General features: G+C 31.1%; 6 protein-coding genes across 8 annotated transcripts in view; 3 read left to right on the top strand and 3 right to left on the bottom strand.

Moving 5' to 3' along the window:
- Window positions 1-4,173: 4,173 nt before the first annotated feature.
- Window positions 4,174-11,083, bottom strand: LOC107443997 (sulfotransferase 1B1). The gene is made up of 2 exons (XM_043043476.3): window positions 10,834-11,083; window positions 4,174-5,388 (listed from the first exon to the last, which is right to left on the bottom strand). The coding sequence occupies exon 2, from the start codon at window positions 5,365-5,367 to the stop codon at window positions 4,468-4,470; it is 900 nt and encodes a 299-aa protein (XP_042899410.2). The 5' UTR covers window positions 5,368-5,388; window positions 10,834-11,083; the 3' UTR covers window positions 4,174-4,467.
- Window positions 11,084-18,948: 7,865 nt separating this feature from the next.
- trsn (translin) lies at window positions 18,949-29,615 on the top strand. 3 transcript variants are annotated; one of them, XM_087157866.1, is made up of 8 exons: window positions 19,145-19,270; window positions 19,896-19,957; window positions 21,200-21,278; window positions 21,366-21,459; window positions 24,202-24,298; window positions 25,542-25,657; window positions 27,262-27,341; window positions 29,300-29,615. In XM_087157866.1, the coding sequence occupies exons 3-8, from the start codon at window positions 21,207-21,209 to the stop codon at window positions 29,531-29,533; spliced, it is 693 nt and encodes a 230-aa protein (XP_087013992.1). In that variant the 5' UTR covers window positions 19,145-19,270; window positions 19,896-19,957; window positions 21,200-21,206; the 3' UTR covers window positions 29,534-29,615. The 3 variants fall into 3 exon arrangements, with proteins under 3 accessions (XP_087013991.1, XP_087013992.1, XP_087013993.1); XM_087157865.1 differs by lacking the exon at window positions 19,896-19,957 and having other exon boundaries at window positions 18,949-19,270; XM_087157867.1 differs by lacking the exon at window positions 19,896-19,957 and having other exon boundaries at window positions 19,156-19,491.
- Window positions 29,616-35,812: 6,197 nt separating this feature from the next.
- On the bottom strand, window positions 35,813-58,924 carry LOC107443782 (potassium channel subfamily K member 6). The gene is made up of 5 exons (XM_043043480.3): window positions 58,095-58,924; window positions 46,477-46,608; window positions 42,184-42,395; window positions 38,460-38,637; window positions 35,813-37,241 (listed from the first exon to the last, which is right to left on the bottom strand). Exons 1-5 carry the CDS (start codon window positions 58,312-58,314, stop codon window positions 37,009-37,011), a joined length of 975 nt encoding a protein of 324 aa, XP_042899414.1. The 5' UTR covers window positions 58,315-58,924; the 3' UTR covers window positions 35,813-37,008.
- A 14,914-nt stretch (window positions 58,925-73,838) lies between these two features.
- On the top strand, window positions 73,839-84,874 carry LOC107443702 (leucine-rich repeat-containing protein 57). The gene is made up of 5 exons (XM_087157864.1): window positions 73,839-74,107; window positions 74,978-75,113; window positions 78,295-78,563; window positions 81,537-81,722; window positions 84,584-84,874. Exons 1-5 carry the CDS (start codon window positions 74,027-74,029, stop codon window positions 84,623-84,625), a joined length of 714 nt encoding a protein of 237 aa, XP_087013990.1. The 5' UTR covers window positions 73,839-74,026; the 3' UTR covers window positions 84,626-84,874.
- A 10,121-nt stretch (window positions 84,875-94,995) lies between these two features.
- LOC107443618 (cyclin-dependent kinase 2) lies at window positions 94,996-96,398 on the bottom strand. The gene has a single exon (XM_016057582.5). The coding sequence runs from the start codon at window positions 96,077-96,079 to the stop codon at window positions 95,189-95,191; it is 891 nt and encodes a 296-aa protein (XP_015913068.2). The 5' UTR covers window positions 96,080-96,398; the 3' UTR covers window positions 94,996-95,188.
- Window positions 96,399-99,576: 3,178 nt separating this feature from the next.
- LOC107443214 (kelch-like protein 10) overlaps window positions 99,577-110,743 on the top strand; it is a 23,625-nt gene continuing 12,458 nt past the window's right edge. Inside the window, exons 1-5 of the mRNA XM_087157863.1 lie at window positions 99,577-99,700; window positions 100,967-101,039; window positions 102,860-103,010; window positions 104,234-104,370; window positions 108,768-108,954. Of these exons, the coding sequence (XP_087013989.1) occupies window positions 100,997-101,039; window positions 102,860-103,010; window positions 104,234-104,370; window positions 108,768-108,954 (518 nt within the window). The 5' untranslated portion in view covers window positions 99,577-99,700; window positions 100,967-100,996. The remainder of the gene's footprint in view (window positions 99,701-100,966; window positions 101,040-102,859; window positions 103,011-104,233; window positions 104,371-108,767; window positions 108,955-110,743) is intronic.

Genomic DNA, 110,743 nt, shown 5'->3' with positions numbered 1-110,743 from the left:
TTTTAGTTATTTTTATTATTATTTTTCTTTCTTTTCCCCCTTTTTTCATTGTTCTGTAATTTTTCCCTTGTTTTCTTTACATTTTGAACTTTTTTTCTTCGGTTTCTTGTTATTTTTATTTTTATTATTGTTTTTCTTTTCCCCTCTTTTTTCATTGTTCTGCACATTTTTTCCATGTTTTCTTTACATTTTGAGCTTATTATATATATATATATATATATATATATATATATATATATATATATATATATATATATATATATATATATATATATATATGCATGTAACAGCGCCTTTAATAAAGCAAAAGTAACTACTATTATTTTTTGACTATTATAACAACATTATACTACCTTATACCATAATCTCTCCTAAATTCTTTAAAACACCCATTAAATTTCAATTTATCACTTTGTGACTCTAATACCTAACACTTAAACATGCTATTAAATTCTATATAAGCTTCTTACTTGGATTATTACAATTAATTATTAATTTACTTCGATTATTAAAAGTAATGTATCAGTTATCGACTTAATCAATAGAAATTCAATTACACATATTGAATGTTTTGATTTCAAGGGCCTTTTTATTAGTATTCCACTGGACAAACTTAAGGATGTTCTTTTTCTCACACTCTAATGACTTCAAAAAAATTCCTGATATCCTGATCTTTTATGAAAAAATGCTGCGATTTTCATTAGGTACGAAATCAGATCTATTTATGACTTTATTATATTTAATTACGGAAATTTTATTAGTATTGTTGTTGTAATTCATTAACGTCATACTAGAACTGCACAATGGCTATTGGCGACGGTTTAGGAACCGTCGCCAATGAGGATGGTCTGCAGACCTGCCGTCACAATTTTGATCCTCTGCAAAGAATGGCACCTCCTCTTCGGTTGCTTGACAACCAGCGCGTGAAGTCGAGCACTTGATGGTAGAACAGTTTAACGAGTAGCAATACCATACACCCTCGGACTCTTTTCAGACTGATCTAAGTTTTTACCCACCAGCACACAGACCGCAGCCAGTGATGCTTGACTTCGGTGATCTGGTGGGAACCGTGTCTCAACGATCAGTCCACTGCGGGACGGAAGTAGTTTGAAGTCACCACAATGATTTGAACCCCTGTTCGGTTCCGGTTGTCCCGCAGAGGACTGATTGTAAAGACACGGTTCTCAATAGAACGCCGAAGTCAAGCATCACTGGCTGTGGTCAGCAAGCGGGTGGGTGACCACTTTGATCAGTCTCCGTAGGGACCGAGGGTGCGCGTTATCGGTCCTCGTTAAAATGTTCTACCGTAAAGTGATTGACTTCGCACTCAGGTTGTCGGGCTACCAACTAAGGGGAACCATCCCCTCTGCAGAGGATCGAAATTGCGATGGCATGTCTTTGGATCATCCTCAGGGATTTTTTCCTGGACCGTCGGTAATAGCCCAATGTGCAGCTCTAGTACAACGCAAATAAAGTACCTACCTACCTCGGTTTCGGTCATGAGATTGACCTCTCGGTTAAAATATTTACACAGCTGCATGAAACTGTGTAGCTTAAGAAATGACTACATCACACACTTAGTAAGATTAAAATTTTTCTTCATTTATTATAAAGATCCATAATAGTCTACAGGAATATTAGAAATCTTCAGATAAAAAATCAAGAAAATGTATCCAAATTAAATTAAAATTTGCAAAATGATATTCCGAATTTTCTGCAAATTTCGGTTAAAGATTATATGCTATGCAGAAAATATTAAAAATTGGCTTTTAAAATTTTTTTTTGTCAAATATTGACTTTACCATCCAATTTTATTTTACCTTGAAGGCTTGAAAAATTAGTGCACATACAAATTTTTAGTAACTTTTCTCGATAAATTTGTGCATTTAAAGATCTATTACATTTTACATTGAAATATACTGTTTTTCGGCTTGTTAATTTTTATACTCTTTTTTATGTATTTGTTACGTTAAATGCCCCAAGAAATCTATGCATTGTTCAATTTCTCAGAAAATAATATAATTTTAATATCGGAAGTTTTATTATAAACTAATGTAGAAAATAAAATCTTTTCACTCACGTTAATTACATCTTTATTTTGTCCTGAGAAATCAAATAAGAGAAAATGAACATCTATATCAATAGAAAAAAAAAATTTTTTTTTTCATGTCCTGTTAAATATGAAGAATATTTGAAGACAAATTTAACTTTGTTTTTTCGATTCATAATGTTTTCAACAAGCCTGCAGATATTTCAAAAGAAAAAGTACTCCTTTGTTAAATAAAAGCTTTTAACTTGCTTATTTATTTATTTATTTATTTATTTATTTATTTATTTATTTATTTATTTATTTATTTATTTATTTATTTATTTATTTATTTTACAGATTCAAACAAAATTTTGTAAAACTTCTTCCTCATAAGATCACTCCTTTCCTTTCAGCAAAATATATACAAAGTGGAACAGACTGTTTTTATTTCAGATCGTAGCAACTTGTTTTAATTCGCTCTAATCATAACTATAAATGACCCAAATAAAGAAAAGAAAATAGTCGAGACGGAATTTGCGCGCCAGACTTATTCGAGGTTGATTTAAATCCCTTGTTTCGGACTTTTGACGGAAGGCGATGGTCACTATTAGATTTTACAGCAAATTCTTAGTAAAAGTCCGAAATGAAATCTACAATTATTTACTACTTAATAATTTTCGAAAAAAATTTAGGAGAATTATTTTGCAAAGAGAAAGTTAAATTTTAGGTTTGCGTCCTTTTTCATTTACATTTGCAAACTTCTCAGTAAAACAATTCATCTATCATATCCTAAGTCAAAATTCATGATGGTTCCATCAAAACATTTTGATGGTTGATTTCAGTGCGATTCATGATGGTCCAGCATCATTTGATGGTCACCATCATCCAACATTTTCCATTACGCGTTCATGATTTTTGATATGCCAGCAAAGTTCCATCCTTCCATGATGGAAAATGCTACTTTAATACTATGATGGTTAATCATCTAGAGAAGTTTCGACTCTCATGGACCAGCAATCCGTGATGGTCCATGATGATTCCAACTGCACATTTTCATGATGGTTTAATAGGAATTCATGTTGGTTATCAGTACCATCAAAACAATTTAGTTTTTTTTTATATTGGACCATCATAAATCAGACTGAATTTCTACATTGAGATGATGGTGGTTCATTTGATTTCTGAGATACTATGATAAAACACGAGATGGTTCAACTCGTACAAACCATCAAAACAAGTTGCGATTCTTATGTTGGACCATCATAAATCAGTCTGAATTCCTACATTAGAGTGATGGTTACCTATGTTGGTTACCATCAAAATATATAATGGTTCATGATGGGCCGGGATAGCCTGGTCGGTAGGGCGCTGGGCCCATATCCAAGAGGTCGTGGGTTCGATCCTCGCCGGCCGAAGACTCCCCGTGTAGTAAATGGTGACTGATGCACGTTAAATCTGTCGAGTCTCAAAGTCCTCCATGTTCCCACAACAAATCAATACCTCTGGGGGTACTGATCCAGGAGTTTCCTTGTCTTCTGGATTGGTTCAAAATTACAAGGCTACGGAGTTGAACATTAGTAGTCGTAAACCCATGAAATTGGGTCGGCTGTTCAACGACGGTTATAAAATAAAATAAAATGGTTCATGATGGAACTATTGATGGTTACCACCAAGATTATGTTGGTCCATCAATGGAAAACCGTCAAAAATTTTGACTTGGGATATTTCTTTTATTCAAGCAGCATGAGAAATCATGAATGTTTTTTTATCAACTATATATTGGTTTTGATAATTTCACAGTGTGCAATCCTAATGATCGAGCTTATTCTGGCGGAGGCTTAGTGAAATAACAATTGTGAACATTATCAAAAGACTAATTATTATTTTTTAAATATTTAATGAATGGAATTTTGTTAATTATTCAATAAATATTTAAATAAAGGATTTTTTTAATATTGTTTAATTAATATAAATTAAGGCCAGGCAGCTGAATTCACACGTCTGGAGGGACATCTATTCAAGTTCTGAAATTGATTATAAGTGTATGCATGAACAGAAAATGAACAAACTGAAGTAAGGTTTCCCTATGAATAAAAACGAAAGAGGTCGAAGCATTGAGAGTGTTTATGAATGAAAAAGACTTCTTGAATTTCGTTATTTTTATTCGACTCGAAATACTAATGTAATTTTTCGTAAATGCAGATCCCTTTCATTATGCATTTAATACATTGTTACTTGAAAGAACATTGTTTTTAATTTTGCTCTTCTTTTTCCACAATCATTCTAATTGAAAATGCAATAAAAATGGCTAAAATATTAAATAAATAATGGATAATTAATTATATATAAATTCACCTACAGTTTTTCGAAAATCATAACAAGAAAAAAAAAACTCTCAGAAATCCCTAAGATTCCGCAAATCGCTGGAAAAAAAGTGATCATTCCTCATTGCTGTACCATTCCTGAAGTATATCTGTTCCTTTCAAGGTCTCTGTAGCGAGAGTCTTTAGCCTCTTCAGCTGAGTTTCACTCAAGTGTCTTTTACCGTCTCCCACTTTTCCTTTCCTGAAGAAGTTTACCTGCTTCTGAGGGACATCTTTCGAATAGTTATCCCTCGCAGGATTCTCGGGGAAGACGAGTTTCAGGTTCTTCTGCATGTGACCGAAACTGGTATTCAGAAGAATTTTATCCATGATCGACTGATCGCTTGCAAGTCTTTCGTAGAACTCCTCGCCCATGAATTTGGCGACACCCAAAATTTCTTTCCTCGTGTCAGCCTGCAACTTCTCGTAGGACAACAGCAACATATTTCTGTCATTGCGGTGATTCCAATAAGAAAGGATATGTTCGAAATACGAGCCGTAAGAGACAAAACCACGCATGAAATCTTCGAAATATCGATCAAAGTTCAGATTCCCCATCATATTGTTCATGAAATGGTAAAAGGACACAAAGGTATCTTCAGGCTTTCTGTAGACGTAAATGACTTTGGATCCTGGGTCCGTTTTCATCATGTCGTAAGGCAAGTGGGTCTTGTATGCTCTGGGCCTCGTCTTCAAATCTTCGACCGCGGACACTCCCACCATATCGATGTATGGTACATGTTTCTCTAGTACGTCATTGAATGGCGGAAAATCCTCACCTCCAGTCAGTATCTGTAGGACGATGTACTGCATCCATGTAGTCCCTGTTTTCGGATAAGTGGCGATGATGACGTCACCCATTTGTGATTGGAAGTTTAAAGCCTCTTCTATTTTGTCTTTCCGAAACATCAAAGAAAATGGAAGACCGTTTATCATTTGAAGGTTGGATTCATGTGTTTCCTTCTCAGCATCCATCTTCTCCTACTTTGAACTTATCTGAAAGAACCCAATAAAAATAGAATTTTAATAAATTAAACATTCATATTTATGCATTAGGGGCAGTTCAAAAAGTACGTCCACAAAAATGGGGAAATTTTAACCCCCTCCGTACATTGCCGTACATAAGGTCTTACTCCCCCACCTCTTAGAGTACGTACATTTTATTAGTCTACCCCCCCCCCCATTTCATAAAAATTAAAATAATTATGTTTTAAATAAAATTAGGTATTTATTTACAATAATTTATTCATTTAAATTATTTAAACAATAACACCCAACTTCATCTTTGAATCAGTAAATAAAACAATCTTATCTGATCAACATCATAATTTCCTACAATCAATACAATTAATCCACAGTATTTTACCAAGGACATTCCAAATGCTTCTCGAGAGACACCATTTCAGCTTTACTCTTGTCTGAGACTGAAGAAAAATTTAGATTATGCTCATCAACGAGATCATCTTCGATCCATTCTGCATAATCTTCGTTTTCCTGGTTTCGGAGAATGACCAAAAGTTCCTTCTGTCGACGAGCTGCTACACGAACTGGTCTTACTTTGTTGATTTGCAAAGAAGATTTGCATATTTTCTTGTGATCTTTCAAATAAGTTAAAGATGCAAAATATGTACCACAAGTAGGACAAATTTTGCGTTTAATATCACCTTCTACCGATGGACATGCTGAATCGTATGGTATTTCTGTGATGGAGTTCAAACCTATTTTTTAATTAACAGCAGCTTTTACAATTGGCTCCAACGTTTGAGATAAAAATAATGATGGAAAAGTTCTTCGTGTTTGATTAATATCAAGTCCATTATGAGTTTGTGCTATGGGCACAGGCGCTGATAAAAATCTGTTAGGCACAAGCTTAAGAATTGAACTCCGAAATTTAGCACACCTGTATTCATCGTTACACTTAACGATTCGTAGTAGATATTGGCTGTTTCTCACGTGCTTAGCTTGCCAAGTCAGATCTTTTTCTCGAATTTGTGAAGAACACAGTTCTGAGTTTTCCAGGTGAATGTATTCACTCATAACTGGAAACTTGTCAATTTCTACATCGGACCATATTCATTCTCACAAGTGGTCACCGTGTGAAAAAAATACAAGAAGAAACATATGTATAATACATTTGTAGGGAAAAGTCAAATTTAAATTTGGTGTATGCTTATAATGTACGTACTTTGTATAATACCTCCCCCCTCCCCATCGTACAAAATAGCAAATCCTCCCCCCTTTCGGGATGTACGTACTTTTTGAACGGCTCCTTACTTTACATGGTTTCAACTTGATATCTTTTGTAAAACAATCTTAATGGAAGGGAATGCGTTTTCGACCATTACGTTAACTCCATGTAAACGATGCATTAGGTATTTAAAGGTAAATTCAATGTTTTCTTATCCGATTTCCTCAATACATGAGTCCCGCTGAGGGCTGATCGTAAAAACACGGTTCCCAGTTGAACACCGAAGTCAAGCATCACTGGCTGCTATCAGTAAGCGGGTAGGTGACTACTCTGATCTGCCTGCGTAGGGACCGAGGGTGTACGGTATTGGTGCTCGTTAAACTGTTCTACCGTAAAGTGCTCGACTTCGCGTGCAGGTCGTCGGGCTACCAAAAGCAGGGGAGCCATCCCCTCAGCAGAGGATCGAAATTGCGATGGTACGTCATCCTCGTGGATGTTTCCCAGACCGTCACCAATAACCCATTGTGCAGCTCTAGTGCGACGCAAATGAAGTACCCACTTACCTTAAAGTACAAACTTAAGTAATCGCTTAAACTGGGCGCAATCAGAAGGCTATCTTTCCCAAGTTAATTAATCATATCTGTTTATTAATTCTACTCTTAAATATTAATCATCAAATAAAATTGAAATTAATAAAATTAAGTAAATTGGAATTCTTTCTCTTTTGAATTACTCAACTTTTAAGTAAGGATCCTTCACATTGCATTCAATTGCCCTAGGCGCACGTACAAATGTTTAGAAACAATGCGTTAGACGAACTATACTTGTGCATGCGTGAATCGCATTTACGTTCGATCGCATTTGCGAATCACGTGCAGTGAAAATGCACCCGCATGAGAATTTAAATGCTCTTAAAAATGACAAGTTATGACGCACTTTGGATTATTAAGGTTAAATGCGTTGGGATCCACTGCGGTTTTGTATTTATTTATTTATTCATTTATTTATTATTATTTCTTTTTTTTTTAATATTTAGGCTTGCATCGGAATTTAATACGAGACGTCAATGATTGATAGGAGTTTCAATTTTCCAATGTATTGTTACTTTGCTTATTAATTCTGATAAGGATATAGTCCAGCTATGGACTGATAGTTAAGACACGGTTCCCAGCAGATCACCGATGTCAAGCATCACTGGCTACGATCAGTGTGCGAGTGGGAGAGTATTTGGATCAGTCTGCGTAGGGACCGAGGGTGTGCGGTATTGGTCCTCGTTAAACTGTTCTACCGTAAAGTGCTCGACTTCGCGTGCAGATCGTCAGGCTACCGAAGCGGAGGTGCCATCCCCTCTGCCGAGGATCAAAATTGTGATGGTATGCCTTTGGATCATCTTCAGGGATGTTTCCCAGACCGTCGCCAATAGCCCATTGTGCAGATCTAGTGTGACGTAATGAACTACAACAACATCTGATAAGGATAAATTTTTACATACCTACAACAATAAGGATACATTTTTGCAACAACAACGAACAACAATAGGCAACAATTTTCTATTAAACTATTTAAATTTATAGGACTCTCATTACTAACTACTTGCCAAATTGTTTTAACAGTTCAAAAAATTGATAAATAATAAAAATTATTTTCTTATGAAAAAAAATCTTATTAGTAACGGCGACTATCTACGCAAAAACCATATTTGAATTGCATTGTTTCATCATCTCATTAAAGACTCAGATAAACACAATCTAATCTTGCATTCATTTGCAAGCTTACTGAAAAAAAAATTATTACTTTTTTATAAATATTGAATATTTTAAGAGTGTTACTTAAAAATTACAGGTTTAGGTATCAAGATTTTAACTTTTTGTGGTGAATTGAATGAGATAAAACAGGAATCGATAAGATTACGAAAGGTTTTATGTACAGAAAGTACAAGTTTATATTCGCGTTTATATTGCTCTGCAGACAAGTGAGGTATTGTTTCCTATATATAGAAGAAGTCAAAACATCTTGAAAGTTGAAGTATTTTTGTATAAAATGTACTATTTTTGAACTGCACTTATTATGAAGATAGCTTCTAAATTATTTCTCCTGTTAACTTGAATTCAATGTAAAAATAATATTGCCAAATATAGTAGGGGAGAGTGGGGTCAATTGTAACATTTTTTACTTAACTATTTATAACTAACAAAAAATCCAATATATTATTAGTATTTATTGACAGACGAGTAAAGCAGACTAATATCCTCTATTAGAAAAAATAAATAAATACCTTATTTCAAATGTTATTATATTAGTTATAAACAATTTTTGACAGTCGTGCACTTGTTACAATTGTCCCCATTTACTGGATCAATTGTAACAGTTCATAAATTCAACTAAAACATAGTTAATTATACATATTATCATAGTTGTGATATATATTTTTTATTAATCAAAATAGTAGTGATATTTTAGGAGTAAAAATAATAATGAGCAGTGACCTAAAGGGTTAAACTTTTAACTTTAAGGGGTTAAAAATTTTAATTTATGCTGTGAAAGGTGACAAATAAAATAATGCACATGCAACATAATATAAATGATGTAGGAAACTATTGGTGGTTGTTAAAGAGTTAAGTAATGGTTTGTAAACATAAGATTATTTATTATCATCTGTGACAATCGTCCCTTTACTTATTGTTACAATCGTCCCCAAGACGCCATATCAGCTTCATTTGTTAAAAACAATGCTAGTTAATTAACAAAACTAATTTGTTTTTTATTGAAATGTTAATTAAGGTGTCCACTTATATATTCGGTTAATAATTTTTATTTGTTTGAACAAAATTACTTTGTTACAATATAATATTCTAATACCAAAAAAAAGTACTTACGTAGCGTGAAAATATCTTTTGTGATGTTACTCTTTCAAAAGTACATAAAAATGGTTGCCAGCAGGTGTGTACATGTAGATTTAATAAATACATCTTGTGCGCCACCTAGGAACCAAATCTAGAACCCGACACTCGAAATTTTTGCTCTGTTACAATCGTACCCTGTTACAATTGATCCCACTCTCCCCTACTTTTTCTATTTGCAACTTTTGTATAGTTTCATTTGATTCAGCGTCAAAAAATGCATAATGCTCGTTTAGATAACTATACTAATTGATAACTATACTAGTTTGAAGCACAAATTTCAACTATAGGAAATTTGTACTTGAAATTTGTCCATAATACTTTTCTAATCTGTTAGTCTGATCGATTCGAGAACGGTCTCGTTCAATTCAGTGAGAAAAATACATCCAAAACAATGCCTCACTAATTTGTCGAGAGAAAATTCAATTCTCAAAGAAGAAATTCAATTCAAAAGCTTACTGTGGAAAAAAAAATTTAGGCATCGATTTTTCCGAATAAGCCATGAAGTTTAAAGTTTGGAACCCTTAAAGTTTCACTTTGCGTATTTTGATATACCCTGAGAACTTCTTAAGTGAATCAATGTTTGCATAAAATTATAACAGCAATTTGAAAAATAGGATCCCTATAGATTAGTCAGGGGAGCAGTTGAAAGTTTGGATCCCTTAATGTTAATTTCACTTTGCTATATCCTGAGAACTTTTTAAGTGAATCAATGTTTGCACGCTATTATAAAATTGACTTATCCAAAAATAATTCCATATAAAAAATAGTTTTATTAATTATTTATAATTTTCAATTTTATATTTTTTGTATTCCAAAGAGTATTAAAAATACAGCATAAGTCCATTTGTACAAAGTAGTATATTTAAAATTTTATTTCTCAAAAACTATTCGAATTCGTACAAATCTTGTAGTTTGACATTTAAAATTACAATCTTTTCGTATGGAATTATCTTTGACCACAACTGTAAAATTTTATTATCCGAACTGTTTTTGATTCATTTAAAAAGTTTTGGAGATACGACAAATATACAAAAAGTAAAGCATTAAGAGGTCCAAAATTTCGACTGCTGTCCTACCTAGAGTATTGTGACGTTTTTTTTTTTTTCCGAATTGCAGCTGCCTCCCATATTTTAAAGATCAAAAATCTGAATTCAGCGAAAAAAGGAATGTTTGCTCTAAGAAAGTAGAATTTTAGAAAAAAAAGCAAATTAGGAAATTAGAGGAAATGATTCAAAATACGAAGAATTCTTTGTTCGAAAAATTTACAACATTCAAAATCATATTATTTTAATGGTACATTAAGAAAAACCATTTAATTCATAAATTTCAGGAAAATCAAATCATAATTACCTAAACTGATTTTATAAACCCACTGTTCCTTTATGTCGGAGATATAGCCTCTGTTACGGGTGGGGAGAACGTATATTGCGTTCTTCTTTCTTTTTTCGATCGGTATCAGATATATATATAAAGCCTAAACGAATGGATCCAAATGTTTTATTGGTGAAAAATAAATTGCGTAAATAGATTAAAATGTGTTATTATTTAAGATGGCTACCTTGAAAGCAATGAAGTATTTCTAGATAATTGTCGTTCAGACTGCGATAATTGATATCAAGAAAGTTAAATAATGTTATCTTTTTAAAGAATGTTATCTTTTTTAACGAAGAATAAGCACATAATTTTTAAGGAGGATTAAGTGACCCTTAAAACTATTAGAATTCATCAATTCATATTATAAACAAAAAGACATCCCAATATTTATATGAATATGATAATAATTATAAACTGAAATTATGAATGAAATAATAATTATGAGCTGAAGTTATGAATGAATTATGAACTTGAAATATTAATTATGAACTGAAATTATAAATGAATTATGAATTTGAAATAATAATTATGAGCTGAAATTATGAATGAATTATGAATTTAAAATAATAATTATGAACTGAAATTATGAATGAATTATGAATTTGAAATAATAATTATGAACTGAAATTATGAATGAATTATGAATTTGAAATAATAATTATGAACTGAAATTATGAATGAATTATGAATTTGAAATGATAATTACTAATTTGAGTTCGCGATTTTTTTTCTGCCCCTTAAAACAAGGAAAATTACTCAAAAGGGTTAAGAATTCCAGCAAAATCTTATTTTTCAGTAAATAGACAAAACAGTGATCTATATGAAATTCGAAAAAAAATCTGAATAATTTTCTATCTAATGATCAGATTTTTACAAACCAAGATGAATTTTACCTAAATTTCAATCGCAATAGTTTTAGGAGTATATAGTAAAATAAACTTTAAATAAGTAAAAAAAGCTGCCAACATTTAAGGAAAAAAAAATTAAAAAACTATCATGCCTTAAAGATGCACTGTGATTAAGAATCTTCTTCAGTAAGTTCCAGCCTTTGTGGTTGCTCCGCCTACATCTACTCCCCTCCCCCGTTTAAAGTAAATAATCTTAAAAAACGACGATCTTGTACACTGTTAAATATTTTGAGCAACGTTGCACCAAAAATTGGTATTTTTACTAGAACCAAATATCAGTAAAAGGTTGCACCGAAAATAGGTGTTTTGAAGAATATCAAAATATTCAGATACATAAAAATATCAAAATTTATAAATCATTCACTTTTGTTTTGATAAAAATCCGAAAGTTATTAATTAAATAATAATAATCTAACACAATTCTCCTCAGGAAATGCAGCAAATTTGTTCAATTTGTAATACAAATTAGAATTATGAATAGTTAAAATTGAGAAACAAAATCTAAATCTACAATTAGAATATCATTTCTATCAAAATCATCTTATTAAGCAGAAATAAATTATATCAAACCACAAAACAGAAATAAATTTTTCCGTAGAAACTTATTTATCACTTTTTCAAATTTTATTTAATTTATTTTAAAAAAATTTTTGTTGTCTTTTCTATTTTTTTTAAATATTACAAAACTGAGGATATTTCATTGACGGGGTTTCCCCTTTTTTTATAACACATGCATTGTTCAAACACACAAGTAAAAAAAATTTCTATGAATGCTTTTCTTATGAATTTCATCAATACGATATCAATTCACAAAAGTGTTATCATTAGAGCCCGGATTTTGATTACCTAAAAAATCTCAACAAATGCCCTTAGAAAATACAAAAAATGCCCTTAAAAAGTGTAAAAAATGCCCTTAAAAATGCGAAAATTGAGCTAAAAATGCCTTATGACATGACTTAAATATCGAGTAGAAATATCGAACTAAAACAATGTTTTACTCTATAAAATTATGAGTCATTTCAAAAACTATAAAGCAATGCAATACTTGTTCTACTTTAAATAAAGTTTGAAAAATATTTTATATCCTAAAATAACAACAAAAAAAAGGAAAATATATTGACATAAAAACATTTTAATTTTGTATAGAAACTTTAATGAATATAACAACTTACATCTAATAATATTACTAAATATCAGAATTACATTGGATTATTAAATGTTTTTTGATATTTTGAAATGTAAACGAGTGTCTCTTGTCCGAAAGTAAATTTTTATACCTGGAGAAGCTTCTTTCAACGTCCACTGATGTTATAGGAATGTACTTGAAAAAGACGGTCTCACTTACTGACAATTCTTCTTCAATTTGAAAAGTTGTTGCTTCACCTGTTAGTATCCTAGAGATTTTCTTCATTGTTTGGAAGCCAGTGTTCTTCTCCAAAACTTTGCTCAATTTAGCTGCTACACTTTGTCCTATTTTTCCCCTTGCTTTTTGCAACACTCGACTCACTACATCAATATAATTTATTGCATCTCAAAATTTCAATTCTTGTTTCTCCAAGCTTGTAATTGTCGAAGACACAATAGCAAAATTAGACTTGATAAATGCTAAGTTTCCTTTGATTTTATCAGAAGCGAACACGTTTAGCGCTATCTTAATTGATGCAGCATCTTCTGAATCAAAACTACTGACGATAGACTTCACTATCTTAAAATTTTCACTGTAGTATACACATGCATACAACCAGGTACCCCATCGTGTGATTACTGATTTAGGGGGCAAAGCTGATTAGGAGCAAATGTTTTGAAACATTCTAGAGCATAAATATATGCTCTAGCAAATGTTTTGAAACATTCTTTGAGAGTTACAATATGAAATGTAAAATTATAAGACAAATCTTGCATTTCATGTAGTAAAAATAACCCAAAAAATAATAAAAATTGGAAAAAATTAACAAAAGCCTTAAAAATGCTTTAAAATGCAAAATACGCCGCAAAATTTTAAAAAAATGCGCTATAAATCTAAAAAAATGCTCTAAAAGACAAAAAATGCAAAAAATGCAAATGTCATCAAAGTCCGGGCCTTAATTACCATTTTTAATTTCGTAAACAAATTCTTCAGAACACCAATATTAAAAGTGGAGGAATACACACTTCTTGACGCATATTAATTTTTCTTTGTCCGAAAAATCAAAACTCTCCCGTATAAAAATAAGGTAAAATCTGGCAAATAAATCCGGATGAACTCTGGAATCATATGCAAAAATGGAATAATTATTTTATTATTTCTAATAACTCGTTCAAAAAATACATCGAGGGATTTCACCGTTTCTCACGCTTGGATAAGGGAAAACCTAAAATGTTAATTCCAGCATACTTTAATCGAAATCTTTATCTTAATCTTACTTTAATCTATATGCATGTGCATTGCATATATGTTGATTGAGTACAGTTTCGAATGTTTAATGAATATTATCAAAAATTAACTTTTCTCACCATTGCTAAAAAAAAATTTTCGGGAAGAACATATAGCGAATTTTTATAGTAAGAACTAAAAAGAATTAGGAAAAAAATTTTGAAAACAACTTGTAGATAAAGTTGCAATAGTAAAATGATTAGGTTTAAGCTTTACTCCAAAATAATCAGGAGCAAAATTGCGTAACTACAATAAGAAATGTAGGACATTTTTGATTCAATAATGTTTAACTCAATAACTAAGAATCTGCTAATAGTAAAGAAACTAAAATGAACGTGCGTCCATCACTAGGGTTGGTGAGCGACGCATGTAGGGGAAGAGCTCATATTGCATAAATGAGAAAGGTATTGCTTGTGAATATATCTTGATTGTATCTAGATCATGATATTTGAAGAATATAAAAGGAGTAAAAATTTACCATTCTTTAACGTGATTAAAAATTGAATAGGTAAGGAACAATTGATTTCAGAAGTTAGAGCTATGTCTTTTTTATCGTTCCTGTCTATTTTGCACCATTGCATCATTATATTAGCACTTTATTTACAATAAATAAATATATTTAATTGGATTAAAAAGTAAATCAAATGTGTATTGGCGATCAAAATGGGCTGCAGGTGGCGTAGAGCAAAACTCTCTACCTATGGCAACACTTCACGTGCTTTCCCCATTAGCGTGTGGAGAGTCATAGAGGAAGGAAGTACGTTAGTTTCTCCCTTGATTTTCATATAGATTAAATCCTTTTAAGTTGGAACTAAATGGAACTGAAAACTACATTAAACACAGTTCTAAAGAAAAGTATCACGGAAATTTTAAAAAATATTTTTATTAAATAAAAGGGAAATTATCGCAGTGCATTCCTATAAAACTGAAAAGAGGAGGAGAGGGAAGGGAGCAGGGCTAAAGCCATGAAACCGGTCTTTCCCCAGATGGCGTATGCAAGTGTTGCGATCGCCAATATATATATATATATATATATATATATATATATATATATATATATATATATATATATATATATATATATATATATATATATATATATATATATATATATATATATATATAAGTTCAAAATGAAGAATAAAACAAAGAAAAATTATAGACATATGAAAAAAAGGGGGTGGGAAATAATAAGTAAAAAAAAAAAAAAAACAACAAACAATATTTTATTAAAAAAAAAAAAAGTGAATTGTTAATTAAAAAACCGGAAAAAAAGCCGGAAAAAAAAAGATATAATCTTTTCTTCAGCCCACACGATTATATCCGCAAAACAGAGTGCTTTCTGATATTGTATCAATAAAGCCAAAGCAAAATATATTAATACAATAGTGTGAGGAGCACTCAAAAAAAAATTTTTTTATAAAATAACTACATAAAAATAGATCATAAAAAGTAAATATAACATGTAAAAACAGATAATAAAATAAAATAAAAAGAAAAAATAAAATAAAAAGAAAAAACATTAAAAAGGGGGGACTATAAAGCGAGTAGCAAAATCATAACAACTTACATGGACAGTTATTTTTCAAGAATGATTTAAAAATGTTTTCGCAGAAAGATTGCCAGATTACAAAATATGAAAACAAAAGATGAAAACAAAAGCGCAAATTGAGTGTAACAAAAGGGTTCTAAAGTGTCGTTCTTACTGCACTGCTGAAGTGATTTGTTATTCTGAGTTTTGATTTGTTAGTTACCAAGGATGGGCCCGAAATGGATGTGCACAAGGTAATATTATACTGGATAATTTTAAAAATTGATCATAAATAGTTTTAGAAGATAGATGTTTATTTAAGAAAAAATATAAAAGAGAAAAGAGAAACATAAATTGCCTGCTTTGCAAATAATTTTAGCCGCGGATTTACACGATATGGATTAGTACATAGAAAAATTATTTAAATTATCAAAGAAAAAATTTTAATAGATAATTTTTAACACGGATTTGCCCGAAATGGATTTGCACATGGAATTGTATAAATTAATAAAGAAATTTTTAGCAAACAATTTATCCACGGATTTGCCCGAAATGGATTTGCACATGGAAAAACTGTATAGATTAACAAGGGAAATTATTTAGCAAAGGAATTTTTAGTAAATAATTCTAACCACGGATTTGCCCGAAATGGATTTGCACATGGAAAGATTAACAAAGAAAAAATTTTAGTACATAATTATAGCCACAGATTTGCCCGAAATGGATTTGCACATGGAAAAATTACATAAATTAACAAAGAAATTATTTAGTAAATAATTTTGGCAATGAATTTTGGTCTGAAATGGATTTGCACATGGGAGAATCATAAAAATTAACAAAAAAAAAATGTTTAGAAAATATATCCACCAAAATATACGATTAATTCAATGATTTTATATAAAATTTTATTACATTAGTTGGGTATCCATTGTTTTTTATCAGATTTTGAAAGAGTTTATCGATTTGTATTTTGGATAAATAAATATTACTACATATTCTTTTAATTCTGTTCATTTCATTAAAAGTGGTATTTAAATAGATGCTCCTAGAAACATTAGAATTCCAAGTAACTAGTTTATTAATATTAAAATTAAAATCATTTCTTTTATCGTATAAATCAACAAAGCAGATATTTTCAACTTTCATAATACCCAAATCCAAAAAATTGAAATTAATATTATCATCATGATTACGAAGTAAGATTAATTCCTCAGGGTATATATCACTCAATAAAACAGTAAAATCTTGGAAATTAAAGATAATTAAGTCATCAATATATCTAAAAACAAATTTAATACTCAGAGTAAAATTTTTTTCATAATAATGCAAAAATAAGTTAGCTAAGAGAGATGAATAATTAGATCCCTGTGGTATTCCATTAATTTGAAGAAAGATATCCCTTCCATTGTAAAGATAGTTACTAAAAAGACAAAAATTAATCAGAATTTCCCAATAATCAAAATCGCAACAAAGGATATTTTTAAAATCATGGTAATAATTCAAAAGGACATCTTTTAGTTTAGAAAGGGGAATGCTATTGAAAAGATCCTGGAAATCAAAAGTCGCAATAGAATTAATTTTATTATGTTTAATGAAATCTAAAATCGGTTGATTATTAGTGATTATCCAAGAGAAACCTTCTTTAGTAATATAGTTAATAATCTTATTTAAGTAGTTAGAGAAAATGGTGCCAGGTTTAGTTAAATAAGTATTAGACCCACATGTGATAGTTCTAAATTTTACTGGAATTTTATGAAATTTAGGACTGATAATTAAGTAAGGAAATTGTATATTGCTAATTTTAATTTTTAATCTCTTGTAAAAAGCTAAATTTTTTTTAATGGCAATATTATTATTGAAATTACTAAGTTCAAAATTTTTACTATTTTTTAATTCCGTATTTAAAAGTTCAGCATAGAATTTTTTACAGAATATAGCATAATTATTGTTAGCTTTGTCTATGGGAGTAATTACAAAATGTTTTTGAAGTTGCTTAATTGATTGAACAATATTAGAAAAATTTGTTGAATTGTTATTCTTATTTAAATTATCCTTATTATTGAAAATAAAGTTTTTAAAGTAATAATAAACTTCCCATTTCCATTCTGTTAGCATACCTAAAGGTAAAGAGAATCTATTTGATATCTTTAAACAAAAACTATTGAGATCATTAAGAAAGTATTTTAGAATCTTATTGATTGATATATGGTAAATGGGTCTAAATTTTGTGCCTTTTATCATTAAATTCCTAAGTTCCAAGTTTTCTATAATATTTAAATTACCAGTGATAATATGTTTATGATGTTTATCAACAAAATCAAAATATTTATCCTCCTCACAGTGACATTCATAATCGGATATATTAATACTCCCTAAATTTTTGCTTATATCATTATAGTTAAAAATGGTTCTACCAAGTGATTTGTTATATTTAAAACTTTTAATAATGTTAAAATCTTTTAATGGAAATAAAGCTTTAAAATTTTCAAAAATGTTGTGAAATTTGATCTTATCGAAAATAGGATTTTGAAAGTTAATAACGAAATATAAATTATCTAAACTTTTTGCTCATTTTGGCTTATATATATATATATATAATATATATATATATATATATATATATATATATATATATATATATATATATATATATATATATATATATATATATATATATATATATATATATATATATATATATATATATATATATATATATATAAGTTCATAACGAAGAATAAAACAAAGAAAAATAATAGACATATGAAAAAAGGGGGGGGAAATATTAAGTAAAAAATAACAAACAACAGTTTATTAAAAATAATAATAAATAAAAAAAATCAAAAAAAAAAAAAAAAAAGAAAAAAAAAATTTAAAAAAAAAAAAAAATCATGAAATGTTAATTAAAATACCGGAAAAAAAAGGATATAATCTTTTCTTCAGCCCACACGATTATATCCGCAAAACAGAGTGCTTTCTGATATTGTATCAATAAAGCCAAAGCTAAATAAATTAATACAATAGTGTGATATATATATATATATATATATATTTATATATATATATATATATATATATATTTGGAAACCTTTATTCATTGTAAACAAATTCATCTCCTTCGTAAAGTATCAATAGCTGAATAAAATTTGAAACCCCATGCCGCTAAAATGAAGAAAAAAATCGGTCTTTTCTGGACAATTTGCAAGCGTCGATTGAGACGAACTTTATAAACCTTAAATATTATTCAAATACGCCAAAAATGGATGAATATAGGTCTAGGTAGCTAAAAAAAAAAACTATGTAAACATGAACAACGATTAAGCTATAACGATACCAATGATGATGTAATCAGCCAATAAGATTTATATCTTTAATTACTAGGGCTGCTAAGCAGCTTCATCCGAGCGGGTGTCTTTTTAAGCAAAAATAGATAGTCTAAAACGTTTAGTAATAACCAAATAAGCAACAGCTTAACAAATGACAGAATTTGTTTACAGTTGATTAAAATTAAAATTGCTGCCTCTCAACTATTGAAACTTGCTGAAGAAGACTAATAAAAGCGTATTGTTTTATAATACTCGTTATTTTGTATTTTGATTCTATAAATAATGAATTTTAGAATATTAATTTTTTATTAGTTTCATTGTGTTTATGCGACCAATGTTTTCAAGTAGCATTATTTATTATGCGTTTTTGGGATATTTATTTATATCTGTTCACGATAACTACAATCGTTAAGGTGGCAAAAGGTTTCAGAGCTCGAAAAGATTATAAATTAAGAAGTAAATAAATTATGTTTTGGTTTTCCGAAGTGGCTACGAGTTATGCCCTTTAAGTTTGATCTTTCTCTTATTTTTTTCCTTAATTCCTTTCGTGTAACTGCCTGGAAGTCACCCAAAACTGGAAATTATTTTTACGAACATGCCGATACTGAACTCCTCCATGCATTTCAATTCAAACGTTAATAGCCGATTCTTTTAACTTTGCTTTTAATGAATGAAAAGTATTTAAAACATGCATGATAATATTCATTATTTATGACACATAAAATGATAGAATTACTGCATACACTAAATTCAATTTTCAGCACATGTGGCAGGTGATTAAATGCCAACTTTATTTGTAAGTGGTGTGGTAATTTTAAATTTTCTCTAAAGCAACCACTTTTTTTATTTTCTTCTTTCAGACACATTTTCAGTGAGATTGAAAATAAATTATAAGCAAATAAAAGAGCAAGATATTTGTTAAGTATGATGACATTTATTTATCTTGATTGTGTTTTTTTAAACATTGTTTCTTTATAATGAAAGTCAAAGACATTTTAAACTTATTTAATTAATTTTGAAAGGTTTACTAGAAAAATATTTCTAATTACTCTTGTTTAAATAATAAGCGTAAAACAAGCATAAGTTTTACTATTATTCAGAAAATAAATTCGCTACTAATCAGGGGTCTGTTTAGAGGAAATTTGGGTCCGTTAGCGGACCCTTCACAAAATATCTTTTCATCAAAACGGACCCTTCACAAAATATTTTAACTTAAAAACGGACCCTTCATAAAATGATTTTTCTTTTAATTGGACCCTTCACAAATTTGTTTATCTTCATTATTGTTTTGTTAATCGAATAAACCCTTCCCAGGACAGAAAACAAGAAAGATGGATGTAAACGAATTAAGTTTTGTCTTCGGCAGACGATTCTTCCATTATTCGCCCGAAATGAATATTCTCCGTTCAGCAGTATAGGCTAAATATCAAATGTTGCATCTCTTATTTAGAAGCAGCAATTGCTGTTTAGTTTTGAAAATTTAATTTTTTTATTATAATTTTACAGTGCCGAGCATAATCTTGTATCTATTTACAATTTAAAAAGTCCTTGAAAAAGTTTTTTGCAATAACCGGACCCTATTTGCACCAATTCATAAAAGCGGACCCTAGTTGAAAGAATGTGAGTAATTTTTTCACAATTTCACGAAAAACGGACCTTTCACAAAATGTCTGAACAGACCCCTGCTAATAGAATATTAGATAAATGTGATGGTTGTGATTCAAATTGGATAAAATCTAATACTCTTGAGGATTTTTATTAAGCTACTGTATTCATTTAGCACAGCTGAAAAAAATTTCTGTTACTTTATTGTTAATATTTAAGATCAATATGAAAAGGTTTTTGGCTCAAAGGTTGTAGGCTGGGCATCACTGCTCTATAAGCAGATTGAAAATCTTTAATTTTTTTTTCTTAGAAAAGTCAAAAAAATTTTTTAAATTGTTCATTGAAATTATGGTTTTCTGAAATATTTAATAATTATTCGGTTACTCTTTCTATTCTTTAAGTTTGATGCATAAGATATTAAATGTTTGTTTTTTTTAAAAAATGAAGCTCAAATATTTAAAAAAATCCTTATGAAATAATGTAATATCAATTTGACTTTTGAAGTTTCAGTAGAAAAATCTATTTGTTTAATCAGTAATGTTTTTTTTTTCGATTGTAGAAAAATAATGTCTGAGGATTACACAGAAGTATTTTCTGTTTATCAGAAACATATGGAGGAAGAAGAAAACCTGCGTGAGGTATGTCAAGCAAAGTTTAACTCAATACAGCTTTTTTTTTTTTTTTTTGCGTTCAATTCTAATACTTCTTTATTATTATTGTTTTAGACAATCCGAACTCAAGTGAAAGAGATGGAACAATTAAGCAGAGAAATTATAACTTTGTTGCAAGGAGTTCACAAACCTAAAGGCTTGTCCCAATGTAAGAAAAGATTCTATTTCTCTCTCTCTCTCTTTTTTTTATAACTAGCAATCAATAATTTAAGTATTTATTTGATTTTCAATCTCTGCTTTTATCCAATTTATTTATCCCCAATAACTGAATTTAATCAGTTCAATTATTTATTGCATTATTTAAATGTGCTGAACTGCTTTAAGTTAAAAAATGCATCTTAATTTTAGAAACATATGTTTAATGCTTTTTCATGTGGCAGCAAGGGATACTTTCCATTAATCCTAAAATTTAAATAAATCACATTTACATTTTAAAATTCCAACATTTCATTTTAAATTACATTTTAAAATTCAAACATTGTTAAAAATATAATTTTTTTAAAAAAAGAGTTGTTGCTTTAATAGCTTTAATTAGAATATTTAGTGAAAATTTCTGATCTTTACATTTTTCAGTTTCAAAAATGCCCTAAAGTAAGTAAAATATAATAATTTTTAAGTAATTTAATAAATATTTTTACTTCTTGCAATGTGTTGCATGAGATTGTAGCTAAAAGCAGAGTTCATTCTAGGCAAAAAAAAAAAAAGGGCAGGGTGCAAAAGTTTAAAAAAAGGGCATTATTATTCTAAAAAGGCAATAATTTCTTTCCATGGGCTTTACACGTTCTATTAAAAAACATTGTCAATTAGTAAAAGAATTTTTTTTTACTTTACTAAAAGTAGCAAAGCAATCATATTAATTACTAATTTTCATTAATAAATTAACATATGTATCAAATTAATGAGCTAATTAGCTTGGTAATTTATTTAAAATGCATGCATATATTAATAAAATAATAAATGCATGTTTTTAAGTGTCTGTAGTTATGAGTTAATAATTAAAATGATTAATAATAATTATGATTTAATGGTAGTGGAAGTAACTGCAAACTTTCAAAGACAAGTGCAACAAGGGGATGTTTTGGCTATTTTTCCTTTCTCATATAAATCTATGTATTGACAGCAGTGACAAACTAAATAAAAAGAGTTAAAAATAAAAGTTTGAGAAATCCACTGTAGAGTTTGGGGGGAAAATAAAGCATTGAGGAAAGAAAGGGCAAAAAGGGTATGGAGTCTTATTACATCAGGACACTAATTTACTTCAGGGGCAACAGGGTGGATTCTTTTGACTAAAAGGGCAGCAGGGTGCTGCGCCCTGTTTACCCTGCCTAGAATGAGCTCTGCTAAAAGTAAAAGGATTTCTATATAATCTGTCTTTGAGCCAAAAATTGTTTTAGATCTTATTCAATGCTTAATATGGAAACTAACACAAATGGAGAAACAACTTCTTGAATACATTATGCAATATTGCAATATTTTTGCTTTAAATTTTGAATTTACTTTCAAAAGCTTGACTACCTGGAACGTTCTTGAAACAATAATGGAACATCAATAGCAATGTTCTTTTTAATAAAAGGTTAATTGCTATCAATGTTTACAAAAAGTAATGATGATAAACGAGAAAAAAAATTAAAACTAAAAAGCTGTCTGTAATAAATTATTAAAATACATAAAAATAACCAAATAAAAGGAAGCTTATAATCCTTCTACGAAAGAATTGATGATTATATGATAATGAATTTCATTTAAAAAAACTTCAAGTTGGCGTAAATCAAAACAACATTTAACATGCTCCTAATAAATCATCCATTTTTGCTAATTATCTTATTTTACACTTGATCTTTAAAGTATCACTAACCTTGTTTTATCCCTATTTTTTTTTCTCATGAAATAAAGTTAACAGGTGACAAAAATTACTGAAAATTTTTTCACTTTAAATTTTACTCAAAAGTACTATTTTATTTTTTCAAAGCTATGATGTAAATAGAATATGAATGTTACCTAAGCAGTTATTACACTAATAAAAATTCATTATATTAACTCTGTTCAAATTTAATATTGTTTTAGAAATTAACACTTTTTTTTATCTAACCTGAGAAAAAGTTATAATTTAATAGATGCCCTATAATTTTTGATACGCTTTCATTTTAATGCTCTTGTGATTAAAATTGCTTTTTGAAAACCAATTTAAATTTAACTTTATTATAAATTAATGTTTATAGTGCATTAAAGCTATCGCTAATATTAATAAATATGGTTGCTTGTTATTAGTTTTATTAGATAATTTAATTCTGGCTCTATTAATCTATGATGAAATAGAAGTGAATTTTCTTTTTCATTAGTAACTTATAAAATTACCAAAATTAGCAAATTATTACTATTATTATTATTTTTTTTTACAGAAACTATTGTAAGCTCATTAACAGTCCAACTACCTTCATACAAATAATAATTTATCCATGTTCATTAGAGAAATATTGTTCCTAAGATAAAACTTTTGAATAAGCGCCAATCATTTTACATATTTGATGAAATTCTTGCGAGTCTGCATGGGTTCGGTAAGATTATTGCACTCTCATGTGCAACTCTGCTGCATTTTGCAAGATATTCTCAATTTTAGGCTTCATTTTCCACCCCCTCTGATATTGAACTGAAAAATCTCTCGATCTTTTTATGGTGGATAGTATAATAAAAAAAGGAGTTTTTTGTTAGAAACTAGTTATTTTATCATGATCATGTAAAAGTCTTAAAAAATTATTTTGCATTTTTTTAATGTATATGGTGCTTAAAATATTTTTGAGTGTTTAAAAAGTACTTAAAATGTGCTTATTTTCTGTTGAAAGATTTGGCTACTCACCCTGATTATGGAATTGAAGTACAAATTTTATTTTAGTATCCGAATTGTGCGATAAAGCTAGAAGATTGTTTGATACGGTACGGAGTCAATATGCTGGTTTACAGAAATTAATTCCTGTTGATGAGTTTTACAGGTTCGTAAACAATTATACAGTCTATATGTATATACAGTAAAAGTCTATTATGACAGTTAATTATAGCCCATAAAATTGTCGTTATAAGTAAATGCATGTATTTAATGTTAAAATACCAATAAAAATAGTAAAAAATGAAATAGACATATTAACCTTTTTTATTTTGCATTACTATTTTAAATTTGAAATATATATCTAGAGTAGGCAATTTTTGGCTGCAGAAAGTAGACTAAATTATTTTCTCTCTACTTTATAAAAGGCAAGAAAGACAGGAATGTTTGAGCAAGTTTATGAGTTGTTGAATAAAAAATGTGATGTCATTTCTGGAGATAAGAGAAAGGATTAATCAAAACCCTTCTGTCTTCACATTCTATATTTTATTTTATTTTATAACCGTCGTTAAACAGCTGATCCAATTTTTGGGTTTACGACTACTAATGTACAGCTCCCTAGATTTGTAATTTTGAACCCAATCCAGAAGACAAGGGTACTCCTTGATCAAGTATTGGAAGAAATTTGACTTTGTTTAGGACTTTTTTATGGAATTAACCTGCATTTGCGTTACATAGAGAGGAAGACCACAATTAGCTTGAGGGCAGGGAAACTCTAACCCATGATCCATCTACCACTGAGGATATTTCATTGGAGGGTACTCATTGGAAGACGAACACTCTATCCCCTGAGCCATCACGGCTCCTTCTTATTCTATGAACTATATTTTAAAAACAGTGGTAGAGCGCAATGAATTACAGACGCACCATCAGCTGGTTCATGATTTTTTCATCCTCTGAAATCAAACCGAAAAATATCTCGATCTTTTTATGGTGGCTAATACAATCAAGAAAAGGTCTTTCTCAGAAACTAGTTATTTTATCATGATCTTTGAAAATTATTTTGCATTTTGTTTTTGTATATAGTGCTTAAAAATATTTTTTGAGTGCTTAAAAAGTACTTAAAAGGTGCTTATTTTTTGTTGAGAGATTTGGCTACGCACCCTGTTTTCTGTATCCACAAAATTCTGCATGATTTTGTATGGATTGTTACATGACAAAGTTACATTCAATATAATCAATACATCATGTAGACTTATAAATTGCATAATTTTTTATCAGTTATTTAAGGGATATATGAATATCAACTAAAAGGAGTTTGATCCAATTATTTTCGATTATATGCTGTATGAAATGTATTTATATTAATGAAATCGGTATTTTTAGTTATAATTAAATTCTTATTCATTTAGATATCATGAACATTGGAGGTATGTGACTCAACGTTTAATATTTTCTGCAGCTTTCATTGTCTTCTTAGAATCAGGAAAACTTCTTACCAGAGAGGTAGCAGCAGAATATTTGGGAAGTTAGTGTCTTTTATTTACAAATCTTAGTAAGTAAATAAAAAAAAATGTGAAAATAAATTTAAATCTCAGTCTTCTTACTGAATCTCTATTAAGTTTTAGTTTTAGAAAATAGTTGCCAAACTTTTATGTTAAATTTTTTTTTTTTTTTTTGCTGTTGCTGTAGTCGCATGCAAAAATTTCAATTTAAATACAACGTTGACTTAAAAAATGAAGATTTAAAATTTGTCAGAAAAAAAACGCTTTTCATCAAAGATCTCTAGTATTGAATCTTCTTACATTATTCATTTTTATAATTCAGTATCACATTCCTTGTCTCGGGAATTGTTTACTAATTAAGTATTTTCAAGTAGGTCCAGAGCAGTAGAAAATCACATTGTGGGGAAAGAGATTTTTAACAACCTTCACCTGTCGTAAGGTATCCCTAGATTGAATCGAGTTAGCATAGTCTTATATACTAGTGAATTGATGTTTAATAATAGTAGTGGTAGTTACTCCACAACTTTAATGTTTTTACCTACCGTTTTATAAATTTAAGGAATTAATTACGATTTTATAATTGCAGGAGTTAGTACCTGATGAGCTGTCTTCTAATCATATGAAGTTCATTAGGCTTTTTAGTCTTACTTAACTGTATTTGTTATTGAAATTTTTAGTGCTCTTAAGTTATTTCATGGAATAAACCTCAATAATTTTTAAAAGAAAAATTTGAAGAAGTATTGATTGCGGGACTTTTAGTTTTTTTTTAAATACTTAGCAAGTGCAGTAGAATATAGTTTTATGTCATATTCGTTATTTCAAAAATTTAATTCATATGTTTATCATTTAATTTCAAAGCAATTAGAGACCATAGACTAATTTACTTCGGACAAAAATATTTAGCTTCGAAACTAACTGTATTTTCATTTCAAAATTATTAAAACTATTGCTTAATCATTTGATGGAAGAAATATTGAACCTAATTACAAATTCCATTCCAATTTATTCAAAGATTATTTATGGATGTATTTAGTTTTCCTGGTTTGCCAAGTTCTCTATTTATCTTTATCAATTCAGTGTGATAAATGATGTTAATCTTTTGAATGTGTTATCTGTATTTAGAGCTTTAAAAGGCATCAAATTACTTTTCTAATGTAAGTGTAACTGACTGTAATTTTAAATTAATTTTTTTTCTTCATGTAATTGAATAAATAATTATTAATTTAAATAGAGTGAGTAATTCTGTATTAAATATATCTATAATTATTCAAAAAATTCTGATATGGTGACTTAAAATATCAAGAATAGAGTTCTTTGCCAAAAACATGTTATTTTATCTTGATTAACTAAAGTCCAAAAATGTTTTTGCAGTTCGTTGATTTTATGTATATATAACTTTGTAACTTTGAACAAAAGGAAGAAAAAACTTTATTTTTGTGCATTATCTAAATTTGATTTTTTTTTAAAGTGTTTAAAAATATGCTTTGAATGCCTAAAAGTTTTTCATTTTTTTGTTGAAAAATCTGGCTACACACACTGGGTTAATACCCCAAGAACAATATTTTTTTTAAAATTTACTTTTTGTCAGAAATTTTTTTAATTAATTATTTTTCATTTGAATTTGTAGTAAGTTGTAATCCTGCTGATGGATTTCACATAGAACTTGATGATTTTCTTTTGGGTCTCTTGTTGTTAGCTGAAGAACTGGTAAGTTATTAGCTGAAGAATTAGTATTTTTGCAGTCTAAAACTGCTTTTGCACTTAAAAAAAGTAAAAAACTCAGTGGCGCAACAGCCCATAGAGGGCCAAGGCCTACTGTGCCCATTTTATTATTATTATTTTTTTACCTTGGGCTCTAGGATGCAGGAGCAGTTGTTGCGGTTGGATGGTCAACAGAACGCAGAACCGCCAGTGTTTAGTCCCCAAGCGTGCTTGGTACTCATTTTATTGACCCACTGAAGGGATAAAAGGTTGAGTCAACCTTGTCCAGCTTGGGGATTGTACCCTAAAAAATAATATAGTCAATAAAGAAAGGTTTTTTTTTTACTTTGTCGTGCATCCATTCATTAATTTTATCTTTTAAATTTTAATTAAACTGAAGATTAGTAAATGTTTTCATGAGTTGATGAATTCAGTCACATTGATGGCAGAAACCTCATCACTGACATCTTCATGGCCTTCTAAAAAATGCGAACAGCCATCACACTAAAGGCTGTCTTGAGAATAGTAAAATTTCAACTACAAACCTGATGGCAATGCATTTTGCACTACACATGGAAAAAAATGAGTTTCAAGAAAATGTTTGTCCATGTTCCCGAATTATTGTAGACAATGGGATATCTGGAAGTGATGTAGTGTGGGTATCTCAATCCTGATTAGTTGTTGAAACGTGGCATTTGTTTACGTTAGCAACTATTCTTTCCATTCTATTTCGAGTAAGCCTAGTCCGTCAAGTACCAATTCTCTTAAGTAACTAGCCTATATTCTTTTACACAAATTTCAATTCTTTCACTATATATTTACACAAAGACAGGCACAAAGCCATGTAGGGCATAAACAAAATTATTATCCATCGAAGTTGCCAGATACACAAAACAAAATTATATCACGGTTACAATAAAATACACAAGCAAATAATAAATCAAAGTTAAGTAAAAATAGTTGATGAGAAAGGATTATATGTCAACAAATTCGATGTGCGATAGGGTATTTAATGAACTTGACGTTAATTAACATTCTAAGTTATGCAGAGAAACTTAGCTCAACTTAAAGACGCCATTTTGCTGATAAAGATTCGCTGGCGCTGACGTCATAGGTCGCATGGCTGGGTATCGGTTGTCTTTTTCTTTTTAGAGTGCAAGTACCTAATTGAGTAATTTTCACATGGTTAAACTTACCATCCGCTTGACTGATCCCAACCAGTCTGCAGGGCTGGAAGGTGAATAATACTGTTTAAAAAAACATCCAACAACATCAAGATTTTAAAAAAAATCTTGCACTATTCATTTGAGAATTAAACTTGAGTACAACAATTGTCTGCTATATATAATAAAAATTTTAAGATTTAAAGTATTTCATTGAAATATTTTGTTTAAGGAATAAATATTTTGAGATGTGAAATTATATATATGTATTTAGATTTAAAAAAAATTTTAAAACAATTTAAAAAGATTTTTAAAAAATTTATCGCGCTATTCATTTGAGTATTAAACTTGAGTAGAACAATTTTCTGCTATGTATAATAAAGATTTTAAGATTTAAAATATTTCATTGAAATAATTTGTTTAAGGACTAAAGGTTTTGAGATGTGAAATTATATATATATATTTTTAGATTTAAAAAAAATTTAAAAAGATTTTTAAAAAATTTCTTCCACTATGAGTATGAAACTTGAGTACAAAAATTTTCTGCTATATATAATAAAGATTTTAAGATTTAAAATATTTTGTTTAAGGAATAAATATTTTGAGATGTGAAATTATAGATATATTTTTAGATTTTTAAAAAATTTCTCACACTATTCATTTGAGTATGAAATTTGAGTACAACAATTTTCTGCTATATATGATAAATATTTTTAAGCTTTAAAATATTTCATTGAAATATTTAGTTTAAGGAATAAATAGTTCGAGATGTGAAATTATATATATATATTTTATTCGTAGAGCCGTCTTTCTTTAAATTGTGCAACTCATGGAGATTACAAGAAGCCAGTGCAAATTGCTGAATTTGTCTCTGAAATGAATGTTGGATTCCGTCTATTGAATTTGAAAAATGACCTTCTGAGAAGAAAGTTTGATGGTCTTAAGTATTGTCTTAAAAAAGTTGAAGAAGTTGTGTATGACTTATCTATACGAGGTTTGAAATCAACTCAAGAAAGTGATTCAAAAACTGCATAATATTTTTAATATTGTAATCAGCATTTTTCTTTGATTTTATTTTTTTCATTTATAGAAAATAAACAATTTTTTTAATTGTTAATCATTATTTTGTAATTATTTGTTATCACAAGTTATTACCTGCCAAGTTTCCTTTTTTTTTTTAAATACAGATTCCCATATTTTGCAAATTTCTCTATCAAGACTATGAAGGGAAATTTGTATAAGTTAAAAATTAAATCTTGTTGGTTAAAGGAAGAAAGAAAAAAAAGTCTTTGATCTTATCAAACTTATTTAGAGGAATGTTTATAGTTATATGTAGATTATAAAATATTTATAATTACTAATTTGAATAATGAGAAATATCAAGGGAAAAAATGCTCTTCTCTGCAAAGAATTTAAAATTATAAATTTAGAGTTCATAATTGTCCTGATTTTCCTGATAGGAAATATCATGTGCCTATTTTTCCTTATTTTTACCTTTTTGTCCTGATGTAAGTGATTTTCATGTATAATTAGAATATCATAATTTCTATGAATATAAATTAAGATTTTAAGAATCTAAAGATTTTCAATAATTTTTATTTTAATTAATAATGCTTGTAGAAATATCAAAATTCAATTGTTCAGGTTTTTAACATTGTTTTAGGCTTCTGTAAAAAAAATTTCTTCCTTGCTGTTGAAATTTTTTCTCAGTAAGCCCGACTCCTAACTGCAAAGTAATGTTAAAGATAAACGTAACATTTTTAAATAGAAATTTTTTTCTTTCTCTTCTGTCCAATTACAGTGAAAAAATTGTTTTTAATTTCGTATACTTTTCATTTCCTTTACTGCAAAATTGAAAGTACTGGTCCATTTCCTTTAAAGTAATAGTTTTCTTCCTTAGTTTTTTATTTATTTATTTTGATATTTGTTTCCAGTTTATGATGTATTACATTTTCTTGTTTAATTTTAAATGCAGTTTATCTTTAGGATGCAGATTATCTACAATTAAGTTATGAATTATTTTATTGTTGTATAAAAATAACGACATCTATCAATTTTCTTATAAATTATTTTTTAGTGTTTCAATATTGAGAAATTCATTTCCCAATTCAAAATTCAGATTCCACGATTTCTCACTGTATGAACATATGGGCAAAATCGTATTGTTTTTTAAATTCACTTCTAATCAACTCTCTAAATTCTTATTTAAAAATTTTAAGCATCATCCATTTTATTTAAAAAAAAAATTTTTATTTATTTTTTTAAGTTTGAGGACAATTGAATATGTCACACAAAACAAAATTTTCAAAGTGATGGATACAATACTTTTTTAGCTGTTTGTTTCCCCTTCCTAAAAATAGTCTAAGGTGTATATTGTACCAAAAAATGTCCTGATTTTTATCTTGAACCACTACTAAACTAAACTAAACTCAGTGGCGCGACAGCCCATAGAGGGCCAAGGCCTACTGTGCTCTTCTCAGTTTTCTTGGACTCTGGGATGCAGGAGCAGATGTTCCGGTCATCCGAGCGTGGAACCCCCAGTATTTAGTTCCCAAGCATGCTTGGTACTCATTTATTGACCCACAGAAGGGATGAAAGGCTGAGTCAACCCTGCCCGTCCCGAGGATCGAACCTGGGACCTGTGGCATAGCAGTGCGAAGCGCTACTGCTCAGCCACCGGGCGTCATCTTGAACCACTACTAAGCCTGTAAATAATTAAGTTATATATTTTATTAAAAATAACTCTTTTATGCTCGCATTTCAAAACCAAATATCTTAACTAAATTATAATGTTAGTTAAAAAAGATTAGGCAAAGGAATTTAACTTAATATTTAGTTTCTTAGTTCACAAATAATCATTGAAGATTCTTGTGTATCGCATGGGTGTCACTATGAAAAAATTTTGAGACTGAACTTATTTTTTGACCAATTAACAGGATCTAGTAGCTCTATTTTTAAAAAAATTCAGAAATTTATAGGACACTTTCCATGAGAATAGTCCATATATTATGCAAATGTTTGATTATTTTTTCTGAAAACATATTTTTCTTTTTATTGTTTTATTTTTTACAGAAAAAAAAAACTAACCTTGTATATATTTTTTTTTTGTTGCATTACTTGCTGAATTACACCACTAATCTTTTCTTGGAGTTTTTCATATTGTCACATAAAAAAAATTAAATCAGTCCAGAAAGTTAGAAATTTATTAAGAACCTGCAAACATACTGGGAACAAGGTAACTGGCGTTTTGGCTTGAAACACCTGATCTTTTGTAGGACTAAATAACAGAACAGGAAATGGCAAATTAGAACATTCTAGAAGATACAGGAAAAATGAATAAAAACTTCAATTACATTTATAGATTTTTATATTATCTTCGAGCTCAGAGGATCAAAATCGTTATCTTTGTCTCTCCAGGGCAACGACTCTAACCTCAACAAATGCTGACACACGTCAATATTTCTACTTATTTTACACTTTACTATTAATATTTTGTCCAAAATCTACCAATTTAATATTTAGAAAAATATAATCTTAATTTAACTTTGCCCATTATCTTAAAATGTTTTAGAAAAAACACAAACTCGAGCGGATGTTGTAATTCAGTCAATCCCATTCTTTCATTTTAATGTGATATCATTGCATGATCATTTTGCGATAATTATAAAAAACCATGTTTTCATAATAATGTTTTCATGAAGTGATATTTTCATTTATTTTATCATAAAACAATCTTTATATATTTTTAAAGGAAAAGTTTATATGTAAATAATAACTTAATTTAGAAAACAAATCTAAAATAAATATTTATTGGTCAGAAAATCTGTGAACTGATTTTTGACGATTTCAGTCCTCAGGACTGAAGAGTGGCGCTCATAGATCATAGGATGTTCATCATATGCTCACAAGTGTGATAGATCTTGTTCTCTCCTTAAAATGATTTTGCACAGATTCAAATTTATTTGATAAAATTTATTTCCTAAACTGTTTTGTTATAATGTAGAACGTAATTTTAAATAAAATGCCTTTTGTCATAAGCGTACAAAAAAAAAGAGAAATATTGGAAATTAATATTTAATTCAGATTAATGTTTATGCTTTCAGGAAAAGTTTTGATAGTCTCAGATATTTCGACTATTGACTTCACAGCTCTGGTTCTTAGTTCGGAAAAAAATTTGGGTTTCACAGGCTTTTCTTCTTGCTAGTAGGAGACAAGTGAAACTCCAACCGGGACAACCTGGTTGGTAAGGCACTGGGCCCATGTTCAAGAGGTCGTGGGCTCGATCTCCGTCAGCCGAAGACTCCCCGTGTAGTAAATGGTGACTGATGCACGTTAAATCTGTCGAGTCTCAAAGTCCTCCATGTTCCTATAACAAATCATACCTCTGGGGATACTGATCCAGGAGTTTCCTTGTCTTCTGGATTGGTTAAAAATTACAGGGCTACGGAGATGAACATTAGTAGTCGTAAACCCAAAATTAGGTTGACTGTGTTCAACGACGGTTATTAAATAAAATAAAATCAATCTTTCAGAAATGACTAATTTCTCATCTTAGGAAGTTTACATGTATATATTTTGTTGTTTTATTTACAATATTTTTAAGGGAGCCGTGATGGCTCAGGGGATAGAACATTCGCCTTCCAATAAGGTGAACCGGGTTCGAATCCCAGCAATGGCTGGTTGATACGAATTCCGCATTTGGCTTGCACCTACCACAGTGCTGACGTAAAATATCCTCAGTAGTAGACAGATCTGACCGTCCCCTTGTCATCAGGCTAACCGTGGGAAATTTTCATGGTTTGTCATTTCAAAGGCGGGTTAGTACCATCAAAAAGTCCTCCACGTAGGCAAATTTCTCGCAATACCTGATCCAGGAGTTCCCTTGTCTTCTGGATTGGGTTCAAAATTATAATGCTACGGGGTTAAACATTAGTAGTCGTGAACCGAAACAATTGTGTCGGCTGTTCAACGTACAGTTATAAAATAAAATAAAATACTTTTAAGGAGAAAGGATTCAGAACACATTCAATGATTTTCTTCTGTACACTTCAATGTGTAAAATCGAGTTTTATATCTATTGATTAGTGCAGATTTTGTTGAATATTTTCAGCTGATTTCGACTTACATTGAACCGGATCATATGTGAATAAAATAGCTTTTGGTAATTTACGTTACATTTTCGTCAAAAAACATGTTTTTCATACTCGTCTCAATAACTTCAGTTTCCCGCTGGTCAGGGTAACCAGTAGAAGTTCTTGCAGTTTTCTTTACCATTTGATACATTTACAGGTAAGTTTTACTTTAAATTTTTTTTCTTCTCAAAGCAGAGTTAGTTTATTGTCAGAATTATTCTTAAAAAAAAGGATAGAGTTTAACGGCTAATACATCTATATGTGTGTTTTGTTCAATGCTTACTAATTCGTCATATAAGTTATGCATTTTCTAATAAAAATTTAAGAACTTGTTCTAATGTAGTAAAATTTGTTTATACTTGTAATGTAGTAATAAAAAAAATAAACTCTGGTATTTAAAACATTTATCATTCAATGTATAGTAATAATTAGTGCCCGGATTTTGATGACCTAAAAAATCTCAATTAATGCCCTTAAAAAGTGCGAAATATGCCCTTACAAACTGCAAAAAATGCCCTCAAAAGTGCAAAAAATGCCCTTAAAATGCGAAAATTGTGCTAAAGTGGCCTTATGATATGACTTAAATAGAAGTAAAAATATTGAACTAAAACAATGTTTTATTCTTTAAAATTATTATGAGTCGTTTCAAGAAATATAAAGCAATGCAATACTTGTTCTACGTTCATTAAAGTTTGAAAAATATGTTTTATATCCTAAAATAACAACAAAAAAAAAGGAAAATATATTGACTCCAAAGCATTTTCATTTTGTATAGAAACTTAAATGAATATAACAACTTCCATCTCATAATATTGCTAAATATCAGAATTACAGTGGATTATTAAATTTTTTTTTAATATTTTGAAATGTAAGCGAGCGTCTCTTGTCTGAAAGCAAATTTTTATACCAGGAGAAGCTTCTTTCAACGTCTACTGATGTTATTGGTGCGTACTTGAAAAGGACGGTCACACTTACTGACAATTCTTCTTCAATTTGAAAAGATGTTGCTTCACCTTTCAATATCCCAGAGATTTTCTTCATTGTTTGGAAGCCAGCGTAATAATAAAAAATTATAAAAAATAATAAAAATTAACAAAAAATTTAAAAAATGCTTTAAAATGCAAAATACGCCCCAAAATTTAAAGAAAATGCCCTATAAATCTCAAAAAATGCTCTAAGGAAAAAAAATGTCCAAAAATGCAAATGTCATCAAAATCCGGGCCATAGTAATAATACTAGACCCAGAAAACATGTAACCTTACGTCAACCTTGTGTCAGAATTTTCTCTTTATTGTCACGAAAAGGTTTACACTCAAAACCTTTTTTCAATGAAACAAAAATATTGCAGTTTTAAACCTTTCAACCTAAAATTGTTGAAAATTATATTTAAAGCTTTTTTTTTTTAAGTGTTGTCACTTGGGTCCATCATGACATTTTAGCTGACGTCACGTTAGCGATAGGATCAAATTGCATCGCCCATTAAAATTTCATGAGAAGGTTGATTTTAGGTGACCATACGAGACGTTGCGAAAAGAAACCTTATAATTACCTAGATTTAAGATTATTTTCACCTTGAGACTAACTTTATTCAAGGATTTTTTTCATGCTTGAAAACCCTAAGTCAACCTCGACTTAAGGTTTTCATATAGAAGGTTGTTTTCCAAGGTTATGGATGAGGGTTATGTGCGTAGAGTAGAGCAGATTGTTACAGATCTCGTTTTAAGGTTAGAAGGTTCGCACGTAAACCGCATAAAAAATCGTTTTAGGTTTACGTTAAAAGGTTTTTGCTGAGTGAAAATAAACCTTATTTTGCTACCTGGGAGAAAATCTTTAACAATAACTTCTGTTTAACCGATTCATGGTAACCAAGCCGCAGGCAAAACACAACTGTATTTAACTGTTCTAATTCTCCAATCCTGACACCTTAATTAGTAAAATAAGGGAGGATATATATATCCCATATAATAATTTGTTTTTACAAGATTCAGCTTTAAAGGTACGTACTTCTATGCAAAAAAAATAGTGCTTACTTTTGTTACAAAACCATGAGTTCAGATTTGTGCAACAGAAGGTATGATTAGTAAGGAGAATGACCAAAAATCTGTTAGTTTATTATGTTAGGAAAACTGTTTATGTGATGATCCAAAATATGAACGCATGACGTTCTCAATAAATAACACAATTTCAAGAGTATTTTTTTTATTTTACATAAGCCACATTTAATACAAATTATTAACGCACATCAATAAGGAATTTATTTTCAAATAAGCTTGAAATGATATTAAAAATAAAAATTTAGGTGTGCACTGATTTTATTGTGAAGCTTATGCACCTGCTAGCTTACTCCGACTGGTTGTAATTGGTAAAGGGACCTACTGGTGGCAATAGGCATTTTTTGCAAAGTCTTTCAATTCTCAAAGGCTGACTACGACCGACAAACTGAATTCTAGAACTCTTACCAACCATCGTTTAAGCGCTTGTTTAAAGGAACAGACAATAAGCATTCCAAAAAGTCTGAACCAGACCTCGCAGATTATTCAAAACATCACCATAACCGCAATCACAGGCATTTCCACTCTTTCCGTTTCGTGATCCACTTCCTGACTGATCCAAAGATGGTTTCCCAAACACTCAAAAGTTCTGATGTGCAGATCTCTCTTCTTGTCTCCGGCGCACTTGAATACTCCCATGAAAGGGTATCATTTCGGAACAATTGGCGAAGAGAGGCTTGCACCAAATCTTTAAATAACATTCTGAAAAAGGCTTACTAGAGTGCCTAAGTAAGCTTGCTAGAAATGATTTATGATGAATGAACCTATTAGATCAATACATATTTTTTTAATCAACTCTACGACATTAATTTTCGGGCAAACGATGTACAGTACGCAGAAAGAAAAAAAAAGGAATCACCTTGAATGACTTAATGATCATACGTTCTAAAACTCAATCTTCTATATGATCTCAAATATGCTAATTAATTTGTGCAGGTGATATTTTAAATTACTTAAATCAGACAACAACAAAAAAAAACTCTAGTTAACTTATCAAGACTTTTTTTTAATGGTTAAGGATTTCTAACCTTTAAATTTATAGGAGATTTCTTTGGATAAACGAATTTTATAACTTCGCTCAACAATTTTTTGATTCTCTGAAAAAATTTTCGAGATATGTCAAAGTTCTCCAAAAGTAAAAGTAACATTGAGGGGTCCAAACTTTAGACCACCCTCTTAATAAAACTATTGGTGTTCATGTTTCCTTGATTGTGGCTACAACACCTAATTAATTAGCATATTTGAGGTCACCTGCTTAAGCCTATAAGATTGAATCCTAGTACATGAAGATTCGAGTTATTCAACGTCAAAATCAATGGTGCGAGCATCATGGTTGTAGTAGTCTCTGCTGCTCTTCAGGTATTGCTCTCAGGTATTCTTCATTGACTGACTGTAGTAACCCTACTGCACCATAGGATGGAAGTTTTGATTTGTGGATAGAAACTTCTTCAGTATGATGTATGGTGACAGGTAAAGTTACCTCTTCGTAGCAATGTTTGTAGAAGTCGGATGATAAGGCCAACATGAACATCATCACAATGACTCCAAACAGAATGTATACTGCAAGAAACAAACCTTCAGAATAAATTTAAGGTCCTTATTCGTGACTTTTTCGAAAAAAATTTGTACAACAATTTTTAATTAAAAATATTTTTTTTATTTCAAAAGGAAAAAAAGAAAGAAACGTAGCAAAAACTTAGAAACAAGAAAATGATTTTGAAAATGCGTCATTTTTAAAAAAAAGTTGGTAAAAAAGCTGTATTATTTCTCTCACTTTGATGTGCAGTAGAACATTTAGCTTATAACGGGTGAAATGTTTTGTTTGGTACAATGATAGCTTTATTACGATCACTGATTATCCATTGGTCAAATGCTTTTTTTCTTTTTCGGATTGACTCCGATAAACGCCACAACATTTCAAATCATGGGCTGAAAAAACTGTTTCAATTGATATTTGTCCTCTTGTCTTCGGATTGGTTTTCAAATCCTGTCTATATATGTGTTTCAAGATGACACAAAGTACATTTCCTTCGTCAGTATTCATTATTACATTAAAATCGCAGTCAAAACAGTTATTATAAGTTAATAGTAAAAATAATATAAAAATATTTTAAATTATTATTATGTAAATACATTAAAAATGCCTGCTGGTGAAAAAAAAAATTTAAAAAAAAAAAAAAAAAGGATTCTAAAAAAATTTTCAAACATCAGCTGTCGTCATAGCAACCCATGCAATGACGACGCATGCGCACTGCTTACTGTTATCCTTGAACGCAGTTGAAAAGTGTGATGACGTCCAAATAAAGTGCGCACGCCATAAAACCCAAAACAAGACCCATTTTGCCAATGGGTAAAAAAAAACAAAAAACAGTTTAGTTTTTTTGCACTCAGTAAGTTTGCTCTGATGACTTCATCACCTGCACCCGCGAAATGGAGAAGTACTATTTAATGTACCGTTTTGCTCTAATGCTAGTACCGTTACACTGTTAGTACAGTTAGTACTGTTTTGCTCTAAAATATATGTAAGGAGAGAAATTTTACTTAGAAAGTAAATATATCTGAGATTAACATAAAACTCCACCTATAAACAATCTGGATTGAGTTAGTTTTCTATTAGGATACCAAGTAACTTTTAAAAAAAAGCCACTCAGGTTTTTTTCCGGGGTTACCAATCTTTGAGGTGGGTTAATTTGTTTATTTATTTTGAACATTCTGCCTTGAACATCAATTTATTTTTCTCTTTAAAAGGATGAAGAATTGGTTCACTTCTTTACTTACTTCCTGATCCAATTCTGTAGAGCTCACTTTGAGTGTCTTGTCCGGGTACATAGTCCCCTAAACCCACTGTTGTCAGGGAAATGAAGCAGTAATAGAGTGAATCCAAGAAGTTCCACGAATCCTCCAAAGCATCGAAGATGACGGCTGGGATCAAGAAGCATCCAAACAGTATTAAAGTCTGTGAAAAAAAGAAGCTTTTTTTTAATATAAAAACTGTCTTGATGCTGCAAACAATTCATTTTAGATTTGAATTTATGCAACATCCTAACTCCAATTTTGAAATTATTAACGTAGCCGTTCAATGAAAATTCTATTTATAAATAAGTATAACACTGCCTTCCGAAATTTCAGATGCTATCTGAATCTGTAATAAATGAGCATAGTAAGAAATTTGGATCAGATGCCGAAGCAATGAAATTTGGATCAGATGCCGTAGTAATGAAATTTGGATCAGATACCGTAGCAATGAAATTTGGATCAGATGCCGTAGTAATGAAACTGTTGCAAAAAAAGTTTGAAGACACAACAAAAATATTTCTCTTTCTGTACAAAAAAGTTATCGTCAAATATTTCTCTGAACTGCGTAATTAGGTTTAGCGAAAACAATTCGACGAAATTGAACTTATGGTCAAGATTCTAACAGTTTTCCAGCAATAGATGATTCATCGTATTCTTGATAGCGGACGTATCTATCGTGTTCCTTAAGTCTAAATTTTAAAACGCGTCTGGTTTGTCCGATGTAGCCAAGATCACATTAACAGGGAATGTGAGAAATATTCCGGTAATTATCAAAACTTGTAGGATTTTTTAGAGACTTAAATTTATTTTTGTTAACAGGTCTAAAGACAAAGGAGTTGCCACTCATAGAAAAATAGACGCGGAAATAGTTTCTTTATCATTAAAAGTACCGCTTTGAACAATCTAATCAAACTCTTCTAAGTCATGTTTTTCTTCTCGGCATAAAGGGAGGTGAGGATATGGTTTGTCTACTGTAAGAACTCCCTCCGCTACAAAGTCCGAGGCAGTCTGCTGCTATGGAAACAAGAATAGCGCATTTCATGGAGGATAGCTTCTTTTCCCTCTAGTGCTAACGCAATAGACCGAAGAAAACGATTTCCTTTTTACGCCGACCCCACACCCCTACTTCAAATATGCCTCGTACTCGTTTTCAGACGAATGACTAGGGGAGTTCTTTCTTTAGAGAAACTATAGTTAAATAGTTGCCATAAGAGAAAAAAAAGAGTCGTCAAAACATCAACGAAATAACCGTTATTCAAACAATTACGTTACTAAGATATTTTTTCTTCGTTTCAGCATTAATTTAGGCAAGAAATGAAATCTCATTCAAAAGTGAACAATTTAGGCCAACTTTCCTCTTAGGCCAAATAATCACATTTGAAACAAAATATATCATATCGGTACCCATTTGACATATTTGCAACTTTTACGCATTTTCAAAACAGAGCATTGTTTTTTTTTATTTTTTTAGGAAAAAACCGTGCAAAAACACCTTATTTCGGGGCACATTTTTAGACACTCTTTTCTCCAAAAGGAGAGAAACTTAACTAACTCATATTGAGACGTTATAAAAAAAGAAAACTTTGCCGTCAATGTTTTTCGAGTAGGCCTTGTTTTTGTTTCTTAAAGAAGACTCCATATCGGGGAAGAAAATTTCCGTCCCAAATTCTCTTTCATTAGTAATTTGAAATTTAAAGTGCAGAAAAAAGAGAGTTCAGACAAACCTAAAGTATCACGATGACTCAGGGGATAGAGCGTTCGCCTTCCAATGAGGCGAACCGGGTTCGAATCCCAGTCGATACGAATTCCGAATCCGGCTTGCATCGACCAGAGTGCTGACGAGAAATATCCTCAGTGGTAGACGGATCATGGGTTAGAATCCCCTTGCCGTCAGGTTAACCGTGGGAGGTTCTCGTGGTCTTCCTTTCCATGTAACGCAAATGCGGGTTAGCTCCATCAAAATTCCTCCACGAAGGCAAATTACTCCCAATACTCGATCCAGGAGTTCCCTTGTCTTCTGGATTGGGTTCAAAATGACAAGGCTACGGAGTTGAACATTAGTAGTCGTAAACCCATGAAATTGGGTCGGCTGTTCAACGACGGTTATAAAATAAAATAAAATTCTGAAGAGAAAATTTTAAAATTTACGAATTAAAATAAATTATGCCATGATAACTTAGGATTGCGCAACGGAGAAGTTCTCTTCTAATAATTTAATTTCATTTGTATATATTAAAAGATTTTTTTCAGTACAGTAGGGAACCGATTATCCGAAACGATCGGGACCATCGCTATTCCGGATAACTGATTTTTCCGGTTTTCTGAATCGCTACAAAATGCCGTTTTTTTTTAATGTTAAACCCAACTAAAAAAAAAATTTGGAAATAATCTTAAAAAGAAGAAAAAACGATAAAGTAATACACTAATGATTATTTCCAAAATGATGGTAAGGTAAACATCTTTCAAAGAAGAAAGAAAAATCCTAAAATCTTATGAGGAAAAAAAAAAATTTTTTTTTTTGAAAATGACGGAAAAATTTATCGAATTTCGTTCCGGTTTTTTGGTTTCCCGGTTTTCTGATTTCCGGATAACGGGTTCTGTACTGTATTTGAAACTTCATGAGGTCCTCTTGGTTTGTCTGAACATACTTTTTCTTCCTGTTAAATTTTAAATTAGTAGGGGAGAGTGGGGTCAATTGAAACATTTTTTACTTAACTATTTTTAACTAACAAAAAATCCTATATATTATTAGTATTAATTGACAGACGAGTAAAGTAGACTATCCTCTACTAGAAAAAAAAATAAATACCTTATTTTAAATGATATTATATTAGTTATTAACAATTTTTGACAGTCGTGCACTTGTTACAATTGTCCCCACTTACGGGGTTAATTGCAACAGTTCATAAATTCAACTAAAACATAGTTAATTATACATATTATCATAGTTGTGGTATATTCTTTTATTGATCAAAATAGTAGTGATATTTTAGGAGTAAAAATAATAACGAGTAGAGACCTAAAGGGTTAAACTTTTAACTTTAAGGGGTTAAAAATTTTAATTTATGCTGTGAAAGGTGACAAATAAAATAATGCACATCCAACATAATATAAATGAGTTAAGTAATGGTTTGTAAACATAAGAAATGGTACCTAAGGGGTTAAACAATTGCAATTGAAATTATGAATTTTATTTTCAACTGTTACAATCGTCCCTTTACTTATTGTTACAATCATCCCCAAGACGCCATTTCAGCTTCATTTGTTAAAAACAATGCTAGTTAATTAACAAAACTAATCTTTTTTTTTGAAATGTTAATTAAGGTGTCCACTTACATATTCAGTTAATAATTTTTATTTGTTTAAACAAAATTACTTTGTTAGAATATAATATTCTAATAAAAGTACTTATGTAGCGTGAAAATATCTTTCTTGATGTAACTCTTTCTAAAGTACAAAAAAATGGTTGCCAGCAGGGGTGTACATGTAGATTTATTAAATAAACCTTGTGCGCCACCTAGGAACCAAATCTAGAACCCAAAACTCGAAATTTTTGCTCTGTTACAATCGTACCCTGTTACAATTGACCCCACTCTCCCCTAATGAACGAGAAAAAGAATTTGTGACGAAAATTTTCTCCCTCGGTATGGCGTCCTCTGATCCCGGTTTTTTTCGTTCATAAAAAAGACTGTAATCAGTGTCTTACCATAATAGTACTGATGTGAATGAAATTGATCTGTACTGGAGTGAGAGGGCCTTTCAGCTTTCGAAACAGCGAGGCTTTGTAGGAGGCCGCGATAGACATGAGACGGCATACGTAGAGTGACATGACGCATAGCGTCACTGGTATACCAACTGCTGTGTACACCATTGTCACTATCTTTCCCACTGCTGTGAGGGGAGACAAATGACCGTAACCTGAAATCGTGAAACATATACATTAAAACATGTGGGATTTAAATATTCATTCTTCTGTAAAAATTTATTCTTTAAAAGACATTGTAAGTGAGTGTTGTTTTGTGCATTTCTTCTTCTCATAGTGAGGCTGCGTTTTGAAACAGCAATTTTATCATTATACTTAATTTATATGTTTAAGGCATTTCTTATAGAACATTAAAAGGTGGAAAAAGCCCTTTTCACCTGTTTGGAGGTACCGGATTACAGTATTTTAAAGGATTATCTCGAAACATTTGCAAATAAAACGCATGAGCAACACCTTATATATTTTTATTGTTAACTTATATAAAGAAAACACTCCAGTAAAAATTTCAACCCAGACCTTAATTCCGCTTAAGTAGCTGAATGGATACTTTTGTCTTTCTTTGCTATCATATGCATACCCTCCAACTGCTACGGAATTTCCGTAGTTTCAGAAATCTTCTTTTCAGACGGTAGCAAAATTAATGTCTTAATATTTAAAAAAATTAATTTTAGCGTAACTTGTCCACTATTACTCATAAAAGTGCAGGCCATATGGCTAGATTCTTAAGTTCTGATAAAAGTTTTATGAGAGATCCATTTGCTTTAAAAATTTCTACTTTGGTTCGCTACCACTAGAGAGAATTATTTTCAAAATCCTCATAAGTTGGAGGGTATGCATATGGATGGTTTTATTTAATATTTTATAATATAACCGTTGTTGAACAGCCGACCCAATTTTTGGTTTAATGACTACTAATATTAAACTCCGTAGCTATCGTAATTTTGAGCCTAATCCAGAAGACAAGGGAACTCTTGGATCAGTATCCCCAGAGGTATGATTTGATATGGGAACATGAAGGACTTTGTGACTCGGCAGATTTAACGTGCATCAGTCACCATTTACTACACGGGGAGTCTTCGGCCAGCGGGGATCGAACATACGATCTCTTAGACATGAGCCCAGTGCCTTACCAACCAGGCTATCTCGACCCTCTTATGGAGGGTTGACTGTGTAAAGCTGAGTGCAAATGGCGCTAGGGGTTAAAATTCGTCGTTACAACTTCCGATTGAATTTTGCGCATAAAATTGAAAAAGTGCGCCATCCAATATTACTATACTTGTAGTGTTTTCAATATAACACGTTCTTTCAGTCTAACTTTCAACGAAACAAACAGCAAATAAATTCGGTAAACTCCGCAAACTCTTTATGATGCTACACAAAGAATAACATACGGTGCTATTTTACACAAATATTGCCAAAAAGGGCATAACACTTAAAATATGTCTAACCTTACACTTTATTTATGCTGTGATATTAATTTTGATAAATTTATTTCAGGCCTACGACCTGTCAAAATTTATAAATTACAGAAAACTCTTATGAATGGTAAAATTAAACACGAATCACAATAAATAAAACTTCCTTGAGTATTAAGCCTGTTCACACTTCGCTTTTCAAGTATAACATACGAGGAAGGATACACCGGAAGTTTTCTAAATTTCTTCCGGTATTAAGAAGCTTGTTATTGTTTACAATTAGTTAATCATCCATTGTTTCTTATCTACTGAGAAAGTATTTTCAGCAGTTGATTTTGTTGTTATCTTCATAGCTTCAAAGTAGGAATGACCTCAAATGGGCAATTATTCATGAGATGTTTATTTGATTCTGAAAATTCTAATCCTGTATTATTGTTTTTTTAATTGATTAGAGAAAATATTGCTTTGCCCCATTTGGATAGAGGAAACTTTGATTTAGAGACATACTATGTAATAGAACTGATTATATCTCACGTTACCCACCTTACCTCAGAAGAAATGGACTCGACCCTTGTGATATGCGTTTAGATATCAATTCTTTCGACTTTGATTTTATTAGAATCAGCGTAAAAAAAACAAACCAACTTATCTCCTTTGTCTAAGGTAGAAGGACTCTCACCAGTTTGTTCAAGATAACGACTAAAGTTCCCATCGGGTGGGAGGGGGACGTCAGTAATTCATTTCCAACTTACCCCCTATAAAATCCGTATTCAACAACTCAGAAAAGGGTATCAAAGTTTAGATCATTTTTCCATAAAATAATTTTTTCAACTTACTCCCTTTAAAATCCGTATTCAACAACTCAGAAAAGGGTATCAAAGTTTAGATCATTTTTCCATAAAATAATTTTTTCAACTTACTCCCTTTAAAATCCGTATTCAACAACTCAGAAAAGGGTATCAAAGTTTAGATAATTTTACCATAAAATAATTTTTTCAACTTACAAAATCCGTATCCAACAACTCAGAAAACGGTATCAAAATTTAGATAAGTTTTCCATAAAAAGTATATGAGTTACCACACATCTGAGAGTTGATTTCATTTCCTCTATACTTAGAGTTTCTTTTCCGGGAAATTTGATATTTGTTCCTGTTTTGGCGAAGGTAGCTAATGAGTTTGAAGTGCATGTGCAATGTTTCCTAAGGCAGAGACCGGGGGGGGCCTTTAACCCCCTCACATTTTATATATGAAGGGGCAATGCAACTTCCAAGATTAAAATTTTTCAATCAATATTTGTGTGATTAAATTTACAATTTAAGAAATAGATCAATTTTATGTATCTGAACTCTCTGTATCTTATGTATCTGAATTTTCTCTATTTCATTAAAGATGAAATTCGCCTTTGTAGAGGACTTTTTGATGATACTAACCCACATTTGCATTGCATGTAGAGGAAAACCACGAAAATCACCCACGGTTTGCTCGATGGCAAGGGGATTCTAACCCATGATCCGACTACCATTGAGGATATTTTACGTCAGCATTGTGGTCGGTGTAAGCCAGGTGAGGAATTCAAATCTATAAGAGATTCAAACCCGGGTCAGCTCATTGGAAAGTGAGCGATCTATCCCCTGAGCCACCACAGCCCCCCCCCCCGAAGAATTTTAATCCGAGCCCACCTGAGTGCGAGATATTTAGGATTATTTAGAATTTTACAGTCAATTTTACAATTTTACAGAATTATTAGATGAAGGCCGAATTTTACAGTCCCGATACTCGGCCTTTGGTGTCTAAGCAAGGAAACTGGTCATCAAAACCTTTTACTATCCTGCAAAACAAAAAGTAAAGAGAACATCTTAACCGACGAATTTTAACTTCTGGCACCATCTGCGCTTAACTTTACATGGTCAACTATCTATAGGGCTGGGATAGCCTGGTTGGTAGGGCACTGGGACCATGCCCAGGACTTCCTGGGTTCGATCACCAACGGTCGAAGACTCCCCGTGTAGTAAATGGGGACTGATACGCGTTAAATCTGTAAAGTCACAAAGTCCTCCATGTTCCCATAACAAATCACACCACTGGGGGTATTGATCCATGAGTTTCCTTGTGTTCTGAATTGATTCAAAATGACAAGGCTGTGGAGTTGAACATTAGTAAACGTAAATCCAAGATTGGGTCGATTGTTGAACTGCGGTTATATAAAAAACTATCTATTGGGAGCCACGACGGCTCAGGGGATAGAAAGTTCGCCTTCCAATGAGGTGAACCGGGTTCGAATCCCGGCGATGACTGGTTGATACGAATCCGCATTCGGCTTGCACCGACCACAGTGCTGACGTGAAATATCCTCAGTGGTAGACGGATCTTGGGTTAGAGTCCCTTTGCCATCATGCTAACCGAGAAGGATCTAGTGGTCTTCCTCTCCATCTAACGCAAATGCGGGTTAGTTCCATTAAAAAGTCCTCCACGAAGGCAAATCTCTCCTAATACTTGATACAGGAGTTTCCTTGTCTTCTGAATGGGGTTTAAAATTAGTAGGTTACGGAGTTGAACATTAGAAGTCGTAAACCCAAATATTGCGTCGGCTGTTCAACGACGGTTATAAAAAAAAAGAAGAAGAAAGTGTCTATAGGGAAGATAGCTTGGCATTCAAAGGTGTGCGCTGCATGCTTTTTTTTTGTTGTAATCTTGCTGTTTGAGCCATTGTGACTAGATTACATGTATCAAGAGATGTCATTTGTTATAAAATATTGATCATTATTAAACTTCGCATTCACTATTTCATTAGGGAAAAAATAATTATTTTGAGAATACTCACCGATTGTTGTTAGGAGAGTAATACTATAAAGGAATGCATTTCCGAATGTCCACTTGGGCTTCTGATTACCGTCTGGAAGCCCTTTTATTCCAGTTGCCGACAACTGATGAAACAAATCATTTATGGCTTCATCTGCTCAACAAAAATTTAATGCTATTATCCTAAGTAAAAATATCAAAGCAAAAATATAGTTCGTTCACCAGGACCTGGCACTTAGCTCACGTGGTATCCGACGATACTATTTCGCTATTTTTGGGAGGATGTGATCAACCCTGAACAAGGTTGCTATTTGTCGATCGTATGAGAAAAATATTCATTTCGCAATCTTTATGTGCTTTTTTTTAACATTAAATATTTCATACATTTTGTGATATTTCTCTATTTTGGGTGAATAGTTTATCCTTCTTGAGACATTTTGCTGCAATATATTTAATTGGCTAGAGTAACGAAAGGTATAATAGCAGATGACGAAGTAAGTGACTGAAAAGCAATTCATTGTTTGCGTTTGGCTCTCATTAGGGGTTGTCTCAATTCCAAGCGCGGAGGCTTTTCGCCTCGTACTACAGCTCGGAAATGAACTCTTCGTCCGTCAGAGGAGGTGGAGTCAAGTGCCAACTACTGGTGAACGAACTATACTTAGCTTGTTATTACATGCATATTTATAAAACTAATTGTATGAAAAATATTGACCCCTCCATATCGTTGAAACAATTTACATAGTTAAAATATCTCGTTACGGGTCATGAATTAAGATTTAAGGAATAAAAAAAACGGTCACAAACTATCATCAAGTAATATTAAAACACCCCAAAACTGGCCTTAATGAAGATATAGTCGAAAATAAATCGTGTATTCGAAAGTTGTATTCGAGAATAAATCGTGCGTTGCAGCAATATTGTGACCGATAGGTAATGTTGGAGAGTTGCAAGCTACTTATTGACTGAAATAAACTTAGCAATACAGGTGGAGTTATGTTGTCAGAAAGTACTCAAGACTCACTTCAATGTTTCACAAATTTCCTAATTATGCCACCACGTTGATGATATCGAATATTGCAGGGATTTCGTGTATCCCTTTAGGAAGTAATCCATGACCCATCGATGAGGTCTCGGCACTCTGTCATAATGTACCCAGATAGCAAAAATAAGGTTTATTTTCACTCATCAAAAACCTTTTAATGCAAACCTAAAAAGGCTTTTTATGCGGTTTACGTGTAAACCTTCTAATCTTAAAACGAGATCTGTGATAATCTGCTCTATTCTACGCACCCCTAATCTTGGAAAACAACCTTCTACAGGGTGTCCCAGTTAAGCGTTTCAGAACTTCTAACAGGGATAGGGGGCATCCTGACAACTCGAAATCATATAGCAATGTGGGGTCGGAAATGCTTTCCTGAAGCGGTGACGTACACAGAAGCACCATAAAGAAAAGAGACCGTAAGTGAAAAATCGTTTTAATAATACATTGAAAAAATTATATGGCCTCCTCGGTCACCCGACCTATCATGTCTTGATTTTTGGGGTCATATGAAGACACTGGTTTATGACACCCCTGCTGACAATGCTGAGGAGCTGGTTGCAAGAATCGTAGTAGCTGCCGGAGAAATTCAAGATATGCCTGGAGTATTGCAGAATGTTCGGATGTCCATGCACCCGAGATGTGAGGTGTGCATTGTAGCCGGTGGCAGAAACTTCGAACACTTACTTTGACCCATGTGCCTTATGCTTTTTTTAATGTATTATTAGAACGATTTTTCACTTACGGTCTCTTTTCTTTATGATGCTTCTGTGTATACGTCACCGCTTCAGGAAAGCATTTCCGACCCCACATTGCTATATGATTTCGAGTCGTCAGGATGCACCCTACCCCTCTTAGAAGTTCTGAAACGCTTAGCTGAGACACCCTGTATATAAAAAGCTGAAAATCGAGGTTGTTTTAGGGTTTTCCAGCATGAAAAGGTCCTCATAATCTTAAACCTAGGTAATTATAAGGTTTCTTTTCGCAACGTCTTGCATGCTCAGCTTGTATACCTCATCAAGAAATTTTAATTGACAATGCAATTTGATCCTATCGTTCGCTTTAACGCCATTATGGACCTAAGTGGCCCTTTTATCTAAGTGACAGTACTTTTTAAAAAAGCTTTAAAACTAATTTTTAATCCTTTTAGGATGAAAGGTTTGAAACTGCAATATTATTGCTACATTGGAAAAAGGTTTTTAACACAACATTTTCGTAACAATTCCGAAACAAAGTTGCCTTTAAGGTTACATAACTTCTGGGTAAAGTAGAGAAGAATTTAGCCTTTTTCCTTTATGAATATTCTTTGGTCAGGCCACATTTTCAGGTCCCCTTTTTAAACTTGACCGACTAAAGACAACGCGTGGAAAGAAAGAAAATTCCATAGGGTCAATGATAAGCTGTGTCTCTGGCTATGTTGGATTATGATTTATTTTAAGACAAATACATTCATTTGTCAATATTGATAATTTAGTATTAATTTTTTTCAACCTTTTTTTTCTTCTTTCTATTTGTTCTTAGCTTATGCGCTGGTCAGAATGAGAACAAACTTTATACCATCGCTGGTACGATTGCCGAACTTTCTTTCGAATTTAGAAGTATTTCTCTACTTTAAAATATTTGGTCAGGTGAACAAGCAAATGAAGTTTATAAACGACCTTTCGAAATGTATGATAAAAATAACAGGTTGGTCTCATCTGTATAGTCGTATGTTCGAAATCGTCATAAGCAATGAAGTCTAAATAACGCATTAGGAGGGACAAATTTGTACTTAAGCTAGTAAAAATATTTTAATAAAATTATTATCAAGGTTCATGACAGAAAAAAAATTAAAATATCGAATTCAATTTGTCGCACAGAAGTCTTATCAAAAGTTACAAGTAATCTAAAAGTAATTACATGCTTTTATTTACTTATTACGTTATTATGATCTTTGTTACAACAGTAATTGAAAAATTGCTGAACCACATTCTCAGAATTATCGTGTCTAAGTAAACAATACCTTTCTCCGCCACCGGTTTGTGTCGGATGCTATCTCACTTTTTGTGCCACTTGAAGTGGATAACTTGCCGTCAACCACTTCAGAAGATTATGTCGCCTTCAGGGACTAATAATAGACTAATCTTCAGTCCCTGACCAAATTATTTCACGCACTGTAAGATTCTACGTAAAATCTTAATTATCAGTTGATACTATACAGCTTTATTGTTTTTACGATACTGTTTCCACTTGTTTACGTTAGTGTATCAATTGGTTAAATTAGACGATATATAATATAAATTTGACGACAGGAAAAATTAAACGATAGATTATATAATTGAATTTTGATGCAATGAATTATTTTTCTTTTATTAAATTTTTATCTGATTTGATTGCAAAATCAATATCAATTATCTGAGGAACATGTTAGCAACTACTAGTAGTTCCATAACGTGTGTTTTTTCTTTCCTTAAAGTTCAAAATTTTTTGTAAATTCGGTTTAAAAGTATGATCTTTATGCAACAATTAACCAGTGTGACAAGTTTTACAGTCAATTCGCTATAACTCGAATATTACTATAACTCGATTTTTTTTATGAGGTCCCGACCCTTTTATCTTCAATTTCATGTTAATTATCCTCGATTATTCGAAATTTACTCCCTTTAACTCGATTTTTTTTATTTGATCTTTTAAAGCAAGAAAAAAAACCTAAGAGCTGACATCTTGCCCCTTCCTTTGCAACACACGCACAATGTCTTTCGTACTCTTCATGGAGAAGCTAAAGCTGTCCCTCTTGAAGTATGTGAACAGTGGTTAAATGAAACGTTACCGAATTTACTTCAAGGATACAGTTAAAATGATGTTTTCAATATTGATGAAATGGGTTTATATTTTAAATGTTTTCCGAATAAGACTATGATGTTTAAGGATGAAAACTACTCAGGGGGTAAAATGAGCAAGGGACGTTTGACTGTCCTAGTTAGAAGAAATGCGTCTGGGACAGAGAAATTGCCCTTACTTCGGAAAAAACCGAAATCCCCGATGTTTCAAGAATGTAAAAACGTATCCTTTTTATTACAAGTCTAACAAAAAGTTTTGGATGACATCAGTTTTATTTGAAGACTATGTAAGAAAATTGGATCGAAAATTCTTCGCTAAAAAAAGAAAAGTGATACTCTTTATGTCTAAATGCATAGCACATAGAGATCTACCTAATTTGAAAGCAGTAAACTTGCAGTTTCTCCCGCCAAACACAACAGCAAAGTTGCAACCGATAGACCAGGGTATCATAAAGTGCTTCAAACAGTCTTATCGTAAATGGCTTGTCAGAAAAATGATCTTAAATATTGTAAGCAATTAGAAGATTTGTAATTAATAAGCATTAATTAAATAATCCGACAATATTTTGAAAGTCTAAAACCGAAACTAACGGCAAGTCGAACTTCCGATGTGTCGAAGTTTTTCGTCAGTCCTACCAGATTCGAGTTATCGCGTTAAATAAAATCCTGTGGGTGCTTTGCAGCTTACACAAACTTCAATTATCTGCTTCACGGGAAAATTTATTTTATTAACTATTTAAATTTTAAGTCAAAACACACACACACACATACAAAATGCAAAAATTCATATGTAACCTGGACATTGATGTCGAAAAATCTGACCGACTTCTTTTTTTCAGCTCATTGTAAAAAGACTTTTACTTTTTTACCTTTGTCAGGGCGTAGGCATGATCAGATTTATGATGTAATATGACATCGTTTTCTACTATTAATGATGGTTTGCAGTCATCTAAAACACACCTATGAATTTTTGTGTTGCGTTTCAATTTTATTAGAAACAAATACTCTTGAAATAAAATTAATTCACCATCTCGTATCTACTCTGTGTACAAAATTCCACATTTTTTTCTTTCTTTTTTTTTTGCGAGTACCATAAAACGCTACCTATCATCGAAAGTGATGAAGATTGGTGTTATCTCTCCCTCGCTCTCTCACACGGCAATACCAGAAATTCAACCCCTTATAAACCTGTACCTGATTAACAGGTACTCTACGTGTAAAAAAAATTTTTTTTTGGTTTCAATAATTTTTAATGTCTTTTATTCATGTCCTGATTCACTTACACTTTCTCACACTATATATATTTTAGATACCCTAAGACCCAGAATTTTTGTTAAAGATAATTTTTCACTGTTTTGTTAAATATAATCATTCCTTTCTCATTATTTCGTTATAATTTAGGTCAAAATAAGTGAAAAATATTACATTTCGAATTTTAATAATTCATGGTTATGAAAATCAACATGAAACACCTTTTTTCTGCGTCAAATGTAAAATTTTCCAAACACGGCTCACTTCAAGAAACAACTTTCAAATTTGCGGTTATTTAAAAATTAACTAAGAGAAACAATTATTCATCCTTGAAATTTCTTCAATTAATAAAATAAATTATTGATACATTTTTGTATAAGAGTAAAAAAAGAAATCTTTCAAATTATGTTTTTTGATTTTAAATTCTTGTCCAAATGAATTCCAGATAATCTTACGGATTTTTTTAGTAACTTTTGGATTGTTTTTTATCTTTAAAAAGCAACTAAATATATTTTTGCTTGTAATTAGGGCGTCAGATTAAAAAACATTTATGAAAGGAACAACAGTTTCCCATCAGCGTCAAAAGTCATTTTCGTAATATGTCATGTCATATGTGATTTTCGTGACTTTTTTCCCTTGCACTTTATTTTACGACGAACAAAGAGCAACGAAAATTTTCATTTATAAAAATTTAATAAATTGAGACTTGAGTGTTACGAATATCTTTTTCGAAAACTATTTCATTTTTAGTAATTTTTTTGTTGTTTATTATTTGGTATCAAAGAATTTTTTTTAAATTTTGTCTCTCAATGTTTATGTCTTTTTTAAACATTACATAGCTAAAAAAATTTTAACCTAAAGGACTGGAGGCATCTTTACTTTCTAATCTTTTAGCAGCTCTAAATTATGTAAAAAAAAAGAAAAAGTAGCAGCTCTAAATTATGCAGAAAAAAAAAAGAAAAAGCATTCGTATACATTTAATATTTGTCTTTTATTATGAAGTAGTCTTACAAATGAGTATTGAGTTAGATAATAGAATTTCGGAATTCTCCAATTTAAAAACTGATATAAAAATATTTTTTTAAAAAAACTCACACATAATCAATATTTTGAATTAAGATAAACTCTAAAAAGGAGTTAAAGCATTAGAGTTTGCTGAATTTGTAACTTTATTTGAAATATTTGAAATTAATAAACGCAATGCAGGAAAAGTTCTAATTAAATTAAATGTTTTATATAAATAATCCAATTTAGTAACTATAAATGCCTTAATAAGATATGTTTGTTCACTTTTTGTCACAGAAAGCTTAATTAGGGTGTTGTCTTAAAAAAATTCCAATATTGTAAGACAAGCCTCAATCACTTATGAACACCATCACTATGTATTAAGAAAATATATCTGCATGCGAGAGAAATTTGCCCTCTAAACGTTTACGCATTTTAAAAAGGAAATTTCTGTTTGAATTAATTTGAATTTACTGCCACTATTAAATTTTTCAAAGAATCCCAGTAATCTTGACATATGTCTTAACATCTTAACATCATAATAATCTTAACATAATAACTATAAGTACCTTAATAAGATATGTTTGTACATTTTTTGTCACAGATAGCTTAATCAGGGTGTTGTCTTAGAAAAATCCAATATTGTAAGATTCAATCATTTATAAACACCTTCACTATGTATTAAGAAAATATATCTGTATGCGTGAGAAATTTGCCCTCTAAACCAGTGGTTCCTGAACTTTTTTGTCTCGTAGACCCCATGCCATGTTTTTCGGTTTTGGGTAGACCCCCTGCTTATTGTTTGTCTACGATAGGTACTCTGTCCGCCATTCGTCTGGAGGAGTGGCGGTGACTATGGTAACGAGGTATGATTATTTCAAGAAGGGGTGCGGGGTCCCTCTTTAAGACTGGTTTCGGTGGGAGAAAAGGACACTTCTTTCTTCGATCTATTGTATTAGCCCTAGAGTTAAGAGAAATGAGCATTCGCGCCTGAAACATCGTTTAGAGCGTTTGATTCCTTTTTTTTTAAAATCTTTTCTCTTTTTCAAAAGCTTCTGTTTTAGAAAAAAAATTTAAAAAATTTATTTGTGTTGTAAATTTTTTATTTTATTTTTCCTCCTTTAACTTTTTTGAATTCATGTTCATAATAAAGAGTATCCTTCTTATTGTACTATTCATAAATGCCAAACTCCTGTTTGGAGAATGAATATTTATTTTTACACATTTTCAGACCTTTTGAAGAAAAACCCCTTTGATGTTTTCCCTGGCCTTCAAATGGTTTTAAAAGAGATACCGTGTTTTTACAAAAGAAGCATTAGTAACGAACATTTTCATAAATAGGATATACATGGAAATTGTATAAAATTGTTTAAAGCAGCTCAATGTTTTATTAATAAATAACTCATCTATAAATTTATCATACATAGTAAATTGGTTATTAAGAAAAAAATAAATTTGCTAATAAAAACTGTTTTTAATAAATAGTGAAAAAAAACTGTACAGGTTACAATAAAATATGAATAAGAAAACGTAATTTAAGCAAAAAAAACTTTGATGGGTGCTGATAAAAATCATCGTTGATAGTTTTAGATTTCATCCTAGTTGCGGTCACTTGCTTTCAGTTTAAAAAAAAAAATATAAATGAATAAAATATTTAAAAATTAATAATCAAAACAAAGATATTTAATATTTCTCCGGCACAGATAACGTGAACTATTTGCACTTTCAGCAAAAGTTTTATCTCCTTTTAAAATCAGAGTTATTAAGTTTAAGCTCTTCACTTTTTCCAGAAAATTCAAGTAATAAAAGAAATTAACTGCTTTAAAAAATGTGCAAGTTTAGAAATTAAACCATCTAACAATCAATGAACATTCATAATAAATATCGTAAAATTAAAAAGTAATATTAAAAAAACCTGTACTACCCTTAATGTCAGAATTTGTTCACTTTTTTTCCTTTGTATTTAAAAAATAACAACTGATTGAATCGAGAGAATTATTTTAAGGAAGAAAAAAATATTCATGCGAATCTTAAAAAAGTTCTTGAATCAGATTAAATAAGCCTCCTACTGGTGGCTGAGTCAGCCAATCTGGTATACTCCCCATACAAGCTATCATCGAAGGCGAAAGAAAAGGAGACCTCTTCATCGAAGCCACCCTCCCTAAAATGCTCTCTTCTTGTTTCCATAGCACCAGACTGCCGCAGACTTTGTGGCGGACAGAGTACCTATCGTAGATAAACAGTACCTGATATTGGTTTTTTGTAAATTTATCAATTTCAAATGTATTTTTGACAGCTGGTATAGTGCTACTCACTGTGAAGGATTTAAAATTGTAACTGTAGTAAAGTGTAGTGTGAAAAACTTAAGAAAAAAAACACATGTTAATTTTATACATTTGTTAATTAAGTTCAAACTAATTTAATTGCTAATTTAATTTAATTAATATGTAAATGAAACAAAAAAGTGCACTATAAAACCCGTACTCCGCTACTAATATTATAATTGCGGAGATAAGTTTGTATACAAAACTGTAATATTGTATTGTCGATCTGCTTATTGCGTTTTCACGCAAAAACAAATCTCAGTGATCTTGTACACAGATAAAATTGGAGGTCTAGCTAGCTAAAGAGTTGACACAGGCTAGGCTACAATTACCGTGGAAAAAGACTTTTTTGTAACAAAATAAAATCTTACACGCAGAGAAAATAAAAACGTACGCAGTCGGAGCTGCAGGCAATTGCTAGTTTATAATAATTTAGTTTCATATAAATGTTTCATGTATATTTAGTTTCATATCAAAATAATCCTAATAACTTAAATTTTAATAAAATGTTTACGTCATAGCTACTTTTATAAATTATGTAGAATGTAGATAGGTATATGTCTTTATATTATAAGGTAGTATAATATAAGTAATTAGGTACTATCAGTGTATGTTGATTATTCCATTAATGAAATGCCAAAATTAAAAGTCACGACCTGCTTATATGAGATCCACTATCGTTGACCCCCATTTTTATTTCATGGACCACCAATTTTTTTTAAAACTTGACATGGACCCCTTTCAGGTTGTTGTCGACCCTGGGGGTCGATGTAGACCTCTTTGGGAATCACTGCTCTAAACGCTTACGTATTTTAAAAAGGAAATTTCTGCTTGAATTAACTTGAATTTACTGTCACTATTGAATTTTAATGCAACCCAGAAATTTTAGCATATCTCTACTGTTCTCCTCTGTCCCCACAGTGTGGTCATTTGTATTTGTAAAATCGTTTTTTTTATTTAAAAAAAAAGGCAAGTGACTATTAAAATATGTAATAAGCATATTCATCCATTACATAACATATTTTATTATGAATAAGGACAGTCTAAAGTACCAAATTAAAAAGTTGCTATTCCAGCAACAAAAAAAAAACTAGTGTAAAAAAGAATCTTAAAAATCTAGTGTTTTGTGTTGTAACCACATTTGAAAGATTCACAAAATTTCGCCATTCTTCCAAAATTAACAACAACAATTTAAATGATAAGTAACAGAATTATTCTATAAATCTACACTCGCGCCACTTTCCCTTGTTTATCTCTTATTTACATTATTTATCTCTTGTTATTATTATTTACGTTAGATTTCACAATGCTTTAAAATAACCTAACCGATAAAATTAAAAACAACGTATTTAAATTCTAAGAGCAAACTTTTTCGCTACTTATGGTACTATGAAAATCAATTAAATTAATATCGATACGGGGGGGGGGATAATTTCATTTTTTACTTTTTGAACTTGTGTAAATTTTAGAATAAATAAAAAACAAGTCCAAATATACATTTCATCAACTTATGTAGCTAACATGTGAAACGACGGCGAGTCAAGGAAATTATGTTTTAAAGGTTTTTAAAAAAACAAATCTCCTAAATTTGATATATTCGCGACTCCAAAACTTTTTATATACGTCAATATTCGCAATCTTCTACAATTATGAGCAACATAAGTACGTGATGCAATTAATAAATACTTTTTTAACACTATCTAAAAATGTGACTTGTTCCAAAATGAGTTTCCAAATTTTAACAGAAACATTGGTTGTTAATCATTGCTTCACGAACATCTTCTATATCATTCTTTAAGATTGTTTTATGTATGTCTATTCTAGTAATAAATAGATATTAATATAGATATTAATATATAATTATAGTCGTTGAAATAGATATTAGTGCATTATGAATAGAGTAGGATAAAAAAATAAACATATGGCACTATTTTTAATTGCTGTCGAACTCCGCTATAGTGAGCCTGAGATATAGTGAAAACTCAGATGTCGTAAACATTTTCATTTATAATATCGTTATTAATTATATTACCGTTAAAATAGATATTAGTGCATCATAAATAGAGTATGATAAAAAAAAACATATAGCGCTATTTTTAATAGCTGATGAACCTGATGATTAATGAACTTGAGACATAGTGAAAACTCAGTTAGTAAACATTTTTATCTATAATATCGTTATTAACTATAATATCGTTAAAGTAGATATTAGTGCATTATGAATAGAATAGGATAAAAAATTATATATGATATATATAATGAAAACTCAGCTGTAATGTAATGAACATTTTTATATATAAAATCGTTATTAACTATAATGTCATTGAAATAGATATTAGTGCATTATGAATAGAGTAGGATTAAAAAATAAACACATAGCGCTATTTTTAATTGTTGATGAACCTGATGATTAATGAACCTGAGACATAGTGAAAACTCAGTTGTAGTAAACATTTTTATCTTTAATATCGTTATTAACTATAATATCATTAAAATAGATATTAGTGCATTATGAATAGAGTAGGATAAAAAATAAACATATGGCACTATTTTTAATTGCTGTCGAACTCCGCTATAGTGAGCCTGAGATATAGTGAAAACTCAGTTGTAGTAAACATTTTTATATATAATATCGTTATTAACTATAATATCGTTAAAATAGATGTTAGTGCATTATGAATAGAGTAGAATAAAAAATGAACATACTATTTTAAATTGCTATCGAAAACTCGTTGGTAGTGAGCATTTTTATCTATAAAATAGTTATTAACCTTAATATCGTTAAAATAGATATTAGTGCATTATTAATAGAGTAGAATAAAAAATAATGGCACTATTTAAAGAAATTTTTAAACTATAGAAATAATTGCTATTGAAAGGATTCTTGAATCTCTAAGAATTGGTAAAGTGTATACTTAATATCGAATCGTAGTCAATCGGAAACTTTTTCAACAGACTGTAAAAATTTATTAATTTTTTCTTTTTTAATATTTGATTTATTATATATTTAATTAGTTAATGATTTATGGACAAATTATGTACTATCGTAATTTTAATTTCCAACAATATAGTCATAATCTGAAAAGTAATTTTTTTCCGCAGAATTCGAAAATAGTGAACTTATTGCTGAGTTCATTATAACGAGGTTTTAATAATGAGAAATCAGTGAATCAATTTTTAAACTATAGAAATAATTGCTCACCAGTAATGCTTGGGTATCTAGTCTTCAAGTTACCTAGAATCTTCAAAGCAGCAACATTGTCCTCTTGGGGACCTTCGATTATTTTGAAAATGGCGCCACCCATGGACAAGTATGCGGCGAACACTAACGTCACTAAAAATAGGATGAGTCCATCTCTATTTTTCCTAATAAGGTCTCTTTGAAATGTGGTGAAACAGGTGAAAATCACCAGCAGAGCCATTCTGCTTGGCAACTCAATCTATATGGAAAACAAGAGATTCTTCTAGAATTTCTTCTTCAAACTTTCGTCACCTCACCTGACCATACATCCAATGCAACTGTTTTGATTCAACGGAGGCAAAATTCAGGGAGCTCAACATAATACTTAACATCGGGACACTGGAAAATCGTAAGTCGTGAATCTTGATGTTCAGAAGAAAACTATAGAGGCAGTTATGACAAAGCACTTTTCTGTTCTGTGTTGATGAGTTTGCCAATGGATCGAAATAAAGTTCTAAGTTTATTCAGGCAGCATACGGAGACAAATTCTATGCAAAGATAGATACAACGAGTAAGGAATGCGATGCAATGGATGAAAACTATTCGCGGGAACTGTGAATTCTCTTGCGGTGCGATTGCATTTTCGGAAACTAAACAAAAAAGAACAAACCTCTGAATCCCCGAGTATTCAAAACAGTTCCTCTCGACTTTGAAAATAGAAAGAACTTTAAAAGCCCGATAGAAAATGATTCGAATTCTAGGGGATTCAAGAGGGCTGAGTAATGAAATTTTTTAATCGAAGGTATTTCTGAAATCTGATAATGTTTGGTGGGAAGTATATCTGTCTCTTTATATATATATCGGAAAAATGACGTCAGTCTAATGATTATCAGGACCTTGTGATAAGCTCATAAGGCTCCTGTGTATTGATTGTTTGTCCCTGTGCATGTTTATCACTTCTGCATGTCTATTTCGTGGGGGTTCAAATCCGTGAGTCCAGAGTTACTTGAATTTTACTTGAGTCACCAAATAATTTGTTTTCGGACTCAGAAATTGTATTGGTTTGCTTTATCTCAAGAGGTTAATTAAAATCACTCCGGAAAGAAATGGGAATTCAAAGGCGTTGAAGTTTATATATATATATTTCATAATTTAAAATATTTTTCTCACAATTTTTGTCATAAGAAAGCTTTCATTTATTATTAAAATATAGCTTTTTCATTTCTGAGAAATATTTAAAAAGCGCTTACGAAACGAGAGATGTTTGAGAAAGATAGAGTTAAACTTTATTGAATTTTCATTTATTTATGTTACCGGCAAAGTATTAAACGCCGGTATTCTATAGAATGCCTAAGGCATTGTATATAATGCTGGATGTATGAAATATGAGAAGGTATGATGAAATATGAGAAGGTATGATGAAATATGAGGATTATTACATACTTTGCCTGGGCATTGTTTATAATACCTAGCCATTCTATAGAATGACAAATGCTATTCAGGCAAAGTATGAAAAAAACATCCTGATGAGGTTATTATGTAAATGATGTGCATTTCTTAATAATAGAAATTTTATTCTGAAAAAAATAATGAGAGTGCCATGAAATTTTTTTAAAATTCAAAATGCACAAAGATAAATGAAAGTTGTTCAAAACATAATTTATGCCTTCCTTATTAAGGAAAATAAAGTTTTCATATAAAAAAAAACAAGAAATTAACCTACTTGTTGCAACATGGCTGACTTAATAACATTTTGAACTACATTACGAAACGAATCAGAGAGGTATTTCATATTTCATACTTTGCCGGTTTCTCATTTGACAATCTATAGAATGCCTATAAAATGTGTAAAATATAAATCGTTTCATACATTACCGGCTAGTTTTAGGCATTCTATACAATGCCTAGGCATTCAATGGAATGCCGGATTTCAAACTTTGCCGTTAACACTTACAAAATATATTAAATGTTCTTTCAATGACATTCAGTGACATTTCTCATTCTATAATTCTGGTTACAAAGGAGTTCCATTATTATTCTAGTAAACCATTATTATTCTGGTAAAAGATTAATCATTAGCATTTCGAAAAGCTTAAAGCAGTTCCATATTTTAGCTTTTCTGTAGCACATTGTATACATAATTATCCAAAATATTAGTATTCAATGCGAAAGTTTTTTATTTATTTATTATTTTATTTATTTATTTTTTTTGCTTTTGCATTAAGAATACTCTGAACACATTGCGTACCCTTTGGTTAAATGGAATAAATGTATTTTGAACATAGTATTAATAATTTTACAAAAATGTTAATAAAGTATTGTAATAATAAAGTTCGCCGGAGTTATGCTTGGTGGTGTAAATGAAAACAATAACTGGAGAAGGAGATTTAACTTTGAACTGTACAAGATTTATAAACAATCTGATATTATTAAATACATAAAAATAAATAGAATGAATTTGATGGCTTACGTGATTCGAATGAGTGATGACAATAAAATAAAAAACATACTGGGGTATGTTTACTGGGTATGTTAACATACTGGGGTAATATAATAAAATAAAAAACATACAATAAAATAAAAAACAAACAACGGGTCTAAAAAGATCCACTGGAATAAGAGAGCAGGGAAGGCAGCGGTTGAGATGGGCTGACTCGTGGAGTCTGATTTTCTTGCGGAAAAGAAGTGGAGATCAAAGATAAATCGGAAGCCGCTATGGAGAAATCTTCAGAGGAAGGCATAGGCCCACATTGGGCTGTCTGGCCAACTATGGTGATGAGGATGTAATAATAAAGTAAAAGTAAGACTCCTTTTTCAAAAAACTTTATTTTTTATTTCCCGGACTCAAGAATGAATGACAGTTTGCGAAATCAAAATAAACAATAGAGGTAATTTTGAGCGAGATTTTGTAAAAATCTGAGTTATGTCATCTTTTCATAATGTATGTTTACAAAGTCCTTCTCGATGCATTTTTAATATTTTTATGCGAATTATTTTTTTTTTCTCCTTTTAAGAAAGTACTTTGTCATTTCACAACGTTACATAACAGCAAAATACGAATATTTAGAAATAAAAACGTTAGGTCACAACATATTAATCTATTTTTAAAAATAAATAATCCGACACACAAGTTGATGCTTAATGTGTAACTTTGGGTCTCAGATGAAGTGTCTGGATCAGGACGTTAAAACAAAAATAGAAAATGAAAGAAAGATACATTGAACCTAGGGGGAGAGTTAAAAGTTCGAGGGGTTTGCGAATGGCAATTTTTAATAATTTCTCAAATTACTCATTTTTTTAAAAAAAAAAATTTTAAAACAATTTCTGCTTCCTTTAAAGTTTTTATTGAGTAAAAAACACCATCTTAAAGCTCACTTTAACACATGGCGAAACCAATACCTTGTCATTCACTTACAAGGTTATTAGATTCCTTTTTACTATATGGGAAAATGTCCACGGCTTCAAATTACCTTGCTTTATCGATCCATATCTTGATATCTATGAATGTTGGTTGCAAGAGATAACTTAGTTGTTTGAATTTGGTTTGAAAAATGCCTCATAGGGAATATTTTCTATAATTTTGGGAGAGCGTTTTTGGGATTGAAATACGATATAATCAATAGATGGAGGACGCTACATGAGTGGTCAAATCAAACTCATTTTACCACGTTTATATCAACTTGCCTTCGTGTATGCCTTCGGGTGGAATTTTGTAATCGATTTTAAGCTAACTTCCCGACTAGCTACAGACTTCAAATTTGGCACATTTGGTTCAGAATTGGATGACAATGTATGAAAATGAAGAGAAAAAAGACATAAAAAGAAAAAGAAAATTAAAATTGAAGATAAAATAATATTTTCGCGATTGTCTTTTGTTGTCGATTCCATTATTTCAAATTAGTGTCACATGTCAGTTGAAAAGTTTTGTGTACAGTGAGTGAAAAAATTAGAGATGTTGGAAGTGAGCACAAAAAAATCAAAATAAAAATATCATTTTTGAAAATCACGTTTTTGTAGTGGAGAATAATAATTAAAAAACAAAAATTTGAAAAACGAAAAACGTGGGGAGCATGAAATACATAACAGTACATATACACATACATATACACATTTTCTTACTCATGCACATGCGCAACCACATACATATCCACATACACATGCATATGCACAAGCATATTCCACATATACACATCCACATTCAGATACAATTACACATATGCATACACATATTCTCATGAGCACATATACTGTTACTCTTATGTATTTCATGTTGTATGTATTCATGTTTATGTCATGTTTATGTATTTCATGTTATGCATTTCATTTTGTATAGATAAAAAAAATCCTTTCAACTTTTGAAATATATTCCTTTTTAATTAAGTTTGTGTCTTTTTTGATTGAATTAAAAAAATACATAGGAAACAATACCTCACTTGTCTGTATAGCAATGTAAGATATGCAAATAAAAACAAAATTGTACGTTTGTACTTAAAACTTTTGGCATTATTTTTTCAGATGAAAAAGCCTATCTTTTCTGGGCTATAAGGTTAAAAATCAAATTTAGTCTTAAATTTATTAATACACTACTAAGTTTCAAATATTTGTACGCAACCAATGTATGTTTGAAATATATATAGAGAACACATGTATTATACCCCAATTTTCAATTTAACTTCGCTTCAATTTGTCAATTTTGAATTTCTGTTCACCCCCCCCCCATTGGAAAAGTCGTACCTATGTGCTTGGATAGAATGTCTGAATTCTATTTCAAATGGTTGGGTCTATCAAAGATAGCGAAATACTTATTTAAAAGAGATTCAACTGAAAAAATTTATTTTGTATCATTCTTACATGTTTTAGCTAACAATTTGTCAAATAAAAAAAAAACTTTCTAGAGTGTCTGAGAAAAGCACGTGTCACACTAAGTTATAGAATTTCGTCTTATCAATTTCATCCACCTGAATGCAATAATCATCTATCTGTAAATCACATCAACAAATATTTAAGTACTTCTCCACTCTGCATCAACGATAAATTAAGACACGGGTAAAAAATTAAAAAAAAAAAAAAAAAAAAAAAGAACGATAACATTGAAAAATTTGATTGGTTGGTTCTAAAACTACCTATAACTTTTTATAGAACTTTTCTCGAGACATCTATAAGTGAATATTTATTATTTTAAAGCCCAATTTTTAAACTGCCTATATTTAAAACTTTTTTTCCTTCATAATAAAAGTGGGAAAATGTTAACAGACGATAATTATTAATAATTTTTTTCAACTGATCTCAAGATTCTTCTTGCTCATTTTATCTCCGGCAAATGGTCATGATGAATTGTTCGTAAAAATGCTGCACCATTAAAGAGATTTTACAAAGCGCTAAGTTTCTCCTTGTTATTTATTATTATGGAAGACTGACGTTAACACTGGTTGAGCTTCAGAGCACATGCGTGAAAATTTCCCTACAAATAGTAGTGAGCCGCGATGGCGTCCCGCAGTGAACTGATCGTTAAGACACGGTTCCCAGCAGATCACCGAAGTCAAGCATCACTGGCTGCGGTCAGTGTGCGGGTGGGTGACCACTTGGATCAGTCTGCGTAGGGACCGAGGGTGTGCGGTATGGGTCCTCGTTAAAACTGTTCTACCGTAAAGTGCTCGACTTCGCGTGCAGGTCGTCGGGCTACCGAAGCGGGGGTGCCATCCCCTCTGCGGAGGATCAAAATTGTGATGGATTGTCTTCGGATCATCCTCAGGGATGTTTCCCAGACAGTCGCCAATAGCCCATTGTGCAGCTCTAGTGCGACGTAAATGAACAAATCAGAATCAATCAGAGCAGCGATGGCTCAGAGGATAGAGTTTTCACCTCCCAATAGGGTGAACCGAGTTCGAATCCCAGCGATGGCAAGTCGATACGAATTCCGCATCCGGCTTGCACCAACTACAGTGCTGACGTGAAATATCCTCAATGGTAGACGGGTCATGAGTTAGAGTTCCTTTGTCGTCAGCCTAACCGTGGGAGGTTCTCGTGGTCTTCCTCTCCATGTAGCGCAAATGTGGGTTGGCTCCATCAAAAAAAGTCCCTCATGAAGTCAAAATTTCTCTCAATACTTGATCCAGGAGTTCTTTTTGTCTTCTGGATTAGGTTCAAAATTACAAGGCTACAGAGTTGAACATTATAGTAGTCGTAAACCCAAATTTGGGTCAGTCGCTCAACGACGGTTATAAAATAAAATAGAAGTGTTCATTAGCGTTACGGTGAACGGAAAACAAACTCTATACATCATCTCACAATTGAGAGCATTTTTGAACTGGTAACTCACCGGAGTTATTCAAAACAGAAATGCGCTAGAACCTGTGCATGAGATAGTTTGATCGTTTTATTCTCCTTTCATAAACTGTCTGTTGAAACTGAGGTTTTCCGAAAGTTTATGGTGTGGTGGCATTCAAACGGCAGAAAGAAGGTTCTGCCTTGTAGAACAATCCTTCAAGAGCGATTTTTTTAAAAAATGGTCTTAATGCATTCCCTCAAAACCTACTGAAAACATTTTATTACTTTCCTCAGAGTGATATTAAGTTATTTTTAAGCAAAAAACGCTACTTTCGTTTCCACCTGAAAGAGAAAGTCACGTGATTATTCAGGAACTGACGTCACACGTGTCCATCTCCCGTTCATTTACAATCGCTGTGCTGTGAAAGCCAATGCGTTGTTGCTTTCGTTTGAATTTTCATAATTAAATCCAACTATTTTAGATGGTCAATAGTTATAGTACAATTTACTACACCGCTATACCCTCTCTTAAACTCTCTTAAATTATGTGACGAACAATCAAAGTCATGTTCCTGTAATTTGCATAATTATTCTTGAGTATGGTAATTCTACAGGCAAAATTTTTACTTCAATTTCGGTGTGATTCTAATTATCCTTAATTTATAGACATTGTGTTTATTACTTTGATTTTGAATTATTTGGTTGAGACAAGAAATATATTTTCATCATGTTTGAAACAATATAATAGCAAAATAAGGATAATAGTAAAAAATTTCTTTTATTGACTTAATATTTAAAATTTTGTTGATAAAAAAAAATCAAATCTACGTAGAAAAAAATCGCGCGTAAATTTTCATCTGAAAGGTCCTTCACGAAAACATGCTTTGTGAAAGCTTTTTCTATAGGTGCTCAAATATGCTATCTGGAGAGAAGATGGGTTCTTTGGCTCTTCCCCCTTCCCTCTCCTCCTCTTTTCAATTGTTTATACGATATTTTTCCTTTTCTTGAATTTTTTGTATTTAATTGTTAAAAATATTTTTTAAAATTTCCGTGATATTTTCTTTTAGAACTATGTTCAATGCACTTTTTAGTTCCATATAGTTTCTTAACTTAAAAGTTTTTAATCTATTTGAAAATCAAGACGGAAACTAACGTACTTCCTTCTTCTATGACTCTCCACACGCTACTGATGAAAGTATGCGAAATGTTGCCATAAGTAAAGAGTTCAGCTCTACGCCACCTGTATCCCATTTCGATCGCCAATGGCTAATTCATCAGTACTAGAGGCTTGATTCCGGTATCTGCCCCTCCAAGAAGTCCTGTTTACTTATAAAACCTAGTTTTTTTTGGGGGGGGGAGGGACCTATTTACACTGTTCGTAATGCTCTATCTCTTATCAGCGAAATACAAGCAATGATGTTGGTTTCTTTTAAACAAAAATAAATTTTGTGAAAGCAGCGTTCTCAAAATAGTAACTAAATGGTAGACACATTTCTGTCATTAAAACTAAAGGCGGTTTTTAAAAGTTCGTGTAAAAAATGTTTATTTTTTCATCTTATTCTCGTATACAATTACATGTCTGTGCAAATTTAATATAGATAAATGACAATATTTATTACTTTTTTGGGGGAGGGGGAAGATTTAAATGTTCTGTAAATATTTTGTTAAAGATTCGTGGTTTAGTACATATTAGGTCTGATTAAATTATGGAATTGTTAAAAATCTCTAACTTAAAATTATTTGTACAAAAAAAAATTTATTGACAATTTTTAAAATATTAAATGCTTTTATCTTTTCACGCCCTGAAAAAGGTTCTACGGATGCCTATGAGGTATGCTTCAGGTTTTTTGTTAAGTAAAATTTCAAATACTGAAAACACAACGTTATGTAAGTATTTCTCCATTTAATTTCAGCAAAAATTAATTAATTCAGTAAAAATTTAATAATACTCCGTTTAATTTCAGTTTTATCACAATTATCACAAAGAATGGTAATTGAAAAATTCAACTAATAATTTTATTTCCGTCTTGAATAAATATTTAGATAAAGCTGCAGTTTTATTATATGGAAATAAATAATGACATTTAGTTATATTTTTAGATATTAAGAATAAGTTCAAATTAAAATTTCCACTCACTTCTAATGAAACTATAACTTTACAAGGGGCCTCCCTGGCTGAGCGGTATCGCCCACCAAACGCTGTGTGAAGCGTGGAGGTAGCGGGTTCGAGTCCCGCTGTTACCCTGGATGTCCTTCGTGCTGTCCTTCTCTGCATTGTGCTATCCGTCCTTCTATTTGACAAAGTTTTAAAAGCCTAAATTGAGCACACAAGCTTGCAAATGTATGTAAATCCAGGATCAGTCTACGTAGGGACCGAGGGTGTGCGGTATTAATCCTCGTTAAACTGTTCTACCGTAAAGTGCTCGACTTCGCGAGCAGCTCGTTGGGCTACCGAAGCAGGGATGCTATCCCCTCTGCAGAGGATCAAAATTGTGATGACATGTCTTCGGATCATCCTAAGGGATGTTTCCCAGACCGTCGCCAATAGCCCATTGTGCAGCTCTAGTGCGACGTAAATGAACTGCAACAACACTGTAATTTACAACTATATAGTGAGGACTTTACTATACAATTTCATAATGTGAATAAGCCGGCCAGGTGGCCGAGCGGTTGGCGCACCTGGCTGTGAAGCCAATGGTTGTGGGTTCGAATCCTGCTCATGACGTAGATGTTTCTGTCTGTTATGTGAATGTAGCCCATCCTATAAACGGGTATCAGTGGCAGTGTGGCGTGGGTAGTGTTGCTCGCCTCCGTGACTTAGGTTCACAGGCGCCCACTGGGTAATGTTAAATGAGCATTTTCCGAGGGGAGGAATGAAAGTTCAGTGCCTGTCATTAAAAAAAAAAATAATAAATATGTGAATAATGTATAATAGTTGCGAAATTACAGATGACAAGAGTAAAATGAAAGATAACTAGAATAATGACTTTCATAAAATATATTTTATAAATTAAGAAGTTTAACTGTGATTTCGATTTTGATAAAAAAAATTTAGAAATACATTTAATATTAAAAATAAACACTTAAAAACTATTATTGATATAAAGTTTATCAGAAAACTCTTTGTATATATGTATATATTTAAAAAAAATCAATCATTAAAAGTTTTTTACTTAAGTATTATTTCTTAGTTAGATTTTTATTCATGAAAATCAGCTGGACACAAAATATAATTTGGAGTAAGAAAGAAGAAAATGGGCTACAGTAGAATTCGGAAATGTAATTTTATTTAGTACTTTACTTATTTTTAAGTAAATAATGCGTGGAATAATAACTGTTATGCTATGTTTTATTGCTTCACAGCAATACAGAAAATTAAGTAAAATTATATTGTTCTACAACCATCCAAATCTTTCTCTTCAGCCGTGGTTGTTCAGGGGATAGAGCGTTCGAATTCCAATGAGATGAACCGGGTTCAAATCCCAGTGATGAAAGGTAGATACGAATTCCGCACCCGACTAGTACCGACTACAGTGTTTACGTGAAATATCCTCAGAGGTAGATGGATCATGGGATAGAAACCTCTTGCCGTCAGGTTTATCGTGGGAGGTTTTTGTGGTCTTCCTCTCCATGTAACGCAATTGCGAGTTAGTTCCATCAAAAAATCCTTCACGCAGACAAATTTCTCCCAATACTTGATCCGGAAGTTCCCTTGGCTTCTGGGTTGGGTTCAAAATTACAAGGCTACGGAGTTGAATATTGGTAGTTGTAAACTCAAAAATTGGGTCGGTTGTTCAACGACGGTTATGAAATAAAATAAAATCTTCCTCGTGCATGTTTCAAAAAAGTAATAAGAATAAGGAAAAAACGACGCAAAATAATAACAGAAAATATAAAATCTAACATTATTTCACATCAAAACCAACTCAAAATAATATTACAGCAAACGTTAGATATTACTATTTTTTATTATATCTAACGTTAGATAATGCATAGAAAACAGCGAACTTTAATATCTTTCTAATATTCGAAAGTTATGCAAAATAACGTTAGATTTTTCTGTTTTTTCTAAGCTATCTAGTATTATTTGCTACTTGGGGTGGTATCGGTCTTCGATTAATTGTTCAACCGTAAAGTGTACGACTTCGCTCGCAGCTCGTCGGGGTACCAAAGTGGGAGAGCCATTCCCTCTACTGAGAATGAAAATTATGACGGCATGTTTCCCTGACCTTCCCCCATAATGCAGTTCTAATGCGACATAAATGCTACTACAGTTTGTCTATGGCAAGAACTCCCGTCAAAACGAAGTCTGAAGCCGCCTGCTGCTTTGGAAACAAGAATAGCGCATTTCAGAGAGGGTAGCTTCTCTTCACTCTAGGGCTAACACAATAGACCGAAAAAAAATATTCACTTTCTCTCACCGACCTGAGCCACAACCTGTCCTAAACAATGACCTCACACCCCTCCTTGAAATAGTTATACCTCGTTACCATAGTCACCGCCACGGGTCCACACGAATGACATAGGGAATTCTTACTTCAGATAAACTATAATTGATTATAACTATAACTATAACAAACTATAAGCGACTCGAAACAAATCCTAAACAGTGACCCCACACCCTTACTTGAAATAGTTATACCTCGTTACCATAGTCACCGCCACGGGTCCAGACAAAAGACTAGGGGAGTTCTTACCTTAGATAAACTATAATTGATTATAATTATAACTATGACAAACTATAAGCGACTCAAAACAAATCCTAAACAGTGACCCCTACTTGAAATAGTTATACCTCGTTACCATAGTCACCACCACGGGTCCAGACAAATGACATAGGGAATTCTTACTTTAGATAAACTATAATTGATTATAATTATAACTATGACGAACTATAAGCGACTCGAAACAAATCCTAAACAGTGACCCCTACTTGAAATAGTTATACCTCGTTACCATAGTCACCGCCACGGGTCCAGACAAATGACTAGGGGAGTTCTTACTTTAGATAAACTATAATTGATTATAATTATAACTATGACAAACTATAAGCGACTCGAAACAAATCCTAAACAGTGACCCCTACTTGAAATAGTTATACCTCGTTACCATAGTCACCACCACGGGTCCAGACAAATGACTAGGGGAGTTCTTACTTTAGATAAACTATAATTGATTATAATTATAACTATGACAAACTATAAGCGACTCGAAACAAATCCTAAACAGTGACCCCTACTTGAAATAGTTATACCTCGTTACCATAGTCACCGCCACTGGTCCAGACAAATGACTAGGGGAGTTCTTACTTTAGATAAACTATAATTGATTATAATTATAACTATGACAAACTATAAGCGACTCGAAACAAATCCTAAACAGTGACCCCTACTTGAAATAGTTATACCTCGTTACCATAGTCACCACCACGGGTCCAAGCGAATGACTAGGGGAGTTCTCCCTTTAGACAAACTATAATTGGTTCGCAAGGGCCCTGACCTCAACAGGAATCTTCTCATAAAACACTGCTGAAATCTTTGGCCATTTCTGCGATATCATAACTCTTCTTTTTAGCATGGAATGATTTTTAGAGATATTTTCTGTCCAGTTCCCACGGTTGTCTTGAAAACACGTGGATTAAATATTTACAAATATTTAGTGTTGATTTGTTTATGTTAACTTTACGCTCTTTGAGGTGTACTTGTATGTACATGACTATCATTATCTCAATATAAACTTCAGTTGACAAGAAAAAGACTCTCTGATTGGTTAATCCTCACACCATTATCCCAGACTTAACCAGAAAATCAGTAGAACTTCTTTAATTGTCGGAAGCCTGACTTTCACGTGAAAAACGATAACTTATCTCACTTTCCCGCCCATTCAAGTACTTCGATCTAGTAGTCGTCGACTGATATTGACAATTCTTATTACGACAGAGTGTCTCTCTCTTTTTCGGAAAATCTGGTTTTGCTTTATTGAAAACTTCTCTATCGATCAAAGTCCCGTCTTTTTTAATTCCTAATCAGTACAGTTGAACTAAACATTTCGCAATTTGGTTTTATTTAGTGATGATATTTTATTCTGATTATTATTTCGAACAATTTATTTGAATCGCATTTCCATGCGATGAAATATTTCTCACTCACTAATTTTAAAAGTTTGTGTTTGCTACATTTTATAGAGTAATTAAATGAAAATTGACACATTATGAAAATTAACACACATCAAAATTAACATTTAATGAAAATTAACACATGAAAATTAACATTTAATGAAAATTAACACATGAATTAATCACAGTAGTCTGTGAATAATTTTTTTAATTTAAGAAAATAAATAGTCCTACCAAGTATACGATAGATCATTTATATAATCATAAAAATTCAAATTTGAAACATTTTTCCTCCATATTTTAAATTAACAAAATATTTTTTACCCTTTATAATAGTAAAGTATTTCTTAGGACTGGAGATTTTATTTAATTTTATTACCCAATTTTGACCCAATTTTTTTGAGTTTACGACTACTAATGTTCAACTTCGCAGCCTACTAATTTTGAACCCAATCCAGAATTCAAGAAAAACTCCAGGATCAAATATTGGGAGAAAGTTTGAATTCGTGGAGGACGTTTCAATGGAACTAACCCGCATTTGCGTTAAATGGAGGGGGAAATCAAGGATATCTCCCACGGTTAGCCTGACGGAAAGGGGACTCTAACCCATGATCTGTCTACCACTGATAATATTTTTCGTCAGCACTGTGGTCGGTGCTAGCCGGCTGCGGACTTCAAATCTCAGTCATTCAGTACAACTAACACGCATGCTTTATCTCGTATCGGTCAGTTTAAATTTTGACACGGTGATTTCAGTTTGTTAATGTTCGCTTTTTACGAAGTGTGCTGATGCACTGAGGTAATATATATTGCCGTTTTTGTGAATGTTTTTCTTGGATATAATTTACGTTTACGTTTCTACTCAATAAAAGATCTTATTATTTTTATTGGGTACTTATTTTAAATAGTGGATTAAAATTCAAGCTAAAGATTATTTTCATTGGCCATGCAGCCAACCAACTGTCAGCCAGGCACTCTGCTTTATATTAGCGATATCTCTTGGCCGGTTCAATTTACTTGAGCAGTCAACAAGATGCTAAGATTTAAAGGTGCGGTAAAAATGAAGTCGCTTTGAAATATGTTTCTTTAATAGGATTTATTATATTTGATGTAAAACATTGATACCATAGGGCTTAAAATAAATGGTTATTTGGTCTAAAATCACTATAAGTTGACTAGGGCCATTTAAAATTATTGTCAGAGGTCCTCTGGACCAGCAATAAATGTTAAAGTATGCTATTTTGCTATAAAGTCTGCTATTTTGACTTTATGCTTTAGTTTGTGTTTTTATTACGTAATATCATATTTCATAGTAATTGTAGCATTACTCATTCCGTGCATTAACATTTTTCATTTAAATTCACAGCATTAAAATGAGAATAGCATACGTGAACGAACGAAATAAAATGTGTTCAAACTAGTTTAACCCTTTTATCTATGTTCCTTTAAGCCAGTGACTAAATTTTTTTGATTTCCTCTCTAGAGAGTATTTGAGTTAGTGCATTTTTTACTTTTCTTTATTTACTTAGAGTTTCATCCTTAAGACCAAATGAACATTAAGTTTCCAAATGAATATGAATTTCCCTTAATTTACGATTACCAGTGTAGTTGATATCCAAATGCAATTCCAAATCTGATAATTGAAAACAAAATATTATGAGCATTTCAGGTAGAGAATTTCATATTATCACAAACCAGACCTATGGAAATTTTCGTTTGTACTTTGTTTCAATAAGCATTCGCAATAGCATCGATACATAGCCTATATCACTTGCAGGTGTCCCATTAATGACGTAGAAAATTTCATTAGTTTTGCTTTTTAATTGGTAGCTAGTCACATTTTTTGTGAAGATGATCAGCTGATCATTGCTACATTTTTTTTTTTACCATTTCATGCATCATAATATAACTTTTTTCCTAGTTCTTAACTTTTAAGTAAATTACCCCTAGCCGCCTGTATAAGGATATACCTTGGCAGTACAAATCTGGATTTTTTTCTTCTTCTTGTTTCTTGCTTGTTTCATGTTCTAATATCAAATGTGTTTTTCTTGTTTTATTTGATTTTAGAAATTTTTTTTTCTTTGTAAGTATTTTTTGGATGTTATAAATAAAAAAAAGTATTACTCGCTATCGTAACACTTGAATGTAGGGGAAGACCATGTCTCTTCCCTCTGCTCAGATGTATGGAAATATACTACGATATTTTTCCGTTCCATAATATTTTGCGCCTTTAATTGTCAAAAATATTTCCTAAAATTTCCACAACGCGTTCTGTAAGAACTATGTTTAATGCAGTTTTGAGTTCCATATAGTTTCCTAACTTGAAAGCTTCTAAGTCGTTTGAAAAATTAGGACAGAAACAAACGTACTTCCTTGTCCTAAGACTATCCACATGCTAATGATGAAAAAATGCGATCGAAATGGACTACAAGTGGCGTAGAGTAGAACTCTCTACCTATGGCAACACTTCACATGCATTCACCATTAGCACGTGGGGAGTCATAGGAAAAGGAAGTACGTGTCTTTCAGTAGATTAAAAACTTTTAATATAGAAAACTATGTGTAACTGAAAGCTACATTGAACATACTTCTTAAGGAAAGCGTCATGGAAATTGTAAAAAAAATTTTTGACCATTAAATACCAAAAATATTGAGCAAGGGGAAATATCGTAAAATCCCCTCTGCAATGGATCAAAATTGTGATGCCATGTCTTCGGATAATCCTCAGGGTTGTTTCCCAGATCGTCACCAATAGCCCATTGTGCAGCTCTAGTGCTACGTAAATGAACTACAACAGCTACAACTGAGAAGAGGAGAAAAGGGAAGGAGGAGGATCAGGAAATGGAGCTCTGTAGATGACATATTCGAGAGTTACGATCGCGAAGAAGTAGGGAGTTTAGCATTGCTTCTTCTGCAGCCAATTTCAAACGCTAATTATTTAACAAAGTGATTTGCTAAATGTTTGTAACCATGAAAACCAACATATTTTACCCTCCAATGAAACAGCATCTCAAATAAGTCAGAAAAAGGCACAACTTTAAGTTTGAAAAGGTATGTTAGTTTGAAATGATAATGACTACATCTCATGACGCTGCCATCTAGTGAAATAAATGGGACATTAAAGAGGACATTTTTCCTTCAAAGAGTGTCGTAAATAAAATTTACCTTTCATGTGACTCACACGTCGTTAAAATATTTTTACTTTATCCTTTTGTTCCGTTTCTCTTAATAGAAAATGTGAAAATATTTTAACGACAAGTGAGTCACATAAAAAGTAAGTTTTATTTATAAAAGTATTTTTATGTCTCATTTACCTCACTAGATGGCGTCATCATTAAATGCAGTCATTATCATTTTTAACTAACAAGCGTTTACAGTGTGTTGCCTCTTTCTGTATTCCGCTTTACCAAAAGAGGAAGGAAACAATCAATGATGTAATCAATCAATCATTATAAAATCTGTAATATTTTATTTATTTATTTACAGTAGTATCTGTTAGTTGCAATAACTTTCTAGGAGTGGCTTACTTTCCGTTAAATTATATTGAGTCTGTAATATTTTTGTAAAAATCATGGGGAATGCTATAAAACCTCACATAAAAAATGCGGAGAGGACGGGTGTACTTCAAGTTGAAAATACTGGATTAACAGAAGTAATATTTTTACAAGTTTCTTTAAGTTATTAATTTTGTTCTAGGGAATATTTCGATATCATGATTTGTCGTACCAACTGCAATCGCCAAGATGCTACATAGATTTTATTATATATTGAATATGAGAATAAATATGTTGTAAATTGTGTAATTTCTTAATGAAATTAGTAGGTGCAGCTTTTATAATTTTACTTCATTAGTAGTATGTACGAGGATATACAATTTTCTTAATTCAGAAAAAGGAATTTTCGTGTGATAAATGTACATTTTTATTTTTTTCATGTGTCAAAATCTACGAATAATTAGAGGTTAATTGGAAAAAAACTTCCGGGGAATTAGAAAATAAGATTAAAAATTTAGAATATGAGATAAAAGTGTTATATGTTTTTTCAACTTCAATTTTTAGTTGAAGAAGGAAGTTCAGTATTTTTATCTCCATACTAAGTTGCATTCTGAGTATTGTAAAATAATTTGTAAATAGGTAATTGCCAAATATCTATAAAATAAACTTTGTAAGAATAATAAATTATTATTTTTACTTAATTGAGATTTATTTGTTCTTTCTTTGTTTTTATTTGTTCTTTCATGAGATCTCCAATTTTTTTTTTTTTAGAAAAAAGTTGTTGTGAAAAACTTATAATTTTCTGGTTTAAATTTAATCTATTGATATAATAATCACTGCTAAACATTTATATTGATTATTTTCAGTTTTTTTTTTTCATTTTGTATAGTTTCTCCCATTTTTTCCCTTCTAGTTTTGTCCAGTGTCCTGGAAAAAATTTGTTTATTTTGAACAAAATGACAATCCCAGTTTAAATTGAATAAATAATAACTGGTTTAGGTATTGTATTTTTATGTTCACTTTTTCAGTTTCCTAGAGAGGTGTTTCAATTGGTTAATGTACTGAGGACTCTCGATATATCAAATAATAAGATTGGGAACTTGCCGCCTTCGATAGGAAATTTTACTCATTTGAAGCACTTAACTGCCAGCCACATTAGATTGAGTATGTTTTTTTTAATATTCTTCTTTTGAAATTTATTTGTTTGATTTACAACTTTTTAGGTTTGTACTTCATCTTTCTGTTACTTTATTTATTTGAATTATGATTGCATTGTTGAGTGTGACTAATATTAGGCTCAAGCCATTATAATAATGAGCCAAAACTTCAAAATGCTCAAGGGAGCATTTTTGAAGAAAAACACCAAAATTATCATGAACGGAAACCAACAAATCCAGGACAGTAGACCATCTAGATGACTTGAAAAATTCCCTTAGTGGTTTAACTGTTTCAAATGATTCTATTATACATTATTCTAAAAAGATTCTTCAAGGAAAAAAAAAGAAGTCAAAATTGTTTGTTTTTTCTTATTGTTTGTTTGTTTTTTTATTTGAATATTCTTCAACTCATTTATTGCAACAAAAAAAACAACTTTGACTCATGTCACTTAATACAGTCAAGCATGTCTATGAGAAATTAATTTTTTATTTTGTAGCAAATGCAATAGTCACAATAATTCTAGAGCTTGGCTCAAAAGAATTTTTCTGGCTCCAAAAATCTTACAACTTTTTTTAATCCCTGCCCAAGTAGTAAATAAAGAATTAAAAAAATTCTGCATAATGTGCTGCTTCAAACCTATCAAACACAACTTTTATTGTACAATTTATTTTACATCTTTTATTTTATCATACAATACATGGTTACTGTGTTTTTTATTATTTTTTTTAGATGTTTACTGTAGCTAAACCTTTGCTGCTTATGAATGATTTAAAAAATGCATTTCGGAATTTAAGTTTATTTGTTATTCATTTTTTTTTTAAACTGATTTGTTGCTTATATATTTCTATGGTTTATTTTTATCATATCCTTTTCCACACATCAACATTTTTTTAATCTACTGTGTGGAAGTAATAAAGATCAGCAGTTTTGTGTTAGAACTGTCACTCTTAAATTATACTGAAAAATACTTATATTACTACATCTACATACAATTACATACACTACATATATTACTACATACAATTAAATATATTATTACTACTATTAGAATACATAAAACTTAATGCACCTCATATCTATCTTATATGTTGATGGTTTAAAAATCTTGGTTTCAGTTATGATCATAAACCCTAGGGGTGTATATTGTGGTCCCCTATTTTTCATTAAAACTTTATTATATTTTCAAAATTATAGAAACCTTAATAATAACTAACTAGTGTTCATAATAAAACATTAATTAATTTAAAATTATTATTATTATAATTATTTTGTGAATTATATTAAAATCAGTTAATATACAAAGTATACATGAAGTAATAACAATAAGTACAAAGGTAATTTTTAAAGTAAATAGAACTGTAGGGGTGTATATTGTGGGCCCCTATTTATCATTAAAATTTTATTATGTTTTCAAAATTATAGAAACCTTAATAATAATTAACTAGTGTTAAGTTCATAATAAAACATTAATTAATTTAAAATTATTATTATTATAATTATTTTGTGAATTATATTAAAATCAGTTAATATGCAAACTATACTATACACAATAAGTACAAAGGTAATTTTTAAAGTAAATAGAACTGTAGTTAAAAATAAGTGTACATATTGTTAAAATAAGTGCAACAGTAACTGTTACAAAAACGGTTTTCCGTTTTGACATTTTCAGAATTATTCACAGCTTCAAAAGATTTAGCTTAGATTTTGTTCCTTGTCACTCTAAGTTAGTGAAGCCAAATTATTTATCTCTTTTTTATTATGGCTGATCATAATGTTTCTATTTTATTTGATGAATTTAAGTTTTGAAAAAGATCTTTTGGATTTACAGTTTGTTGTGGGGATAAAAAATATATCTTCAAATTCATTAATAGTTATTTTCAATAGTGTATTTGAAAATATGCAGACAATTTTCTGAAGGAATGTTCTTAAAATCGTTAAAGTGAATCACTTCTGACCCTAAGTTTTCATTAAGGTCTCCGTGATAAAATGTGATGCAGTTTTTCAAAGAGCTTTCATCTACAGTTTTGAAAATTAAAATTGAAATTAGACAGTAATTTTTTAGAGTTTAGAGATCAAGTTCAGGGGTCTGTCCAGACATTTTGTGAAAGGTCCTGTTTTTGTAAAATTGTGAAAAAACTATTCATAATTTGTGAATATAAAATAAGCGTTCAGTCACATTCTTTCAACCAGGGTCCTGTTTTTGTGAATTGGTGCAAATAGGGACCTGTTATTGCAAAAAACCTTTTCAAGAAGTTTTTAAATTGTAAATCGATACAAGATTCTGCTCAACAATTGCTGCTCTACTAAATTAGAGATGCAACATGCAAATATTTGGTATTTAGCCTTTACTGCTCAACACAGAATATTCATTTCGGATGAATAATGGGAACAAAATCACTCACATTTATTTCAATTGACATATTTTAAATAACACAACTTGGTAATGTATCACTTTTAATGTGTTACGCATTAAGTAAACTTAAGCAATTCTTAAATTTATAATATTTTATTTAAAAAATTGCCAGAAATTAATTTTTATTTACATAATGTTCTTCTAATTAATTTTATGAATAAATATTAATTGATCAATTATTTATTCACAAAAAGAAAATATTTGATTTAATATTAATAAAAATGCTCGCACGATGTTTGTAAAAGTAGAATTATTTTCGTAGAATACTACATTTGGAATTTAAACAACCTACTAGTTTGTCTCCCCCCCCCCAGGAAGGGTTTATTCGATTAACAAACCAATAATCGTTTTTATGTTAAGATATTTTGTGAAGGGTCTGTTTTTATGGTAAGATATTTTGTGAAGGGTCTGTTTTTATGATAAGATATTTTGTGGAGGGTCTGTTTTTATGATAAGATATTTTGTGAAGGGTCTGTTTTTATGTTAAGATATTTTGTGAAGGGTCTGTTTTTATGATAAGATATTTTGTGAAGGGTCTGTTTTTATGATAAGATATTTTGTGAAGGGTCTGTTTTTATGATAAGATATTTTGTGGAGGGTCCGTTAACTGACCCAAATTTCTTCTAAACAGACCCTGACTTGATTATAATATTGATTGTAATTTTATTTGAATCTACTTTATTAAACTGAGTAATTTCATTGTAATCTTATTACAGCTAAAAAATAAAACTACTTTTGTCTTTTTTGTGATTAAATAGAATTATTTTTTTTCAGCAACTCTACCGGATGAGTTGGGTTCCCTTAAGAAACTCGAAAGTGTGAATTTCAGCTTAAACTCGCTGACCTTTCTCCCAGAATCTTTTCAAGAATTGGTGAATTTAAGAACTTTGAACCTAAGCAATAATAAGTTTAGTGAGCTCCCTGCTGTTTTTTCCAAAATGAAGCGCCTCGAACTTCTGGACATGTCACACAATGAACTCGTTGCAGTACCCGATCACGTGAGAGATGTTTCAGCCATTGAAATAAATTTGAACCAAAATCAGGTGATTGACTGTTTCTAAACACTGATGGGTCCATTTCTTTACTTTAATTCACAGCACCTGGTTAGTCACGCTTGGATCCTTTTAAGTTCTGTGCAAGGGCGCCGGCAGCGGGGTGCACTTGCACCCCCCTGCCTTTTTTTAAGACAAAGAGATACAAGAAAACAATTTTGCTATAAAAGTTTTTTATTAAACATATTTTTATTGAACAAACTTGGCAGACATCTAAGCTATATTTTTTAAAATTTCATTTAATAAAATATAAGTAATATTATATTTTCTGTTAGTTATTTAGTTTAACAAAGGTGTATAACACAAACTGACTTCTCAAAACTGTAAAACTTCATCAACACAATAAATACCAATTTTAAGCGTGCACAAACACGTTAGTATACGAAACTACTGTTAGTAGTTATTTGCAGAGCTCATTCTAGGCAGGGTAAACAGGGTGCAGCACCCTGTTGCCCTTTTAGTCAAAAGAATTCACCCTGTTGCCCCTGAAGTAAATTAGTGCCCTGATGTAATAGACTCATACCCTTTTTGCCCTTTCTTTCCTCAACCCTTCTTTACTTTTTCCCCAAACTCTACAATGGACTTCTTAAACTGTTATTTTTAACTCTTTTTATTTAGTTTGTCATTGCTGTCAATACATAGATTTATATGGGAAAGGAAAAATAGCCATCACAACCCATTGTTGCACTTGCCTTTGAAAGTTAGCAGTTACTTCCACTATCATTAAATCATAATAATTATTAATCATTTTAATTATTTAATCATAACTACAGACACTTAAAAACATACATTTATTATTTTATTAATATATTCATGCATTTTAAATAAATTACTAAGCAAATTAGCTCATTAACTCTATATGGTAATTTATTAATGAAAATAAGTAATTAATGATTGCTTTGCTACTTTTAGTTAAGTAAAAAATAAAAAATATCTTTTACTAATTGACAATGTTTTTTAATAGAGCGTGCAAAGAATTCGTGTTTTTAATAGAACCCGAAATTATTGCCTTTTTAGAATAATAATGCCCTTTTTTTAAACTTTTGCACCCTGCCCTTTTTTCTGCCTAGAATGAGCTCTGGTTATTTGTATTTCAAAGTCAGTAGCTATGCCAGCGCCATCAGTACAGGTTCTCGTGGCAAGATTTGTAAGTACGAGAAATCCGTACTTCTTTTTAAATGTCTTGTTAACAATGAAGAAATGTATCTTGAAAAAATTAACAAATGAAAGTATATGTAATAACAAAACAAAATGTAATAACAGAATATTTTTAATTTTTTTGTGGGGGGGGGGGTAGTTTGTTAGAGGGTTGCACCCCCTTTTATATTATTCTGCCGGCGCCCTTGGTTCTGTGTGTCATTAAATTGTTTCTTTACCAATAATGTCTCTGCGACAGCAGATTAGAAAAAAACAAAACATGGATGTCATTAAATCTGAACAATACCTTAAAACACCTTTGGAGAGAATACAGTCATTAATCCTTCTAAACTATTAAAAATAATGCAGGGTGATCTATGCTTTTCTTATTAAAGGAAACAAAATAAAATGTGAACCTTCTTGTTCTACCAACTTTCAACTAATGCTGATAATTATTATACTAATTAGACTCATATTTCAATCATACAAATTTGATTACAAATTTCCTTAGGCATTGTACACAATGCTTGAGCAATGTATGGAATGTTTAATCAATTCTGACTTTATTTATTTTTGGCATTATATACAATGTCAGATTTTCAACTTTTCTGGTACTATACATTTATAAAAAAAAATTTACGCTGTTGTATACTATCTTTCAGTATTATAATTCTTAATTTTTAGTAGATAGTGCACTTTAAAATTGTTCATTTATACATTTCTTAAGCTTTATTATTGTTTACAATTATGTCAGGTTTGCAACTGGTCAATTTTACATAATTCTTTTTTTTTTTTTTTTTTAACTATAATGTTTAATTATATGGGCAATTTTACATAATGTTTTTTTTTTAACTATAACGTTCACAACATCATGTCTCAAATATGGTTTATGGACTTATTTTGTAAATGACAAGCATTTAATAAAGCTACACTTATTAACTTTAAAAAGTTATTAACAGATCAGGCAACGTATAAAATTACTTACCTTTTGAAAATTTAAAAATCTTTTAAATTAATCTTTCATTTTAAGAACATTTTTAAAATAATTTTTTCCTCATGCTAAATCTTTAAAGCAATATTAAAAATTGGTAGTACCATTTACTGTACCATTTTAAGTATGATTATCTCTTTTGTAACAGACCTATCACTTCTCCACAACAACACCAAACAATTTATATGTGCCATGAAATTTACAAAATTAAATTCAAATATGTCTTTTGGATTTTTATAAAATGGATTTTTTAAAATAAGTGTTTAAAGTTATTTTGTGCATTGGAAATTGATAAAATATATGAAAGAAATTTGATTTTGATGTTTTGGATCTCCTATCTTTTAGGCTTGCTTATTAAAAGGTATTTTTATCTTTTATTATCTTTTTAAAGGCTTTTATCTAATTATCTTTTAGGCTTGTTAAAAAATTTATGCGAAAAAAAGCGTTAGAAAAAAATCACTATAATATTATACATAGTAACTCTTAATCATATATATTTTTGGAGGGGGGACAAAACATCTAAGCAAACAGGTTATTAAATTCTAATATGAAAAATATCCATTTGTCGAACTTTAAGAATACCTCAAGTGTGAAATCCACCCGTATGAAAAATTTAGAAATTTATTAAAATAGCATGACTGTTTCATAACTTTTGACCATCAAATATTCATATATAACATAATTTTTTCCAATTTCTAAATGACATCAAAGTTTAAGAATAACTTTAAAAAAATAAAGTTTTATGACCTAAATGTCTCAAATGGTATTTTGATTTTTTATATTTTGATAATTTTTTACTTGCTCAAATCACATTAAAGTTTCAATTGTTTTTCTAGATTTCAAGCTTATCTGAAGCCATTGCTGAATGCTCTAAATTGAAGGTGTTACGGTTAGAAGAAAATTGTCTGCAACTTTCAGCGATTCCAGAAAAAATATTAACCGATTCCCAAATATCTCTCCTTGCTATTGAGGGAAATCTATTTGAAAGTAAAGATCTTCATAGTAGAGAAGGTTGGGAAAAGGTGAACGAAATTTCTAATTTCATTAATATTAATTGATGTATAAAGATAGTTTTTTAAAAGTAAGGATTTTTATAAAAATGATGCTCATGATTCCATTTGGGTAACTGAATAACTGAAGCAATGAACCATCAAAACTTATAATTATTTTTTCTTCAAAATTTTATACAAAACATCCAATATACATAGATATTGCAATTTTCATCAATTAAGATTTTAATTTGAGGTAATATGTTCTCTATGGTTAAAACAAATGCACATAAGCAAAGTTCAGGGTATCGGCGCACCTGGAAAGTCATGAATTTCAGTATTGAGCAAAATTTGTCATGAAATGTCCTTATTTTAACTATTTTTTTAAAGAAAATCATGGATTTAGGTTGTTGAAAAATTTTATTTTTAAAATGGAACCCCCCCCCCCCTCCCTAATTTCATGGTCTTCATAATATCTGAATTTGTGATAAAATCCCCACTCAGAGACATACTTTATTAAAATATAAAAAGTTTTTATCATGTTCTTTAAAAATTATGGTGTTCTTTCAAAAAATGAAAGAAAAAACATAATTTCTAGAGAGAAGTATCTTTTAAACTTCTGTGATTTCAGAATTATTATTTATTTATTTTATTTTATCAGTTTAAAATTCTAGCTAAAGCAAGCCAGTCGTTGGCAAATTTTTTTAATTCCGATATGAGAACAGAAAAATCAGGAGTATTTCTTTCCTTCTGAACAAGAAAAGTATCTCTACAATATAATTCTGCAGAAAAAAGGAAGAAAAAAATATTTTCTCAGCTATTTCATTGCTTCAACACTTTCTTTACTTTGTTTTTTAAATTTAAAATCAATAAATATGAAGATGCAGAGTATAACAGTTTTGGTTATACCTATCATTTTAATTAATGTTATTCTAATGCTTTTTAAATTTATTATTCTGTTTTTGCTGGAGAAAATAGTATCTTCGTTAAGTCTTGAAAAGTTCTTGGAATTAGTCATGGATATCCTGTTTATACAAAACATCCAATATACATAGATATTGCATCTTTCATTAACTATAAGATTTTAATTTGAGGTACTCTGTTTTCTATGTTTAAAACAAATGTACATAAGCAAAGTTAAAAAAACCGTCCTCGCATGCTTAAAAAAATGCAGTTTAAATTTTTTTTTTTTTCGTTTGAATCAAAAAGTAGATTTGACGAAAAAAGTATAAAGATGGGGAAAAGTAAGGATTTTTTTTATCACTTCACATAATACAAAAGTTTATTTAAAAACAAATATACTGTTATGCTTGAAAATAAAAGTAAATTAATAAATATTTTATTGAGCAATCAATGTAAATGCAAATTAAATATTTTAGTTATAGAAATCTTATGGTTTTCTAAAATGATTTTAAATAAAACCGACACATTATAACTCAATGTAAGTTGGGAACATATTTTTAACTTTTTGCCATTTTTATTTAGTGAATTACAAGAAATTTAACACATTAATCTAAATACATAAAATACATTAAATCTAAAATGATTTTATTATGCTACAAAAAATTAGAAATAAAGTATTTAAAAAAAAAGGCATTAAACTGTTTTTTCACCTGCGTTCAAATTCCACTTGTTGTAATAATATCGTATTAAAAATATTGAGGTTTTTAAAGCAATACATGGAAATAAGTAGCAACAAGGTGCCAAGATACATAAATTAATAACCGTACATTAGGTTAACAATGAAATCTAACAAATAAAGCGAACATTAAAAGTGATGACTAAAATGTGTGAGTTGAAATTTACAAGTCATAATATAATCTATTAAAAATATCAGGATTTTTACAATAATATAGAATAGTTTTTTTTTTTTTTTTTTCAGATTTTTTTGTGAAAAAAACCCATTTTGTCCTAGGGATAAGTGGGTTTTTTCATGAAAAAACCCAATTTTGTCAGTCGGTTTTTTTAAGTATATTCTATGCATACTTATGTACACTAAATATTAACATGATATGAATGTTTATTGCATGTCATTTGTGATCGTAATAAAAGGAATAGAAGAAGAATTCAATAAAATATGTCATAAGTTTCTCTAGTAAATAATTTTGTCTGGACTATGTATCATTTAAGTGTGACTGAAGTTTGTTTTGAATAAAATAAATTAATTGAATAAAATTTCTTTTGATTATTAAAGAACTTAACTCTTGGAACTTCAAATAATAATAAATGTCACTATTTTAAGTACAGCATTATTCATCTGATTTTAATATAACCTCAAGTTTAAGGAAAGTAAACATTGGAAGATTTATAAAAAATGTGACTTCATTAGCTAATATCACATAATTGAAATGCATATCTGTGATTTCATTAAATCAGTTAAAAAAAAAATTTATTAAATTGTTTCATTTTAATTCCTTGAATTAAAAATTGGGGTCAATTTATAGCAAACATAGTAGGATTACCTTTTTTCTCGTTTTACATGCATTAACGTGATTTTAAATACAGTAGGGAACCGATTATCCGGAACGATCGGGACCATCCCTATTCCGGATAACTGATTTTTCCGGTTTTCTGAATCGCTACAAAAAGCCGTTTTTTTATTGTTAAACCCAACTAAAAAAAATTTTTTTTTTTTGGAAATAATCTTAAAAAGAAGAAAAAACGATGAAGTAATACACTAATGATAATTTCCAAAAAGATGGTAAGGTGAACATCTTTCAAAAAAGAAAGAAAAATCCTAAAATCTTATAAGGAAAAAAAATTTTTTGTTTGAAAAATGGCGGGAAAATTTATCGGATTTCGTTCCGGTTTTCTGATTTCCGGATAACGGGTTCTGTACTGTATTTAATTTTATTGAAAAAATAACCTAATTTCTTTCTTTCTTTCTTTTTCAGTATATGGAGCGTTTTACTGCAACCAAGAAAAAATTGTATTAAGGTGTGTAATATTCTTTGCAAAATAGTATTTTGCTTTGTATATTTGGGGCAGGCTTATTTTGAAGTTGTAAAGAAGAGTATGCTCATCGATTCATTCATATTTCATTAATTGTAAAAAAAAAAAAATCGTTCATTCTGCTGGGTGTTAAAATGTTATGGCATTTTTAAATTATAAAGTTTGTGATTGTATAGTTTTAATTTATTGAATTATATATTATACTCATCAATAATAAATAATTTAAAATTCTACCTTTTTTGTTGTCATTTATTGTTGTAACATATTTATTTATATATAAGCTGATATTGGATCATTGCACAAAAGCAACTCTTTTCACTTTGATATTCTCTAATCAAACAGATAAAAAATATCAAAAAATTTATGTATTAAGGAACCATATGAGTCTAGTACTGAAATACCTGATATGAAAATAATGTTTTGTTTTATTTTAATAGTTATCTGCTTTGTTGCTTATTTTGTTTTATTTTAATAGTTATCACTTTATAGTAATTATTTTATAGTTATTTTAATTTTAATAGTAATCACATACAATTATGTTTCTCACATGGTTAGTTGTAGAATTATTTTGTTATTGCTTTCTAAACCAATAACTTGATAACCTATTCATAAAGGATGCAACTCAAAATCAGAAAATACTTGATTACCTTGTTTTAGTACTCCACATGCAAAATTTAGTGTACATAGTTTAAAGAAATGGATTAAGATTCCTTGAATTAAAGTATTTTTTTACTAAATTAAATAACTTGTTTCCATGGGATTGAAACAATTTCCTTTACTCAGAGTTGAATATTACTAACAAAAATCATCATAATTCTTTAATATTACAGACAACATTAAATATTTTCCACAAAGTTCATTCATTTCTTAGGAACTCACATTACATAATTATTTTATCTGCTGTGCACTAAATAATTTAAGACCATAATAATTCTGAATCGAATCATTTGATTTTCATAAACTAAAATGCGATTTTAACAGTTTGAGGTTCACACCATATATATGCTAATGATTAAAGCAAATTATATTTTAAGTTGCAAAAACACACACTGGATAAACATATTTATTTTTATAAGGGTTTGCCAAATTGGGCAGAGCCCAGAAAAACTCAATTTTTTCCCCTCTAGGCCCATCTAAAAAAACTCATCCTTAAACCCACCAAGTGGAGTTTTTTTTCTCTCCTTTTACCAGTCCATTGCTTTTCTAATCCATTTTTTTAAGTATCAAATCAATTTGTTATTTAATATTATTACATAATTATTTTAGTAAACTGGTAACTAGATATACAGAAATATATTAAGTCAGTGTCTGATTTCTAAAAAAATTTTAATAAAAAATAACTAAGGATGAAAAAAAATGAAGTACTTGATACAAAAAACACTTCACTAAATTTTAATAAATCACTTATTAATGTGTAATATGCATATCGATTTCCTGATTTATTTGAATTGTATTTATTCTCTTCAGAGTCTGATAAAATATTTTAATTGATTTATATCATCATAATACATATCGTGATATACAATAAATTTTTATTTTATTATGTTACATGATATTTTTAGATAGAGAATGCGAAAATAAATTTTTCACATTAAAACAAGTTTGTCTATGTAGGAGGATTTTAAAATATTCAAGCATAATATCCCCAAGATTTTTATAACAGATTATCTAGAGCCGTAGTGGGTCAGAGAACAGGATTCTAATCCCAGCAATGACTGGTCGATACAAATTCCTCATCCGGCTTGCACCAACCACAGTGCTGATGTAAAATATCCTCAGTGGTAGCCGTATAATGGGTTAGAGAGTCCCCTTGCCGTTATGCTAACCTTGGGAGGTTTTCCTCTCCACGTAATGCAAATGCGTGTTAGTTCCATCAAAAAGTCCTTCACGAAGGCAAATTTCTCCCAATACTTTATCCAGGAGTTCCAAAATTACAAGGATACGGAGTTTGAACATTAGAAGTCGTAAACTCAAAAGTTTTAGAAGTCGTTTTTCAGATTTTTTCTTTCAATTGCCTTATGTTCAGACAAAATTTCATTATTAGTGATTTTCATTCATGTTTGCTCAAAATATTTATTTCTGCAACCTTGTGCGCGTTTTCTCCTGGCACCTCTTTGCGAGACAAATTTTCATTGCTAAGAAGCTATATTTGTTATTTATTTTCATTCGGTATCCTTTCACTGAAAGAATGTTTTCCAAAATGTTCTTTCTACAGGGTGCGTAGCGTTTTTAAAAAGTGCTTATTTTTTATTTTCATTTTTTAAAAGCCCTTAAAGGTGCTTTTTTCATGGGGTGTTTTTAAGAAGTTCTTAATTTTCCCTTTTCCAAATTGAGATTTTTTCTTTACCATGCTGATTTTCGCTACGAATTATGCAGAAAGACACTGTTCATATTGTTCTATTCAACATTTTCACATTTAATTCAACCCCAATCTATTTCGGTGCATCGACAGTCCGTTCAGCGCATGAAAACGCCATTCGATTTACATGATTCAAAAATTTTGACAATTGTCAAAAACAATGCCAAAAGGTTTTTTTTTTTTGACATGACTGTTAAAACCAGATAAAAACATCAATTGTCAAAAACTTTCCCACCCTGCCTAATTATGATATTTTTTTAAAGTGCTTGAAAATATTATTTGAGTGCTTGAAAAGTGCTTATTTTTTGTTGAATAATTTGGCTACGCACCCTGTCTCTAGATTTATAAAATGACATCAACTTCTTCAAATAGATCGTCACACAAGTTAAGAAAAAAAAAAAAAAATTCGCTCTTGAGGACTACGTCTTCAATAAAATAGTTGGAGCCAAACTACTTTCCAACAGGCAACCTTTAAGCGTGTTTTCTGCAATATGAGAGTTGTAAATATGACAACGAAAAAATTTAAGCGTTGGATAAACAAGAAGTTTTTATTTTTTGGCAAAAAGCATGAATTCCTTCTAGAAGAACTGACCATTGCATTGATAAGTTAGTCAAACTCTACGATCAATGGAAATATTTACAAAAAAGTCTAGTACTCCTAGCAAAGAAGAAAAAAAAGGTATATTTTTGTGGGAACTGAGGAGTTGTATATTATCGACTATGTCAACCTTTATCTATCAAAAGGTACCTCAATTTTGAATCAAGTTAACATGTCTTATATACTAGAGAATTGGTATTTAATATATATAGTGGTAGTTATGCCACATTACTCACCATCCAGAATTTTATCTGTGATAGAATTCAATGAACAGATTCCACTAGTTGACAGCATTTCGCTCATTATTTTTTCTTCTTCTATAATGTTTATTGACCGGGAGACTTTATTTACTTCCCCAGATATTTTTTTTCTCTTTGAGCTGTATATTTTTAAGAAAATAAACTGTTTAATGTGGATCATCCATCATTGTTGGCAAGTACACATCACCATTGAGGAAATTTTATTATCGATCATGTCAACCTTCATCTATCAAAAGGTACCTCATGATGGAATCAAGTTAACATGTCTTATATAATAGTGAATTGGTATTTAATATTTATATGCCGCAGAATTTATGGATGATCTCCTTGGCATAGCACATGCAGTTCCAAAAAGGACAACCAGGTTTTTCATAGATCAAAGACTAAAAAAAGGAAGAAAGAGCTTTAAAGCATGTAGCAATTGAGGCAGAGAGGGAAAAAAAACTCATGAAGAATTGGAACATTTATATACATCAAAAACTGATGATTAATCTTCAAGCAGTGATGCTGATGACAACAGTAAAAGTTCAAAAATCAGTAGGCAACAGTAGTTCCAGAAACTCGAAGCAAATTGCAATGTTTACTTCCCGCCTGGAGGAAATTTTTGATATATGCAAAATAATCAATAGAAATGGATTAATGGCTACTGCTAAAGCATTCGGGGTAGATACAGAAAATCTGGTTTTAAATCAACTACTTTACAATGTCTTAGAAAAGAATTTAAGGAGGAAAAACACACCGAAATTCATAGTTGAATTAACTGAAACGACTGCCTGAAATTAGGATGGAAAATTGCTTCCAGAGCTCCGAAGTGTTGAAAAAATAGATAGGCAATAATAGTAACTTTTCAAGGCAATTGTTGGAAGTTCCTGAAATCTCAACATCATCTTTAAAATATCAGACCATAGCTGTTTACGAAGTAGTGAAAAATTGGGGCATAAATAGATAAAACTCAGACACTTTGCTGTGATATAACAGCAACAGAGATCTAATAAATGGTGCCTGTATAAATCTTGGAAAATATTTAAATTGTGATCTGTTGTACTTCGTATTTTTTAAAGCCTGTTTTGATTCACTCCAGCTCCTGGTCCCAGACATGACGCTGTTCAAATGGATTAGAGAAGGCTAGTAAAAAATTACTAGAATATTTACGTAGCAGGTAACACAGAATTACCTGATGATCATTCACTCTGATATTCTTGATGATTTTTTAATACTAAATTTCTACACAAACGCAACTGGCAACTGCAAGATGATTATCATTAATTGTTGGAGCCAACTAGGATCTTTCTTGATGGAATTAAAAAAAAAAAAAAAGAGTATCATTTTGAATAACAGGTGCTGTCAGTCATGCTAGATCTATGGCAAAGGCGATTTATGCACTAAGAATTACCTATTTCAAAATCAGTTATCCAACAAGGAGAAAAATTTGTAAGAAGGATTGAGTATTTTTATTGATCGTGTGCATGTTAAGAGTCTGGTTTTTATCATCAGAAGCTATTAAATCACTTTATTCATGCATCAACTAATAAATTATCAGAATATTGATTAAGAAATCTGTAAGGCTGCTGGAAAAAAAAATTCATACCGTATCTGGTATCCGAAACTGTAGCTTTAGACTTATTTGATTATGCTCCAACCACCGTAAACCGTTCCAAAGACTGTGGCTCAAGTTATACTAGATGCAGATGAAATAAATCAATAAAAGCGACGCACTCTACACTAAAATGATTTTTATTAATTTTGTAACAGCCGCTACAAAAAATTTTTTCATGAGATTTTCTATCAGTACTGATTCTTTGGAAAATTGATCTTTTGGAAAGGAAAAACTTGAGAAGATATGGGTTGCGAATTATGCTTTTAATTTTTCTGCAATTACTCCTTACATGGCAAAATGTAAATTTTTTGCTTTATGTATTTTCAATAATAGGAAACAACCTATCAATAAGATATGCTTTGTTTGGCACTACTTGAGTCAGAGACTATCTTTAGATGAATGGAAGTTAAAATTCCGTTTCTGGGTCAATTAAAACTAAATTAAAATATGTAATTTGCAGAGTAAAAATATCATTTTTTTAATATAAATTCAATAAATCTTTTTTTTAACTTAATGCATAGAAGGTTTTGAAAATTATTAAACCTTTTAGATTATTTCAGCCCTGCATTTTTAATTATCGTTTTATTTATTCAATTTAAATCACTTTTTTTCTTCTAATCATAATTAAAATTGCAATTTTAGTCCCTAAATTTAAATAATTTATTACCCGATATGAAGTTTTAGGTAATTCTAAATATTTGGTCCAGATTTATATCAGCGGGATAATAATCTTCGTAAATTCTCAACAAAACACAAGTATATCATTTCTAAATTATTTGTTGTTATCTTTCTATTATCGAAGATAAACTATACAATGTTCCTCACATTATACCTAACTTTTATGTTCACGAAGAAAAATATTATAAATATTCAAATGAAATAAAGAAAAATCACAGAAGAGATTTAAAAAAGTAACACTGGAAACATCAAATGAAGAATATATATATATTATTTATAAATAAAGTTCTCAAAGAAAAACAATAAAAAGCTACAAAAATGAGAATTTGTAAGAAACTAATTGAATAATGTCCGGAATACTTAATTATTTTAGTTGGTATTTAAATTTTTTAAAAAAAAGGTACATCAAAATGTTGAAAATATTTTCACAGTAAATTATTTTTTACCAAATACTGATTTTGATGAAAGCAGTTTATCATAACCTCTCATAAATATCAATAGTAAAACCTTATATAAAGTTCTCAAAGAAAAAAAATAAAAAGCCGCAGAAATGAAAAAAATGAAAACTTTGTAAGAAACTAATTGAATAATATCCAGAATACTTAAAAATATTTTAGCTGTCACTTAAAAAAAAAAAAAGGTACATCAGAGCGTTGAAAATATTTTCACAATAAATTATTTACCAAATACTGATTTTGATGAATGCAGTTTATCCTGACAGCTTTTCATAAATATTAATAGTAAAATACTGAAGCAAAAGATTTTTATAGCATAAAGAATTTAATTTTCATTCATAAAAAAAGAAGAGAGATGAATTAAACATAAATTTACTAAAAATGCTGTTAAAATTTTTTAGCACCACACTATGTATGAACATCACAAATAAAACCTATATTTAACTATACCAAGTATGTTCTATTAGATATTTTTTTTTTGTCAATTAACTTATTTAATCTGTCTAAACCTATTTTCTAAAATAATTTTTAGCTTATTCAAAAAGGTACATTATACATTTATTTTTCAGAGCATGAAGCAAAAGTCTTAGTCAAGTTTATTTTTCATACTATGAACATCAGTTTGTAAAATGGTCTTTTGTGTGAATATTTTCTAATTCAAGAAATCACCTAGTTCATTACAACTGCATTATCTAATAGAAAATCTTAATATTCCTGATATATGTAAATACCAAAGTATTATTGCTTATAAAGTTTTACTAACTCGTACAAAATTTAAAGTTAATGGATATTTACAAATAGATTTCAGAATAAAATCTATTTCGATATCATCTCCCATCTTATATTCAGGGGTGATTGTGAGCCAAACTCAAAAATCCAGAAAATTTCTTGAGTAAAATCATTCAAAAAATTAATATCCTTATAAATTTAAATCATTGAAATTTTCAAAACAGGATATTCTAAATGAATTATATGCAGCATAATTTAAATGAATAATTATGTGTAGGTTTACTTTTATCTCTAATCACATTTATTATTCTACCAGAAAAAAATATTTACAAATGAAAGAGATGCCAAGTATAAATTCTAGTTCTAATATTTTTAAATAAAATATACTAGGATTTTTATATATAAATGTGATCAATGATTTTTTGAAACTTCTGGACTTTGGATTTCCGGGAACTTTGGGAACGCAGTTAGCTACAAATTCCGAAATCCAGATTTTTTCCAGAGCCCTGCTTATTATTCCAACACAGGGTTCGTGATTTTTTTGATTTTTTTTTAAAAAAATCAAAAGAATCAGACTTTTTTGATTTAAATCGGATTTTTTTGATTTAAATCAGATTTTTTTGATTTTTATTCAAATACACTGTAAGAACTTTAATTTATGATTAAAAAAAATTATAAATGTTTAATCAAATTAACTTAATATTAAAACTATGTTGTAACAATATTTTAGAAGCTCTAACTAAAATAATTTTTCATTATAATACATGGCTTTGAATGCATAGCAACTGTTTTGAAAGAAATGCATGATTAAAATTTAAAGACTAGATTAAGTAGAGAATTTAAAGAATACTTCAGGGGTCTGTCTGGGTTTTTCTGAGAGGTAGTTATTTTGTGAAAATTAAAAATTATATTAAAAAATCAACACAAATATAGTAAAAATATGGATTTATCGTTTCTTACGAGACACGAAAATAAAATTTTAAGAAAAAGTATTTTGTGTGATTATTCTATCATTTTTCCTAAAGTTGAATTTGTAACGATACCGTTAAACGGTAGTAAATTTGGCTTGGACAGACCCCTGCACTTTAACTATTAAAACAAAGTTTCAGTTAGCAAATCATAACTTTAATTTAAAATTGTGATTTCTTTTTTTTCCCCTTGATTTTTAAAATGACAAAATAAATGTAGCAGACTGTGTTTATAAATGTAGTCATTCATCAAATAATAAATAAATATTTGATCTAAATTTTTTTATATTAAAATATTCATTTTTAATTCTATATCAAAATAGATAAGTTAAGCTAAAAAAAAAAAAGTTAGAAAACCTATCCACTCATTGGAATTTTTTTTCACAAAATTTCTTTACAGAAAATCTGATAATGTCAAAGATACTGTAAACAAATTATGAGAAAAAAATACCAGTTAATAACCCTACTGCATTAAATAGACTTTGAAAGAGTTTGAAAGGGAAGAATGAAACTATATTTGGAAAAATACATCTGAATTCATCAGCCCTCTTTTTTTCTTTTTCTGTTTTTGGCATATTAGGGTAATTTCTTTTTAACATAACCTCAAGCTTCAGAAATACACATTTTCCACCAATAAAATATGATGTAGATTTTAATTCACGCTTTTTCATTCAAAAGGTAGAATTTTAATTAACATTATTTGTATTATTTTTTGAAAAATATTCATGTTTATTAATTACTTTCTACAGCTATGCAAGTCTATATTAAGACAGCATTAAATGTTTACTTTAATCTGTACTTTCAATCTCAAGAATCAAAACATTTTTAAAAATGTAATTTCAAATGTGTTGGAATTTAACACACACCAAAAAAGTAATTTCATTAACTAAAATTAATTAATGCAGCAATTTATTTAAATTAAATTTTAATACTAAGAAAAGAAAATAATAAAAGTATCAAAAATTAAAAAAACACTGTTTTTTGACTTTTAAAATCAATATATATAGATAAAAAAAAATTTTTGATTTAAATCAATGATTTTTTTAAAAAAATCATTTGATTTAAATCATGATTTAAATCGTGATTTAAATCAAGCTGATTTAAATCAACAAACCCTGTTCCAACACTCTCTTTTGTTAATGCATAGGAAAAATATAGTAGCTTTTGATATTTGTCGCAAATCAGTGGCAAATGAAAATGCTCTTGCAACATTTTTGTTAAGCTTTTTTTATATTTATAAAGTTTTAACAACAAATTTTGATTTCTAACTTCCTTCTAGAATATTATTTATAAATTTACACAATTTTACTAAAAAAAATTGTAAAAAATAATTAATCAAACATAATTCACATGAGAATGTTGAACGTTTACAATAGTCAGAATAAAGTTCATGTAAATTAACTTCACTGATTTGCTAGGTATCATGAAATTGAAATTAATAAAAATAATTTAAAACAGAAATCTACTTTTTATGGGAAGCTTATTTTATAAGTAATATGGTGTGAAATGATTTTCAAACTATGATTTTTACACTTAAAAATAATTTTTAAGTCTTTTTGAATATGCCTTCTAATTTCTTGCTAATATTTCTTCTAACTATTGAAATTTTAAGTATTTTACTTACTTTATGTTCTTCAAAGCACAAAAATTTACTCAATGACATCATAAGCTAGTATCCATTTCTCATATCCTAATATCCAAAATGATCCTTATAAGCATTGCCTCTTGAGACCATATTGCAGGGAGATGCAAAACTGAATTTATCAGTAGGTACTGTAAACCCTAGTTACACTTCTAGTGGGAAGTAAGGTAGTGTGTATATGTCCTCCTCAATAATTAGAAATCTCCCATAATTTAGACAAATAAAATTTTCATGAATTATGACCACTTTAAATTCACCAAAGTTAAAAACAAGAACTTAAAGAACTATTAAGACAGTGTATTTTAATTTCTTCCCGCTAAAAAATTGGACAACTGTGATGCACATGATACTAACGAATTAAAATAAAGCTCCACACATCTATTATAATTTATGAAACAGGATTTTAGTTTAAACAAATCTATTATTAGAATTGAATGAAGTCTATTTACTAAAACTTTTTGAAAAGAGAAATGTCAACATATACTTAATAAAATTCAATTCTCTTATTAAAGTAATCATCATTTAATGATATTAACTATTAACCTTTATTTGGAACTTATATTACAAAAGTATAGCAATATTGTATAAAAATAATAAAGATTATTTTATGCCAAAAAAAAAAATTAAAAAAAAGATCAATTTATAATTTTTTGTTTTGTTTTTAGTGATTAAGCATTGCATTTAAGTTAAAACATGATCATAAGTGATGAACAAAGTCAATTTAATGAACTTATTTCATCATAACTAAAATATAATTTTTTTAAACTCAGATATTGACTTATTTGGAGCATTGAACAATTGCTGGGCTAATTCAATACGTAATTTTAAATCGGAAGAGAAATACTGAAGCTATTAAGATTTATGTCCAATTGGTTCTCAGATGCAAAAAACTAAATTCTCCAAGAAAAAGAAAATAACATTTTAAGCTCCTGACAGTCTTCGAAGAATTAAGATCTAAAAATTTTTAGGGACCTAAAATAAAATTTATGAACTTTTTAATATTGTTTCTTAAGAAAATACCTTTCATTAATGTGTAAAATATTTTTAAATGAAAGAGTAACAAACACATTTTGATAAGGCCGAGTATATTATATTAAAATTATCAAAGATAAATATTTTATAAAATCTCACGCATAAGTGCATTACATTTGTGGAATATCACATTATAAAAATTGGCTTTCTTTACATTGCCTTGTCTGAATACATTCGAAGTTAAAATGTACATTAATAAGTTAAAATCATTGCATTCGATAAAAATAAATTAAACTTGAGATAAAACGTTTCTTAAAAATGGATGTGCAAGTGCTCGTTTGGCAGACAATCTACTCTCGGGTTCATAAGTAAGCATTTTTAGTAGAAGATCTTGACCTTCCAGGCTCAGCATTGGTAAAATTGTTCCGACATCTTGGGGTGCCCACCGTGGGAATGTGGTTTTATAATCTGGTAATTCAGAGCAACCTGGCCAACTATCTTCGTCTGGCGTTCCCAAGGTTCGAAAAACTCTAAACAATTGATCTATTTCAGAGTCTCCGGGAAAGAGTGGACGCTTTGTCAACATTTCAGCAAATATGCAACCAATGCTCCATATGTCAACACCCATACTGTAATGTTTGGCACCCAACAGTACTTCTGGTGCTCTGTACCATAAGGTAACTATCTCGTGAGTGTAAGCTTTCACAGGGACAGTGAAGCCTCTGGCTAAACCAAAATCTGCAAGTTTTATCGTCCCGCATTTGTCAACTAACAAATTTTGCGGTTTGAGATCGCGATGAAGAACTCTCCGTGCATGACAATATGCTAAACCTTGAAGAAGTTGACATAAATAACTTTTTGCAACATCTAAGGATAAACCAACGTTACCCTGTTGATCTAATAGTTTTTTTAGATCTAAATCTAAAAACTCAAAAACCAAATAAAGTTTTTGATTGCAATAAACAACATCTTCCAGTCGAACAACATTTGGATGGTCTAATTCTTTTAATAAACTGATTTCTCGCAGAGCAGTACTGGGGACACCTTCGGTTTCCGATTTTAAGCGTATTTTTTTTAGAGCTACAACTTTCTTAGAGTTTATATCTGTTGCTTTGTAAACAACACCGTATGTGCCTTCTCCTATTTTTTGAAGACTACCAAAATCTTTTAATTCCGCCATAATGTAAATAGCGGTACATCACACGAAAAGATTAAGCGGCAAACATACGATGTCAATCACTTTTTTTTGGCTCATATTTCCCACTCTAGTAGAGTTGAGATGAGATGTAAAGGCGGATTATATGGTAAATGATTAAATAAAAAAAAAAACCGTAACCGCTAAAGTTCTATCCCATTAACCCTACAAATCAGCGGTGACTCAGGAGTGCAAAGGAATTCCCATGCCAAGATCAGTTGATTTTATCTGAAAAGAATTAAATTATAATGAATTATTGTTTCTTAAATTTCAGTTTCTTTTATTCCAAAATGATGATATGATGAAGCCTTTACGTATTCATTTGATTATTTTTTGATTATTTTATTATTTTTTCTGCAGGTATTTTTTTGATTATTTTGATTATTTTTTGATTATTTGATTATTTTTTCTGCAGGTCACGTGTACTGTATTTTTTCCCTCCGCCAATGAAAAAATTCATACTCGTTTTCTAAACTGAGAGTTTTCATTTTTAAGACTCTCCTTATTAAATGTTTCAATCTCTTATGATTATATACTTTGAATTTTTTAAACATGTTAAAAGTACTTTTTACATTCGTCTTAGAAAATGATTTGTAATTTCCAATCTTTATTTTTGCTGTTGTTGCTAATTTACGTCACACTAGAGCTGCACAGTGGACTATTTGCGACTGTCTGGGAAACATCCCGAAGGATAATCCGAAGACATGCCATCACAATTTTGATCCTCTGCAGAAGGGATGGCACCCCCGCTTCGGTAGTCCGACGAGCTGCGCGCGAAGTCGAGCACTTTACGGTAGCACAGTTTAACGAGGACCAATACCGCACACCCTCGGCCCCTACGCAGACTGATCCAAGTGGTCACCCACCCGCACACTGACCGTAGCCAGTGATGCTTTTGAATTTCAATCCCGAAATTACTTTATGCCTGCAAATATTTGCATCTCTTTATTTGAATTAGTATATCGATATACTTGATCATTGTTGAATCAGCGTATTATTTACATAAAATTATCAAGGAGTGTTTGTAGCATGTAACCAAGTTCTTATCTCCCTGATTTCTCCCTGAGTTAGAGTATATGCTTTGTGCGTGATTGGTCAGAAATATTTCCATCGATCTTAACCTTTGAAGAGCTGTTACGAGACGAAAGATGTTCGAAATGTTTCAACTGAATCAGGAAAGGGACATTTTTTCAGAAATCCAAAGGAGAGGACTAGTTCGATCAAATTTTCTTTCAGTTGCATAAGTCTGTAAGACAAAATCCTAAACTTGCAACACTCGAGAAGAACGGTGAAGAGAATCCCAGACATCGAACCTAGACTAGAATGATAAATAGTTATAATTTTTTTGAGAGAAAAAAAAAGGTATAGCTTAAGAACCATGCAACTTTTTTGAATGCACTGACTGTTTTAAAACTTACACAGTTTACTCTGTGATCTGAACAGGATGTTCTGTAATATAGCACCTATACAGGATGTTCTGTAATCTCGGTAGAAAAATTATTTGTTTTACGAATTTTCAACAAAAATAAAGTGAGAAGAAATTTACAATGAGCAAGGGGAAAACAGGATGCTAACTAAAATCTGATGAATCATTATTGAGGAAAGTGAAACAAATACCATCAAATCCTGTTTGATTTTCAGAGGAAACATCTTCATGGTCCATGACTGTTAGAAAGCAAAAATCATGAAATTTTTTTAAACAGTAATTTCTTTAAAAAAAACATTAATAATTGACAGTGTAATAATTTGATGTTTTACTATAATTAGAAGCTTGCATTTAGCTGAAAAGCCTGTACTATAAACGTTAATAATAATATTATACAGTATCCAAGGAATTAATATTTTAAACAAAGAAACAAAAACAGCAGAAAAAATTTTAAAAAAAGCTAGATTTCAATTATTATTATTATTATTATTTTTTTTTTTTTTTGAAGAGAGAGAGAGGAGGAGGAGAAGAAAATAAAAAAATTATGACGCTATTTCATTCTCGGTAAAGGAAAATTAAAATTTTACTCAAAACTAAGATGGAAAATACAATCATTGAAACTTTAAGAATTAATAAATGATAAATACATTTTGTGAACAAATTACGGGGAAGCGATATTGGGGAAAAGTTACCGAAAGACGAAATAGATGGCGTTAACAAGAAAGCCAAACAGCGTTCTCAAAATCACTCTTCAGTTTCCAGTAGTTGTAATGGAAGGTATGTTTTCATTCGACATGGAAGTCTGTGATCGCTGTCCCTTTTTCTTTTTCTTTTTTTTTCTTTTTTTTTTTCTTTTTTTTTGGCGTAAGAGCTTTGCAATTGTCTGTTAAAGGTCGTTTTCTGTTGCCTTTTTAAAACTTTTTCTGTCTTAGATGAGAAATTCTCTGGTCGGGGAACAAATTCAGAAAAAAAAAAATGTCTCCTGTTTCATAGCATTCCTCGTCGGCAAAAAGAGTCCACAACTTGGGAAGGGAATCAGGTACTTGCACTTCAAAAAGAAGAAGAAGACCTCCCATTGCCACCCATGTGACATCTGACGATTGCGCCAGCTAATCTTTATTAGCAAAATGGCTTATTAAAGTTGAGCTAAGCTTTTCTACACAAGTTAGAATGTTAAATAACAATAAGTTAATTGGATACAGAGCCGTATCCCACATCGAATCAGTCTCGTCTACTTCCTTGACTTAATTGAGATTTATTATTTTTTTGTGTATTTTATTGTAGTTCCGGAGTGGACTGATTGTTAAGACACGGTTACCAGTAGAACACCGAAGTCAAGCATCACATCACTGGCTGCGGTCAATGTGCGAATGGGTGACCACTTGTATCAATCTACGAAGGGACCGAGGGTGTGCTGCATTGGTCCTCGTTAAACTGTTCTACCGTAAAGTGCTCGACTTCACGCGCAGGTCGTCGGGCTACTGAAGAGGGGGTGCCACCCCCTCTGCAGAAGATCAAAATTGTGATGGCATGTCTTCGGATCATCCTCAGGGATGCTTCCCAGACCGTCGCCATAGGCCATTATGTAGCTCTAGTGTGACGTAAATAAACTACAACTACAATTTTATTGAAACCATGATATATTTTTGTTTTGTGTACCTGCAACTTCGATGCATAATTAGTTTGTTAATGTTCTACATGGCTTCGTGCCTGTCCTTGTGTTAAGTCACTGCTTAAAAGCATTGAAATCCTTGAGAAAAAATCTTTGTGTAAGAATATAGAATGTGTCAACTTAAGAGAATTAATACTTGACGGGCTTGACTTACTCAAAATAGAATTGAAAGAATAAAGGCAAACGTAAACAAATGCCACGTTCAACAACCAATCAGGATCGAGATACCCACCTAACGTCACCTGCAGGTATCTCATTCTCTAAAAATGGTTTCTGAATAATGTCCCAAGAACATGAAACAAATCATTTTATTTTATGAGTTGGCTCCAGCATGGCATATAAAAAATCTCATTAATTTTCAAAATGTGTCTTTTTATTATATACGGTTTCACAAAATTGTTTTTACATTTATTATTCAAATTTTAATAAAAAAATATTTAATTCTCTCTGTAAATTTAGGACAATTGCGAGAAAAAAATTCGTCAATCCGCTGTGCTATAGAATCAAAGTAACACATTTGAAATTAATTATTATTATTTATTTAATTTCAATTTTCAGGTTGAACAATATTTAGGTTATACTTCTGTGTATGCTGTTAAGATACATCAAAATTTTAGAAATTTTAACTGAAGAAATGAAACCTATTTGTATAATAAAATGCCAATGTCTAAAATGAGATTTTAGCAATATATGATGCTAAATTAATTTTTTATAGCTGGTTTATTTCGGAAAAAAACTCAAAACATAAACCCGAGAAATTCATATGGACAAATATTTTTATTTTCCTTGATTAATCCATAAAATTATTATTGATAGCAAAATTTTCCTAATGCAGTTTTTATTCAAATTATTTAAAAAAATCTTAGTTAGCTTATTAAGTATTTAAGAAGAAAAATTAATATTTTTACCCTGACTCTTATCTTGTAATTTTTGAACATTAATATTCATCGAAACTCATCTCATCTGAACATCAAAACTCATCTGAACATTAAATATTTATCAAAATTGATAACAAAAAGAAAAAATGATTTCTGAAACAAAATAACACAGCGAACATGCGTACTTATTTTGAAATTTATGCAATTTTTTAGTGACAACTCCACTATTTGAGAATGGATTTATTTTTTTTTTATATTATTCACTACATCTCATGCTATATTTCAACGTGTCAAAATTTCATTGTGAATTGCTGCTGTTTGGCTGATTTTGTAAATAAACATATTTTTCCTCTCGCTTCAACTCGTGAAATTCCTATACAAAAATATATCATTTTGCACTCCTCTATGTTTGTTCAATGATCGTAGGTTGCACATATTTTTTAATCAAGAGGATGAAATGCAGAAATTGCATTTTGTTTTGCGAGTTATTACTTTCTATTCAGTCTGGAGACAATAGTACGTATATTCCTATAGTAAGTATGAAAAACTTTCGTACTTCTGAGGGTATTTTTCGGCTAGCCAAGTACTCAAAAGTTTATACATATATTAGGGAGACCGGAAAGTAATGTCCTTTCGGTGAATAAAATATTCGTTAGTCTTAAAAACCAATTCATTTTTTTTTTTATCCATTTTGATTAATTTTCGATCCGGCATTGAAAGGTTGTTGCCAACGAGGGTGAATACACTGTTGATTAAAAATAAAGTCTTGATAGCAAATATCAAAAGCACCGAAACGACATTAATTTCGGGTTATATATATATATATATATATTATCACTCTTAATTATATGTGAGTAAAAAAATTTCGGTTTAAATGTGCTTTCTTTGTGATTAAGGTTCATGAAATTCAGCGAAGTGGCACAACGATGGATTTCAGTCTGCATTCCATAATTTTTGATGTGAGTAATGGTAAGACACGTTATGTTTATTGCCTATAATAGGATTATCCTATTATATTGCCTATTATATTGCTATCCTATAATAATGCTTTATTATTATTGAGGAATCTTGTTATATTGCCTACAATAGGATTCTTCATAATAATAGGATTATTTTTTGTGAGGAGGATAAAGATTTGGTTGATGGTCACCCGCACTCGCTTTATTTGCATAATGGGCTAAGATTTTAGGAAGGATAATAAAGTGAAGTGATGTTCCTGTTGATTTTTTTTTTAATATTCAGACCAGAGCCTTGGGGACTCATGGCATAGAGCGTTCGCTTACAATGAGGGGAACCGGGTTCGAATCCACTGGTCGATACGAATTCCGGACCTGGCTTGCAGTGGTGGATGGATCATGGGTTAGAGAAACCCTTGCCGTTAGGCTAACGGCGGGAGGTTTTAGTGGTTTTTCCCTTCATGTAAAGAAAGCGAGGGTTAGTTTCATCAAGAAGTCCTACACAACGACAATTTTTCTTAATACTTGATCTAAGAGTTCCTTCGTCTTCTGGATTGGGTTTAAAATTACAAGAGTACGGAGTTGAACATTAGTAGTCGTAAACTCAAAATTGGGTCGGCTGCTCAACGACGGATGTAAAATAAAATATAGCTGTCAAAATAAATAAAAAAAGGTCCTTTATTTCACTTTTTTTTTCGTATAATATTGCTCTTTTCAACAGAAGAAAAATGAATTCCTCTTTAACTCTCTCAGGAAAAGGGGAAAAAATAGGAAAAAATGCTTTTATAGTGAGTGGCCATATTTTTTTCATTTCGCTATAAACATACAATTATTGTATCTTCAATATTAAAATTTTGTCGATGATTTGGAAACTTTTCATATTAGAGGACTTTTCGTTAGAGGCCTCGCACTTGTTACATCGAGCTTTTACTCTAACATTTAATTAGTAAATCAAAATTCTCTCTAATTGTTGAAAATGCCGTTAGCAGCAGAAACATTAAATTTGATAAAACTTGAAAGTAGCTTGTTTCCTTCGCAATTAAAGAACTTAATTTTACGCAAATCTCAATATTTCATTTTAGATACTCCCTCTGAAAAAAAAGAAAAAATATAGATATATATATATCGTGTTTCTTTCTCTTTTTTTCTCAAATAAAAGTTAATTTTCTTAAATCATTAAAATTGTAGAATTAAATATCAACCTTATTAATTGCAAACTTCTTTAAATTTTCCAGTATAATATTATCGTGAGTACATCCATTTTCGGGCCCATCCTTGGCAATTAACAAACCAAACGATCTTTAGTACTGCAGTAAGAACGCACTATAAAACGAAATCCTCTTTTTACTCTTTTACCTCAATTTGCGCTTCTGTTTTCCTATTGTGTAATAAGGCAATCTTATTACGAAAATATTTTAAATCGTTCCAGAAAATTTTTCCGTACACGTAAGTCGCTACTTGCTTTATAGATTTTGTTTTACGTTTTGTAATGTTTTTCCTTTACATTTTATTTTAGGTTTTTTACGTGATTTTTATGATCTTAATGCTTTCTATTCTAATTTGTTTTAAAAAGTTTTCTTGACTGCTCCTCACACTATTGTATTGATATTTTTTTGGCTATATTGATACAATATTAGAAAGCACTCCCTTTTGCAGACATAATCGTGTGAGCTAATGAAGAGATTATATATTTTTTTCCCGGATTTTTTTTTTAAATAACTTTCTTTTTCTCTTTTTTCATTGTTCTGTAATCTTTTTCCATGCTTTCTCTACTTTTTGAACTAGATTTTTTTACCTTTCCAGCATATTTGAAAATTTGTTCCATTTTATTAGATGAAGAAGTAACTGTTCAGAAACTCCTTCCCGATTCTAAGGCTGAATTCACGAGAAAAGCACACGAACTGTGGTCACAGATGAAATTGCAAAAAAAGATATGGGATGCTGTGTTACACACTGAAGACGAAGGTTGTTTATTGGTGCAGAAGCAAGTTTCCGCTTTTTTTTTTCTTCTTTTCATCGTTTTATTTCTTAAGATTCCAAACTTTTTCAGCTCATTTTCATTAATTTCAAAAACCTTATTTTTTATGAGCTCTTGGCCCAAATGAGATTATTTCGAGGTTTGTAGTTTCGAGACCTTCTAATCTGAATATATAGAAGATTGTGTATCAATGGATAGTTGACTAAATGTAAACAATAACAAGCTTCCTTAAACTGGAAGAGTCCCGCAGTGGACTGATCGTTAAGACACGGTTCCCGCCAGATCACCGAAGTCAAGCATCACTGGCTGCGGTCAGTGTGCGGGTGGGTGACCACTTGAATCAGTCTGCGTAGGGACCGAGGGTGTGCGGTATTGGTCCTCGTTAAACTGTTCGACCATAAGGTGCTCGACTTCGCGTGCAGATCGTCGGGCTACCGAAGCGGGTGTGCCCCTCTGCAGAGGATCAAAATTGTGATGGCGTGTCTTCGGATCATCCTCAGGGATGTTTCCCAGACCGTGGCCAATAGCCCATTGTGCAGCTCTAGTGCGAAGTAAATGAACTACAACAACAATAAACTGGAAGAGTCCCGTAGTGGACTGATCGTTAAGACACGGTTCCCAGCAGATCACCGAAGTCAAGCATCACTGGCTGCGGTCAGTGTGCAGGTGGGTGACTACTTGAATCAGTCTGCGTAGGGACCGAGAGTGTGCGGTATGGGTCCTCGTTAAACTGTTCTGCCATATGGTGCTCGACTTCGCGTGCAGATCGTCGGGCTACCGAAGCTGGTGTGCCCCTCTGCAGAGGATCAAAATTGTGATGGCATGTCTTCGGATCAATTGTGCAGCTCTAGTGCGACGTAAAGGAACTACAACAACATATAACACTTTATATAACGTTATCACGAGCCTATCTTGGTAGCAAATATTCCACTCTACGTGTTGTTTCTTCCAAATTTCTACCCTTTAACCTCTTGCTTACGGTGCTTAGCATGATGAAGCCATTGTGGTTCACTTATTGTACTAGCCGTAAGCAAAGGGTTAAAGGTGGAACCTGTAGAAACTGAGATGAGAATGAAGTGAGTGTAATTATGAGCGGCTGCGACCGAGTACTTTTATCGATTTTTTGGCGAAATGTCTCGGAGAAAAATTTCGGTTAGTCATTTTAATTGAGAATTGGAACTAGGCTTAAGTAACATCAAACTGCTTTTATATCTTCTTTTCTCTTCAAGGGCTGTGATGTCACTGTGTAGTCCATACTTCAGAGCTCTCTTCACTTCAAAGATCAACAAACAACCCCGTAGAGAGTTCAGAATACCAGGAATTGGAACGGATATGCTATCACTCATCATATACTATGCTTATACAGGTTAGAGGTTTTTTATTTTATAACAGCCGAGACACTTTTATTTTATAACAGTCGTTGAACAGCCGGCTCAATTTTGAGTTTACGACTATCAATGCTCAACTCCGTAGCCTTATGATTTTGAAACAAATCCAGAAGACACGATAACTCTTAGATCAAGTATTGGAGGAAGTTTACCTTCGGGGAGGACTTTTAGAGGGAACTAAACCGCATCTACGTCACATGGTGAGGAAATCCACGTAAATTTCCCATGGTTAGCCTGTTGGCAAGGGGAGTCTATCCCATGATCCGTCTACTGTTGAGAATATTTTACGTCATCACTGCGATCGGTGCAGGCCGAGTGCAGAATTCATATCGACCAGCCACCACTGGGATTCGAACCTGGTTCACCTTATTGAAGGCGAATGCTCTGCAACCTGAGCCACCACGTCTCAGGTACGGCTTTTATTTTATAACAGTCGTGGAATAGTCAACCCGATTTTGGGTTTGCGACTACTAATCTTCAACACCGTTGCCTTGTAATTTTGAACCAATCCAGAAGACAAGGAAACTCCAGGATCAGTACCCCCAGAGGTATGATTTATTATAGGAACACGGAGAACTTTGAGACTTGACACATTTTTAACGTGCATCAATCACCATTTACTACACGGGGAGTATTCGGCAGGTGGGGATCGAACCCACTACCTCTTGGCACTGACTGATCATTGAATCACTCTTCTTTTTTTAATCATGTTGGCACAAGTGCACTTCACTGACACTGAAGCGTGCTTCACTTCGGGATGAACGCATTCTTACTTGATGAGTAAAGTTCGAGGTATCTCGCTATTATTAGAGAGATTTTGCATAGTTTCCCCTTAACTCTATTTGAGCTTTATAGCGCATGCGCAAAATTTCCCTACAAATCCCCTAGGTAAAAGACTAGAAAATAAAGTTAATGATTCGGTTAACGTAAAACAAACACTATGCGAATTCTTGCAATTATTGTTTTAACTTCAAGATGAAACATGTCATAAAAAAGCAACAAAATAGGCTTAAAAACACTTATTATTTGATTAAATGAAAGCTAGCCAAATGAACTCAAACTGCATGCAAGAAAATTTGTCAACCTAAAAATAGATACGACGGTTGGAGAATACTTCTGAAATTACAAAATGAAAGTGAATTGATAAAATCAACAAAAAAAGTGTTCATTTAGTCTTCAAATTGTGGCCCTTTAGATTTTTTAAAATTCTTTTATTTGATAAGTGTTTAGATTTAAGTGTGAGCGAGCAAGGCCATTACTTCCTACATCAGAAAGCTCCCACTCGGTTTTTTATAAGTAGTTCTGCGCAGACTATTTAAAAAGTGAACCAGTTGTGCGCATGAACCCAAATTCTATTATAAGAGTAATTGAGAGAAATTTTTCATATATATATATTTGAGAATTGAATCTGTAGTGATCGACAAGTGAATTAGACAAACCAATCAAATTCCAAATTTAAAAAAAATTTAGACATATATTTGCTACCACTTTCGTATTTTTACTAGATTTTGTATCAAATGGCTCTTTCGTAAACTGGTTTGCCTTCATAGTGGTCTGATCGGACTACCTCTAAGAAACCATGTTGAGGCTTTCAGTTATAGGAGGCGTTGGCAAGGTCACAGATCAGAGATTGCGGCTGTTTATTGATTAGACCAGATAATTTTTATTTTCTATTTAAAGTCCTTGGCCAAATTATTAGACACATTATAAGATTCTATGTAAAATATTAATTATCAGGTGATACTATACAGCTTTATTGTTTTTACGCGACTGAAGCCGATTCACTTGTTTACGTTCGTGTAACAATTAGTTAAATTAGACGATATATAATATAAGTTCCACGATTGGATAAAATAGACGATATATTATATAACTATAGAATATTTATTATATCAGGTATTATATTATAATTATTAGATAAATTATGGATGGGTGGTCTAATGTAAACAATAACAAGCGTCCTTAAACCGGAAGAAATTTAGAAAATTTCCGGTGTATCCCTCCTCTTATGTTATGACTACGAGGCGATGTGTGAACAAGCCTAATATTCTATGCAGTTTTGTTTATTGTAATTTGGGCTCAAATCTAAACATAATTGTACCATTCATAAGAGCTTTCAGAAATGTATTGAATCTCAGAGGTCGTAAGGCCAAAACATTTTTTGGAAAGTTAATATCTCATTGTGAATAATTCTTAAGGTTTGCCATGTTTTGTATTTTATCCCTTATTTGGCTACATTTGAATAAAATGTCGCCAAAAATATCTTTAAAAATATCTTTTTAAGTTAGCCTAATTAGAAAATATTCTAATGATTATAATATTAATATGATAATGATGAAGTTTAAAGGCTGAAAGAAAGAATTCGGTACATGTGAAATACTGCAAAAGATATGATACAATAATATGATGGCGCGTTTTTTCAATCTGCGGCGTAAAAATATATCGGAAGCAGTAACCCGGAAGTCTTGAAAGAGCAATTTTATCACTAGCGCCACCACCCTTAGCTTTACACGATCACCCATCCAGTAAACGCACTGTAGTTTTTTAAAAATTACATGTTTTGCACGAGTTTATAGGCAATACTTTTATACACTGGTTATCATAAATTAAGGAAAAATCACAAAAATAGCGATAACTCTTTCAAAAGTAAGCCAAACCGTGCAAAATTTGCATATGTTGTCCACTAAGAGTAGCTGAGTAAAATTGCAATATGCAAATTAGTGGCGCTGCACTCGGCTTACGTCATCTGCCTGGAGCATAAAAGTCCAAGTTTGAGAGAAAGCACACAAATTTTACTGTGATTGCGACATTGAAAATCTGAGATAGCCAATTCGTAATAATGACCTCTAGGCATCATTTGCCTGAAGAACTACGATGGAGAGCCATCGGGAGACTAGAGGCAGGGCAGAGTCAATCAGAAGTGGCCAGATGGCTAAATGTGAGTCCATCTGTGGTTCATAGACTTTGGAGGCAATTTCAAACCACAGATTCGGCATCTAGGAGGTTCAGTCAAGGACGGCCAACTGTTACGACCAGTGCCGATGACCGATATTTGACATTAAGTGCACGCAGGAATAGAACCGCTACTCCGACACATCTTAGATCCTCTCTTGCTGCAGCCACCGGAAGGTTGGTGTCAACGTCAACTGTGCGCAGAAGGCTCCACGAAGGTGGTCTGTATGCGAGACGACCAGCCATTTGCGTGCCGCTCACATCACGCCATAGGAGAGACCGTTTGCAGTGGGCCCGACAACATGTCCACTGGACGTCAGATCAATGGAGGCCTGTTCTCTTTACGGATGAGTCCAGGTTTAGTCTAGAAAGTGACAGTAGACGTTATTTGATATGGAGAGAACCTGGGACCCGTTATCATCCATCAAACATCCGTGAAAGAGATGCATACGGAAGAGGCAGTGTCTGTGTTTGGGGAGGCATATCCTTAGGAGGGCGCACATACCTCCATGTCTTTCCAAGGGGAACCGTGAATGCTCAGGTTTATCGAGACAACATCCTTGATGCTTATGTGCGCCCATATGCCGGGGCAATTGGTGATTGCTTCCTGTTACAGGACGATAATGCAAGACCACACAGAGCTCGCATTGTTGATGATTATCTTCAACAGGAAACAATTACTCGCATGGAGTGGCCAGCTCGATCCCCGGACTTGAATCCTATCGAGCACGTTTGGGATGCTCTAGGGAGGCGTGTATCTGCCATCAATCCGCCCCCTCAGACCCTTGCCACGCTTGCAACTGCTTTACAAGAGCAATGGCTCTCACTTCCTATTGAACTGATAGACCGCATAATTGAAAGCATCACACATCGCTGTTTGTGCTGTATTGCTTCTAGAGGCAATCATATTCCATATTAAAGGTACTTTTTCTATTGCAAACCGATACTTCCAATTTGTTTATTTTATACATGTGCTAATTTCTATACTACTATTAATGTCTGATAATTTCTTTTTATGTTGTTTAATACCTTACTATGTGTTGTATATTGTGGGTAAGTTTCATAAAATTCCATGTGTAATTTCTTGAGTTATCGCGATTTTTGTGAATTTTCCTTAATTTATGATAACCAGTGTATTTAAACATACATGAAATGGGGTTTTTTCGGAAGATTTTTTATATATTTTCTATTTGTATTTATTTTTAACATATTGCATTACAATGTTAACCAATTAATGCACGAATGTAAACAAATGCAAATCGGGTTTCAGCCACGTAAAAAACAATGAAGCTGTATAGTATCACCTGATGTTACATAGAATCTTCTTCTAATAATTTGGCCAGGGACTTTATTTTGTTTGCTTCTGAGAAAGATTACAGTGATGTTTAGATTGGAATAAGAACTAGAGTTTTATTGGTCACAGGTAAAACCGGAGTTACGGAGGAAAACGTGGCAAATTTACTACCAGCCGCGGATCAGTTTTGCGTTGACGGAATGATAGAAGATTGCAGCCAATTTTTAATCGAGAGGATGAACTGCGAGAATTGCATCGGCATCGGACAATTTGCGAGATGTTACTTCGTATTTAGTCTGGAGACAACAGTATATTGGTATAGAAAACTTTGGTACTTTTTAAGAATCACTTTATTGGATGCTCAACTTAACGTTTGTTATCAATTAAATTGTGATAGTGTATCTGTTAGCGGCAAAGTATGAAATCCGGCATTCTATGGAATGCCTAGGCATTGTATATAATGCCTAAAACTAGCCGGCAATGTATTAAACGATTTATATTTCCCACATTTCCTAGGCATAGAATGCCAAATGAGAAATCGGCAAAGTACAAAATAAATCTCCGATTCGCTGCGTAATGTAATTTGAAATGTCATTCAAGCCTGCCATGTTGCAACAAATAAGTTAATTTCTTATTTTTTATATGAAACTTTTGGTTCCCTTAATAAGAAAGGCATAAATTATGTTTTGTGCAACTTTCATTTTTCTTTACGCATTTTGAATAATTTTTTTTTAATGGCACTCTCATTATTTTTTCACAATTAAATTTTTATTTTTTAAGAAAGGCACATCATTTACGCAATAACCCCATTAGGACGTTTTGTTTCATACTTTACCTAAATAGCATTTGTCCTTCTATAGAATGCCTAGGTATTGTATACAATGCCCAGGGAAAGTACGTAATACTTCTCATATTTCGTACCTTGCCTAAAAACAGCCGGCATTGTATACAATGCCTATGCATTCCATAGAATGTCAGCGTTTCATACTTTGCCGGTAACATATAGAAAAATGTACAGGGGCACGATGGAATAAAAAAATTTCAACACTTGATAATTAATTGGAGAATCAGTAATTGTTAAACAGGTAGTAAAAAAACGCGTAGGCCGCTGAAATGCAACAACAGAGAAGAGCCCCAAAAAAGGCGCCTGGTCTGAACCAGTGACTGCTATAATGTTGTTTAGGAATCTTTCTTTTGCTCAGAATGAATAGCAGAGCTCAGTTAGTTGAAGGTGACATTTTAGTAAATTTAAATCAATCTTTATTGTTGATACTTAGGACATGAAGACTAGGTCATTTATTTTAGGACATTTCCAATTGGCAAAATCTATAAATTAGTAACACTCATTTAAGTTGTGTACTTCATGATATTCATATTCTTGGTGAGTAATTTTATAGCCAAAATATCCCGGCTATCCTTAGATTATTCTTTGGCCCTTTATTGACAAATACACTTCTATCATTCTTTTACTCCAAAATCACTCAGATTGTCCTTTTGGATCTTCGGTTATTTTATTTTATTTTATAACCGTCGTTGAACAGCTGATCCAACTTTCGGGTTTGCGACTACTAATGTTCAACGCCACAGACTTGTAATTTTGAACCCGATTCAGAAGACAAGTTAACTCCTGGATCAAGCATTGGGAGAAATTTGCCGGCGTTGAGGACTTTTTAATGGAATTAACCAGCATTTGCGTTACACGGAGAGCCACCACAGAAACTTCCTATGATTAGCCTTACCTGACGGCAAGGAGACTCTAACCCATGATCCTTCTATCACTTAGGATATTTCACGTCAGCACTGTGGTCGGTGCAAGCCGGATGCGGATCGCATCAATCAGCCATTGCTGGGATTCGAACCCGGTTCGCCTCATTGGAAGGCGAACACTCTATCCCCTGAGCTATCGCGGCTCACAGTAAACACATTGAATATAGATGCAATTTTAAAACTATCTCTAAACATTTTCAATGCAATTTTTGAGAGCCACGATGGCTCAGGAGATAGAGTGTTCGCCTTCCAATGAGGCGAACCGGGTTCGAATCCCAGCAATGGCTGATTGATGCGAGTCCGCATCTGGCTTGCACCGACCACAGTGCTGACGTGAA

Source organism: Parasteatoda tepidariorum, chromosome 2 (assembly GCF_982258835.1).
Source record: "Parasteatoda tepidariorum strain Cologne lab strain chromosome 2, Ptep-v5.0, whole genome shotgun sequence".
Lineage (NCBI taxonomy): Eukaryota > Metazoa > Arthropoda > Arachnida > Araneae > Theridiidae > Parasteatoda > Parasteatoda tepidariorum.
This window is presented reverse-complemented; position numbering and strand designations above follow the sequence as displayed.

Coding starts and splice junctions, on each gene's coding strand:
- LOC107443782 (XM_043043480.3), bottom strand. CDS start 58,314: ATGGCTCTGCTGGTGATTTTCACCTGTTTCACCACATTTCAAAGAGAC. Junction 38,638..42,183: donor TTCACATCAGTACTATTATG/GTAAGACACTGA, acceptor TTTTTTTCACAG/ACTTTAATACTGTTTGGATG. Junction 37,242..38,459: donor CTACAGAATTGGATCAGGAA/GTAAGTAAAGAA, acceptor TGTTTCTTGCAG/TATACATTCTGTTTGGAGTC.
- LOC107443618 (XM_016057582.5), bottom strand. CDS start 96,079: ATGGCGGAATTAAAAGATTTTGGTAGTCTTCAAAAAATAGGAGAAGGC.
- LOC107443997 (XM_043043476.3), bottom strand. CDS start 5,367: ATGGATGCTGAGAAGGAAACACATGAATCCAACCTTCAAATGATAAAC.
- LOC107443702 (XM_087157864.1), top strand. CDS start 74,027: ATGGGGAATGCTATAAAACCTCACATAAAAAATGCGGAGAGGACGGGT. Junction 78,564..81,536: donor TAAATTTGAACCAAAATCAG/GTGATTGACTGT, acceptor TTGTTTTTCTAG/ATTTCAAGCTTATCTGAAGC. Junction 81,723..84,583: donor GTAGAGAAGGTTGGGAAAAG/GTGAACGAAATT, acceptor TTTCTTTTTCAG/TATATGGAGCGTTTTACTGC.
- trsn (XM_087157865.1), top strand. CDS start 21,207: ATGTCTGAGGATTACACAGAAGTATTTTCTGTTTATCAGAAACATATG. Junction 21,460..24,201: donor ACCTAAAGGCTTGTCCCAAT/GTAAGAAAAGAT, acceptor ATTTTATTTTAG/TATCCGAATTGTGCGATAAA. Junction 24,299..25,541: donor CCTGTTGATGAGTTTTACAG/GTTCGTAAACAA, acceptor TTATTCATTTAG/ATATCATGAACATTGGAGGT.